This window comes from Phocoena phocoena, chromosome 11 (assembly GCF_963924675.1).
Source record: "Phocoena phocoena chromosome 11, mPhoPho1.1, whole genome shotgun sequence".
NCBI lineage: Eukaryota > Metazoa > Chordata > Mammalia > Artiodactyla > Phocoenidae > Phocoena > Phocoena phocoena.
This window is the reverse complement of record NC_089229.1, coordinates 17,946,775-18,090,953: the sequence shown is the minus strand read 5'-3', so window position 1 is coordinate 18,090,953 and position 144,179 is coordinate 17,946,775. Positions and strand designations below refer to the sequence as shown.

The window sequence follows — 144,179 nt, the reverse complement described above, 5'->3', positions numbered from 1 at the left end:
GGAGTGTGAAATTTCAGTCATTTCTTTTGGGAGAGAATTGTTGTGGATGCTCCCCCCAGCCCCCTTCTCCCCCGCACTGTCAAATGTTGGGATTTTGGGTCACAGGAAGAAGTGGGTTTTTTAGTTGAATTTTTTTTTAACATTCCTCATGAATGTAAATTTGTACTATTTAACTGACTATTGGTGTAAAATCTTGTCATGTGTATAAAAATAAAAAAGATCCCAAACATTCAGTGTCTTGCCTGTCTTTTCATAGTTCATCGCTTTTTCCTTCCGGTTTTATTGTGGTGTAAGGGACACGCGGCACTGTGTGAGTTCAGCGTGTGCCGTACAGTGACTCACGCACATCAGGAAGTGATCACAATAAGCAGTGAGCACCCATCGTCTCATACAGGTACAAAATAAAGGAAAAATACTGTTTAGATCATGTGTCTTGGGTTTTCTTCCTTTCAAAAGTAATTCATATTTACTAAAGACAAGTGGTTTTTTTAAATTATCTTTAAAAACCACCCATAGAAAGAAGACATACTCTTCCTTACAGAAGAATTCCAAACAATACATGTAGAAGCTCCCCTTTCTAGGAAGTGGAGCTTAATCCTTTTCTTTTTCAGTGTGGGCTGGATTTAATGACTGTCTTCCGGAGTATGGAAAGCAGAAAGCAGTAACTTTCTATAGAGAAACTTGGCAAGTGCTACCTTAATAACCAAGTGCTCAAGGTTCATATCACCAGGGACGTCGTGTACCCGCTGATGCGATGAGGAAGGGTACCTCACCTCTGGTATTCTTCCCAAAAGTTCCTAACCGTAACCTAACCTAGAATACGTGAACAGTACTCTTCAAAAATTTTTAAGGTCAAAACCAAAGAAAGGGAGGGTGGGAGGGAGACACAAGAGGGAGGAGATAAGGGGATATATGTATAGCAGATGCACTTTGTTATAAAACAGAAACTAACACACCATTGTAAAGCAATTATACTCCAATAAAGATGTTTAAAAAAACCCAAAAAACAAATAGTCACAGACTGGAGGAAACTAAAGGAGACATGGCAACTAAATGCAATGTAGTAACCTGGGTGAAAGCTGGAGAAATCCAGAGTCAGACATATTCATTTGTGCCTTAGCTCTGGCATGTGTGATGTGTAGCATGGTCATGTAAGATGAGGGCATTCATGGAAACAGGAAGTGGGATACAGGAACTGTGCTAGCTTGGCAGTTTTCCTGTAAATCTAAATTTATTCCAAAATAAAAAGGCTATCTTTTTAAAATCATCTATAGTCCTACCACAAGTATAACTACAGATACTGAGTGAAGATCCTCATCGATATGTTTAATTTGTCTTAAAATGTGTTACGGGAGAAACGGTTTCTCTAAATATAGCCATCTGAAATAGTATTTTTTTTTTAACTGGCTAGGGAGAGAAAATGTTACTCATTTGCATATTCAGAGATCATGGTGTGTGAGAAAATTCTGTGGAACCTAATTTTATGTACAATAAAGTTGTTGAACACTTCACAATTTTCCTGATAATCTAGGACACTTTCTAGGCTTCTCGCAATTCTAATCATTATATGCTTCCTACCCCTCCCCATCAAGCTCCTTTTTTAGTTTGCAATCATCACTTTGAAATTACTAGATACCCTACAATCATCTTTTTAAAAATCTGCCCTGCTTCTTTTCCCTTTTAAGAAAATGGGAACTCAGTCATAGAGAAACAGGCTATCAGTTAAGGTATAGCTTCCTTTCCTGATACAATGTTATATTAGCTATAGTTTTATTTGTTTTCCCATTTTTTGGCCACTATAAATTACTACTTTTAGTGAAGGTTGTTAGGACATAAAAATTAAACCCATCAGGTCGCATTAAATTTGTGGCATCTGAAACTTCTCAGAATCTTCCAATTACAAATTCTAAATTTCCATTGTTTCCATCAGGAAGTGTAAAAAGCATCATTCTCCCTGAGGTTTTGGTAGAAACAGGCAGCTATGCAGCTATGCCATATACACCTTGCACTACAGCTGTTTAACTGGTCTAAATTATCTGACAGGTTACAGCTGAGCTGTCGTGAACTGTTCCCTCACAGCTTTATTAACAACTGATCTAGTTCTTTTTTTTTTTTTTTTTTTTTTTTTTTTGCGGTACGCGGGCCTCTCACTGTTGTGGCCTCTCCCGTTGCGGAGCACAGGCTCCGGACGCGCAGGCTCAGCGGCCACGGCTCACGGGCTCAGCCGCTCCGCGGCATGTGGGATCTTCCCGGACCGGGGCACGAACCCGTGTCCCCTGCATCGGCAGGCGGACTCTCAACCACTGTGCCACCAGGGAAGCTCTCTAGTTCTACTTTTAATACTTGGTTTTTGTCACAGGTTTGGTTCTCCAGGAAGCACTGAGATGGAGTTTAGTGTGCAGAATATTTATGAAGGCGTGCCCTTAGATGAGCACCTGTGGAAGGAAAGCAAAGGAGACTGTGCAGAAGGAGAAGTCGAGCAGCAACGCAAGTCCAAAACCAGCCTCAGCCAACCGTGCAGGTAAGTGAGCTGAACCGGGGTCCCGCACAGCTGCCGGCCCCTCTGTGCCGTGCAGCTTTGAGCCAGGTGGTGCTAGCTGAGGCCGTCCCTGCAGGAGCTGGCAGCTGAAGGGAGCTCGCTGACGAGCATTCAGCGCTGGGGTGACAAGCCTTTTCCTGGGAATCCGGAGGCCACATTTCTACACCCACCACAATGTCCATTTTTCACAATGGGGTCAGCTTAAAAAAAGGAAAAAAAATATATAATATATACCTTGGTTAAAGTTACTTAGAATCAGCACTTACTGAAATGATGGCATTTTTACTTTTGGTACAGTTGAATTTTAATAGCTATAAAATTAATTTTTCACCTTCATGAAGCCATTGTCTTGTAGGAGATTTGGGTTCAAATCATGACTTTTTCTTGTTGATTTATACTAAATCAAGTATCCTTCCCTGAAGCCTCTGGGAATTCCAACTACTTGTGGAAGTTAGGCACCTCGACTAGAATTACCGAATTAATATTTGGGAAAACATTTTTAAATCGCTTTAACTAAAAAAAAAATAGACTTCTTCCAGTTTGATATAAAGCCCTTGCAATGGCAGCTGTGGCAAGCTTCACCATTTGTAAAGTGTACAATTATTTTTCAAGAAAAATGTATTCAGTTAATGATGCTATGAAATTTGATACAGAGAAGGGAAGTCTCGTGCACAAGGGCACAGTAAATAATGTATCAGGAAACAGCTATCAGTCTCAACTAAAAAGTCCATCTTCTGGGGACTTCCCTGGTGGCACAGTGGTTGGGAGTCCACCTGCCAATGCAGGGGACATGGGTTCAATCCCTGGTACAGGAAGATCCCACATGCCGCGGAGCAACTAAGCCCGTGCACCACAACTACTGAGCCTGCACTCTGGAGGCCGTGAGCCACAACTACTGAAGCCCGCGTGCCTAGAGCCTGTGCTCTGCAACAAGAGAAGCCACCGCAATGAGAAGCCCGTGCACCGCAACAAAGAGTAGCCCCTGCAATGAGAAGCCCGTACACCGCAACAAAGAGTAGCCCCTGCAATGAGAAGCCCGTACACCGCAACAAAGAGTAGCCCCTGCAATGAGAAGCCCGTGCACCGCAACAAAGAGTAGCCCCTGCAATGAGAAGCCCCTGCTCGCCGCAACTAGAGAAAGCCCACGCGCAGCAAAGAAGACCCAACGCAGCCATAAATGAATAGATAAATGAATGAATAAATAAATAAATTGACATTAAAAAAAAAAAAAGCCCATCTTCTACCTCAGAATCCCGGCCCTTGTTTTCCTAGGGTAGGGTACTGCTCATCTGTCACTGACAGAATTGAAGATTCTCTTTGTGCTGGGAACATATGATAAAGTACCAAATGATACAGAGTAGAAAAGAAAAATCTGGTATATGAGTCTGGAAACAAACCATCTCATTTAGTTGCTTTATACTGTTAAACTAAAAGGGCACTGACTATGGAGAGAAACAAAAGCATTTTGTTTGCACTTAGGACTTTAAGATTTCAACATTGACCCCAAAGGTCTCTATCACGTAGCAATCTGGTAACTGGCTAAGAAGTAATAAGCTTAGACATTATCATTAGAAATTCAGAATTTTTAAAAACTTCTTTTGGAAAAACAGCCCTGAACACAGAGCTGACTGCTCTATAAATTACTTTCGACCTGCTTTCATAGACTCAGAAAAGGGCTAACACGTTGCTATTAGTTTCCCAGGGCTGCCATAACAAAGAAACACTAAGTGGATGGCTTAAAACAACAGAAATTTATTGTCTCACAGTTCTAGGGGCCAAAAGTCCGAAATCCAGGTGTCAGCAGAGCCATGTTCACAGACTCCGGGTAGAATCCTGCCCTGTCTCTTCCTAGCTTCTGGTGGTGTCCCCTGGCTTGTGGCTTCATCACTCCAAACTTTGCTTCTGTTATCACCTGGCATTCTCCCTGTGTGTCTGTCTTTACATGGCGTTTTCCTCTTCTTATAAAAAGACACCATTCACATTGGATTAGGGCCCACCCTAATGACCTCATCTTTACTTCATTACAATTGCAAAGACCCTATTTCCAAATACACACTCACAGGTACTGGGAGTTAGGACTTCAACATCTTTTGGGGGGATACAATTCAACCCATAACAATACTCATTTATGTTTATCAGTTATTTTAGAATATATTTTATAAGAGAAATTAAATGCCAAATGGTGTCTCAAATTTGGGGGTAGAGAACTTGTGACCGTCCAAGTCACAATTGTTTATAATTGTGTTATATATAAAACTCTAAAAGAATTTCAAACTTTAAATATTTCAACTGAATTCGGTTTAGTACAAATAGTACTTTCCAATATTTAGAGAAATATTAACTTCTCACCCTAAGCATTCATGGTCAATGTCACTTTTATTATAGTTAATTTATAATTCCCATTTGCCGTTATAGTCAAGCTTATTCAGAGAACTAAACCAGAATTATAAGGGTAGGAGACACTGCAACTATGTTCTCTCACATGATATTTAAGACTAGGTATCTATCAAACCGCATTAGAGGAGCTGATGATATAAGTTTTGGCAGTTTTCAAGAAACATTAGTCAAACCATAACTAAATCTCAATGCATCAGTTAACATCTGCTGAGCACTTCCTCTTGCAGTTAGCATTGTATTAGTGCTTAAACACAAGTAGTTTGACTCAGTAAATTCTAAAACTACATATTTAATTCTCATAATATTATTCACAGAGTTCTTGGCAGAGATGAATTTTGAGGTTCATGTTGTCTCTCTTTCAGTCCCAAAAGCTCTGTTTTGAGTTCTCCAGGCTGTGGTGGAATTTCAGGTATTGTCTATAAAAAACAAAAATAAAAACAAACAAAATATATAGATACCAATGCTTTCTAAGACTGTAATTAAATGTAACCTGAAAAACATCAAAGAAAGTAAAAAAGAACAAAAAGCCTCCAGCTACTCAATGATAAATCTTTATTATGAGAACCTGCAGTTGATCTATGTCACTTTCTAGCCCTCTATTTATAGGACTCTATCATCTGGGCTACGTCTTAAGTACTAAAGGACTCACAGAGGGAAAGTTTGCATCAGTTATCGATTGACAGATCACGAATTTGAACAAGGCTTTCCACACTGGGAAATTCATTCCTGCACTACTTACTGACCTCTCTACCATGTGCCTGGCACAGAAAACAGATACTAGGAATTAATTCATTTATTCAAAAACAGTAAGTGCCTATTATGAGCAAAGCATAAAGCAGTAGGCAAAAAAATACAAAACTGCCTTCAAGAAAGGTGATTTTGGGGACTTCCCTGCCGGTCCAGTGGTTAAGACTTCACGCTCCCAATGTAGAGGGCCCGGTTCGATCCCTGGTCAGGGAACTAGCTCCCGCATGCCGCAACTAAGAGTTCACATGCCGCAACTGATCCCCCATGCCACAACTAAGACCCAGCGCAGCCAAATAAATAAATAAATATATTTTTTAAAAAGGTGATTTTGTTTTAACTTGTAACAGCTTTAGTGAGATATAATTCACACACCATACTATTCACCTATTTAAATATTCAATGACTTTTGGTATATTCACAAAGTTGCACATCCGTCACTATAATAAATTTTAGAACATTTTCATCACCCCAAAATGCAACCCAAACCCATTAGCAGTGGCTCCCATTTCCACACACCACCACCACCACCACCAGCAAGCCATCTACAGACTTGCCTCTCCTGGACATTTCATATAAATGGTATCAGACAACATGTGGTCTTTTGTGACTAGTTTCTTTCACTTAGCATGTTTCCAAGGTTCATCGGTCTTGTCACATATATCAATACTTCATGCCCTTTTAGGAGCAAATAATACTCCACTACAAGGATATACCAGGGAATTCCCTGGAGGTCCAGTGGTTAAGGCTCCACACTTCCACTGCAGGGGGCACAGGTTTGACCCCTGGTCAGGGAACTAAGATCCCGCATGCCACGTGGTGCGGCCAAAAAATTTTAAAAAAATAAAAATAAAAGGATATAAATACCATCGATTTATCCACTCACCAGCTGATGGATATTTATTTGGATTGTTTCCACTTTTTTGGCTAAAATGACAATTCAACTTTGATTAAAAAAAAAATGTAGCACTTCTTATTTATATACTAAATATATAACCAATTTTTAAGAGTAAAGTGATTTTGGCATCAAAAGTTAGCAATGTCAGCAGAGGTTCTAAATAGCAGTTGGTGTGCGTATGGGTGTGTCTGGACACAACCAAAAATGAATGCTGTAAAATGAGTCCAGAGACTGTGTCTTTTGACCTTCTATGCCTCCAATAGTAAACAGATTATAAATTAAGAAAAACAGGACAAGTACAAGTAATGTAAGAGTAAAAGGAAATGCAAAAGGGAAGCTCGAGCAGAAAGCACTCTCTATTCCAGGACGGAGCATCTGCCCTGAGTCTTTGCCTCCTCTTCTGTTTTGATGAGCTGGGCTGGATGACGAGGAAAAGGTGCCCTTAAAGCTTCTCCCTTAAAACAGCACTGAGCACAAGCCCTAGGCAGCCCTTCCGGTCTCCTCTGCTCTAGAATCCACCCAGACCTCTAGCTGCAGAGACTGAAAGACTCCTGCAAAGGCTGGTGGTGGTTACAATAGTGACTATAATTGCTGGAACAATACCAACAGACATAGGTAAAGAACATAAATTCCTTAAATGTTAGTAAAGCCAACAGCCTGCTACACACAGCTCGCCCCGGCCTACAAGTCCCTACAGAGGTGCCCCACTGCCAATGTCACCACCCAATCAGGATGAGGTGGTCGGAGACACTTCAGTATGCCCCTTCTAGAGATTCTGGTTTCATGCTGCCACATCCCAAGATCCAGGTAGCTGCTGGTAACAACCCTTGCATGTTCTGGCTTATGAGATGGGTGAATGAAAGGGCAAATTTCCCAGGGTCAAATCACAGGCATCCCTCCCTTTGTAAAGCCTGTCTGATGTCTATTCCTGCACAAGCTAGAGACAAAACTGCATTTCTGTGTAAGGTTCTAACCCCTTTCTGTCCCCACTAAGTATCCTTGAAGCCTCCGTAGAATTCAAAAGAAGCAGTCTAAAGTGGTAAGAAAGAGCTACTGCAGCATTGTTTGTACAAAAGCTAGATACCAGCTAAACGTCAATAGGGATAAAAAGTCTGGAAGGATATGCCAACCAACAATGGTAGTTACCTTGGAGAGCAGATTGGATAAAGGAGGTTATCAGCAGGGGGATTTTCACTTTTTACTCTACATGCTTGAATTCAATTGGAACACTCCAAGGGTGTTGTATTATTTCATTAACAGGTTCAAAAAAGAGAAACACTTAACAGAAAGCTTGGGCTTCAAATCGTCATTAAGCTATGCGACTTCAGGAAATCACCTTCACTCTGCCGAATCTGTTTCCTCTTCCGAAAACCAGAATAAACACCTCCAAAACTGTAGTGCTAATTCACGGAAATTAGAAACCAACGAACGGTTGGTTCTCTGTGTTACCTGTCCAGAGTCCAGGCAGAAATGACTGCTCCCTGCGCTGTGCTCCACTCTATTCACGCCCACAGCATAACACGGAGCACACTCTTGGAATTATTTGCACTGTACTTCCTTGCCTCCACCTCCTCAAGACCATAACTCCTCAAAAGTACCTCTAATTCTCGGTTCTACTTCCGGGAATGCTTATTAAAATTAATTAAAATTCCTCCCTCCTTTGAATGCCTATATTCACTCCTTCCTCATTCAACAAATATTTATTAAGCATCTACTATCAATACATTCTACTGCAGAGACTGAAAGACGCCTTTTCTAGGTGACTGAGACACAAGAGCGAACCAGACAGGCACAGTCCCCTTCCTGGAGATTACATTCTAGTGGAGGAAACAAAGAACAAGTAAAAAGACAAAGGAATAAAATAATTGCAAATCATGACAAGTGCTCTATCAAAAACGAAGGACTGAGACAGAATGGCAGAGGAGGAATCCTCTGGGGGCTGTACAAAGAACCCTTATTGCTAGAGGAGATATTTGAGCAGAGACTTGACGTTTTGAAGAAGTAAACCAAGCCAATATCTGGGAGAAAAACATTCCAAGAAGAGAAACAGCATGACCTTGAGCCTGGGACAGGCTTGACGAGTTTGAGAAACAGCAAGGAAGTCGCTGTGGCTGCAAGAGAGGGAACAAAGAAGAAACACTAGAAGATAAGGCCAGTGGCAGACAGGTGCCAGACCGTGTAAAACTTCAAGACTGTGTTAAGAGCAGGCCATGTATTGCTCTAACGGCAATGAGATGCCACCACAAGGTTTTAGGTCCCGGGTAGACGTGCTCCTAATTTCAAGATCACTTTTGCTGCTGTGAAAATGAAGTGGTCCAGGAGCGACGCGCGGGGACCCTCCTGCACTCACCAGGTCCGGCCGGTAGTACCGGTGCACCACCTCCGCGCCGGCGCACATGGCCAGGAGGCTGGCGGCGAACATTTTCAAGTAGGACGCCCAGGACACGCCCGCGGGCATCGTCGGCAGGCTTAAGGGGAAGGGAAAGCGTGCGACGTTAGAACGTTCCCAGGTACCCACCAAGCCGTGGGGGTAAACAGGCCCCACTGCAGCGCAGGGGCGGAGTCAGAACACTTGGGTCCTCAACCATGAAACGACGGCGCTGAGCGCATGAACGCCCCCTGGAGGCGGAAAACCAGAAGGCCGCGGGTTCTTAGTTGGGGGGCCGGGATTTCTGAGTTCAAAGGCAGCTCTAGCAGAGCGAGCGGAAGGTCGCACCCGAAGGTTTCCCGCGGGGCCCAGCAACCCCTGGGAGAAGAGGCACTACAGACCGCACTGCACAGCCTAGGGGTGCGCCCCGGGGGAGACTGTACCTCGAGCTGCACTGGCACTCGGAAGCGGGTCAGAGGACGGTTGAAGAGCGCTCCGGAGACGGAGCGGGCGGCCGCGACTCGGACCGAAAGTGCAGGGGATGAGGCCCACGCCGGACCGGAAATCCGTTTCACTGCCGGCGTGGCCACGTGACCCGGACGGAAGTGGGATTTTCGGCCAGAGCAAGTTTCTTTTTTTTTTTCTTTTTAAACCGATACGCAGACCTTTCCCGGCCCCAGGCTCTCGGCGCCCTCATCATTCTCTCTATAGTTGAATTTTCCTGGCAGATGTCGGGTCTTGACCTCGGCTCTGGCTGGATTCTTGAATCATTTGTGCTTTCGCACCCACAAAGGAGGTTGCTCACGTTTACCACCTTTTAGGAGCGGGTGGAGATTGGCACACTGAGCCACGCGTGCTTAGGTGAGGTCACTCTGGAGTGAGTAAAGTTAAAAGCATTCTCTGTAGTTGTGCCCTGCACGTTCTTTGACACCTGAAAAAGAGCCACGCCCAGACAGCTATGACCTTGTGTTATGGTGCCACTGGAAAATGGAAGAATGAAATCGACATTATTTAATCCATGCGTTTTTAAGATTGTGCTTTGCAGACAAAGACAAATTTATGGTTACCAAAGGGGAAAGAGGCGGGAGGAGGGATAAATTGGGAGTTTGGGATTAAAAGATACACACTACTATATAAAAAACAAACAACAAGGACCTATTGTATAGCACAGGGAACTATACTCAATATCTTGTAATAACCTATAATGGAAAAGATTCTAAAAATATATATTCTTATATATATTTATATGTATGTATATATCTGAATCACTTTGCTGTACACCTGAAACTAACACAACATTGTAAATCAACTGTACTTCAATTTAAAAAAAAAGATTGTGCTTTGATTATGGATTACTTTTTGTTAAGCAAAAGGTTAATGCAAGACAATTCTGAAAAATCAATCTTTTGTACATAACATGTATCATGATACATTCACATTTTTAAAACCACTTTATGGCAGTACGTTTGACATTCAGTAACCTGCACGTATTTAAAGCATACAATTTGATGAGGTTTGACATATTTGGACACCTGTGAAACCATTACTACAATCAAGATTATGAAAACATCCACTACCTCTAAAAGTTTCTTTGCTCCTCTTTCTAATTTCTCCCACACAGCCTCATTTCCTAGGCAACCTGATCTTGTTTTCTGTCACTATAGGTTAGTTTGCATTTCCACAATGTTAAAGAAATGGAATCATACAGTATGTACTATTTTTGGTCTGGCTTATTTCATGCAGTACAATTATTCTGAGATTCATCCACATTGTTGCATGTATCAGTAGTTCGCTCCTTTCTATTGCTGAGTGTAGTTATACCACAACTGGCTTATCCATTCGCCTTTGGTTGACATTTTGGTTGTTTCCAGTTTGGGGCTAATACGAATAAAACTGCTATGAACAGTGAAGAGTGCCAGAAAGACGCGTATACAGGTCTATGAATATATGCTTCCATTTCTATTGTGTACATTCCTAGGAGTAGAATGGCTGCAGTTATGGTAGGTATATATCTAACTTTTAAAGAAATTGCCAAACTGTTTTCCAAAGTACTTGTACAATTGTAGGTTCCCACCAACAGTATGTGGGAGTACTAGTCTCTCCACATCCTCTCCAACACTTTAATCAGTCTTTTTAATTTTAGCCATTCTAATAGGTGGGTAATGGTATCTCATGACTAATCATGTTGAGAATCATGTGTTTATATTTTCTTTGAGGGAAGTATCAGTTCAAGCCCTCTGCACATTTTTTAATTGGGTTTTTTTATTATGAGTATTGAATCTTCTTTATATATTATGGATACAAGTCCATTATCAGATAGATTTGATCTACAAATATTTTCTCCCAGTCTATATCTTATCTTTTCATTTTCTTAATCTTTTGAAGAGCAGAAGTTTTTAATTTTAATGAAGTCCCACTTTCATTTTTCTCTTTAATGGGTCATGCTTTGGTGTTATATCTAAGAAATCTAACCCAGGGTCACAGATTTTCTCTTGTATTTTCTCCCAGAAGTTTTAGAGATTTAGGTTTTATAGTTAAGTCTGTGGTCCCTTTTTTAAATTAATTTTTATTGTAGTATATTTGCTTTAAAATGTTGTTTTAGTTTCTGGTGTACAGCAAAGCGAATCAACTATATGTATACATATATCCCCTCTTTTTTGGATTTCCTTCCCATTTAGGTCACCACAGAGCACTGAGTGAGTTCCCTGTGCTATACAGGAGGTTCTCATTAGTTATCTGTTTTATACATAGTAGTGTATATATGTCAATCCCAATCTCCCAATTCATCCCAGACCCTCTTCCTCCCCTGGTATCCACACATCCATTCTCTACGTCTGTATTTCTATTTCTGCTTTGCAAATAAGTTCATCTGTATCATTTTCTAGATTCCACATATAAGTGATGTTATACAATATTTGTTTTTCTCTTGCTGACTTACTTCACTCTGTATGACAGTCTCTAGGTCCATCCATGTCTCTGCAAATTTCACAGTTTCATTCCTTTTTATGGCTGAGTAATATTCCATTGTATATATGTACCACATTTCTTTATCCATTCTTCTGTTGATGGACATTTACGTTGCTTCCGTGTCCTGGCTATTGTAAATAGTGCTGCAATGAACACTGGAGTACACGTATGTATTTTTTTTTTAATTTTTTAATTTTACTTTTTTATACAGCAGGTTCTTATTAGCCATCAATTTTATACACATCAGTGTATACATGTTAATCCCAACTGCCCAATTCATCACACCACCACCCCCACCTCCCCGCCGCTTTCCCCCCGTGGTGTCCATACGTTTGTTTTCTACATCTGTGTCTCAACTTCTGCCCTGCAAACTACTTCATCTGTACAATTTTTCTAGGTTCCACATATATGCATTAATATACGATACTTGTTTTTCCCTTTCTGACTTACTTCACTCTATATGACAGTCTCTAGATCCGTCCACATCTCAACAAATGACCTAATTTCGTTCATTTTTATGGCTAATATTCCATTGTATATATGTACCACATCTTCTTTATCCATTCTTCTCTTGATGGTCATGTAGGTTGCTTCCATGACCTGGCTATTATAAATAGTGCTTCAATGAATATTGGGGTGCATGTGTTCTTTTGCATTATGGTTTTCTCTGGGTATATGCCCAGCAGTGGGATTGCTGGATCATATGGTAATTCTATTTTTAGTTTTTTAAGGAACCTCCATACTGTTCTCCATAGTGGCTGAATCAGGTTACATTCCCACCAACAGTGCAAGAGGGTTCCCTTTTCTCCACACTCTCTCCAGCATTTGTTGTTTGTAGATTTTCTGATGATGCCCATTCTTACTGGTGTGAGGTGATACCTCATTGTAGTTTTGATTTGTATTTCTCTAATAATTAGTGATGTTGAGCATCTTTTCATGTGCTTCTTGGCCATCTGTATGTCTTTTTTGGAGAAATGTCTATTTAGGTCTTCTGCCCATTTTTGGATTGGGTTGTTTGTTTTTTTAATATTGAGCTGCATGAGCTGTTTATATACTTTGGAGATTAATCATTTATCCGTTGATTCATTTGCAAATATTTTTTCCCACTCTGAAGGTTGTCTTTTCGTCTTGTTTGTAGTTTGCTTTGCAAAAGCTTTTAAGTTTCATTAGGTCCCATTTGTTTATTTTTATTTTTATTTCCATTACTCTAGGAGGTGGATCAAAAAAGATCTTGCTGTGATTTATGTCAGAGAGTGTTCTTCCTATGTTTTCCTCTAAGAGTTTTATAATGTCCAGTCTTACATTTAGGTCTCTAATCCATTTTGAGTTTCTTTTTGTATATGGCGTTAAGGAGTGTTCTAATTTCATTCTTATACATGTAGCTGTCCAGTTTTCCCAGCATCACTTATTGAATACACTGTCTTTTCTCCATTGTATATCCTTGCCTCCTTTGCCATAGATTAGTTGACCATAGGTGCGTGGGTTTACCTCTGGGGTTTCTATTCTGTCCCATTGATCTATGTTTCTGTTTTTCTGCCAGTACCATATTTTCTTGACTACTGTAGTTTTATAGGATAGTCTGAAGTCAGGGAGTCTGATTCCTCCAGCTCCACTTTTTTCCCTCAAGACTGCTTTGGTTATTCGGGGTCTTTTGTGTCTCTATACAAATTTTAAGAATTTTTGTCCTAGTTCTGTAAAAAATGCTATTGGTAATTTGATAGGGATTTCATTGAATCTATAGATTGCTTTGGGTACTATAGTCATTTTCACAATATTGATTCTCCCAATCCAAGAACATGGATATCTCTCCATCTGTTGGTATCATCTTTAATTTCTTTCATCAGTGTCTTATAGTTTTCTACATACAGGTGTTTTGTCTCCCTTGGTAGGTTTATTCCTAGGTATTTTATTCTTTTTGTTGCAGTGGTAAATGGGAGTGTTTCCTAAATTTCTCTTTCATATTTTTCATCATTACTCTATAGGAATGCAAGAGATTTTTGTGCATTAATTTTGTATCCTGCAACTTTACCAAATTCATTGATTAGCTCTAGCATTTTTCTGGTGTCATCTTTAGGATTCTCTATGTATAGTATCATGTCATCTGCAAACAGTGACAGTTTTACTTCTTCTTTTCCCAATTGTATTCCTTTTATTTCTTCTTTTCTCTGATTGCCATGGCTAGGACTTCCAAAACTATGTTGAATAATAGTGGCGAGAGTGGACAACCTTGTCTTGTTCCTGATCTTAGAGGAAATGCTTTCAGTTTTTCACCATTGAGAATGATGTTTGCTGTGGGTTTGTGGTCTATGGCCTTTATTATATTGAGGTAGGTTCCCTCTATGCCCATTTTCTGGAGAGTTTCTATCATAAAGGGGTCTTGAATTTTGTCAAAAGCTTTTTCTGCATCTATTGAGATGATCAAATGGTTTTTATTCTTCAATTTGTTAATATGGTATATCACATTGACTGATTTGCATATATTGAAGAATCCTTGTATCCCTGGGATAAATCCCACTTGATCATGGTGTATGATCCTTTTAATGTGTTGTTGGATTCTGTTTGCTAGTATTTTGTTAAGGATTTTTGCATCTATATTCATCAGTGATATTGGTCTGTAATTTTCTTTTTTTGTAGTATCTTTGTCTGGTTTTGGTATCAGGGTGATGGTGGCCTCATAGAACGAGTTTGGGAGTGTTCCTTCATCCGCAGTTTTTTGGAAGAGTTTCAGAAGGATGGGTATTAGCTCTTATCTAAATGTTTGATAAATTCACCTGTGAAGCCATCTGGTCTGGGACTTTTGATTGTTGGGAGATTTTTAATCACAGTTTCAATTTCATTACTTGTGATTGGTCTGTTCATATTTTCTGTTTCTTCCTGGTTCAGTCTTGGAAGGTTATACCTTTCTAAGAATTTGGCCATTTCTTCCAGGTTGTCCATTTTATTGGCATAGAGTTGCTCGTAGTAGTGTCTTAGGATGCTTTGTATTTCTGTGGTGTCCGTTGTAACTTCTCCTTTTTCATTTCTAATTTTATTGATTTGAGTCCTCTCCCTCTTTTTCTTGATGAGTCTGGCTAATGGTTTATCAATTTTGTTTTTCTTCTCAAAGAACCAGCTTTTGATTGTATTGATCTTTGCTATTGTTTTCTTTGTTTCTATTTCATTTATTTCTGCTGTGATCTTTATGATTTCCTTCCTTCTGCTAACTTTGGGTTTTGTTTGTTCTTCTTTCTCTAGTTCCTTTAGGTGTAAGGTTAGATTTATTTGAGATTTTTCTTCTTTCTTGAGGTAGGCTTATATAGCTATAAACTTCCCTCTTAGAACTGTTTTTGCTGCATCTGATATGTTTTGGATCATTGTGTTTTCATTGTCATATGTCTCTAGGTATTTTTTGATTTCCTCTTTGATTTCTTCAGTGATCTCTTGGTTATTAGTAACGTATTGTTTAGCCTCCATGTGTTGTTTTTTTTTAAAGTTTTTTTCCCTGCAATTCATTTCTAATCTCATAGCATTGTGGTCAGAAAAGATGCTTGATATGATTTCAATTTTCTTAAATTTACTGAGGCTTGATTTGTGACCCAAGATGTGATCTGTCCTGGAGAATGTTCCGTGTCCGTGGGCACTTGAGAAGAAAGTGTAATCTGCTGTTTTTTGATGGAATGTCTTATAAATATCAATTAAATCTATCTGGTGTGTTGTGTCATTTAAAGCTTCTGTTTCCTTATTTATTTTCATTTTGAATGACCTGTCCATTGGTGTAAGTGAGGTGTTAAAATCCCCCACTATTACTGTGTTACTGTTGATTTCCTCTTTTGTAGCTCTTAGCAGTTGCCTTATGTATTGAGGTGCTCCTATGTTGGGTGCATATATATTTATAATTGTTATATCTTCTTCTTGGATTGATCCCTTGATCATTATGTAGTGTCCTTCCTTGTCTCTTGTTAACATTCTTTATTTTAAAGTCTATTTTATCTGATACGAGTATTGCTACTCCAGCTTTCTTTTGATTTACATTTGCATGGAATATCTTTTTCCATCCCCTTACTGTCAGTCTGTATGTGTCCCTAGGTGTGAAGTGGGTCTCTTGTAGACAGCATATATATGGGTCTTGGTTTTGTATCCATTCAGCAAGCCTGTGTCTTTTGGTTGGAGCATTTAATCCTTTCACGTTTAAGGTAATTATCAATATGTATGTTCCTATGACGATTTTCTTAATTGTTTTGGGTTTGTTTTTGTAGGTCCTTTTCTTCTCTTGTGTTTCCCACTTAGAGAAGTTCCTTTAGCATTTGTTGTAGAGCTGGTTTGGTGGTGCTGAATTCTCTTGCCAGTAAAGCTTTTGATTTCTCCATCGAATCTGAATGAGATCCTTGCCGGGTAGAATAATATTGGTTGTAGGTTCTTCCCTTTCATCACTTTAAGTGTATCATGCCACTCCCTTCTGGCTTGTAGAGATTCTGCTGAGAAATCAGCTGTTAACCTTATGGGAGTTCCCTTGTATGTTATTTGTCATTTTTCCCTTATTGCTTTCAATAATTTTTCTTTGTCTTTATATTTTGCCAATTTGATTACTGTGTGTCTCGGCATGTTTCTCCTTGGGTTTATCCTGTATGGGACTCTCTGTACTTTCTGGACTTGGGTGGCTATTTCCTTTCCCATGTTAGGGAAGTTTTCTACTATAATCTGTTCAAATATTTTCTCTGGTCCTTTCTCTCTCTGTTCTCCTTCTGGGACCCCTATAATGCGAATGTTGTTGTGTTTAATGTTGTCCCAGAGGTCTCTTAGGCTGTCTTCATTTCTTTTTATTCTTTTTTCTTTATTCTGTTCTGTGGCAGTGAATTCCACCATTTTGTCTTCCAGGTCACTTATCTGTTCTTCTGCCGCAGTTATTCTGCTATTGATTCCTTCTAGTGTAGTTTTCATTTCACTTATTGTATTGTTCATCTCTGTTTGTTTGTTCTTTCATTCTTCTAGGTCTTTGTTAAACATTTCTTGCATCTTCTTGATCTTTGCCTCCATTGTTTTTCCGAGGTCCTGGATCATCTTCACTATCATTATTCTGAATTCTTTTTCTGGAAGGTTGCCTATCTCCACTTCATTTAGTTATTTTTCTGGGGTTTTATCTTGTTCCTTCATCTGGTACATAGCCCTCTGCCTTTTCATCTTGTCTATCTTTCTGTGAATGTGGTTTTTGTTCCACAGGCTGCAGGATTGTAGTTCTTCCTTCTGCTGTCTGCCCTCTGGTGGATGAGGCTATATAAGAGGCTTATGCAAGTTTCCTGATGGTAGGGACTGGTGGTAGGTAGAGCTGACTGTTGCTGTGGTGGGAGGAGCTCAGTAAAACTTTAATCCGCTAGACTGCTTATGGGTGGGGCTGGGTTCCCTCCCTTTTGGTTGTTTGGCCTGAGATGACCTAACACTGGAACCTACCTGGGCTCTTTGTTGGGGCTAATGGCAGACTCCGGGAGGGCTCATGCCAAGGAGTCCTTCCCAGAACTTCTGCTGCCAGTGTCCTTGTCCCCACGGTGAGCCAAAGCCAGCCCCTGCCTTTGCAGGAGACCCTCCAGCAGCAGCAGGTAGGTCTGGTTCTGTCTCCCCTGGTGTCATTGCTCTTTGCCCTGGGTCCCGATGCACACACTACTTTGTGTGTGCCCTCCAAGAGTGGAGTCTCTGTTTCCCACAGTTCTGTCAAAGTCCTGCAATCAATTCCCAATAGGCTTCAAAGTCTGATTCTCTAGGAATTCCTCCTCCCATTGCTGGACCTCCAGGTTGGAAAGCCTGACGTGGGGCTCAGAACCTTCACTCCAGTAGGTGGACTTCTGTGGTATAAGTGTTCTCCAGTCTGTGAGTCACCCACCCAGCATTTATGGGATTTGATTTTACTGTGATTGTGCCCCTCCTACCGTCTCATTGTGGCTTCTCCTTTGTCTTTGGATGTGGGGTACCTTTTTTGGTGAGTTACAGTGTCTTCCTGTTGATGATTGTCCAGCAGCTAGTTGTGATTCTGGTGTTCTCACAAGAGGGAGTGAGAGCACGTCCTTCTACTCTGCCATCTTTGTTCCAATCTGGAGTGCACGTTTATTTTTGAATTATGGTTTTCTCCAGGTAAATCTGTGACCCATTTTGAGCTAAACATTTTGTATGGTCTGAGGTGTGTACCCCAGTCTTGTTTTGTTTGCATATGCCTATCCAATTGTTCTAGCACCATTTGTTGAAAAGACTGTGCTTTCTCCACTGAAAGCATACCTTTGTGGAAAATCTGCTGACCAGTTGTCTATGTATGTATGTGTCTATTTCTGGACTCTATTATTTTCCTTTGATATATTGTTGTCTGTCATGATACCACACTGTCTTGATTACTGTTGACTTATATTAAAAATCAGGTAGTGTTAGTCCTCCAATTTTGTTCTTTGTTTCTCTCTTTTTTTTTTATTATATTCACTAGTTTATTTTTTTAGATTCCACATATAAGTGATATCATACTGTTCTTTCTTTTTAAAGAGTTGTTTTGGCTATTGTAGATCTTTGCCTTTCCATATGACTTTTAGAATCATCTTGTCAATTTCTACAAAAAAGCCTACTAGGATTTTGATTGCCGTAATATTCAATCTGTGATCATCTTGACAATATTTAGTCTTCTGACCTATGAACACAATGTATCTCTCCACTTATTTAGGTCTTACTTAATTTCTCTCAGCAATATTTTTGTAATTTTCGGGAAACATCCTTTATCAGATTTATCCCTAAGTATTTCATATTTTTTGATGCTATTGTAAATGGTGTTTTTTCTGATGGCTTGTTGGTAATATATAGAATACAATTGATTGTCCTATATTGATCTTTTCTCCTGCAGCTTTGTTAAACTCACTTATTCTAGTACCTTTTTTGTAGGTTTCATAGGATTGCTTACATTAAACCATAAAATGAACTCTTAATAAATACAGTAAGTTTTTTATAGATGTCATTTATCAAGTTGAGGAAGTTCCCTTCTGTTCTAGATTGCTTAAAGTTTTTTTTGTTTTTAAAAAAGACGTTGGGGGTAGGAGTTTATTAATTAATTAATTTATTTTTGCTGTGTTGCATCTTCATTTCTGTGTGAGGGCTTTCTCTAGTTGTGGCAAGCGGGGGCCACTCTTCATCGCGGTGCGCGGGCCTCTCACTATGGCGACCTCTCTTGTTGTGGAGCACAGGCTCCAGACGCGCAGGCTCAGTAGTTGTGGCTCACGGGCCTAGTTGCTCCGTGGCATGTGGGATCCTCCCAGACCAGGGCTCAAACCCGTGTCCCCTGCATTAGCAGGCAGATTCTCAACCACTGTGCCACCAGGGAAGCCCTTTTTTTTTTTTTTTTAATCAGAAATGGATGTTGAATTTTGTCAAATCCTCGTCTGTATCTATTAAGGTGGTCATAAGGGCTTTTGAAAAATTTGTTAAGGTGATAAATCATATAGAATGATTTTTTTCAAACATTAAGTCAACCTTATATTAGAGTCGCTCCTCCATATCCGTGGATTCCACAAACAGGAATTCAAGCAACCTCAGATTGAAAATATTAACAAAATCCAGAGAGTTCCAAAAAGCAAAACTTGAATTTGCTGCACTCTGGCAGCTATTTATATAGTATTTACATTGTATTCACAACTATTTACATGGCATTTACATTCTGTTAGATAATTATAAGTAATCTAGAGATGATTTAAAGTATATAGGAGAATGTAAATAGGTTATATGCAAATACTATGACATTTTATATAAGGGACTTGAGCACCCATGGATTTTTGGTATCCACAGGGGGGTCCTGGAACCAATTCTCCATGGATACCAAGGGATGACTTGGATAAATTCCACTTAGTTGTGATGTATTATCCTTGTTATATATTGTTGGATTTGATTTGCTCAATTTTGTTCAGAACTTTTACATCTACATTCATGATAGATACTGGTTTGCAGTCTCTTTTCCTCTAGCATCTTTGTCCACTTTTGGTGACAGGGTAATGTTGGTCTCATGAAATAAGTTAGAAAATATTCCCTCCTTTTCAAATTCTGGAAGAGTCTGGCAGAACTGGTATTATTTCTTCCTTAAATGTCTGCTGGAATTCACCAGTAAAACAATTTGGGCCTGTAGTTTTCTTTGTGGGGAGGTTTTTAACTACAAATTCAGTTTCTTTGATATGGGGCTGTTCAGGTTATCTGTTTATCCTGACTGGTCTTCAGTAGTTTGTGTCTTTAAGGAATTTGTGCATTTCATCAAAGTTGCTGAATTTATAGAAATAGAGTTGTTCAACATAGTCCCTTATTATTTCTTCATACATGTAGAATGTATAGTTATGTCACTTATTTCATTATTACATTGTTAATTTGTGTCTTCTCTCCTTTTCTTTCCTGTTAAATCTGGTTAGCAGTTTATCAGTTTTATTGATCTTCTCAAAGTACAACTTTTGGTGTCATTGATTATTGTTTTTCTGTTCTCGATTTCGCTGATTTTACACTCTATATTTTCTTTCTTTTGTTACTTTTTTTTAAAGATTTATATATTATTTATTTTATTATTATTTTTTTTTGGCTGCATCGGGTCTTAGTTGTGGCACACAGGATCTGTGTTGAGGCATGAAGGATCTTTCATTGTGGCACGTGGGCTTCTCTCTAGTTGTGGCATGCAGGTTTTCTCTTCTCTAGTTGTGGCGCACAGGCTCCAGGGTGCGTGGGCTCTGTAGTTTGCGGCACGCAGGCTCTCTAGTTGAGGCATGCAAGCTCAGTAGTTGTGGCACGTGGGCCTAGTTGCCCCGTGGCATGTGGGATCCTAGTTCCCTGACCAGGGATCAAACCCACGTCCCCTGTATTGTAAGGCAGATTCTTTACCACTGGACCACCAGGGAAGTCCCTCTTTTGTTTACTTGGAGTTGAATTTGCTCTTCATTCTCTAGTTTCTTAAGATGGAAACTGAGGTCACTTTTTAAAATTAATTAATTAATTATTTTTGGCCATGTTGGGTCTTCGTTTTTGAGCGCAGGCTTTCTCTAGTTGCAGCGAGTGAGGGCTACTCTTCATTGCAGTGCATGGGCTTCTCATTGTGTTGGCTTCTCTTGTTGCGGAGCACGGGCTCTAGGCATGCAGGCTTCAGTAGTTGTGGCTTGCGGTCTCTAGAGTGCAGGCTCAGTAGTTGTGACACACGGGCTTAGTTGCTCCACAGCATGTGGGATCTTCCTGGACCAGGGCTCGAACCCATGTCCCCTGCATTGGCAGGCGGATTCTTAACCACTGAGCCACCAGGGAAGTCCAGAAGCTGAGGTTATTGATTTGAGACATTTCTTCTTTGCTAACACAGACATTTAATGCTATAAACATATGATGACCAGCTCTTTGGGCTTTGAATAGCCTTCTGTCTGAAGCCCTCCTTCCTCCTCATGCTCTGCTAAGGCTCACATATAGCTCTGAGAGGGTGGACTCTGGAGCCAGGTTGCCCTGGCAATATTCTTGACTCTGCCACTTAGTAGTTGTGTGAACTTGCACAAGTTATTTAACCTCGCTGTCAGTTTGTCTGCAAAATACAGATAATAATAGTTGCTACCTCTGATGGTTAATTTTATGTGGCAACTTAGGTGGACCATGTTGCCCAGATATATGGTCAAACATTATTCTGGATGTTGCTGTGAGGATGTTTTTGGATGAGATTAACATTTAAATCAGTGGACTTTGAGTAAAGCAGATTGCCCTCCATAATGTGGGTGGGCCTCATCCAATCAGTTGATGGCTTGAACAGAACAAAAGATCTCCCTGAATAAGAAGGAATTCTCAAGCAGATGGCCTTCTGATTTGAACTGGAGCATTGGCTTTTCCTGGTTCTCCAACCTGATAGCCTTCAAACTTGAGCTGTGGCATCGGTTCATAGGGTTCTCCTGAGAATTAAAAGAATTAATATATGCAAAGCACTTACAACAGTTCATGGTACATAGTCAGTAAATGTAAGCTGCTGTATTACCATCATTATTATCACCATTGTTATTGTTATGAATGTAACTGTTGTCATCCATTCTCCTTGTTGCTATGAGCTGTTGGCCTCCAAGGCCCCCATATGCAACAGAGACACTGGCACATTATTTAATCTTCCTCTTTAACACCTGTCAACAGGACCAACTACATAATTTGCAGACCCCAGTTCAAAGTAAAAATGCAGACCCCTCGTTAAATAATTATTTAAGAATTTCAAGATGGCAGTAGCAGAGCATTAAATTAACTAACTATGGGGCCCTTATAAGAGTAGGGCCCTATTCGACTACACAGATCACACACCCATAAAGCTGGCCCTGCCTGCCAGCATCAGAAGCGATTTCCTACCCACAACTCTAGCTTCCTACTTCTTGAGCTTCCCACTAGTAACCTTCACTTCTACTTAATTTTCACAATATGCTCGCCTAATTCATGCATTTAAAAATACATACAGGACAGGGAATTCCCTGGCTGTCCAGTGGTTAGGACCCCTGCACTTCCACTGCAAGGGGCACGGGTTCCATCTCTGGTTGGGAAACTAAGATCCTGCAAGCCGTGACATGGCAAAAAAAAAAAAAATACATACAGGAGTACCTCAAAGATGTTGCTTTAAAACTTTTCTGGATTGTGGTCCTGAGTGGTTAGCAAAACCAGAGAGAAAGAGAGGTTGGGCTGTTGTTAATTCATTCACTCAACAAATAATCACTGAATACCGACCATGAGTCAGGTTCTGAGTGACACCTACTTACTAGTAGGCAGAGTATTCGTAGACGTTCTGAAAAGTTTAAAAATGTTATAAGTTTCACTTAAGCAATTCATATAATACAAATCAATATTTCTGTATTTACTCATGAAAGCCCTTTCCTGGATCCTAGAATGAAGAAGACACAAGTGGCACAGAGCCTCAGCCATTTCCCAGCTCGTGTATTAATCAGTGAGAAATAAACCTTTGTTGCTGTAAACCACTGAGATTTTGGACTCACAGCATAAAATATGGAAAGCTAACTAATACAGCAGCCATGTGTCCCATCAGGCTAACGAAAGAAACAGAATAGCCTATTACCATTAAGAGTTATTTAATGGAGTCCTTGTACAAAAACCAGCGATTAACTTGAGAACTAAAGAAACAAAACCCAGCTTTAACAGACAGCGAGAATAAAAGAGAGGTTAGTCCGGAAGGTTGTAACGAGGAGGTGATGCTTGAGTACCATCTACTCTCACAGAGTTTAAACTTTTACATATTAAAAGTAAAGCAGAGAACGGTTTACGTAAAGTTCCACATTTTACAAAGCTGTTTTACAATCACCCTCATTTTACAGATTAGGAAAGTGAGGCCCAATATGGTACAGTGGCCAGGACTCCCAGGTTTTCTGATACCAAAGTCTCTGCTTTCTCCTACATCACAGTATTACTTGGTAATTAATGCAAATCGCAGTTTTTAATCGGAATAAAATTATCCAGGTGGAAAGGCCTGGATAATTGTGATAAGCATAACCGCCCCAGCTACATAGCGCCCACAGAGAGGACTTCCCCAACTCGCACGCACCGCCACCGGCCCACCACCGAAAAACCAGGCGGACAAAACCTTACTTCCCCAGAGCGGTCCCCCTCCCTGCCTTTTTATCCTCCACCTTTCCTGGAAGGCCAAGTGGCGAGCAGTAGAACCAACGAGAGGGGAGAGAACGTGATTGGACTGCCCTGCATCACGTGACAAGCACAGGGCGTGTGATTTGGCTCCGGGCAAACGGAAGCGCCAGACGGAGGGTGGGTCTGGCCTGGGGGGAGGGGGGACTAGAAACTTGGGGGAGGAGCTTGAGCGCCAGCCGCTGTCCCAGTTCTGCCAGCAATCGAATCTAAGTGTCTGGTTATTACCGTACCGCAGTACGTGCCTGGGCCGCGGTACTACAGTGTCCGGTCTCTCGCTTGCCAGGCAGGAGTAGCTGCGCGCGCGATCGGCAGCAGGGAATGGAAGCGGAGAACGCAGGCAGGTAAGGCCGGGGCGGGGCACCGCCCCTCCCCCCGCGCCCTTCGCCGGGTGGAGGGCCGCGGGCGCGCGCGCGCACGCACGCACGCAGGGGGTCTTTAAGGCCACGGCCCCAGTACAAAGGCCGGGGCCGCGCGTGCGCACTGGCGGCCTGCTCGGGCCGCCCGTTGCTTAGGTCTCTCAGACTGGGCGCCGCTTGCATCTGGGCTCCCTCCCCAGTCCTTCCCGGCACCCAGCCGGCTTAAAAATGCGATAATAAGCAACAAGCAGTCTCCGGTTAGTATTTGTTTCCGGTTACCTTTCTTGGCTATATTTCCCTTCACCCTCCATTACCGTGCGGAGCTGTAAGGATGTAGTATCACACGTATCACTCCAGGAGTTTTCATCTAAGAGTTGTAGATTTACTGTGTCTTCCTTCCTCAAAGGTGTGCGTCAGGGGCACAGGGTAGATAACATTGCCGCACTAGAGCTCTTGAATTCTGGGACTAGGAATAACACTCCCAAGAAGTCGTGTGAAATTATGTTCTAGTGGTCTTCGGGACTCCCTTAAGAATTTACTTGTAATATGTCGTTTGGGGAGTGTAAGAGGCGTGGAGAGTTTTGCAAAAGCAGAGATCTCGAAATTGGAACCCCAGACGGAAAGCCAAATGAACTAAATATGGTAACAGAGTCTTTAAAAAGGGAAAAAAAAAAAAGGTTTACATTGGAATACAGTACTGTTTGACCTAATGAAGAATTATCCTGACTTTCTGGCCATGGGGCCCTGAACTTGGGCAAGACACTAAACTTCTCTGGGCCTGTTCATGTCTGTAAAATAGGGCGTCTGTGGAATCCAGTTGTGACATGCTGTGAGTCGAGGTTATGTGGAAGGGGTGTGCTTAAGTAACCAACATAGATTGTCTTAGAGTTTAGGGAAGGAGATATATGTAGATAAAGTGCAGACTTCATCTTGACATTATGAATCAAATCCTGAAATAATTCCATTTCTTTCCGTGAAGAACTTTACAAATAGAAGAATTCACCAAAACTTGTGGAAATCACTCTCTGTGATCTTCGGATCTGAATTGAAACCTGGGTAACACCTTCCATGAAGTAAATTACAGTCATCTCTCCGTATCCGCGGGAGATTTGTTCCAGGCCCCTCGCGAACACCAAAATCTGGACGCTCAATACCTGAAATAAAATGGCAGAGTCCGGTCGGCCATCATGCCTGTTCCGGAATGCAGATTTGGGGAGGGCAGGTTGTTCACATTGTCAGACCGTACTCAGTGTCTTGCAGCAAAGTAATAGGTCTCTCTGGTACAATGTTTAGCTCAAAACTGTCTGACTTATATTTGGTCTTAACTTAATCCATTGGGTTATAGATCATTTTTTATTTTGATTTGCAAAGCTTTCACCTTGGGAAATATGGAGAATTCTGTGTTAGTACTCTCAGGAGTTTATCCTTGGGCATTCTGAAATGACTCAGGCCCCAGGTAATCCTGAGAAAGTGGTTCTCTGTCATCCTTGACTTTGTGCTAATCAAGGAATGGCATGGAACTTTGGGTATAGTGAATTTGCTATTTACTTTGGAAGATTAATTTCAAAAAATTCAAAGAAAAGAATTCCATAGATATAGCCCCCTTTTTAAAAAAAGAGAGAATATTTCAAGAGTCTAAACAAGTGCTTACAGTCTAACCAGAGGGAAAAAGGAAGAGGACCAGTATGTTTCTAATGAGCTCAAGCATGAAAAGGACGTTTACCAAAGATGGGAAGTAGGATGCCAAGTCAAAAATGACTGGAAAAAAAAAAAAAAAAAATGACTGGAAATGTGTGACACAGACCACCGAGAATACAGACAGTTAAGATTAACCCTCAGATGAGATTGGGCTTTCTAGAAATGTTAAAGAGACCAAGAACTTTTTTGAGTTAGTGTGGACAATAAGAAGGACAAGAAAGATTTGGGTTTTCTGCCTTGTTCACTGGCATGTTGTTAGTAGATGACAGAAAATATAAGCACTTAGTTCTGATTTTGATTTTTCATTTCATGTTAAGAAAAATGATTGTAGATGGAAAATGGCAGAATGATTGTTAGGTTTAAAGCTCAAGATCAATGAGGTCATTTAAGAGAACTTTTAGCAGCTCTAACAGAAATCATGTTTCCTGACCCAGATGAGTTGTATTTCAAGTGAGAGGCCAGATTACAGCATTCTTTAATAACTTGTAGACAACAGGAGAGGGGCCTAAAGTCCGAAAATAAACACATGGATCCCTTTTATTTTCCACAGGTGGAGTCTGTCGTGGAATTTATTGACTTTGATCCTAAATAAAATTTTTACTTCTCGGTGGTTATTGAACATATTTAAAAGGAACTAGTGACCACTAAGGTACAGTATAAGTTCAGAATAAAGCAAGACCTACCAGGCTAGGTTCATTCCCTTTTTGATAATGATACTAGGCTAGACAGCATCAGAAGGTGGATGACAGGGGTACCTAGAATATTTAATCATCCCCTGTTGTCTTTGTTTTTGTTACAACAAATGTATTACATAGCAGGCACTGTTTTAAGTGTTTTACATGTGTTAACTAATTTTATTCTCATAATGAATTAGGTGCTTCTGTCCCCATTTTACAGATGTGGAAGCTGGGACATTAAGAGGTTAAGGAACCTGCCTACAGAACTAGTAAATGGCAGAGCTGAAATTTGAACCCACACAGTGTAGCTTCAAAGTCAGCCTCCCTAACATCTGTACGTTTTGTGGGCAAGATAAGGATAGACTGGTGGCAATCCTCTTAGGTGAAATCAAAACTGCTTTGCTACTGAGAGTCAAGGCCAGCCTGAAGAGAGGTCTATACTGATGTGCCATGTAGTCCTACCCCAACTTTTCAGTGTTTAACAACTTCAAGGTGCTGACGGCATGCTGATAAAATATTTGAGTGACCCAACGCTGTGAGGGGTTTGTGGAATTGATAGATTGAGTCAGAATCCAGGTCAATCCCAACTGGCTGGAACGTGAATCATCTATTACAAAAAGAGGCACAATCCTGTGCTTAAGTATAGAAAGAACAGTGTTACAGGTATGAGGTGAGGGAGCCGTGATAAAGGGCAGTTTCCATTGATGGCAAATTCAGTATGAATCAACAGTATAAGGTGGGTGCCAGTAAAGCTAATGTAATGATTTTGTAATGTCTCCAGAATGAGGAAGTTGATAGCCCTGCTCAGTTTCAGGATGATGAGGCTATGGAGTATTTTTATTTTGTTTTATCCTAAGCACTAGAAAAATGACCAGATAGTGAGGAAACCTGAAATTATGCTATATGCACAATAGTTAAATGAGTTGGGGTTCTGGCTCATTCTCAGTTTCTTGTGTTTACAGTTTCTAGTAGACCCTGCACAGTAAGTACCCAGTAATGCATGGTGAATACACGCACTTCCACTTAGCAATATTGAATGTAGGCTTTAAATAGTTGTAATGTATTCCATCATAATTTATGTAACTAGTCCCGTTTAGTTGAGCATTTGGATTATTTAGCATTGATGGTTATTTTGTAAGTATTCAGTGTTGTGTATGCTTGTTTAAATGAAGGTAATCAAATGTTGGTATAGAGTGAATGTTTGTGTCCTTCCAGAATTCATATGTTGCAACCTAACATATGGTTAGGTTATTTGGAGGTGGGGCCTTTGGGAGGTGATTAGGTCATGAGGGCAGAGCCCTCCGAATTGGAATTAGTGCCCTTGTAAAAGAGATCCCAGAGAGATCCCTCACCCCTTCCCCCGTGTGAGGACACAGCAAGAAGTCAACCTAAAATGAGCCATAAAGCAGGCCCTCACCAGTCACTAAATCTGCCAGCACTTTGAACTTGGACTTCCCAACCTCCAAAACTGTGAGAAATAAATATTTGTTGTTTATAAGCCACTCAGTCTATGGTGTTTTGTATAGCAACCTGAACAAACTAAGACAAATATATTTAGAAAAAAAGCAACTTACATCTTTAAAATAGTAGAAAATAACTGAAGGTTAAAGAAATTGGAGTCATTCATCTTAGAGAAACCTTAAAGAGTTAGTTTTTTGGGTTTTTTGTTTGTTTTAATTTTTATTGGAGTATAGTTGCTTTACAGTGTTGTGTTAGTTTCTGCTGTACAGCAAAGTGAATCAGTTATACGTATACATATATCCTTTCTTTTTTAGATTTGCTTCCCATTTAGGTCACCACAGAGCATTGAGTAGAGTTCCCTGTGCTATACAGGAGGTTCTCATTGGTTATCTGTTTTATGCATAGTTGTGTATAGATGTCAATCCCACTCTCCCAATTCATCCCACCGCCCCGAGTTAGTTTTTTGAAATGCAGCAAAATCTGAATTAACTGGACTCCTTAGTCAACTCTGTCTGTGTGTGTGTATGCTTGTGTGCACACGCATGCCCGTGTGTGTTTTGAGAAAGACCTTTGGAAAATACACACTTTATCACTTTCAGACAGTGGTAAAAAACCAGGCCTTTGAGCACTGTTGTTCAGGTGAAGGGGGTGTAAATGGAGGCTAGGAGAGAGGAAAGGGTTAACTGCAGGAAAGGGGGAGAGGTGTCCAGAACATATGTGTGTGTGGACAAACACAGATGATAGGAGAGAAAAGTCAACAAGGGGAAATAAAGTCATTTATCATGCTCGGAAGTTTGATATCAGGGAATTATAAAAAATTAAAATGCTTTGGGGTTCGTTCCGAGTCTGGACAGGTTTGGTCTTATTTCCTACACTTTCTCCATATATGTGGAAATCACGGAATCTCACCCCTCATTTTCATGGGGAGGGAACGGAGGTCCTGAGAGGATGCTAAGTGCTCCTCTGTTGCTGTCTCTAATACAGAGAAAATTGGTGTTCATAAATATTGCAGAATTCTGAATTATGAAGTGGCAGTTATCCTATATAAATATAACAAATGTATTTAGGAAATGTTTTCACATTAAGGTTGAAATAGGTTCATGCTGCTTCCAAATTTAACCATTATTAGATAATAGAAAAGTAAATTATCCAGAACTTTAGTTTCCTAGCATTCAGGTTCATAAAGTGTTTGGTACAGGTGTAATGCTGTCTTCTCCAAGTAGTAAGAACGTTGTAGTCCACCCTCTTTCCTTTTGTTCCGGCTGTTAGGAAGCTGTTAAGATAATCAAGCTAAATTGAATGCTCAAAAATAGTACATTACCTCAGAATTTATACATTCTGTTTTTCATAGCTTTCTCTATTTCTTTTCTACTTAAGCTTACTGTAAAGTGCCAGGAATAATTTTAGAAAGATTAAGGGACACATCCATATTATAGCCAAGTTTCTGGATTTTTTAAAAAAAATTGATGCATATCTCTTAAAATAAGACCACATTTTCTCTTCCGTATTTTTCACTTTTTCTTCAGCCAGCTGAATTCTGAAATTTTGGTTTTCAGTTTCTGAAAGTCAGAATTTAATGACCCCTAAATATGCTAAAGGAGCCACATTTTGGAAATTCATTTTTTGAAGTCCAGAATCCTTTTGTAATGGGAATGGTGTTTCCCTTGTCTTCATATTTTTAAGAGTGGATTTTTGTGAAGTGCTCAAAATGGGACAAATATGTGAAACTCTGAGAGCCGTAACAATAAACATGGGGGAGAGTGAGACGCTGCCTTCCTGACAATGCGACACTCACTTATTGTGACCACATGAGTTTTCTTGTATATATTCTAGCTAAAAGGGGCTATTAGATCTCAGGAAACCATCACTGGCCACAGTCCGAAGTCACAGTGCGTTTTACTGGAATTTCCAAGGGTAGCCACATGAGATCTCTCGACTAACCTAGCTATATAACCAGCTCCTCGTTAGCATATCTCAGTCATAAACACAGCCAGTATTTGGACAATTTATCCAAAAGTGCTATGAATATTATTAAAGAAAAGTGTGAAAAAAGAGAACATTTGACTTTGTGCCAGGCAAGGTTTAAGCCCTTTGCTTCTTTTCAGTTTTACAACTTAACTTCTAGTCCTTGTCTACATACTTTCTCCATGAGCAGCCTTAGCTCACAATGTTATTTTGTATTCTTTTCCACTTTATTATATATTAAACATTTTCTGTGCTTTTACATATCAATAAATTTAATTTTTAGTAGCTGCATAGTAGACTCATGTTAATGTACTATAGTTTACTAAATCATTGTATTGTCTTTATTTTTTCATATAATTTGAAAACAATGTATTTAAAGAAATAAAACTCTTAAGATACATAGTTTAATATCTTTCTCACTAATTCTTCATCTTTTCTTTACCATCTTACCCTTAAAGATAGCTTGAAGCTAGAATGCTTCGCCATTGTTTTGTCCATTGAGATTGGGCCCCTGTTTTTCTTTGAGCATCCAGTGTTCTAGCCTAGCCACCCACAGGTAGTTTGTAACCCTGTGTCTGCCTGGGCCGTTTAAGTTTATCCTGGGGAATGTCTTAGTTTGCCTTCTTTTTTTAAGAACCAAGTTATTAAGGTATGATTTACATGTTGTAAAGTTCATGCATTTACCGTGGACTAGTTTGCCTTTTTAACCTCAGCTTTCTGAGCACCCTGTTTTCCTTGTCCACACATCACAGAAAAAGAAACTATTAAGCTTGCCACAGAAAACATGGCTTTTCTCTCCAAATGGTAAATGGTACTTATCCATTTTATTTCCTAGTGTTTTTCTTCCTTCTGCCTATTCAGTGGCATTTTTTTGGCGTCAGCTGTAACTCAGGTTTCATAAAATGTGGGTTTACTTCCCTAGCTTTGTGCTGATAGCAACAGCTTGGGGTAGTGGTTTATAGTCACCAGAAATATTTTTAGCATTTGTTTTCTGTGAAGGCCTGTGTTCCTTACATCGAACCGAACACTTTGAACAGAGTTTAAATCGTGTTCAGAAGAGAGGTTTAGAGTAGTCTTTTCCATAAATTCACAGATATTTATGGAAATGTCCATTTCTAGTCCTCATTTAGTGGCAAAAAACCCCCAGCAACCGTTAAAAAAAACAGATCCAATGAATACATAAGTAAACAGGCAAGTAAATCAAAAGAGAACCTTAAGTTCTTAAGGAATGGGGAGATGTTGGTCAAAGGGCACAAACCTCATGTTATAAGATTAACAGGTTCTGGGGATCTGATGTACAGCGTGGTGATTATAATGAATAGTGCTGAAGGATATACTTGAAAGTTGCTGAGAGAGCAGATCTGAAATGTTCTCACCACAAGAAAGAAATGGTAATTATGTGCCCTGGTGGAAGTGTTAGCTAAGGCTATGGTGGTAATCATTTTGCAGTATATGTGTGTCAGATCAACACTGTTGTACACCTTGAACAATGCTACATGTCAACTATATCTCAATAAGACTGAAAAAAAAAGTTTAAATTGCAGGGGATCTTTGTGACAAGAGGATTAAATACTGAAGGTAGGAATACAAATTATTTTTGTGGATATTTCAACCCTGTATGGGCTGGTGGGCCTTTCAACTGTCTACTAGAAAATTCCCATGATCTCATTTCAGGGAAGTACAGGCTTACCTGACAGGACTGGTAAGCTTTACTGATGACACATTTTGTCATTAACACAGTGTGAGAGTTAATTATAGATGGTTAGTAGGCACCCAGTAAAGGATGGGTAAATGTGTACATATGGGAAGAGATCTTCTTCCCCTCTTTGCTCCTGTTGTCAACTCTAAATAAATACTATAATCTGGTTACAAACATTTGGATCCTGACGGTTTTTTAGAGCTGATCATTGAACCTTACGTTTGGGTAATTTTGTCTTCTTGTCTTATCCTTAATTGTTCTTTCAGCTGTTCCCTTCAGCACGCGCAAGCTTTTTATACATTTCCATTCCAACAAACGATGGCTGAAGTTCCTATGGCAGTTATGAATGAACAAGAAATGCCGGAAGTTCCAGCCCCAGCTCCTGCTCAGGAACCCACACAAGGTAGTTTTCACCAGGATACTTGGGAAAATTAGCTACTGCATTAGCCAACATATTTAAGAAAGGGTTTAATGATGAATTTTTTTTTTTTGCGGTACGCGGGCCTCTCACTGTTGTGGCCTCTCCCGTTGCGGAGCACAGGCTCCGGACGCGCAGACTCAGCGGCCATGGCTCACGGGCCCAGCCGCGCTCCGCGGCATGCGGGATCTTCCCGGACCGGGGCACGAACCCGTGTCCCCTGCATCGGCAGGCAGACTGTCAACCACTGTGCCACCAGGGAAGCCCTTATGATGGATTTTAACTCTGTTTTTGTGTTAAAAAATTTAATCCACTTTTTAAGTACTTAATAAGTGCCAGGCACTGTGATAGGTTTTGGGGAATAAAAGAACATGGATCCTGCCCTCAAATATCTCCTAATCTAGTCAACATGGAACTCCTCTGTACACTAAGTGGTGCAGAGGGGCACAGGATGCTGCGGGGCTGGCACCTAACTTGGACTGAGGCTCAGACGCAGCTTCCCAGAGCTCTGAAATTCAGCAGTGAGGGAGTAGCACGTGAAGCACATGACAAATGGGTTGGGGAAAATTCCAGGCCAAGGGAGCAGTGTGCACCGAACCACAGACATGAAGAAGCATGACACAGTTGAAAAACCGTGATTCTGTGTTATTGGAGTCTGGAGTATAGCAAAGAAATGGTGAGAGGTGAGGCTGGATTAGGAGTCAGTCGAGGCTTCTTGTTTAACCTAAAGAATGTGTGTTCTATTCTGAAGGTGATAGGAAGCTGTTGAGAGAATGGAATTAGAGGGGGGCTTAAACAGATTGATATTTTAATATCATAGAGGATAGACTATAATAGAGATATACCATACTACGTATCTAATAATAATAATATATATGATAATATGGTAGAGAGCAGGGCAGAACTTGGAGGTGAGGCCGTGGTTCATGGATTTCTTGCTGGAAGTGAGGGAGAAAGAGGTACCGTTCACCAAGACAGGGAATTAGAAGAGAGGAGAACAGATTTGGGGGTGGATGGTGGAGAGGGTAACGATTTTCCTCAGCGTAGCAGTACGGTGTAAGGAATGTGCTCAGAGTTTCAGTTTTTGGTTGCAGGAGCACATCTAACTCCACTGCGTTGGAGATCCACCCTGCCCTCGACTCTTCTGTCTTTCCGGGCAGGGGCACTAGGACTTCTCCAGCCACCAGCCGATGGAGGTGGACCCCTTGGCATAGGGAGTGGCTGAAGCAGTGTGAGGAGGAGAAGAGAGGACGGATGGGAGGCTCAGTTGAGGAAACGCCAAATAGTAGCAGAATGGGATAGGGGCCCGAGAAATGAAGTGCCGCGGTAAAGCGTTTCGGATGACAAAATCAAGACCCCCTTTGGGTAATTTTATGACCCTGGTGCTTGTCCACAGGTAATTTTCCCCCAAGGAACATTTGCCATTGTCTGGAGATACCTTTGATTGCAATGACTGGCAGGGTGCTACTGGCACCTAGTGGGTAGAGGCCCCAGTTGCTGTTAAACATACTTGAATGTACAGGACAGGCCCTCACAGCCCCAAATCATTCAGCCTAAAATGTCAGTAGGGCCAAGATTGAGAAACTCTCCTTGAGGTCCTGAGATCAGAGCCCTAGTCTTCCCTTTTGACAAGTACTGCCAGCCCAGAGAGTCCATCCCCAGCATGTCTCAATTCACCTCTTCGACTGTGTGGGGAACAGGATATACGCTCAGTCCCTAAAACAAGCCCACAAGCCATTTGAGTTCTGCTGGAAATTATGGGGAAACTGAATTAAAATGTTTCCCTTCCTCCCTGTTTTTCTATTTATTCTTTCATTTGTTGACTTAACTATTTATGTATTTATATTTAGAATGCTTATAAAATGGTACACAGATACTTTGTGTCTCTGGGGAGGCCAAGATGTCCGGTAATAGTGTGTGGAAAGTCAATCTATGATTATAAAGGACGTTTCCTCCCAAGAACGGCTAGCAGAGGAAGGAGGGTGGGGTTGAGGCCACATAGACCCAGAAGGGAGGCGGAGGCATTGCAGAGGGGAGTGATGTTGGGAAATAAAAAAATAGAAAGGATGTTGATGGGGTGACTTTTCTGGGAAAGCTGCTAAAGCTTGTAAGTTAAGGTTTTTTGCATCTACGTCTTGGAAATCATTGTGTTTCAGAGACTCCAAAAGGAAGGAAAAGAAAACCCAGAACAACAGAACCAAAAACACCGGTGGAACCCAAAAAACCCGCTGAAGCCAAAAAATCTGGCAAGTCCACAAAATCAAAAGAAAAGCAAGAAAAAATTACAGACACATTTAAAGTGAAAAGAAAAGTAGACCGGTTCAATGGTGTTTCAGAAGCTGAACTTTTGACCAAGACTCTACCGGACATTTTGACCTTCAATCTGGACATTGTGATTGTAAGGATATTTGTTCTCCTTTGGTTTTATAAGTAGCATTAGTGGGTTAACTTTACTTAACCATATCCTTGCAAATAGCATTTTGCTGAAAAGAACCATTTCTAAGATCTTCTTGGTAGTAAATGGAGTCACCTTCTTAAGGTTGTATTGTATGGGTGAGTTTAAAAGGGTGGGCTCCGGGGCAGGGCTGTCTGCTTTCACATCCTGCCACATGGGTATGACCACGGACAAGCCTGAACCTTCCTAAACCCCTGTTTCCTCATTGGTGAAGCAGGGGTGATGAAAGGATGAAGGTGGATCCTTTGGCATAGGGATTGCAATTACATAAAATAACCCACGTGACTCACTTAGGCTGCGTGACGCCTGTGGGTTCTCCGTACATGATAACGCTGATTTTGGACTTTGATTTTTGTCAGTAACTTTGATTTTTGTCAGTAAGCAACATCAGCATGGAAACAACTGTGTAGATGATGTGGAGTCAGCTGCTTGTTGGGAGTTAGAAGCAGACTTGTGGCTGGACCTGGGCTCAGGTTGATTGGTTGCTCCAGCTCCTCTCTCTTTCCAGCCCAGTTGGGCGTGAGGCTGCTGGGGATATGAGGGAGTCAAACTGGTTTTTAAAAACAACACCAAAACTTTTAATATAAAGGAAATCTCTTTCCTCAAAATGGAATACTTTTTTCAGGTCAAGAGTTGGTACTTGATAAAGCAATAGCTTCTGATGCTGGATTAGATTTTTATTTTAATCAATTCAGTTTTATCCACCACTCCTCCATGGAAGCCCTAAGACTTAAGCCTACTTTTCAAGACTAAAATGTACAAACATTTTGTTTTGTAGATTGGCATAAACCCAGGACTAATGGCTGCTTACAAAGGGCATCATTACCCTGGACCTGGAAACCATTTTTGTAAGTGGTTACCTTTTTTATTTATTTATTTTATTTTTAAAAATATTTATTTATTTGGCTGCATCAGGTCTTAGTTGTAACACACGGGGTCTTCGTTGTCACATGTGGGATCTTTGTTGTGGCATGTGAACTCTTAGTTGCAGCATGTGGGATCTAGTTCCCTGACCAGGGGAAGGCCCCCTGCATTGGGAGCATGGAGTCTTAGCCACTGGACCACCAGGGAAGTCCCTGTGGCTACCTTTTTTAATATTTTACTTTTAAACTAGATATTCTTGTTAACAGTTTGGGTCTTGGGTTTTGTTTTTTGTTTTTTGTTTTTGCGGTACGCGGGCCTCTCACTTTTGTGGCCTCTCCCGTTGCGGAGCACAGGCTCCGGACGCGCAGGCTCAGCGGCCATGGCTCACGGGCCCAGCCGCTCAGCGGCATGTGGGATCTTCCCGGACCGGGCACGAACCCGTGTCCCCTGCATCGGCAGGTGGACTCTCAACCACTGTGCCACCAGGGAAGCCCTGGGTCTTGTTTTTTTAAAAACCAAATTGTGTTTTTTAAAAAGAAACTATATGGTTGAGTAAATATAATACATCTTTTCTATGTGTTTTTACACAAAAATAAAAGGTTTAGAAATGATCTGGCACTGTTAACATTTTGGTGTATAAGAGTGGCGGGGCGGGCTTCCCTGGTGGCGCAGTGGTTGAGAGTCCGCCTGCTGATGCAGGGGACACGGGTTCGTGCCCCGGTCCGGGAGGATCCCACATGCCGCGGAGCGGCTGGGCCCGTGAGCCATGGCCGCTGAGCCTGCGCGTCTGGAGCAATGGGAGAGGCCACAACAGTGAGAGACCCACGTACGGCAAAAAAAAGAGTGGAGGGGCATGAAAAAGGGGTACTTTCTCTTTTGTTTGTTTTCAGTGAGTTTTAACACCTTTTTAAAAAATGATTCTTTTTTGTTACTATTCTTTTATCTACAGAATAGTAACAATAGTACATCGTTGTGCCAGTACAGACAGAATACTTACCTTTCCAGATTTCTGCTCATCTTATTTCCTAGGAGAAATGAAATGCATTGGCAATCAAGCTGTAATAGTTAAGAGAGACTCTTGATTGGAGACATTCTCCACAGATGCTTTGTATCTAGCAGAAATTAGTATTGAAGACCCTCATACTTGTAGCGTGAGCTTTAAAACCAAGTATAACTCCTGTTGTATTGTCCTATATATAAATCGTCTTGTCTATTATAACACTGCCTAATAGACAAGGCGTGCAGTAGACAATCAGGAAACACTAGCTGATTAAGTAAACAGCATTAAAAACCTTTAGGACAAATGATAGTAATGTATTTTTGGAATTAATAACATGTTGTCTCCATTATTTGAAAACAAAATTTCTAGAGAAGTTTGAACTTTTCATTTTCTCCACTGTCAAGATGTTTAAATGCCCTGAGTCCATTGGTGTATGTTTATCTGTTTAGGGTTTTCCAGTGGCAGGTGGTGGTACTTCCAGTTATTAAAAAGCTAAACAGTGTCGAAGTTTACTACACTGACTAGCTGTGTACCCAACAAGCATTTACTTTGACCCCCTGTAAAAAGGAGAAAAATAATAGTAATATTTCATAGTTACGACAATTAAATGAGGTAATCCATGTGAAGGACTTAGCACAGCACCCAGCCCATAGTAATTGCTTGGTATGGTATTTGACCTATGTTATAATTTTTTAAATATCCGAAATCTTTTTTTTTTTTTTTATTTCAAGAGTAGACCCGCATCAATACATGGGGCAGAAAAACCTTTGACCTTCTACAGAAATAAACTGAACTCTCTTTTTCACAGGGAAGTGTCTGTTTATGTCAGGGCTGAGTGAGGTCCAACTGAATCACATGGATGATCACACTTTACCAGGAAAATATGGTATTGGATTTACCAATATGGTGGAAAGGACAACACCAGGCAGCAAGGATCTTTCCAGGTGATTGCATAACATTCGGTTTTTTAGGTTGGAACCTTGGTCATGCTGGGTGCCTCATGTACTCTAGGAGCATCCTATGTATCTAGTTTAAGCTGAGCTTAACAGTTATATGATTTGATCTTTTACAGAAAGCTATCTGAATTTAGCGTATTATAAATATTGCCATATTTATATTTTGACTACTTTTTAATTCGATTTTAGTAAAGAATTTCGTGAAGGAGGACGTATTCTAGTGCAGAAATTACAGAAATATCAGCCACGAATAGCAGTGTTTAATGGAAAATGTAAGATTTACTTTTAAATTTTATCTTTTTTCTTTGCTAACATTATGGGCAATGTAAATATGCTTGTATTTCATTTCAGGTATTTATGAAATTTTTAGTAAGGAAGTTTTTGGAGTAAAAGTTAAGAACTTAGAATTTGGACTTCAACCGCATAAGATACCAGACACAGAAACGGTAAGTCCTTAAAACTACATTTGTAAATCAACTAAATATGAATTTTCTCTAGCTAGTTTCCCCTTTTTATTTGTTCTGTCCATTTTTAATTTATGCCGTGAAAAAAAATACACTGTATTTTGTGGAATAATATCTACATATCAACTTGAAGTAACAGTTGCAAATTAATTCAGATACTGTTATAGTTTTATTCGAAAAAGAAACATTTGTCAGATAAATGTCTTTATGACATTATGTTAGTTATGTTATTGGGCTAAAATATCAGGAGAAGCTGGCTCACAAGCTCATTCAAAATATATTTAATGGCATATTCTTGTCAAATTCAAGTGGGTTAGCCCTTATTCAGTTGTGAAACAAACGTGTAAATATAGACATGATCCCAATTAGTGAAACTGCTAATCACCCCTCGTTTATATATCCTGACCCAATCTCATGTTAGAGCCATACAAACAGAACAGCCCCATCGCGGACAAGCATCCAGCCAACCTGACTGGCATTTGGTGCTATTGTCTTTATACATAAAGGCATCATGAAATAACACATTGGTTTTCAAACTCTATAATTTCTGTGGAGCTTATGCAGGCATTTGATTCAAAGTTTGCTTCTTAAATATAGTTTTAAGTTTTGTTTACAACTTTTAAAATAAAAATACACATGCACAGACCTCTGTGTTATAGACAGCATTTTAAATGACGAGAAGCCAACGTGCTGACAAGTTTTTGTGGAGACCTCAGAATAAAGTTTCTGCCACCAATATATATTTTAACTTCTTTTTAAATTTCTTCTGTTTTTAACTAATAAATACGTGATTGATAAAGTAGGTTGTAGCACTGGTCATTCTTTAAATTGCAGCCTACCCTTGCCTACTTGGGTAAAATTGTACAGATGAGTTCACTACTTCCTATAAAGTACTGCATTATTGTCCCTTAAATGCCAGATGCGGCTCAGGTGTGTCTCTTGGATGTGTGATCATAGTAGTGCAATAATAAGTGAACCTGAATCATATCAAGATAGGTAGTTTTAGCTCTTACAATGATCTGTGAGTGCATTTATCTTATAAAATTTATTCTTATCATGAAGTATTCAGAGTTATTGATGATGTTAGTGATCCAGCTTTGAAAAAATCTACTTTTTCAAGTTTCTGGATCACTTTAATTGAAGACTATCTTGAGCTTGGAAAATGTGCTGTTACAAAACCTGGTAGCATTTGCACCTACATATCTTTCTGAATCAGGATTTTCTAAATGCTGCATAAACAAAAAATTAAGTCAATAACGGTTTGTTTTTTTTTCCTGTAATATATGGTATAGAGGCCAATTTAAAATTTGTAAAAAATTGCAACTGGAAAGTCCAAAATTCAGCAGCCTCACTCTTTTATATAAGATATAAATATCCTTATATATTTTATGCTCTGTGAAGGACAATTTGTCATCATCATCCAAAATGATAAATGCAAATATCTTTCTTCCTAGCCATTCCACTTCTAGGAATTTATCCAACAGACAGACTCACACATATTCAAAATTAAATATATACAAGGTTTTTTACTACAGCTTATAATATTAAAAGATTGGAAACAACCTAAATGCCCACAGGTGGGCTCTGGTTAAATTATGAAACTACTACACAGCTATAAAAAAGGAAGCTTGTTTTACTCTGATATAGATACCTGATACTGAATTTGATACAGAATTATCTCTGAGAGACATTGTTGAGTAAAAAAAGCAGGGTGCAGGATAGGGAATAGAGCATGTTACCATTTGTGTGTTTTTAAAAGGGGTGAGGGAGAGTATATATATCAGATACATTATTTGATTGTATATTTATGGAAAACCTCTGGAACTAGCAATTGATTGCCCTTGGAAAAGAGAACTAGGTGGATAGAAACAGAATTTAGAGGAAAGACTTTTCATTGTATACTTAAAATTGTATACAATTTTTGTATACAAAAAATTTGTATACAAATTTTTTAAAAAAATACAATTTTTGTATACAAAAAATTTTTGTATACAAAAAATTGTATACAATTGTTCGTACAAAATTGTCGTTTTGTACGAACACTGGGGGAGGCGGGAAGCCTCATTGTTTTTGATTTATTGACTTTGTACTAAGCAAATATTACAAATTTGAACTCAAACACAGCTACTTTTATTGATTTTGCATATATTTATATAAGTATCAAGTTATTAACCGAAAGAAAGATTTTCTAATCTCAAGATGAGTGGATTCAATAGAATTGTAAGATTTCTATAACTACAAAATATTATGATTCTAGCTCTGCTATGTTATGCCATCATCCAGTGCAAGATGTGCTCAGTTTCCTCGAGCTCAGGACAAAGTTCATTACTACATTAAGCTGAAAGACTTAAGAGATCAGTTGAAAGGCATTGAGCGAAACACAGACATCCAAGAGGTGCAATATACATTTGACCTGCGGCTAGCCCAAGGTATGTTACCACTGTCACTCCTGTTGTTCGTTTCATGTATATCTACATTATAGAAAGTATGCTGTGAATTTTAAATTAAGCAGGAGAGAAGAAAACAATATTAGCAGCCAGAGTGCTCTGGTAACAGGTGTTAGTCACTATTAAAATCCTTTTCCCAAGGACTTCCTGTCTCATCTGAGCGCTCCTGCAGATGTCTAGGAGCCAAGAAACAGTGCAGCTCACCTCAAATTAAATCTAATAGGTTTTGACAGCTTTTATGAGTTAATTCGGTTTATTTTACAAAGTGTTTAAAGCGAAAGTTGTGTCTCAGATGTGACATTCAAGAAAAAGATTTGTTCACGATAATTTTTTTTGAATAAAGCTATCTTCAAAATTGTTATATACAAAATCAGTTTTAAATCCCTTTTACCCTTCTCACAGAGGATGCAAAGAAGATGGCTGTGAAGGAAGAAAAGTATGATCCGGGTTATGAAGCAGCGTACGGTGGTGCTTATAGTGAAAATCCGTGCGGTAGTGAACCTTGCAGCTTCTCTTCAGATGGGCTGAGTATGTCCCCTCCATCTGTTTGTTTCTTTCAAAGACTTGGTTTTGCCAGGATTGGGGAAAGAAGTATTTTTAGAGAGAATAAATTCCTGAAGAATGGGAACGGAAATACAAAAATCTATTTAGTGACTTAGAGTGAAAATTCGATTGTTATTTGGTGTTTAACTTCACAAGCTTTTACAGCTCATTTTCTTTAAGTCACTGACTCTAAGTCATCCTAAGTGCATTTCCCTCCTTGAATAACAAATGAGGATTTATCAGTCCATATCTTAAAATAGAATAGAAATTTACAATTGTATTCAAGAAGCTTGCTTAACTATTTTAATAACAGCTCTCTAATTAGATCATTTAAAGCTTTCAAAGAGAGTAAACTAACATTCTTCCTCCCTTCCCCCCCCCCCCTGCCAGCAGCTGACAGTGGAGGATCAACTTTCAGTGACATTCCAAATGGGCAGTGGATGACCCAGTCATTTACAGACCAGATTCCTTCCTTTAATAATCACTGTGGGATGCAAGAACAGGAAGAAGGAAACCATGCTTAAGAATGGTGTTTCTCTGCCCTGCTTAAATGCTGCAGTTTTAATGCAGTTGTCAAGAAGTGGCCCTCTTGACACCACCTCAAAGTGGTTTGTTAACTGAAGTATTTTATTCATATTTTACTCTGGTGATGTAATCATGGTACAGTAGAACTACTTACGGACCTAAGTACTTTGGAAGGAGAAAGTAAGAGTTTTTTGTGTATGAGTTTTTGTATTGGAATTAATCATCATTCCAGCTTTTTATAAACTATCTTTCATTTATGAAGAAATTGATTTTCTTTTGGGAGTCATTTTTAACCTGTAATTTAAAAATGAGTCTGCATATTTACACTTGATTATTAACTGTGCATAAACTTAGACGCACCGTTATCCCTTTCATGCGTAAGAAGGGCGTGCTGATGATAAGATTCCCACTGGTAAAGAGGCAAATGTGCTGATTTTCATCTGTGAGGTTAACCCTCAGTGGAGTCTCATTTGGTAGTTCTTAGTGGTGTTTGATGGGCTTCCTGAGTTGTATTCACACTCAGACCTCCTTGCTTTACCAGGGGTGAGCATTTCTGAGTTGCTTGGTAGTAGAAATGGAGAGTATGGCCTTGCAGCAGCAAGGCTAACCCGGCCTTACATGTCAGGGCCATGAGCCCTGGCTTTGGCCCTCTCACCCCCATGTGTTGGTCCTCTAGTAGGCAGACACTATTCTTCTGCTGGGATGGTTAAGTTCCAGAGAGTGCAGAAGACCTTTTAAATTTTGCTACTTCATCTGTGTTTTACTTGAGAAACGTACATTTGATAGGGAAGGAACTGAATTTCTCTCTCAGTATCTATCACCATTCAAATTTTATCTTCCTTGGCTTTAAGCATGTAACATGGAAATGATGAGAAATGAACTTTCAGACTGAGTAACAAGATGCTGGAGGTGTTTGATAATCTTATTTAAACTGGTGCTTTATGTACATGAGATGTACTAAAATAATACAGGATTTTTCTTGCTAGGTAAATTGAATAAGCCAGTAATTTAAAAAAATTCTTTCTCTTCATCATTGCTCTTTGTTACTGTGGACTAAGTGAACCTCATGGCCAGGTTACTTTGAAGTAATGTACCTTTGTGATTTTCTAATGCATTTTCCATGGTGCTACAAATAGTCCAGACTACTGGGCCTGGTGGATATCAAAGCTGGGTATTCAGAAATGCCAATTGCATTTACTCCTGATCACTTCTGAATATTCTGATTTTATACCTACCCAGGGAGCATGCTGTTTCTTGATATGAAAATATTTATGAGGTTTTTTTTTTCTAAAAGGTTATATAACCTGTTTTTTTGTAATAAGAGATACAAATTATTGTTGTGAATCTTACCATGCCTTTGTAGCTATAGCTATGATGGATTTTATTTTTCCTTTAGTCTAGGTAAAGCTGTGTAAAAGTCATTCGTGTTATTTAAATTACGTACTGTACTGCTGTTTACATGGATGTTTTGTGCAGGTGCTTTGAAGTGCCTTGCATCAGGGATAGGAACAATTTAATTATTTTTTTCCTGGGACTCTGTAAAGCATGTAACTAGGTATTGCTTTGGTTTTTAACAATTACAGCCTTACATAGATTTTTTTTTTTTTTTTAGTGGAGAAAATACCTTTTAAATTATGATGGACACGCACTAGAGAATGGGTTTGAAGATACAATGGCGTTTTTCATTAAATATGACAGATGAACAGTAAATGTTGATATACCCTATATACAACAATATGAGACTTTTTCATTAAATAATATCTAAAAAGTTTTAAAATTCATTTGAAAATCTGATGGTTTTTACAATAAAAAATATTGAAGATGATTATCCTTAAGTTGCATTGTCTTCTTTAGCAAGACGTACTGGTATTCTTTCCCCTCGTTAACCTGAGATCAGTTTGTCTTCTACTATATTTAACATGTAGAATAATATATAATTAAAATCATTAAAAATCTATAAATATTTTATTTTTTTTCAGACATTTCATGTTTTAAATGTAATATATTGTTCTACCCAAGACAAGACTGACAACCTGTTAAAAAATATCTACATGTGAGGGCTTCCCTGGTGGCGCAGTGGTTGAGAGTCTGCCTGCCAATGCAGGGGACACAGGTTCGTGCCCCGGTCCAGGAAGATCCCACATGCCGCAGAGCGGCTGGGCCCGTGAGCCATGGCCGCTGAGCCTGCGTGTTCGGAAAAATTAAAAAAAAAAAAAAATCTACATGTGAAAAATATATTTAGAAATGTTTTAAATTTGTGGCTATAATTTTCATTCAGAGTTAAGCAAACTGATTGCTGAAATCTATCTGGGTTTATTTCTTCCCAATAGCATGTTTCACTCACATTATCTTCTATAATTGCCACTTGTACTTAAGGAAGTAAATCAATACCTATATGATTCAAGGTACTATTTGTACACAGTAGGGTTTTTTGTTTTTGTGGATCATTTGTATCAAAGGTACTGTTCATAAAGAACAGTGGTATAGTAGGCTACAAATGGACAATTCCACATTATTTATACAGGAAATATTGAAAATGTCGTGTTATATCAGCTGTTGGGATGATGGAGTTTAAATATCCCTGTAGGGTCAGGAACAAACCAGCTCTCCCATAAGTCGTTGTGAACACTAGGGAAGTCCCAAGGTTTATGTCTTCCATTCCAGTGGAGTAGTTTTGCTTCCTGCAGAAAATGCTCCGAATATCTGGTATCTGGATTCCAGCCTTCATTGTGTTTAGAGGAAAGTAATAGGTTTTGTTAGGAAATTAAAATTTTATATTAAAAATTCAATACAAGTTCATCATAAAACAAAAAAGAAATCAGACAAATCAATGGGTATGCAATGAAGAATTTACCACCTACCCTAATTTTCCAAGATAACCACTGTTAAAGAGTTTCTCGTGAAATTCTTCCAGTAATGTTCTACCTGTATACCAGTGTGTGTGTGTGTGTGTGTGTGTGTGTGTGTGTATTTTTTGTACCCTGCCTTTTAAAATTACTGTCTTGGAAAACTTTGCACAGCAGCACATGTGAATTCACTGAATCATTTTTAATGGCTGCATAGAATGGATATATGACAGTTGAGTGAGTTTCTTATTAAGGACATTTAGGCTGTTTCTGTCCCTTCACAAGCATAAACAATGCTACAATGAACAGTCTTCTATGCATATCTTGTACAGATAATATCTGTAGGACAAAATCTTGTATATGGAACTGCTAGATTGAAGGGTCTGTGCCTTATAAATTTTGATAAGAGATTGTCAAATTGTCCCCCAAAGACTTTGTATTAATTTCCCTCCCACCCAGAGTTTATAGTTCTTGTTTCTCTGCATTTTCCGTCCTTAATTTGGCAGCATTTTCTTTTAAACAGTCTTGTGTTTACCCTATAAAATGTGACTGAGAATGAGATCTGCTTTTTAACAAGCAGCTGCCTCCATTTGAATATTACTCTCCTCATAAGTAATCGCTTAGAGACTACGCATTTACCTTGATATTGTTATTGATCAGAATATTTTTAGAATATCTCTTCCAGAAGTACATTAAGATCTTGTGAATATAAATTTTTTAAATATCCCTATCATGTTGCATTTTCTTTCTAGGAAAGAGAATGTGGTGTTTTCAAAAAAACAACTGAAAGTCCATTGAGTCAAGAGAGGATGAATAGCTAGAATATTATTATTCTCGTTTAACGTATGATGTAAGAGGGAAACACCCCCCTCCAAACCGTTCTTTCATTATTCATAAACATAGCTGTGCAGGGAGTTGCAGAAGAGGAGCTAGGTGTTTGGGCTATAGTAGCATAATTGGAATAATTATCAACTTCCAAAGAATCTATACAAGGAAATGCTCATCTGGGGAGCAAAACCTTCACGTGGGAAGTCTCCAGGAAGTAGGACATTGTCCCTCAGCCCCACGACTGAAAGACTCTGTAGGGGCTTGCAGTTTTGCTTTTAGCTAAATAAATTTCATAATTAAAAATCTTAAGCCTACCTGTTTAGACCCAAACTTAATACCCATTAGTGTTACACTGCTTTCTGCTTTCAACAAACTCTAAAACGGAATCATTTTTCAAATGATTTCTGTGTAGCTTTACTTTGCAGACCATCCCTGATTCCAAAACGTTCAGCAGAGACGTAGGCTCTGTTCTGCAAGGAAAAATGACTTCTCTTCCTTGGGAAGATTTTGCTCCTTCCTACTTGTCGATAAGTTAGATGGTTCATAAAATGTAATTCTGAGTCTCTGTTCCAAGATCATAAAATGCTCTAACCCTATCGATCTAAGCTCCGCATAGCTGTTCCTACACAACATTTTAATAGATATTCCACTTTGATGAGATTTTCTACACACTCATCACATGGAAATGTTGATGTCTGACCTAACAGTGAACCCAACATTATTATAAAGCGAATCAGACAGAATATTAGTGTCCTTAATGTCCCCATGTCACTCTTCTACGCATACGGATGCTCAGAAAACTCAGGAGATTCTGGTGAGGCAGAAGCAAATCTACACAGCATCACTCAGAGGAGACAGTAACCCAACTTCCACAGTTTTGTCTGTCTTTCCTTCTACAAGGGAGAGTAGGGGACATATCACCTTGCAGGATTGTTCTGAGAGAAGTAAAGTTCACGTCTATCCCTGGAGCCTAGCCCAGGGCTTGGCAGTGTATGGGCACCTGATAAATATAAGTCCACAATCCATTGTCTCCAGTTCTAAAATAATCCATCTCCAAATGTCTGAAAACAAAAAAGATTTTTAATAACTTCTTTGGCAGCAAAAGCCATAACCCTCTCACGGTAGTGCATAATATAAGTATGTGTACAACATTACCTTTTAAAAATTCAAAACCTTTCTATATTTCTAAACAGATCTGGCCCAGTGGTTTTGGCTAATGGGTTGTGGCCATATGTTTGGATGAATGTGAATGTCTTCTGTGCCAGGCTCTGTCCTAAGCAGTTTACACATATTAGGTAATTTGTTCCTTGTAAAAACATAAGGTTCTATCAGCTTCCTTTTACAAGTGAAGAAACTATGGCCCAGAGGGCTTGAGTAACTTGCCCAAGGTCATAGATAATAGCAGAGTTGGGATTCCAGTCCATACCCCAGAGCCTGTACTCCTGTAGTGAAGAGTGAATAAAAGACTTGAGGGACTCACATAGTGCAGTCATTAAACAACTTCTTTTTAAAAGAGAAATTGCCGGCTATCTAAATTCATCATAAACTATTATGGTAATTCATTTGGTTTTGTCCACTATGGGCTACTGCAAGAGGGCAATAAAGGCATGTGAAAAAGTTCTGACAGTGCAAGTTCCATCGTAACAATAGTTCATGTTTAGCAAGCATGTACCATATGCTAAGCATGAGTCTAATTGCGTTTCCTGAATTCCTAGAAACACACCTCTCAGGTCATTTTTATCACCTGCATTTGCAGAATCTGAGGCTTAAGTAACGCGTCCAAGGTTACCTCCAAGGTCAGCTGGAGGATCTGAATTGAGGAAGCTGGTGCAATGGCACACGCTCCTCGCCTTGGTGCTCACTGGGTCTATAAAATGCACATTGGTGTTCTTCTGAAACACTTACCCAGGTGCCTTATGTGCCACAGGGGGTTGATGGTGGAGTATTTCCCGTGAAACACAATCAGCATTGGGGAGGTGGCCACCCCTCCTCCCAGGGAGCTGCTGTAGAGGTTTTCCCTAAGAAACAGAATAAAAAAGCAACATTTGTCCTGGAGTCCCACAGACTCAGATGAAGTAGAATCTAATCATTTTAAAAGGTCTAAGACAGTCCCTCACTATATAACTATGGTCTTTCATTTTTCTCCAACTTCTTATTCTGAAAAGCGTTAAACCTACACAAAATTGTAAGACGAATACCATGAACTCCCATATACTTTACCTTGATTCACAGTGTTAATATTTTGCCATTTTACTTCTCAGGCCTTTTTATGGCAAACTTCAAAGATCCCAAATTCTGATCCTACATTATTTAGAATGACTCTACTCACGAATTCAAGGTTATGATAATATTAAAAATATCCAGATATAAAAGATGGACAAGATATACAATGCCATGATAATAGTAGTTGTGTTATTTTTATTTTCTCTCTTAAAACTTCAATGATGAAAAATGATTTAAAAATTCAATCTTTATTTTACTTTACTTTTCTTAGCTTTAAGTCAGTCAGTGTATTATGCATATTTGAAAGTTGATCTAGGACTTCCCTGGTGGCGCAGTGGTTAAGAATCCGCCTGCCAATGCAGGGGACATGGGTTCGAGCCCTGTTCCCAGAAGATTCCACATGCCGCGGAGCAACTAAGCCCGTGCACCACAACTACTGAGCCTGCATTCTAGAGCCCGCGAGCCACAACTACCAAGCCCACATGCCACAACTACTGAAGCCCGCGCACCTAGAGCCCGTGCTCCGCGACAAGAGTAGCCACCGCAATGAGAAGCCTGCGCACCACAACGAAGAGTAGCCCCCACTCGACGCAACTAGAGAAAAAGCCCGCGCACAGCAACTAAGACCCAACGCAGCCAAAAATAAATTTGAAAAAAATTCTAAAGTTGATACAAAAAATTCAATCTTTAAAAAGTTGACTTTACAAACAGGACTTAATAAATTTCATTGGGGGCTTAAACGGACGAAAGACCAAACACAGACATTGCTTTAGGAAATCAAGCTGGATTCATTTTTCTAAAGGATCCTTAAGGAAGTTAGTGATGTCAGGATACACAGCACATTTTCCAGGACAGATGGAAGGGCAAATTTCCACACCCTAAGATCCTGCAGTTATGGATTATAATGTCTAAGTGAATGAGGGTAATATCAGTGTTCAAGACACCCAGCATTCTCAATCTTAACAGGCCAGAGGAAGTCTGAGCATAGGCTAGTTGGAATATATGCCTGAGATCATCAAACTTATTGTAATATTATATATATTACCGAGAGCAATTCAATACAGTACATTCAGGCATCTCCCTCAACCCCTACAGGCCAACATGAGTTTAGTCCAGGTATGTTCCTGAACTCAGTACAGTGGGATCAGTACAAGGATCAATTGCTCTGATGTCTCCAGGAACCAGACTCACAGGGCCTTTGACTGGTTGTAGGCTTACCCCCTCCCTAACCCATACAGGTATAATACCTGTTCTCTCCCTTCCTTAAAATGTTGAAATATTTTCCTAAACCTGCTCTTCTGGAATACTATCTTCTGTCTATGAATTTCAAACATGGCCTATAATGTTTTCCCCATCATATTTCTTTTGCTAATGATATTGCATTTAATTAATTTACAATAAAAAGGTAGTTTATATGAGTTCTTTGATATTTAAAATGTCTTATCAATATGTATAAAGATGAAGCTTGTAAACTGTCTTGTTCAACTCTTCTATAAGCTTTCTAATTTTTAGTCTTTATCATTTACTGAGAGAAGTATGTTAAAATTTCCAGTTGGTATTGTGAATTTCTAAATTAGTTTTTGGAATTGTCAATGCATGGATTATAAATATTAAGGCCGTGTCATTAAATGTTGTTAAGTGATATTTTTTTATTTTTATTTTTTGCAGTACGCGGGCCTCTCACTGTTGTGGCCTCTCCCGTAGCAGAGCGCAGGCTCCGGACGCACAGGCTCAGCGGCCACGGCTCACGGGACCAGCCGCTCCGCGGCATGCGGGATCTTCCCAGACCAGGGCACGAACCCGTGTCCCCTGCATCGGCAGGCGGACTCTCAACCACAGCGCCACCAGGGAAGCCTGTGTTAAGTGTTATTTTTTTAAAAGTTTACTTTATAAAATAATTCTTAAAAATAAATCTATGTAAGAAGGAGAAACTCGACTAAGATAAATGATTTGCAGTCAAAAAGGTTCACTAGAATTCTGGGAGAAGATTTAAAAATCACATTACTAAACAATTTATTAGAAAATGTTTGTATAATAAGGGATTGCACAGGATCTCACCTCCTATGACATATCGTTTGAGGACGGATTTTTCATCCACTGCTCCCTTTTTTCTCAACAGTGCCTCTGTAAGAAAATCTGACCTCAGATGTCTGAAATATTTCTAAGCCCTGAGCTATGCATAGAAAATTAATGGAATAATTTTACTCCCAAGCATGGAAAAAATGGTAGACGGCCACACATACTCTACATTTTTTTGCATCCATTTCTCCAATTGTTTGGTGATACGCTGGTGCTTCCATTCCGTCATGTTGGCAACAATCACACCAGGATTGAAAGAGCAAGTGCTGGGGCTGATGCCAAGGTCTTTTATCGTCTTCTTCCGGTAGTCCAGATAGCCCATATACGTGTTCTATAAAGGAAGAGGATATGTGTGCTTTTGACCAAGGAATCTTTTGTTTCTGGAAAATAACCACTTTCTTGAGACCATCATGCAGCACCTGGGCTTCCTTCTGTGTCACTGGCCACTTCCTGGAGTCCTTTCCCAGTTTTCTCTTGTTTCCCCAACCTCTAAAAACTGAGTGCCCCTAGTCTCATGTCCAGCATCTGCTCCTTTCTGCAGCATCAACTCCCTAGACAGCCTCATCTTGTCTCATGGCTCTAAATCTCTCCGTGTAGACAGCCCGGACCTCTCCTCTGGATTTCCAGGTCTACTACATCTGCCAACTCTATCTGTCCTTGTGGGTGCTTAGTAAGGCAGCTCTCCTTACACCCCAAAACTGACCCCAATCCTATCCCAAACCTGCTTTCCTACAACCTGCCCTACTTCAGTGTCCACTCCATCCTTCCAGTTAGACAGACACCTAAGGTCATTAGGTCATCCTAGACTCCTCACTCACTTTTCATCCAGATCTCAGCAAATCCTGTCGGTCCCATCTTCCAAAATATATTCAGAAGCCAACCACTTTTTTTGCTTTTTGACCGCGCCACGTGGTTTGTGGGATCTTAGTTCCCCGATAAGGGATCAAACCTGGGCCCTCAACAGTGAGAGCATGGAATCCTAACCACGGGACCACCAGGAAAGTCCCCAGAAGCCAAGCACTTCTTACTGTCTCTACTACCTTCCTGGTCCAAACCATAATTACCACTCACTGGATTTCTGCCAGCTCCTCCCAACCTGTGTCCTGCTTCCACCCTTTTCAATCCCACTCTGTCTCAGTGTTACTCATCAGCTCAAAGCCCCTCCAGTGGATTCCCGTCTCATTCAGAGTAAAACCCAGACTCCCTAAAATTCCTGCCATGCCCTCCACCATCTACCCCGCCCCCATTACCTGGGGGTAATTATTCTCCCCCTTGACCCCTCTGCCACACTGACCTCCTTGTTCCTTTAATACACCAAACACACCCCTGCCTCAGGACCTTTGCATTTGCTGTTACCTCTTCTGAAATGTTTTTCCCCTAAATATCTATTAAGATAGTTGCCTCAGCTCTTTCAGGTGTAGGCTCAGCGACAACATCTCAGTGGAGCCTTCCCTGACCACCCAACTTAAAATCCAACCCCACCTCCACCCTGATCCTCTGTTCAATATTTTACTTGCTTGCTGACCGCCTCTTCCCACTAGAATGTAAGCTACCCAAAGGCGGAATTTCAGTTTTATCTGCTGTGTTACCAGCACCTAAAACAGTGTGAGACACATAGCAAGCACTCAATAGATAGTTTTGAGTGAATGTAAAATGAGGAAGGACACACTATTTCACCCACCTCATGGTATGCTCAAAGACAACATGGATGTAATGGAACTATTTAAGCACTTTTCTATGTGCAGGCACTGTTCTAAGAACTTCATGCATATTACCTCATTAGTTGCATACGATAGCTTTACATGTATTAACTAATTTAACTCTCCCAATAACCCTACCAGAGAAGTATTGATACAGTTATTACCTCTATTTAAGAAATGAGGGAGAAAACCACTGAGCAAGTAACTTGCCCAAGGTCACAAAGCTACTAAGTGATGGAGCCAAGATTTTGACAGGCAGGTCTGGCCCCAGGGCCTAGGCCTTAAAGTGTGTCACAGCTTAAATGTCACACATGTAAAATTATTTCCTGGAACTTTTTTTGAAGAACAGCATTCCATTCGTAAGAGCATCTTGTATTGTAAAGCCATTCTTTTGGTTTCGGTGTTACATCTGGGTTCGACTGTCTTCATTTCTACCAGGGTTAAGGAGCTCTCTACCTTGGAACAAAATCAGTATTTTCCTCTGCTGAAAGGAGGGGGTGGGGAATAATGGTCAAACTCTGAAAACAGAACCAAAGGTTCAGTGAGTCTCTTTTACAGTAAACACCATCTCTGCCATAGAGTGTGGCTGCGAGTGACTTAGATAACCACCGTCGTTCCTGGAGCATTTACTGGACACTTAGACATCATGTTATTTCATCACAACTCACAAAAACACAACCAAATAGATGCTACTGTTGCCATGTTTCAGGTAAGGAAAGCGGGACTTGCAGGGGTGAGTAACTTGCCCCGGAGTCTGTGGGAGCAGAGCTGGGATGTGAATGGGAAGCCCGGGCCCCTGGCTGTTTGCCTCCCAGCAGTCCCCCAGTCTTCTCCAAGGTGAGGATGACACTCGTTCTGAAGTGCAGGGAGGAGAAGGGGCAAAGGGAGGATTCCTGAGACATGTGCCCACCTGCAGCCCCACAAGTCTGTGTATGTCCTGGGAGGAGGGCAAATCGCAGTCATCTGAGAAAGCTGCCGCGTGGCCCAGGGCCAAGGTGGTGTCGTACAGCTCTTGGATGTCCCCTGGATTCACAAACACCATGAGTTACAATAGTATAGCACTCATTCTAGGGCTAGATAGAGCCTTCGAGCTTAAACAATCCCTGATTTTGCTGTGGGGGAAATGTATGTGATCCATGGTTTCAAGTGGCTTGGCAATTTTCTTGATAAGAAGAGGTCATATCAATTTAAAAAGCCACTTGATAATAAGCTCAGATCAACACTGGTCAGATTAGTTCTGTTGCTGTGTACGTACCACACCAATGCCCGTCTTATTGTGCGCGCGCGAGAGAGAAGGTGACATTTAACACTAAAACTTAGCTCGCTTCTAAGAATGTTATCAGTGAGGTTTTATCCCCCTACATTTTAGGCGTGCAGAAAAAGGAAAGGCCACCTATTACAGACTTTTACAAGCTACTTATTACAAACTTTGACAATCAGAGAGTGGCTCTCAGAAAGTCAACTGGATTGTCCCAGAAAGTATCAACCCGTTTTCAAAGTATTCCCTGATTAACAACACTAGACTCCCAAATTTAATAAGCAATCAAAATCACTGAGCCGCTAGATATTTCAAACATGAAGGGAGACAGTCATTCTACTTATCAGCTGCTCTGTTTCCGAGTGTTCTTGGCATCGGTGAGCATACCTTGTACGATTACATCATCATCCAAATAGATGACTTTCTCGTGTTGATGGATAAGCAGAGGGAGATAAAATCGAACAAAGTTCAGCTGTTAAAACAACAAAAGCAGTGATTGTGGGGAAGAGACAGAAGACCCAGTGACTAATAGGTGTGCTGGGGGGGTCAGCTTTGACCATGGCCTCTGCTCAGCTCCAGGTCTGGAGCAGAATAAAACAGAGGCTGCAAAGAGGTCTCACCTGAGCTTCTTGATGCCCAGTTTACCTGGGCCCGGGGACTGAAACCAGCGCTGGTCAGCAGTTCTTCTAGATCCAAACCCCCCACTGCTGACACTGTCACCGCTTTCATCTCTGTGAACTGATGCAGCGGGAGTCACAGAGGCTGTCAATCTTTCTGGCCACAAACTGTCTGCTTTCCTCTACACTCAGTAATTTTGACTCCTGTCAACTAAAGCAGCCTTAAACACACATGCACACTTACGTGCGCACACACACAGTGCACACATACGTACACATGTGCACACATACACACACACACGTGTGCGTGCGCATGTGGAGCTCATCTCACACGTCACCACATCACACACACAGGTTCACCCTCTTAGCTCCTTGAACCAGAAAAAAGCCAGAGAAGCATGGGCTAAGGATGGGGGTCTTAACGTTTTAATAGCTACAGTACTGTATAATGCAAAGTTCCAACTCAGCTAGCACTCTTGATAACAAATACCTGGAATTGGAAAAAGATCTTATCATCGGAGGGCTTCGAATTTAGTTAATTTTCAAGGATGGATTTCAATAATAACCACATGTAGAAGGTGGCTGCATTTTCTGTGCACCTGCCATCAAAAACACCACTCTTCATGCAGAAGAGGGTCCCTTTTGTAAGAGCTCTTGCAGTAAAACACCTTAAGATTCCCAATGCCAGGAAGCAAGTTGGTGTCTCCTGAAAGTATGTCAATACTCTGAAGTATATAATCCATCTTGCTACCATTTTTCCTCAGCTGCTGGGATACTCTGAGCTAAGTGTAAGGTCCCGGCACGGTACACACAACTGCCTCTGGGCTGGGAATACTTTTTCTAGGCCTCACAACTCGGGCCCTCCCCTGCCCCACAGGCATATTTACACACATAAATGCATCCTGCATCTTCTTACGCTTCGTTTCTTCTTTCATAGCTTCATTATTGTTTATGTAAACCATCTTACATCCTTTCTGCAGTAGGTGGCTTTTGAATTAGAAATAAGCAGCGTTTGCTGGACACCTACAACTGTTAGGCTTCTACAACATTCTGTGGGCATCCCAGTGGCTGGTGTTCCACACTGAACAAGGTCTCACTGAGAACCATCCCCGACATGTGCGATCCCTACTCACAGGCTGGAGCAGTTCAGGCCTCGCGGAGTCTGGTCTGATCTTTCCTTTGAGGACCATAGGGTTGAATTCCACGATTTTAAAGTTTATTTCTCTCAGTTTAGAATGTTCGATCCATTTTCTAAAGGGATGACAAAAACAAAAACAGAAAACAAGCTCGAGCACACACCTCCAAACTTTCCTCAATTTGCCTATTGCCTCAATCGGAAGTTAAAAATAAAATATGTGCAACCTTAGTAGAGTCTAGTCTATAAATCCTTCTGATTTTTTCCCCATCTGGTTTAGCTTTGAATCTTTTTTTTTTTCATTCACATAACTTTCTGCAAAGGAAATGAAGCAAAATAGTAATAACCAAATATTTCCCCAGATCCACATAATCTCCACAGGAAACTAGAACAAAAAGTGTTCCTTCTTTCTTATAAAGCAGCATCTGTGGTGCTTTAAAAATGCTTTATTTAAAAATAAAAAGGTGCTCTCCTTTTTATTTTTATTTTTATTTTTTTTTGCGGTACGCGGGCCTCTCACTGTTGTGGCCTCTCCCGTTGCGGAGCACAGGCTCCAGACGTGCAGGCTCAGTGACCATGGCTCACGGGCCCAGCCGCTCCGCGGCATGTGGGATTTTCCCGGACCGGGGCACGAACCTGCGTCCCCTGCATCGGCAGGCGGACTCTCAACCACTGTGCCACCAGGGAAGCCCGATGGTGCTCTCTTTGCCATGGGTTAACAGCACTGTAAGGAAGCCCGGCCTTCTGAACCTGCTACTTTGACTGAATCGTGTTTACTCTGCTGTTTTGACTCCAAGGATGATTTGAATTTACCTTTGCCTCTCAATCTTCTGTCCTTGCTCCCCATTTTCTCTTCCTCCTCCTCTCCACCCTCTCCCCTTATGTGTCCTCAGTTTCACAGAACTTGAAATACCTTGAACTTCCCTTCATCTCCGCTCTCTCCACTTCCTCCATCCTCCTTAGAAATAGTCACTGTTAACAGCTGGGGATCTTTCTGGGTCTTCTTCTTTACAGAAATACATATATGTACATGTACAAATTTACAGTTTGGGGGTTTTGATTTCATTGCTATAGATTGAATGTTGTGTCCCCCACAGATTTGTATGTTGAAACCTAATCCCCAGTGTGATGGTATTTGGAGGTGTGGATTGTAGGAGGTGATTAGGTCATGAGGATGAAGCCCTCATGAATGGGACTAGTGCCCCTTATAAAAGACATTCATCCCAGCGAACTCCCTTACTCCTTCTGCCATGTGAGAACACAGCGAGAAGACAGCCTGCTATGAAGCACGAAATGAGCCCTTACCAGACATGGAATCTGCTGGCACCTAGAACTTGGGCTTCCCAGCCTCCAGAACTTGAGAAGTAAATTTCTCTTGTTTTTAAGCCAAGCCATCCAGTCTGTGCATTCGGTTACAGCAGCTCAAACAGATTAAGACATTCATAAAGTGGGTCATACTATATGAGGTGTACTGCAACTTGTATTTTCCACTTAGTAATATGCCTTGGAGATATTCTATGCCTTCTTTCTTTGTTAACAGCTGGATCCTATTCCATAGTTCATTTAAATATTCTTTCACTGACGGACATTTAAGCACTTCACAATTTTTTTACTACTTCACATAATGCCGAAATTAACATTATTGTACATATATTTTGGTCATATGTACTAGAATTTCCGCAGCACAGATCCCCAGCTGTTGAAATGGAATGGTGAGTCAAACTATATATGCATATACCATTTTATTAGATATTGCCATATTGCCCTCCCAAAATTGCTTTACCAATTTATGAAGTGTACATTGTGTAAACAAGGAATAAGCGTGTCCATTTTCCTGCACAGGACGGTGTTGTCCTATTTAGTTTTTACCATCCTGATGAGTGCAATGACACGCCATTGTTTTCATTTGCGTTTCCCTGTTGGTAACATGGAAATGCCTTTTCGTGTTTGCTGGCCATTTATAGTGTTTTTTTCTGTGAATTGTCTGTACTCTGTGCTCATTTTTCTACTATACGCTCATCTTTTTGTTAAGAGTTCTTTATACATTTTGGACAGTAATCCATTGTCTATAATACATGTTGAAAATGTCTTGCCTAATCTGTTGTGTGATCAGTTTCACTTAGTGTTTTTCACCAGTTAAAACTTTTTAAATATTAGCAGTCAAATCTGTCAGTTTTTTTCCTTGGGCTCAAGGAGTCACTCTCCATACCAAAATTATACAATTATCCCACATTTCAGTAAGACATTTAGAATTTTGTTTCCTGTTTATTTCTTTTAAATCCAACTCAGATTTATGTTTTAGTATGGTGTGTGATAGGAAAGAGATCACTCTGCAGTTTAAAAACTATAATTAGTGATGATTCTGAGCCATATTAAATTACTATATTAACAGTCTCTCAGGTTAAGACAGCAGAGAAAAGAGAAACTTTTGGAAAGAAAGACTCATATAAACTGCTTAAGGATTGGGTTTCCTTCATTCATTAGATAATTCACTTCTGCAGAATGATGCATTGCCCTACCAGATTAATGAGACTTTGCTAAAATTTCCTTAGCTAGGAACACGTTTGTCAGGCCATCAAGTAAACCGCAGGTCATCCCCTTATTAATTTAAAGGCCATTTATCAAACCAAAGAAAGAAGGGAATCCATGTGAAGAAAGACAAGGACAATTAAAAGAAAGTAGAGAACTCCAAAGTCTATAGTACACAGATTACCGTATTCTGGACAGAGTGTTCCGGAGTCCAACTACATAGAACAAAATGTTGGCATCAGTGTTGCTGTAGATGCTGTTGATGGCAGCCATAGCCGCACCCATCCTCCCTGCTGCTGCACAAATCACCACCGGAATCTCATCTTCCATATCCTCAGGAGTCTCAGAGTCATCATCTGGAAACATCAAAATCAGAGTCTTGGAACATGAAGGAATTTCACAGTGTGGAAGTCTTGCCTTCCACACTCCAGGGGGATGATAGCATGGTGGGGAAGAGATTGCCAATTATTCTCCAACATCCCAGTCTCTCCTTCTTCTCTTAGAGATACAACATTGGAACTTTAGCTGGCACATAGCCAACCACTAAGAATATTTTTCCAGACTCCCTTGCAGCTCTGTGTGATCAAGTGCTGACCAATGGGATGTTAGTGCCAGTATATGTGCAACACCTGAGTTTGCCTTTAAAAGGAATATGCTTACCCTCCCCTTTTCTTTTCCCCCTTCCCATTGCCTGGAATGTTGATATGATGATAGGAGTTCAAGCAGCCATCTTGTACCATGAGATGGAAGCTGCCTCTTGAGGACACCGAAACTATAAGATAGAAAGGATCCTGATCTGGATGATTATGGAACTGACACATCAGACTTTCACTTGAGAGGGAAAATAAACTTCTATTTTGCTTAAGTCACTATTATTTTGGAGCTCTCTTAAAGAAGCCAATCAGATAGCCTAACACATACACACAGTTGAAAAATATGTGAAGAACTGAAAAGCCTCACTTGATTCAACATTCTTCAACTCTTGTCTGAATTGGAATATTTACCTTGCCTACATTGCTATAAAATATACTGCTTGTGATCTTGCTTTCTGTTATCCACGCTCTTGTTGAGAGAGTCAAAAGTTGATGGCAAAAAAAGGAGATAAATGAAAAAGTATGACTAAAGCATAGGATGAATAATTGATTATCCTTCTGATCCTTGGCTATGATATAAAATACTAATGTCATAACATCATATTTCGGTACCACAACTTTCAGGTATGAAGAATAATAATTATCAGTATGTATTCACTATCAAACAGATATCTGAGTTTTACTTAAAGCTCTCTCTTTCTTTACGGATGTCTTTTTGCAAAATCTCTATTATTCAGACCCAGGGTAGTTTTAGCTGATACTTAATCCAACAAACGTGTATGAAACTAACCACCAGGTACTCTGCTTTGAATAATTTAAGAAATATTGAAAGGCCTCCCTCTTTATCTCCTACATCCCTTCCACCACTTTCCTCCGCAAGTGAAATTTCCACCACTACAATAATTTTTCACAGTATACTTGCTGGCATGAGATAATGCTCATAATATAATGGGGAGAGAACACAAAATCCTTTCCAGTATTTGATCCCAATTTGACACATGCATATTTGCAAATGGATCTATGTCTATTTATAGAATTATGAGTAATTTTAATTTCCTTATTTGTGTTTCTTGTATTTTCCAAATTCTCCAAAGTAATTACAGGTTGCTTTTATAAAGAGAAGAAAAAATTTCTTAAGGGACTGTTCCTTTTGAACTAAACTGTCATCTTGGGGAGGTCCCCTAATCATGTGGTATGTTGCCTAATCATATAGCACCTGCAGGCATCTAAGTGATCTGCCTAAATGAAAATCTGACTATGTTTCTTCATTGCTTAAAGTTCTCCCATGGTTTCTATAGGATAGAGCCACATTCCATTCCTGGCACACGTGGATCCAGTCCCTGTTCACTTCTCTAGCCTTGTCTACTTCTATTCCAGCGTTGCAAAAATACTAGCGGTTCCCTGAATACTGGCACCATGTTGTCCCTTATCTTAATGCCTTTTCACAGGCTGTTTCTGATGTCTGGAATATTATTTTCATCCCCTCCTGCATGTCTAACTATTACATATTCATTCCAAATGCAATATAGACATTGGAGCCCCCAGGAAGCCTTTAACAGCTCACTAACACAAATTAGTTCAGCCCTCACCCATGGTCACTCTGTCCTTGCTTGTGGGTGGATTTACCAGCTGCACTGCAATTTATTTGGTAGCATGTCTTTCCTTTCTCTAGGAGCTCTGTGAAGGCTGGGACAGTATCTTGTTCACCTCTGTCTCCTCTGCAGCTAGCCCAGTGCTGGAACATGGTAGATTCTCAATACATTTTGGATGGTTGGCTGGCTGGCTGGCTAGGTGAATTCATTAGAAACCTCTGTTTGAGCACTTACCACACTGCATGGGAAGAATCTGTTCATGTGTATGCCTCCTATACTAGACGGTAAGCTCACTGTATTATCCCCACTGAGTCTGGCACCTAGCAAGCACTTAATGAAAGTTTGCTGAAATCAACTAAACAGATATGATGCATTGGCCTTAGAGAAAAGGGCCCTAGAGGAATAATTCATGGGTGACTCTTAGGGGCAAAGAAAGAGGGAAGGTTTGAAAATCTGGGGCAGTACCTGGCTGTCAGGCTCAGATAGAGTCCTTCATCAGGCTATGGGCAGAAGGAGGTTTGGAGGAATGTGTCGCCTTGAAAGAAGAGCACCCCAAGGGAAGGTCAAACACTGAGTTTACAGCTCTGCTGCAGACACATCACACCACCATACTGCTTAAGAGCCTCTGCCAGTCAGAGAATCTGGGAGCTAACCTAAGCCAAAATGCTCTCTGCCTAGAAGTCTTTCCTGGACAGAGTGATAGATGAAGGCGCGTTGGAGGAAGGGTAGGAAGATTTTCCAACTGTAATTCTTCACCAATACCCCATCCTAGCAGATCTTTGGGAATCAGCCATTGTACTACTTGGATCTGTTACACCAAATGCTGCCTGAGCCAGACCATTAAAAGGTTTGCTATGTGAAGCCATTTGGTGCCCATAAAAATCTCATATAATAATGGCATATGGACCAGAAATTTATTATATTGCTTTAGACCCTTCTCACAAGTAACTCTTATCAAACAATGTCCATTTCTAGAAGAGGTGAAATGTCTGCACTCCCAGTGCCAAACCTCTGAATCGCATTTCAAATTAGAACTATTTCAGCCAAACATATGAACTTGCTGCACCCCAAATGGGCCAAGAGTGAATCACCAGCATGCTGACTGCAAGGAAATTGTCGGGAGATTCCATGGAATGTCATTATCAGGAGATTCCATAGAATGCTACCATGTTTTTCTTCAGTACATGACTTCCCAGGGCCTCTGGACTTCACGTATGACACTAGTTCTTTGAATTAATGTTTTAAAAATTGTGAAGATTAATATGGAATAGGTGAGGTACAGAGGATTTTTAGGGCACTGAAACTATTCTGTATTCTATAATGATAGATAAATGTCCTTATAAATTTCTCAAAACCCATAAAATGTACAACACCAGGGGTGAACCCTAATGTAAACTATGGACACTGGTGGAAATTCCCTGGTGGTCCAGTGGTTAGAACTCCCTGCTTCCACTGCAGGGGACACGGGTTTGATCTCTGGTCAGGGAACTAAGATCCTGCATGCTGCACAGCATGGCCAAAAAAAAAATTTAACTACGGACACTAGTGAAAATGATGTGTTAACATAGGTCCACAGATTGTAACACATGTACCACTCTAGTATGGGATGTTAATAGTGGGGGAGGCTGTGTGTGTGTATGAGTGCATGTGTGTGCGCACGTGTGCACGTGCACGTGTACGTGTGTGTGTGTGTGTGTGTGTGTGTGTGTGTGTGTGGTGGAAAGGGGTATGGGGGAAATCTCTGTACCTTCTGCTCAGTTTTGCTGTGAAACTAAAACTGCTCTAAAAAATAAAGTCTATAAAATATTAACATGCACTTCTGGAAAATTCCAGTCAAACAGAAGAGTATCTAAATGGTGACTGTTTTCTGCAGACCTCGCAGCCCACATTCCAAAGGTTACCAGTGTGGTATGTGCCTCTCAAACCCTTCTTAATGTACATACAAAAGCACATATACTACATATTATATAAATATCACATGAAATTTGAGGTATTATTTTAAAACCAAAATACCACCCTCCCCCCCCCAAAGGAGAATCATTTAAGAGTTCTTTGGACTGCATCTTCAAAAGTAGCCAAAGAATTCAAGTGACAGGGTATCCCAGAAAATCTTTTGCAGTTAGTGAAATTAGGGTGTAACTAAGAACATTGAGAATACTACACACACAGTTTAGGTGATCTTGGTATAGTGGTGGGACAGCAGTGATTATAAAATGAAAGTAATTAACATGTGCATGCTCTGCTGGGGGAGACTAAAGGGAAAGAGGTGTTCAGCCTAGAAAAACATTTCTCAGTGGATTTTCTATGAAGTCAATGTGTCTCGGGTTTAACTTTGAAACAAATTTAAAAATTTTTAAACTGAAAAAAAAATGAAATCATACTTTTCATAGTCTTCTGTAACCTGCTTTTTCCACTTACATACCACAGACATCCATCTTTCCATGCCAACTATGTTCTTTTGAGTGGTATTTCATAACACTGATTCCCCCTCTTTTTTTAAATTTTAACACTGTGTGGGATAAAAATGTGCTATTGGATCCATTCATGTGGTGAAAACACTTTATCGTATATAAATATATAGCCAATTAGTCAGGATGTGCATTTCCTCACAGTTCTTTTAACAGCTATTATAAAAGCAACTCATTTCTTTCCATGGAGAAAGGAATTTGCAATGCAATCTGCCGACTGAATGTGTTGGTTTATGGGCAGGAAGTAAAACGTGAGGAGTAACAAGCTCAAAGTTCAGACCACATTTGACCTTGTATGACCTTCTCTCTCTCTCTCTCTCTCTCTCTCTCTGTCTCTCTGTCTCTCTGTCTGTCTCTGTCTCTCTCTCTCTGTCTCTCTCTCTCTGTCTCTCTCTCTCGACCTTTCTCAAAGCAATTTATTGAGTCATTAGTTACATACTGCTATGGACTGAACTGCATACCCCTAAAATTCATATGTTGAAGCTCTAACCCCTAGTACCTCAGAATGTGACTGTATTTGGAGATAGGGCCTTTAAAGAGGCAGTTAGGTTAAATGAGGTCCACCCTTAATTCCATATGGCTAGCGTCCTTATAAGAAGAGGAAAAGACACCACGCCACGTGAGGACACAGAGAGAAGGCGTTCCTCTGCAGGACAAACCAGCCCTGCCGGCACCTTGATCTTGGACTTCCAGCCTCCAGAACTGTGAGAAAATTAGTGTCTGTTGTTTAAGCTACCCAGTCTGTGGTATTTTGTTATGGCAGCCCAGGCAGACTAATATAGATTTCTTTAAATTTACCTACTGTAAGTACATAGTTCAATGATATTTAGTAAATTTATCCCATTTTCGAACATTTAGAATGTTCTAAAATCCCATTTTAGAACAATTTTCATCACCAGAAAATTTCCCTTCAGCTGGGTTGCAGTCAAGCCACTCCCACTCCCAGCCCCAGGCAACCACTGACCTGTTTTTCTGTCTCCATAGATTTGCCTTTCCTAGAAATTTCCTTTAAATGGAATCATATAACATGTGGTGTTCTGGGTCTAGCATTCTTTCAGTTAGTATGTGTGTGAGGTTTATTCATATTGTATCATGTATTAGTAGTTTGTTCCTTTTTACTGTTGAAAAGTACTCCATTGCATGGATATAACACATTTTATATATTCACTACTTGATTCACGTGTGGATTGCTTCCAGTTTGGGGCTACTATCAATAATGCCCTATAAATATCTGCATACATATCTCTGTATGGAAATCGTTCACGTTCCAGAGGCTCCTAATGTTCATCTAGACCTGATTATACATATTTTTAATTTTTTATGAATTTTAAATTAATTAATTTTTGGCTGTGTTGGGTCTTTGTTGCTGCATGTGGGCTTTTCTCTGGTTGAGGTGAGCGGGGGCTACTCTTCCTTGAGGTGGCGGGCTTCTCATTGCAGTGGCTTCTCTTGTTGCAGGGCACGGGCTCTAGGCATGCAGGCTCCGTAGCTGTGGCGCACAGGCTTAGTTGCTCCGTGGTATGTGGGATCTTCCTGGACCAGGGCTTGAACCCGTGTCCCCTGCATTGGCAGGTGGATTCTTAACCACTCGCCTCCAGGGAAGTCCTTATGAATTCTTTTATATTGAAAAAGTCAGCTTTGTGAAAGCAGGGACATTATTTTGTTCCTTGTAGTGTGTCCAGTGCCTAAGCCTCTGGCTTAAAAAAAAGTGTGAATATGAATGTATATAATGCACCAAAATATTAATTGTATTTGTCTTTGGCTGATACAGCTACAGGTAGTATTTTGTATTTTCCATAAATGAGTATATTCATTTTGCTGATATAAAACAGTAAACTAATGAAAAATAAAACACTACTGGTGCTACTTAATTTTTGTGTGTGTTGGCTTTGTATGTTTGGAGAAGTGAGGTTCCATCCCATGCAATTCACCCCTGAAGAGGGAAACTGGGCTCCCCAGTGCAGCTGGAGGAGGACATATGGTCAATGCAGCGATTTTGCTCATAAGCGAAATTATTGAGAGACTCCAAAAGGGTGGATGCAGAGCAGGCCACTCAGAGTGAGGTCCGAAAACCAACAGCCTCAGCAGCAACTGGGAGTTCATCAGAAATGCAAATTCTCAGCCCCACCCCCAAACTACTGATTCAAAACCTGGGGCCAGGACTGTGTTTGAACAAGCCCTCTGTGTGATTCTGTGCTAAGTTTGAATAGCACTGATCATTCTACAACACAACTGAAAATCTGGCCTTGGGTGGATATTCTAAAAGCAGGTACTTGGAAGCTGACTGGATTTTTGTTTCTCTCTGAACCCAGCTATTGGAAGGACTCAAACTGTGTTCTTAGGTATCTCATCTTGATGGACCACATGGCTGCCTGCCTACTCCGTTCTTCTTTTTTTTAATATATTTTTTCTTTGTGGTAAAATATGCAACATAAAATTTACCATCTTAACCATTTTCAAGTGTACAGTCCAGTGGTATTAAATACATTCACACTGTTGTACAATCATCACTGTCATCCATCCCTCTAACGCTTTTCATTTTGTAAAACTGAAACTCTATACCCATTAAACAACAACTCCCCTTTCCCCTCCCCCCACCCAGCCCCCGGCAGTCATCACTATGCTCTCTGTCTCTATGAATTTGGCTACTCTAAGTACCTCACATTGGTGGAATCACAGAGTATCTGACTTTTTGTGACTGGCTTAGGTCACTTTGCATACCTGTTTCGTTCCTGAGCACAGTCCCCCTATGAACTTTCTTATACAGAATCCCACAGATGGTCACAATCAAAAGGAACAGCAACACCTGGTTAACTGAAATAAAAACAGAAACATGTTCAACTATAACCTATCAAACTGAAACTGTGGAATAAGTTTAGAATAGCCAGTGGGAACAGACGCTCTCCCTGACATACACAGGACTGGAGGCCCGGAACCTTTCTCTAAGCAGGTAGCACGTGGAGTCAAGAGTTACCCTGTGGTGCTGCCGATACTCAAGGCTACACAGATGTAGTTTAAGGACAGCCAGGGCTAAACCCAGGCAGTCTGATGGCAGAAGCTACAACCTTGATGACTGCATGATGTTGCCTCTGGAGCCACTTTCTGTGCAGGAATACTTTGTTTCAAATAATAGCCAACATTTATATGACACTTATGATGAGCCAGTGCTTATTATGAATACATGTTCTTAGTCATTATAACAGCTGCTTCTCAGTTAGTTCTAACCACTGGTCAAGGATGATGTACATAAATCTCTTGCCCTGAGTAAGAGGTTAGAAGATCCCAATACCTCTTCCCAGTCTAAGCCTCCAGGGCCATCCTTTCCAAAACAGTGATGCTTGCCCTTAGGATCTACTGAGAACTAGAATGGTGTCGGACAGTGTTTTCCTAAGTATGGAGCCATACACCACTGGTTGTACATGGGATGATTCAGGAGGCTTGTGTTCATAGCATTAAGTAACATTAAATCACAGTGAGAAATCAGTCCTAATTGCATATGCAGGCAGGTAACCAAAGCTACCCAGAATTGAATAACATTACTCTAACCATATATATTTGTACAATCACCTTCTTCTGAGACATAACTGTTACCCTACTTATAGTAAGGATATACACTTTCTATTACAAAATACACTTATAATTTTTTAAATGAGTCAATTTAAAGAAAATAGTGAGTCATGCACAGAACAGAAGGAACACAGATGATGAAAAGTTGAGAAGGTGGTACACTGCCATATGTGGTACACAAATGCCTGCAGTTTGGTAAACATTGGTAGAAGGGGAAAGGGCTGGGATTTGAAGTCAGACTCAAATTTCATTTTACCACCTACTAGCTGTGTGGCCTTGGACATGTTACTTAACCTCTCTGAGCCTCAGTCTGCTCATCTGCTAAATGGGGATTGTAATAATAACCACTACCTTGCAGGGGTGTTTTGAGAGTTACCAAAGGCAATGTAGGCCCAATAAAGACTTTAAAATTGTTTTGTATTATTATTTACTATTTTTGTGTGTCAAGATATTGATACTTATTGGCCTCATACCGATCTATTTTCTGGCCCCTAGGCCTTTGTCTTCACATTTGTAGAAGGAAGGAGTTGGACAATCTTCACGGATGCCTTCCAGAGCTATGTCCTAAGGCTCAATGGTTCTGCCTTGCTGACATCCATCCCTTCTCTGCCTTTCTGGGTTATCAGATTCAGCCAGAGACAACCAGATACTAGACTCAGTTTAAAACAAAACTATATATGGGAACATATGTATATGTATAGCTGATTCACTTTGTTATAAAGCAGAAACTAACACACCATTGTAAAGCAATTATACCCCAATAAAGATGTTTTAAAAAAAAAAAAAAAACTATAGAGAAACAGAAGACAAGGGACAAAGTTCTATAGTTCATCGATACAACTGATGAACATTCGCGTCCCACAGCCACTTTGAGGAAGCAGCCTAATGTCTACTACCATCTGACCCTTTTTTAGTATAAGTATGTCCCATGCAATATTGGGGATATACTTATACTAAAAAATTATTCACAGTTTATTAGAAATTCAAATCTAACTGGATATCTTGTCTTTTCATCTGCCACATTGGGCAACTCTATTCTGAGGGTAACTAACCCAATTAGGTAATTATTTTTCCCCTAGATTCACAAACAACTGGATATAAAATCAGAGGCAAGTCCAGGTTTTGATGGGGTCTGAAGATTACATAATTTGAAGTGAATCTTATAAGAATACGAAATTACAAATGCTAAATTAGGCAGAAACATGAATACTTACTTTAAATGAGAAAATAAATAACATTTGCAACCTTTACGGAAACATCTGACCCCTCTCATGAAAAATCCTCCTCTGAACAAAACACTCAACAACTTTCTATGGAAATCATCCTCATGTGATGATGCCAACAACTGTCTGTGGGAAAACTATCCATGAAAACCAAAGAAGATTAAAAAAAAAAAAGAAAAAGAATAAGATTCAGCATCAAAACAGTCCTCCAAAATATCTATTTTTAATCATAATTTTTAAAAGTTTGTAATCTTACTTTTTCGTAACAAAGCCATGTGTGTTCATGTGGATAAAAACTGTGACCTGTGGATTAAAGAATAAAAATTATTTTTAAAAGGCAATCAACCCAAAAGTCATAATACAATTATTAAGGACTACATCTTTGACCATTTGCTATGTGGAAAACTTTGCAATCATTCTTTTTTTTTTGGTGGTACACGGGCCTCTCACTGTTGTGGCCTCTCCCGTTGCAGAGCACAGGCTCCGGACGCGCGGGCCCAGAGGCCATGGCTCACGGCCCAGCTGCTCCGTGGCATGTGGGATCTTCCTGGACCGGGGCACGAACCCGTGTCCCCTGCATCGGCAGGCAGACTCTCAACCACTGTACCACCAGGGAAGCCCTGCAGTCATTCTTAACTGTTCTGAATCTAGAATTTTGAACTAAATATTTCTTGAATTCAGCGCTCACCTCTTCAAATTGATTTCTCTGGCTGTACAAAACGTACAAAGGACTCCCAAAGCATAATCTTTTACCTTCTCCAAAAACTGCCCTGTCAGCCCTCTGGGTTAGCAGATCAGATGGCACTAACTGGAAGAAATGTCACATAAGAAGTTTTCCTTGATGTAAAATATCAATCCTGTGTCTTTTTTTCCTGCTATCATAACTTCATTCCTTTGATAAGGAAGCTTCTACATCTTCAGTAATCCCTTGTGAAAACAGAACCATCCTGAGAGGGGCACATTTTATGCTCCATTCAATCATTCAGTAAATATATATTGAGATCCTACTAAAAGCCCAGCACTGTGCTATGTACTGGGGATGCAGCAACACACAGATCAGTCCCAGTCCCTATCATCATGGAGCTGCTTTCAGTAGAGAAAACAGATATTAAAATGTAACAAGTAAAATAATTAGATTATGGTAAGTGATACGAAGTAAAAAACAGAAGTGCTGGGATAAAGGTGAATAGAGACCGGGAGGCATCTTGGTGAGAAATCAGGAAACACCTCACTGAGGAGATGACATTTGATCAGAAGAAAGGGCAGGAGCTAGTGGAGAGAATGCAGAAGAGCATCCCAGGCAAAGGGAACAGCAAGTGCAAAGGCCCTGGGGCTGATGATTCTAAGTACCGCAAGAGGTTCAATGTGGCTGGAACAGAGTGGAGTAAGGGAGAGACTGGCTAGAAGAGGCTGGAGACAAACTGTGGGGTCTGTAAAGGAATATGGATTTTATTTTATTTATTTTTTTGGCTGTGTTGCATCTTCGTTGCTGCACGTGGGCTTTCTCTATTTGCAGCGAGCGGGGGCTACTCTTTGTGTGGTGTGCAGGCTTCTCATTGCGGTGGCTTCTCTTGTTGCGGAGCACAGGCTCTAGGTGTGCAGGCTTCAGTAGTTGTGGCTCGTGGGCTCAGTACTTGTGGCTCACGGGCTCTAGAGCACGCAGGCTTCAGTAGCTGTGGCACGTAGCTCAGTAGTTGTGGCTTGCAGGCTCTAGAACGCAGGCTCAGTGGTTGTGGCACACGGGCTTACCTGCTCGGCAGCATGTGGGATCTTCCTGGACCAGGGATCGAACCTGTGTCCCCTGCATTGGCAGGCAGTTTCTTAACCACTGAGTTACAGAGAAATCCCTGGATTTTCTTTTAAATGCATGTAACCCCCTCCATCAGCCTTTGTCTTCCTTAAAGCCCTAAAGCAATGTTTTTCAAACATTCCCACAGAAATTCTGATGATAAAGGAGAGCGGACACTCCAAAGTCATCCCCAGTAAGTTCAAAATATCTTACAAGTTTCTTGTTTTACCTTCAAGTTCATGTAAACTGTACATAAATATAGGGGGGAAAAAATAGTCCCTTCATTGTCGGAAGAGCTTCTCTCAGGGAGAAAACTCTTCGTTATGAAATCAAGCTCTTCTATACACAGATGGGATGGATAGGGGTGAGATCAGGAGAAAGCTAACTGGGTCGAGTAAATGATGAGCTGGAATCCCCGGGTTTGGCAGCAGCCCAAGAAGAACAGCATGTAAGGAGGAGAAAGATCACAGGACAGGAGCTGCCAGTCACCCAAGAGAACTTCTTTCCCTGTGCAGATGGGCCCTAGGGACTTTCAAAGAACTGGAATTTCCAATATGCAGTCCACAGTCTCTGCCATGCTCTGCACCTTCTAATCCCCACCTTACCTCTACACTGCTTTCCCCTCTGGATCTAAAGACACATGTTGCTGTGTTTAAGGGAAATCAAGGGAACGGGGCAATGTTCTTTATTTTGGACATGGAGGACAGGGGAGAGAAACAACTGAGCTAGAAAGTTCTGTGGGCACCGGACATGAGAATGGAAGTCATCAAGAATTGGTACAAAGTTTGGAGGGAATATTGGATAGAGGAAAGGTGAGTTAATTTTGAGTTAATTGCATTTGAATCTCCAAATCTATGGCAGATGGCAGGAATCTTAACCTTTTCTTGACATAAGTATCTTGGAAGTCTGGTGAATCCCACAGACCTCTTCCCAGAATAATGTTTTTAAAAGCTTAAAAGATATATTGTATTATAAAGAAAACCAATTACACACTTTTAAAGAAAATTATCAGAATATTGGGGGAAAAAAACAAATTTGTGATACCTATAGCATTAAACATGCTTCTTTATTAAATAACAAGGGCTATTAGCAGGTATAATACTTATTGTAGCTTTAAGTAGTAATGAGCTTTAAAAGATGTGAGATATTTGTAGCAGCTGTGATGTAACATGAACGTACCTGATTTACACAGATGAGGAAGTCACAGGTACTACAGTTCCTTCTGTGGCTTGTTCCCTATATTCACAAACGAAGGAAATGCTCACATTTTTCCTCATCTAAGTGCATGAGAAAATGAAATGTATCCATGGACACTCTGAGGGTCTGTGCATCCCAGGTTAAAGGTTACAGAATCCCTGGGGTAGGTTGGTTCAACTGACATCTGGGTTAATATGTCATAGAAAAGTCATGTGTTCAATGTTTTACCATCTAGAAAAACTGCTGCTTTGGGAAGATTTGCCAGGTTTGTGCTGTGGCTTTTTGTAGTCTTAACCACTGGACACCAGGGAAGTCCCAGGAACAACTTCTTTTAAGAGAAGAGGCAACTACTTCTTTAGAGAATTAAGAATTGGCCTTATGAGAACTATTTTTCTGCCAAGACATTTGAGACACGTTGACAAGGTAATTTCTTTATAGTATCCTGGATTTCCACAAATTTCCTGTTGTGAACTTCCATAATTAGAAAGAGTGCTTCACTCAGGGAGACACAAATGGTGATGTATAACAAATATTCAGTATACCTATTTTTTTAATAGACTTCCTGTGACACATGTAATTGATTAGCTGCATATTAACAGGTCAGCTTCAAAATATGACTTGATTTTCTTTTTTTTGTGTGTGGCCATGCAGCATGTGGGATCCTAGTTCCTTGACCAGGGATCAAACCTATGCTCCCTGCAGTGGAAGTGCAGAGTCTTAACCACTGGTCCACCAGGGAAGTTCCTTGACTTGTTGATTTTTAAATGTTTAAATTTTTACATATAGTAGAATTCACTTTTCTGGTTGTATTGTTCCATGAATTTTAACACATGCATAAATTCCTGTGATAATCACAACAAATGAGAAAAAGAACAATTCCAACACCTCCAAAAAATTCTCTTGTGCTGCCCTTCTGTAGGCAAACCCAACTTGACACCTAACTCCCGGCAACCACTGATGTATTCTCTGTGGCTATAGTTTTGTCATTTCTAGAACGTCATGTAAATGGATTCATACGGTATACAATCTTTAAAGACTCTCTTCTTTTGCTTAGCATGACGCATCTGGGATTGATACTTGCCGTTGCATGAATCAATAATTTGTTCCTTTTTATTACTGAATAGCGTTCCATTACAAGAATGTATCACAGTTTATTTATCCATTAACCCATTGAAGGACATCTGAGTTCTTTCCAGTGTTTTTTGATTATGAATAAAGCATCTGTAAACACTTGTTTAGAGGTTTTTGCATGATTTTAAGTTTTACTTCTCTGTGGTAAAGACCTAGAAGTGGGGTTGCTGGGTCATTTGGTAGATGTGTGTTTATAAGAAATTTGCCCATCTGTTTTCCGGAGTGGCTGTATCATTTTGCATTCCTACCAGCAATGAAAGAAAAGTCCAGTTGCTCAGCATTCTTGTCAGCACTTGGTATTTTATTTTAGCTGTTCTAATATGTGTATTTCGTGGTGGTTTTAATTTGCACTTCCCTAATAACTACTGATGTTGAGGATCTTTTTATGTGTTTATTTGCCATCTGTATATCGTTGTGATGGTTAATTTTATGTATCAACTTGAAGGGGCCATAATATTTGGTCAAATACTATCTGGGTGTTTCCTGCGAGGATGTTTTTGGATGAGATTAATGTTAAAGCAGTAGTGTAAGGAACACAGATTGCCCTCTCTAATGTGGGTGGGCCTATCCAACTAGCTGAAGTTCTAAACAGAACAAAAAAGCTGACCTTCCCCTGAGTAAGATAATTTCTCTGGTTTGACTGCCTTTGAAGTGGGACATTGACATTTTCCTACCTTCAGACTCGAACTGAAACTCATGCTCTTCCTGGGTCTTGAGGCTGCCAGCCATCAGACTGGATCTACACCAGCGGTTTTCCTGGTTCTCAGACCTGCAGACTCAGACTGGAGCTACACCTCTGGCTCTCTTTAGTGTCCATCTTGCTGACTCAGCTGGCAGATCTTGAGTCTTTTTGGTTTCCATAATCACATGAGCCAATTCCTTATAATAAGTCTTCTTCTGCATACATATACATCTGATCGGTTCTGTTTCTCTGGAGAACGCTGACTAATGTAATGGGGAAGTGTCTGTTTAAATCTTTTCCTAATGTTTTAATTGGATCATTGCTTTCTGATTTCTAAGTTTGGAGAGCTTTACATACTCTGGATACAGGTCTTTTGTTAGATGTGTGATTTGCAAATACTTTCCCCCAGTAGGTGGCTTGTCTTCATTCTTTCAACAATGAAAAGTTAAAACTTTCCTTTGCACAGCAAAAGTTTTCAGTTTCGATGATGTCAAATTCATCAATTTTTTGCTTCTACAGATCATGCTTTCAGTGTCATATCTAAGAATTTTTGGCCTAACCCAAGGTCAGGATGAGTTTCTCTTATGTTTTCTTCTGAGAATTTTGTAGTTTAATATTTTGCATTTCAATTTGAGTTAATTTTTTATATGGCATGAGGTATAGGTTAAAGTTCATTTTTTAGCATATAAATATCCAGTTGTTCTGGGATCACTTGTTGAGAAGACTATCCTTTCCACTGAACTGATTTTTTTTTTAATATTTCATTCTAATTTTACAGTGTTCAAAGGGAGGCTTGAGATTTATCAAGGACTTTAAATCTAGAGGATGATGCGTGTCCCAAAGAAGGTTTCTGATTCTTTCCTACACTTTCTAGATTTGGATAGCAATCAGTGGCTAAAAAGTAAGTTATATCATCAAATACAGATTCAACGTTCTCAAAATAGCACCAGGCCTAAGAAGACAAGAAAAGGGCTGATACATCATGAAAAATTTCAACCAAACATTTCTCCAAATCCAAATCCTATCTTTTCACAATATTCTGGAGTATTTTATTTGTGCTCTGAAAATCCAAGAGGGCTAACAGACTCTCTGTTCTCAAAATATGCCTGTTATAACTATGCTTCCTGGATGTCCCAGTTCACAATTTATCTATATGCTTATCATAATACCTTATATATTCATTAGAAAAAGCAGTGGGCATTCAGAGAAGCAGAGGATAGCAAGGAAAGTTTGATGAAAATAACTGAAATTTAACCATTAGAAAAGAATTTTAGATTATAAAATTCATCTTAGGAGATTGGTTCAAGATGGCGGAGTAGGAGGACGTGCTCTCACTCCCTCTCGCGAGACCACCTGCATCACAACTCACTGCTGAACAATCATCGACAGGAAGACACTGGAACTCACCAAAAAAAGATACCCCACATCCAGGGGCTTCCCTGGTGGCACAGTGGTTGAGAATCTGCCTGCTAATGCAGGGGACATGGGTTCCAGCCCTGGTCTGGGAAGATCCCACATGCCGGGGAGTAACTAGGCCCGAGAGCCACAACTACTGAGCCTGCGGGTCTGGAGCCTGTGCTCCACAACAACAGAGGCTGCAATAGTGAGAGGCCCGCGCGCCGCAATGAAGAGTGGCCCCCGCTTGCCACAACTAGAGAAAGCCCTTGCACAGAAACGAAGACACAACACAGCCAAAAATAAATTAAAAAAAAAAAAAAAAGATACCCCACATCCAAAGACAAAGGAGAAGCCACAATGAGACGGTAGGAGGGGCGCAATCACAATAAAATCAAATCCCATAACTGCTGGGTGGGTGACTCACAAACTGAAGAACACTTACACCACAGAAGTCCACCCCCTGGAGTGAAGGTTCTGAGCCCCACGTCAGGCTTCCCAACCTGGGGGTCCGGCAACAGGAGGAGGAATTCCTAGAGAATCAGACTTTGAAGGCTAGTGGGATTTGACTGCAGGACTACTACAGGACTGGGGGAAACAGAGACTCCACTCTTGGAGGGCACACACAAAGTAGTGTGTGCATCGGGACCCAGGAGAAGGAGCAGTGAGCCCAAAGGAGACTGAACCAGACTTACCTGCTAGTGTTGGAGGGTCTCCTGCAGAGGTGGGGGTGGCTGTGCCTCACCGTGAGGACAAGGACACTGGCAGCAGAAGTTCTGGGAAGTACTCCTTGGCGTGAGCCCTCCCAGAGTCCACCATTAGCCCCACCAAAGAGCCCGGGTAGGCTCCAGTGTTGGGTCGCTACAGGCCAAACAACCAACAGGGAGGGAACCCAGCCCCACCCATCAGCAGACAAGTGGATTAAAGTTTTACTGAGCTCTGCCCACCAGAGCAACAGCCAGCTCTATCCACCACCAGTCCCTCCCATCAGGAAACTTGCACAAACCTCTTAGATAGCCTCATCCGCCAGAGGGCAGACAGCAGAAGCAAGAAGAACTACAGTCCTGCAGCCTGTGGAACAAAAACCACATTCACAGAAAGACAGACAAGATGAAAAGGCAGAAGGCTATGTACCAGATGAAGGAACAATATAAAACCCCAGAAAAAGGCTTCCTTGGTGGTGCAGTGGTTGGGAGTCCGCCTGCCGATGCAGGGGACGCGGGTTCGTGCCCCAGTCTGGGAGGATCCCATGTGCCGCGGAGCAGCTGGGTCCGTGAGCCATGGCTGCTGGGCCTGCGCATCCAGAGCCTGTGCTCCGCAACGGGAGAGGCCACAGCAGTGAGAGGCCCGCGTACTGCAAAAAAAAAAAAAAAAAAACCAGAAAAGCAACTAAATGAAGTGGAGATAGGCAACCTTCCAGAAAAAGAATTCAGAATAACGATAGTGAAGATGATCCAGGACCTCGGAAAAAGAATGGAGGCAAAGGTCGAGAAGATGCAAGAAATGTTTAGTCAAGACCTAGAAGAATTAAAGAACAAACAAACAGAGATGAACAACACAGTAACTGAAATGAAAAATATACTAGAAGGAATCAATAGCAGAATAACTGAGGCAGAAGAACGGATAAATGACCTGGAAGACAGAATGGTGGAATTCACTGCCGCGGAACAGAATAAAGAAAAAAGAATGAAAAGAAATGAAGACAGCCGAAGAGACCTCTGGGACAACACTAAACACAACAACATTCGCATTATAGGGGTCCCAGAAGGAGAAGAGGGAGAGGAAGGACCCGAGAAAATATCTGAAGAGATTATAGTAGAAAACTTCCCTAACATGGGAAAGGAAATAGCCACCCAAGTCCAGGAAGCACAGAGAGTTCCAGGCAGGGTAAACCCAAGGAGAAACATGCCAAGACACACAGTAATCAAACTGACAAAAAATAAAGACAAAGAAAAATTACTGAAAGCAACAAAGGAAAAACAACAAATAACATACAAGGGAACTCCCATAAGGTTAACAGCTGATTTCTCAGCAGAATCTCTACAAGCTAGAAGGGAGTAGCATGATATACTTAAAGCGATGAAAGGGAAAACCCTACAACCAAGATTACTCTACCCAGCAAGGATCTCATTCAGATTTGATGGAGAAATCAAAAGCTTTACGGGCAAGAGAATTCAGCACCACCAAACCAGCTCTACAACAAATGCTAAAGGAACTTCTCTAAGTGGGAAACACAAGAGAAGAAAAGGACCTACAAAAACAAACCCATAGCAATTAAGAAAATGGTAATAGGAACATACATATCAATAATTACCTTAAACGTGACTGGATTAAATGCTCCAACCAAAAGACACACGCTGTCTGAACGCATATAAAAACAATACCCATATATATGCTGTCTACAAGAGACCCACTTCAGACCTAGGGACACATCCAGACTGAAAGTGAGGGGATGGAAAAAGATATTCCATGCAGATGGAAATCAAAAGAAAGCTGGAGTAGCAATACTCATATCAGATAAGATAGACTTTAAAATAAAGAATGTTACAAGTGACAAGGAAGGACACTACATAATGATCAAGGGATCAATCCAAGAAGAAGATATAACAATTATAAATATATATGCAACCAACATAGGAGCACCTCAATACATAAGGCAACTGCTAAAAGCTATAAATGAGAAAATCAACAGTAACACAATAATAGTGGGGGACTTTAACACCTCACTTGCACCAATGGACAGATCATCCAGACAGAAAATTAATAAGGAAACAGAAGCTTTAAATGATACAAGAGACCAGATAGATTTAATTGATATTTATAGGACATTCCATCCAAAAACAGCAGATTACACTTTCTTCTCAAGTGCACATGGAACATTCTCCAGGCTAGATCACATCTTGGGTCACAAATCAAGCCTCAGTAAATTTGAGAAAATTGAAATCATATCAATCATCTTTTCTGACCGCAACACTATGAGATTAGAAATCAATTACAGGGGGAAAAAACGTAAAAAACACAAACACATGGAGGCTAAATAATACGTTACTAAATAACCAAGAGACCCCTGAGGAAATCAAAATATACCTAGAGACAAATTACAACAAAAACATGAAGATCCAAAACCTGTGGAATGCAGCAAAAGCAGTTCTAAGAGGGAAGTTTATAGTAATACAAGCCTACCTCAAAAAAAAGAAAAATCTCAAATAAACAATGTAACCTTACACCTAGAGGAACTAGAGAAAGAAGAACAAACAAAACCCAAAGTTAGTAGAAGGAAAGAAATCATAAAGATCACAGCAGAAATAAATGAAATAGAAACAAAGAAAACAATAGCAAAGATCAATAAAATTAAAAGCTGGTTCTTTGAGAAGATAAACAAAATTGACAAACCATTAGCCAGACTCATCAAGAAAAAGAGGGAGAGGACTCAAATCTGTAAAATTAGAAATGAAAAAGGAGAAGTTACAACAGACACTACAGAAATACAAAGCATCCTAAGACACTACTACGAGCAACTCTATGCCAATAAAATGGACAACCTGGAAGAAATGGACAAATTCTTAGAAAGGTATAACCTTCCAAGAATGAACCAGGAAGAAATAGAAAATATGAACAGACCAATCACAAGTAATGAAATGGAAACTGTGATTAAAAATCTTCCAACAAACAGAAGTCCAGGACCAGACGGCTTCACAGGTGAATTCTATCAAACATTTAGAGACGAGCTAACACCCATCCTTCTCAAACTCTTCCAAGAAATTGCAGAGGAAGGAAAACTCCCAAACTCATTCTATGAGGCCACCATCACCCTGATACCAAACCAAACAAGGGTACTACAAAAAAAGAAAATTACAGACCAATATCACTGATGAAAATAGATGCAAAAATCCTTAACAAAATACTAGCAAACAGAATTGAAGACACATTAAAAGGTCCATACACCATGATCAAGTGGGATTTATCCCAGCAATGCAAGGATTCTTCAATACGCGCAAATCAGTCATGGCCATATTAACAAAGTGAAGAAGAAAAACCATACGCTCATCTCAACAGATGCAGAAAAAGCTTCTGACAAAATTCAACATCCATTTACGATAAAAACTGTCCAGAAAGTGGGCATAGAGGGAACCTACCTCAACATAATAAAGGCCATATACGACAAACCCACAGCAAACATCATTCTCAATGGTGAAAAACTGAAAGCATTTCCTCTAAGATCAGGAACAAGACAAGGATGTCCACTCTTGCCACTATTATTCAACATAGTTGTGGAAGTCCTGGCCACGGCAGTCAGAGAAGAAAAAAAATAAAAGGAATCCAAATAGGAAAAGAAGAAGTAAAATCGTCACTCTTTGCAGATGACATGATAGTATACATAGGGAATCCTAAAGATGCCACCAGAAAACTACTAGAGCTAATCAATAAATTTGGTAAAGTTTCAGGATACAAAAGTAATGCACAGAAATCTCTTGCATTCCTATACACTAATGATGAAAAATCTGAAAGAGAAATTAAGGAAACACTCCCATTTACCAGTGCAACAAAAAGAATAAAATACCTAGGAATAAACCTACCAAGGGAGACAAAAGACCTGTATGCAGAAAACCATAAGACACTGATGAAAGAAATTAAAGATGATATAAACAGATGGAGAGATACACCATGTTCTTGGACTGGAAGAATCAACATTCTGAAAATAACTATACTACCCAAAGCAATCTACAGATTCAATGCAATCCCTATCAAACTACCAATGACATTTTTCACAGAACTAGAACAAAAAGTTTCACAATTTGTATGGAAACACAAAAGACCCCGAATAGCCAAAGCAGTCTTGAGAAAGAAAAAAGGAGCTAGAGGAATCAGGCTCCTGGACTTCAGACTATACTACAAAGCTACAGTAATCAAGACAGTATGGTATGGCACAAAAACAGAAATATAGATCAATGGAACAGGACAGAAAGCCCAGAGATAAACCCACACACCTATGGTCAACTAATCTATGACAAAGGAGGCAAGGATATACAATGGAGAAAAGACAGCCTCTTCAATAGTGGTGCTGGGAAAACTGGACAGCTACATGTACAAGAATGAAATTAGAACACTCCTTAATGCCATACACAAAAAGAAACTCAAAATGGATTAGAGACCTAAATGTAAGACTGGACACTATAAAACTCTTAGAGAAAAACATAGGAAGAACACTCTGTGACATAAATCACAGCAAGATCTTTTTTGATCCACCTCGTAGAGTAATGGAAATAAAAACAAAAATAAACAAATGGGACCTAATGAAACTTAAAAGCTTCTGCGAAGCAAAGGTAACTACAAACAAGACAAAAAGACAACCCTCAGAATGGGAAAAAATATTTGCTAACGAATCAACAGACAAATGATTAATCTCCAAAATATATAAACAGCTCATGCAGCTCAGTATTAAAAAAACAACCCAATCCAAAAATGGGCAGAAGACCTAAATAGACATTTCTCCAAAAAAGACATACAGATGGCCAAGAAGCACATGAAAAGATGCTCAATATAATTAATTAATAGAGAAATGCAAATCCAAACTACAATGAGGTAGCACCTCACACTGGTTAGAATAGGCATCATCAGCAAATCTAGAAACAACAAATCCTGGAGAGGGTGTGGAGAAAAGGGAACCCTCTTGCACTGTTGGTGGGAATGTAAATTGATACAGCCACTATGGAGAACAGTATGGAGGTTCCATAAAAAACTAAAAGTAGAATTACCATATGACCCAGCAATCCCACTACTGGGCATATACACAGAGAAAACCATAATTCAAAAAGTCACATGCACCCCAATGTTCATTGCAGCACTATTTACAATAGCCAGGACGTGGAAGCAACCTAAATGCCCATCAACAGATGAATGGATAAAGAAGATGTGGTGTATATATATATATATATATATATATATATATATATATATATAGACAATGGTATATTACTCAGCCATAAAAAGGAACGAAATTGGGTCATTTGTAGAGACGTGGATAGATGTAGAGACTGTCATACAGAGTGAAGTAAGTCGGAAAGAGAAAACAAATATCATATATTAACGCATATATGTGGAACCTAGAAAAATGGTACAGATGAACCGGTCTGCAGGGCAGAAATAGAGACACAGATGTAGAGAACAAACGTATGGACACCAAGGGGGGAAAGGGGGCCAGGGATGGGCGTGGGGGGGGGTGGGATGAATTGGGAGATTGGGATTGACATATATACACTAGTATGTATAAAATGGATGACTAATAAGAACCTGCAGTATAAAAACATAAATAAAATAAAATTCAAAAAAAAAAAAGAAAAGCCACAGACCCTGTTTTTGTAGCCCTCCCAGCTTCCTTTTTCCCCTCTAAAAAAGTGTTCTCCTCTTGCCATGAGGGAACTTGCAAGTGGCTCACCATAGCTGCAGACCTCAAATTCTCTGCTAATTGTGAATAAACCCATTTTTGCTGGAGGAAAAAAAAATTCATCTTAGTTTCGAAATCTAAAATTAAATTTTGTCACATATTCATTCATTTCTTTGTGGCATTTTCCAGGAGTTGGAAACTGACTTCCTTTATCTTAAAAAACAAACAAACAAGCTAATTTACCATAAATAATTTGTCTTGAAAACTCAAAATTTATTTTAAAATTAAATTGATCCTGCTTAATTACGGTCCTTCAAAAGAACTTCTGAACTTGACGTTTGACTGGATGCAGCCGTCAGCAACCAGGAATAGTAACCTTTAGAAATCAGCAACATGACAGAGAAGGCAGGATAGCATAGTACACCAGGGTTTCTTTATGAACCAAAGTGTTGTGAGAACTTGTTGGCAGTGATCTAGGGAAACTCTTCAACAGGGATTTCATTCAAGCCTTTAACTCACTGTAAACAACTGGCTACAATGTGCCTTTCATTTTCCCAGGATATAGACTGTACACCCAGGAGCTCTGAGTGCATTTGCAACGGCCCTTCTCCTTTTCCCCTCTTGCACTTGGGAAAGAATTGAGTCAAAAAGCATGCTACTTACGATTCTTCTGAGATTGGTTTCAGGTACCTTTTATCCATTTACTATTCTGGATGATATACATTCGGCTAACTTTTTGAGGTAATGTCAGCCTAGAACGGTCTTTGGCCACATGTCTGTTCCCTTCCAGAGACCATCTGGTACCACAGGAGAGAATGAGGGGGAGACCAGAAGGCCCTGGGCTCCAAATCCCTGAGGCCAGCTCCTCCCTGTATATCCCAGTCAGCCAAGCCAATCAATTTCCCTCTTTTCCTTAAACTTCTTTGAAATGAGGTTCAATTTCTTGCAAACGAATCCTTACAAATACATTCCCTGTGACCAGAATGGAATGGATATATTACTAATTTCATTTTTCAAATGAGGAAATTGTGGCTCAGAGAGGGTCAGTAACTTGCTCAAAATCACACAGCTGGTAAATAGTAGAACAGGGATTTGAAATTAGGGCTCTCTGACTTCAAATCTGATGCTCTTTAACCACAAGGTTCTGAAACTCATGAAAGGCTATTCTGGCTACCCCAGAGGCAGGTGAGGTGGGCTCCAAGTAACAGATGTCACTGTGTATTCATGAAATTTCACAGCTCCCAGGCGAGGTTGGTCTGCTCTCCCTTGAGTGCTCCGTTACTCTAACTACTGAGCTCATGCCAAAGAGTAAGTGCTGACTCATCTGGCAAGGGGGCTCATCTTTCCCCTGTCCAGCACGTTGCAACTCTAAAATCTCTTTAAGATAAAATAAGAGGGGCTTCCCTGGTGGCACAGTGGTTGAGAATCCACCTGCCAACGCAGGGGACACATATTCAAGCCCTGGTCCAGGAAGATCCCACATGCCGCGGAGCAACTAAGCCCGTGTGCCACAACTACTGAGCCTGCACTCTAGAGCCCGCGAGCCACAACTACTGATGACCGTGCACCTGGAGCCCATGCTCCGCAACAGGAGAAGCCACCGCAGTGAAAAGCCCATACACCACAATGAAGAGTAGCCCCCGCTCACCGCAACTAGAGAAAGCTCGCACGCAGCATCAAAGACCCAACGCAGCCAAAAATAAATAAATAATTTTTTTTTTTTTAAAGATAAAATAAGAGGATTCAGGAAACTGATATGCACATCTAATTGCAAGGCAGAGCAGTAGTGAGCCAAGGAGGGAAATTCCTGAAGCAGATTCTTGTAGGAAACCTTCTAAGGTGCTTTTAGAATACAAGGCAGAAAGGAGTCCCTGAGAAGCATGTACCTCCAAGAGAAAGCCTGTTTCATTTACTTTTTATTTTGGTTTTTTTTGGTCTTGCCTCACGGCTTGCAGGATCTTAGTTCCCTGACCAGGGACAGAACCCCGGCCCCTTGCAGTGGAAGCATGGAATCATAACCACTGGACTGCCAGGGAATTCCCTGTTTCATTTACTTTTTAAAAAGCATATGAAATTGTATAAAGATTCAGTATGCCTGAATGGCATACTTCTCTCCCTCTTCACAATTTGATCTCATCTCTGATGGTGGCACATTCTGTTTAAGCTGCTATAAACTGGTATTTCCGGTGCTTGCAGTCAAAAGCATTCTAATAGATTAAGTAGGTGCGCAAGAGATGTTTGCAGCTTCTAGAGAGGAGCTGATGGTATGGATTTGGCAGAGGGATCAGAGCTGTAAAGGGGTAGAAGAGTGATGGGGGGAAGTCAGGGATGAGAGCTGGAGGAAACAGCTGCAAGACATCTTAAGAAGACATAGAGGGCTTCCCTGGTGGCGCAGTGGTTGAGAGTCCACCTGCCAATGCAGGGGACATGGGTTTGAGCCCTGGTCCGGGAGGATCCCACATGCTGGGGAGCAACTAAGCCCGTGCACCACAGCTTCTGAGCCTGTGCTCTAGAGCCCACGAGCCACAACTACTGAGCCCGCATGCCTGGAGCCCGTGCTCCGCAACAAGAGAGGCCACCGCAATGAGAGGCCTGCACACCACAGCAAAGAGTAGCCCCCGCTTGCCGCAATTAGAGAAAGCCCATGTGCAGAAACAAAGACCCAACACAGCCAAAAATAAATAAATAATTTAAAAAAAAAAAAAAGAAGACACAGAGTAAGAAGCAGAAATCTGGGGCCAAGGGAAACGAGGGTCTGGGGCAGAGTGTGAGAGAGCATATTCTGGGTTACCATGGTTCCTGCCTGCGAGCAAGCGCAGCACAGGACTCATTACTACGCGGCGAGGCCCAGGTGCACGGGAGGTGCAGGCCACCTGCCCGCACTCTCCTCCTCTACACACATCCTGTATGTAGCCTGCGGGACCCCACACTCGCCTGCTTTCCCACCACCGTTGGGGACCGCTTATCCTCAGCCTCTTTGGCTGTTCCCCCATCTCTGGAACCTCTAAATGGTGGACTCTCCTGGCTTGAAATACCATTTATATGCCTACAACTCCCTAATTACTGTCTCCAGCCCAGATCTCTCACGTGGACTCCAGACTCCTAAAGCCAAGTGTCCACTGGGTGGCTCCACTTGAAGGCATCCTCATGTCCAAATTCGAACTCCTGACGTTTGCCCAAAACACACATCTCCCATCATCTCCCCCAGCTGCACAACGGCAACTCCATTCTCCTAATTGCTCCAGTGAAAATAAACTTGGTGTTATCCTTGACCCTTCTCTGTTTCTCATTCCCCACAGATGGACTGACCACAAATCCTGTCAGTTCCACCTTCAAAATATATCCATGATCTTCACCACCGGTACTGCCTTCTCCCTACCATCCTTTGACTGGATGATTCTGCCTGTGTCTCCTTTTAGTTGGTTGTGCTGTTTTCTGTTTAAAATTCTCCAAGCCTTCGCTATTTCTCTCAGAGTAAAAGCCAAAGTCTGTACAGTGTCCTACAAGACCTCACCCGATCACACTGGCCTCCTTGCCAGGCATTCTCCTGCCTCAGAGCCTTTTACACTCGTTCCCTCCACCGGGAATGCTATTCCCTTCACCTTGAACACTCCTGCCAGATATCCATGTGGCTGGCTCCTTCGCGTCCCCCAGACTCAGTCAAAACCCCCTAACCTCAGCAACACATATGTCACTTCTCCTCAGCAATGACCACCGTCCAACATACTGCCCATTTCATCACTGGTTTATTGTCTGCCCTCCCGGTGATAGGCTATAAGCTCCTTGAAGGCAGGGCATTTTGTCTGTTTTGTTCATTGCCATATGCCCAGCATGAGTGCCTGGAGATATGAACCCTCAAAAATATTTACAGGGTTTCCCTGGTGGCGCAGTGGTTGAGAGTCTGCCTGCCGATGCAGGGGACACGGGTTTGTGCCCCAGTCCGGGAGGATCCAACATGCCGCGGAGCGGCTGGGCCCTTGAGCCACAGCTGCTGAGCCTGCATGTCCGGAGCCTGTGCTCCGCAACGGGAGAGGCCACAACAGTGAGACGCCTGCGTACCGCAAAAAAAAAAAAAAAAAAAAAAAAAATTTACAGACTTATAAATATTTTTATAATATAAATATTTTTATAATATAAATATTTTTATAATATAAAAGATTTATAGAACACGTGACCCTCTCCTCCAGGAAGCTGCGCAGCACCTCAAACCTCATCTGGTCACAACTGAAATCAGCACCTGCCCCACAGAAGCTCCTCCTCAGTGTTCTCTGAGCATCCTCTTCCACTGCTCCCTCCCAATCCCTCATCCAACCAACACCTGATTCCTACAGTTTCACCTCCTAAGAGTTTCTTAATCCATCTCCTTTCTACCCTGCCTCATCTCACTGATTAACTCTGCAGTAACTTCCCTCCTGGACTTCCTGCCTGTAGGATTTCTGCTCCCTCCCCTTTCCCAATCCATCACTGGTACAGCTGTCACAGTGACTATTTTTGTTGTTTAATAATTACAGTAAATTAATTTGAAATATACATGCAGGTTGAGTACCTTTTTTTTTTTGGCCACGCCGCATGGCGGATCTTAGTTCCCTGACCAAAGATGGAACCCGTGCCCCCTGCAGTGGAAACGCGCAGTCTTAACCACTGGACTGCCAGGGAAGTCCCGAGTACCCTTATATTTTTGTTCGATTTTTCCTTTTCTTTTTATCACTTGAAACATTTGAAGTCTACCAAAAAGTTGAAAGAATGAATTTTTATATACCCTACACCAGATTCACCAATTGCTAACACGTTGCCATATTTCCTTTCTCTCTTTCTCTCTCTCTCTTCTTCCCTCCCTCTGTATATATATATGTATGTATACATATATATACACATGACTCTTCAGCCCTAAATACTTCAGTGTGCATCTCTTAAGAGCAAGGACATCCTCCTATATAATCACAATGCCATTATCGCACCTCAGAAAAATAACATTAATTTAACATCACTGGATAAGCAGTCCATATTCAAAATGTCCCCATTATTCCAATATTGTTTTTTATAGTTTGGTTGTCATATCTTTAGTTTCTTTTACTCTTGATCAGTCCCACCTCACCATACTGCCTTTTTATTTTTCATGAACTTTTTTTGGAAGAAGACAAGCCAGTTGTCTTGTAGAATCCTACTGACTAAAGAGTTACTATATGATCCAGCAGTCCCAATCCTGGGCATATATCCAGAGAAAACTAATTGGAAAAGATACATGCACCCCCAATGTTCATAGCAGCACTACCTACAATAGCTAAGACATGGAAGCAACCTAAATGTCCACTGATACAGACGAATGGATAAAGAAGATGTGGTATATACACACACACAAACACACACACACACAATGGAATACTACTCAGCCATAAAAAAGAATGAAATAATGCCATTTGCAGCAACATGGATGGACCTAGAGATTATCATACTAAGTGAAGTCAGAAAGAGAAAGACAAATAGCATATGATACCACTTATATGTGGAATCTAAAATATGACACAAATGAGCTTATTTACAAAACAGAAACAGACTCACAGACATAGAAAATAAACTTATGGTTACCAAAGGGGAAAGGGACTGGGGGGAGAGGGATAAATTAGGAGTTTGGGATTAACACATACATACTACTATAATGTAAAATAAACAACAAGGACCTACTGTATAGCACAGGGAACTATATTCAATATCTTGTAATAAGCCATAATGGAAAAGAATCTGAAAAAGTGAATATATACAGTGTATAAAAAATGTATACAAACACACACACACACACACACACACATGCTCATATATATAACTGAATCACTTTGCTGTACACCAGAAACTAATATAACATTGTAAATCAATTACACTTCAATCAAAAAAACAAAAACAAACAAACAAAAACCCCCCACTACTCTGAGTGTTCCTTTCCTCCCTAAAGCCCTTCACTGGAAATCCAGTACCAGAAGGTTAAGATTGGAGCTTAAGATTCCCCTAGGTCCTCTGTGCCATGCCTTCCGTCTAAGCTGAACTGGTTGAAAGTTAGTCTCCAGCCCTCCACTGTCCTTCACACCCAGGTCTATGCTTCTCTTTTTTTAAATTAATTAATTAATTTATTTATTTATTTTTGGCTGCATTGGGTCTTTGTTGCTGTGCGCGGGCTTTCCCTGGTTGTGGCGAGCGGGGGCTACTCTTTGTTGTGGTGCTCGGGATTCTCACTGCGGTGGCTTCTCTTGTTGCGGAGCATGGGCTCTGGGCGTGCAGGCTTCAGTAGTTGTGGCACGTGGGCTCAGTAGTTGTGGCTCGCGGGCTCTAGAGCGCAGGGCCAGTAGTTGTAGCACACGGGCTTACTTGCTCAGCGGCATGTGGGATCTTCCCGGACCAGGGCTCGAACCCGTGTCCCCTGCATTGGCAGGTGGATTCTTAACCACTGCACCACCAGGGAAGCCCTCTATGTTTTTCTTGTCAGTGAACTTTGGTTCATTCAGTCCCCTCTGCCTGGAATGACCTTTCCCCTCCTCTTTCCCCAGTAAATTGCTACCTGTGCTTTAAAGACTCCTCCTCCTCCTTCAGGAAGCCTTACCTGATTACCCTGCCTGGGTGCTCCCCTAATCTCCATTCCTATGCCTATCCCTGCACTCAGAACACTGTGTTCTAATATCATGGGTGTGCCTGTCTCCTCCACTAGACCATGAGATGACATGGTCTGTGGCCGACCTACCTCTGTGTGCCTCAAGAAATGTGTGTGGACTGTGGCCGACCTACCTCTGTGTGCCTCAAGAAATGTGTGTGGAATGAATGAGTGAGAAATAGGAGAGAGGAAGAAAGGGCTCTTGTTGTTCTGTTCTTCAATCCCAGGAAGAAACGGGTCTGCATACCTTCACTAAGGAAAAAGCCAGAAGGAGGGTAAAGCCAGGTTGATGGTCCCACTACAAGAATAAAAGCAGGGGCTTCCCTGGTGGCTCAGTGGTTAACAATCCGCCTGCCAATGCAAGGGACACGGGTTCGAGCCCTAGTATGGGAAGATCCCACATGCCATGGAACAGCCCATGTGCCACAACTACTCATCCTGTGCTCTAGACCCCGTGAGCCACAACTACTGAGCCCACGTGCCACAATTACTGAAGCCCGTGTATCTAGAGCACATGCTCCGCAACAAGAGAAGCCACGACATGAGAAGCCCGCGCACCGCAACGAAGAGTAGCCCCCGCTCACCGGAACTAGAGAAAGCCTGCACACAGCAACAAAGACCCAACACAGCCAAAACTAAATAAACAAACAAATAAATAATTTTTTAAAATAAAAGGGGAGGGCTCGGGTCTTCTTATTGGCCTTTCTCTTACCATCACAACAAGGAGCCCCAGAACCATGTCTCCTGAGCCTCTGTAAGCTTTCCTAATCTGAGTGACTTCTGTGTTGTAGTTTCCCTGCAGTAACAAAGAGTCGCGCCTTCAGCATTAAGGGCCCATAGGCCTGTCTTCAGGACAGCAAGAAAGATGCAGCTGGGGAGTCATCTCACAGTGTTGGGAAGAGGAAATCCCTAGGTAAGGCCCTGGATGGTTGGAGCTTCAAAGGGGAAAGGTCCTAGGGCCTGTGACTAGGAAGAAAAAGGAGAGCTTAGGGAATTGATCTGGACCAGAGAAATGTCTATTAGGTTTAAAAACAGGTCCCAGAAGATCTTGCATGGGGAGTTGTTTTACCAAATGTCGAAGAGTTTGGGCCTGTTGTCAAACCTGGAAAGAATGTCTTAAGACCTGGCAGTGGCTAAGGGGATTAGCTCTGCCTTGGAAGAAAGGCAAAAGTGGGAGGGACTCCAGAAAAATATTCCAAAAATCAGAGCCCATAAGTTTTATTTTACATGCCAACTCTAATCAGTTGATAGGAGCTTTCAGGACTGACAAATTGAGGAGTCTAAAGCCATCACAAGACTCAGTGAAAGCAAGAAGGAAAGAAGGAAGGAAGGAAGGAAGGAAGGGCACTGTGATTGATTAATCATGTCTGCCATGGGTTCAGGTAAGGAGGTAATAGGAAAGGACCTGGGAATCAAAAAGGAATATAAAAGAGGGGCTCCTAAAATGTATTTTTGAATGACTTAAATCTGGCAGGGCATGTACCTGAGTGGAAATATGGGTTTTGTCATTAGACAGAGCTGACTTTGAATCCTGGTTCTGCCTCATTTCTTACTGTGTAATCTTGGGCAACTTATAAAACCCAGTCTGTAAAATGGGATTGTTTTGTAGGTTAAATTAAATAATTTATTACAATGATAAGGAGACACATAGTAATTTCTATTAGCGAGGCATTGTTCTAAGACCTTTATATGTATATTAATTAATTTGATTCTCACAATAACCCTATAAGGTTATTCTTCTCAGTTTACTGATGAGGAAACTGAAGTTCAGGGAGGTTAAGAGACCTGCCAAGAAGCTCTGTGATTTCACGGTATTCTCTAAGACTTGACCCTGAAGTTCACATGGGCATAAAATACATTTAATAGAGCTCTTCAACTTAAACCAGGCAGACTACAGAGTTATGAACAGGACAGGAGCACGGGTTCACTTGAAGAAAAGAGAAAGAAGGACAAAACCAGGACTTAGGAATTTGGCCTCCAACAAAACACCTCTGGCCTTTTTACTTTTTGCTGGAACATCAAAGGCTTACTCCTGATCCACCAAAATAAGCAGGGTGGGAACGTTTTCAGTTTGCGGACGACCCATCCTGCTTTCTCCTGTGATGGATTGAGGCATTCTTTCACAACATGGCTTTAGACCAGGTGCTGACAAACTACAGCCAGATCCTGCCCATCACCGTTTTTTAAAAATAAAGTTTTGTGGGAACATAGCCAGGCTTATTCTTTGATGGTGCTGTTTGATGTTTTTTCCATGGCCATTTCCACACTACTTCCGCATAACTGAGTCATCATGATGGAGACCATCTGGCCTGCAGAGCCACCTACCTGGCCCTTTGCAGGGAATATTTGCTGATCCCTGCTGCCCACCTTAGGCCAGACTTTCTACATATCAATATGGCATGCGCGATCAATCATCTGTCCTTAACCAGAGAAGGGAGAACAAGATGTCCCCTTGGGTGTTCGCCAGGAAAGGTATGAAGTAGGATGTCCATGAGAGGAACCAGGGTGAAAACACATGTGGTCAGGATAGGATATTGTAGGGACTTCCCTGGCGGTCCAGTGGTTAAGACTCCGCTTCTACTGCAGGGGGTGCGGGTTTGATCCCTGGTCGGGGAACTAAGATCCCACATGCCACATGGCATGGCCAAAAAATAAATAAATTTTAAAAAAGAATAGCACATTGCAGAGTGCCGATGTTAATCTATATGATGTGATAAAATGCCTCTGTGTGAACTGGGAATCACAGTGTTAAAAAACAAACTTAAACACACTTAAGCAGATTTCTCATCTGCAGCAGCGGTCCCCAACCTTTTTGGCACCAGGGACCAGTTTGGTGGAAGACAATTTTTCCACAGACGGTGGGGGGAAGGCTGCGGGGGGGACGGTTCAGGCGGTAATGCGAGCGATGGGGGGCGGTGAGGGGCGGTAGATGAAGCTTTGCTTGAGCTCGCCCGCTGCTCACCGCCTGCTGTGCAGCCCGGTTCGTAACAGCCGTGGAGCGGTACCAGTCTGAGCCCCGAGGGTTGGAGACCCCTGTTCTGCGGGACTTCTCAGGACCTTTAAAATGCCATCATGCCTTGAGAGTGCTGAGAGGGGGATATGGCTCACAGAACGTATTTTCCCCACGGGACTATCTTCTTTGGAACATTCTTTGGCAGACGCTGAAATAAAAGAAATCTTTAGAATCATGCCCCCTGGGAACTAGGAATGAAAATGGTGAGGGCTGTGGCTTGCTGAGCATGTCTTTCTCTCAGCAAGGGAAGAAGCAGGAGAACTAAAGAGAGCCAGAGTGGAATAAAAGGAGAGGTGTTTGAAGAGAAGAAGGAAGGAAGCAGAACCCTGGAGAGACAACTTGGACAGATGTGAGGAACACTGGACGACTGGACTACGGGAGGGAACAATGTGTCAAAAGCAGGGCTGTGGCCCAGTGCAGGGTGTGTGGTCACCTTCACCATCACCGTTGTCATCATCAGCACCACCAGAGAAGCTGACCTCCCCTGAGGCCTCACTACTCTGCAGATCCTGCATTATGTCCTTTAGACACATGATGTCGCTTAATTCCCATTTTACAGATGAAGAGATAGAGTCACCCAGAGTCAAAGTTTATAAAGCTTATAAGTGGCAGCGCACAGACTCTGTGAGTCGGACCCCAGAGCCCATGTTCCCACCACTGCCCTGCACTGCTCTACTGAGTTAGATGGAAGCCTGGAATTCCATTATGCAGCACGCAAAGGATACTGTATACAAATGCAACACCAAAACATTCAGAGGAAAAGACAAAACAAACCAATGTCTCTGGATATGTGGCTGCACGGGCCAAACAGCTAGAGGACTGGCTTTTTTCCACAGCACATTCAGATGTTTGGATATCATATTTTCTTCCTCTCTCTCTTCTTACTCTTTTATTAACTATCCCTTCTTAACTTATGTCATAAATTATATATCAGGCTTGGCCAAAGTATTACGCTTGCTCATAAAGTGAACAAAAGAAGACATTTTTTTTGAAAGTTAAAAAGCATTTTCAACCCGTTATGACTACCATATTTACAATAAGCCTCATTTAGATTTCATACAACTGCCAGTTCTTTGCGGGGGGGACTGGGGCCCTCAGAATAGCTTCCTAGGACAGATTCTGAAAACATGAATCACAGCTCAATTAAATCTTTTGTGGCTCAGAAACATACCAGCGTTAAATGCTAGCATTTATACAGTCCTAGCTAACAGATGATTTCCACACTTAAAATATGATGAAAATAGTAAGTAAATCACACTATTTGGGGGTAGGGGGACGGACATAAACCCAGGTCTGGAAAAGCAGTCCAGGATGTGAAAAACTTGCACATTGAATATTTTGGATTTGCAGCAATGGCAAAAAAAAAAAAAGAAGAAGAAGAGGCCGCTAGCGTGCTACAAACAGCTGGAGCGCCTAAAGGTGGTTTGCGTGGGACAGTCCACCTCTGATTTACTTTCTTGCATCTACAGCAAAATAAAGGACAGCTGCCAGCAGGCCAGGGTGAAATAGAAAGGCCGTCACCCTGCTGTAAATGTCTGTTTACCTGGTGGGTGGTGAGGGCAGGGCTCCTCCGTCCAGAAGAGCTGTAGGGCAGAGCATTCAAATGGTGGCTGGCCCTGGGATGCTGCCCTTCACGCTGCTTCAGCTGCTTCTACGATCCCACTGGAAATCTCAAAGGGCTGGAGAGCCTCAAGGCCAATATTCCGTTTCCAAGACAGTCTTCCTCCCCCACTGCACCTCCCTTGCTTGTGCAGACTCTGGAGCAGCTCGGGTTTCTTCCACCCCTGTTCCAGGCAGCTGTGAATCTAGGCGTTGTGCTGGCTGAGTGATGTGGCCCCTGAAACCACTTCCAGATGGGCTTGGCGGGTCAGACTTCCTCTCGCAGCCTCCTCGGGCAGCCTGCAAATCATTTCAAAAACAAGGCAGCTCTGGAGGAAAACATTCCAAACTGGAGAAAAGCAGATGCTTGGAGGGTGAATTTCCACCACACATTGGGTCTAAGGTAAATTTTGAGAGGGCAGAAGTGAAAACATTAAGTTCATACTGATTTTAAGAATATCTTTCCTGGCCACTAGCTTCTCCTAAAATGCCCTAGTCATTAAAATGCTGTTGTCCCCAAATCAAAGCCCAGATAAAAACTGTGGTCTCCCTTCGACCAAGGCAATGATAGTGACGGAAATTTCAAGGTGGTGTGTTTTGTGACTGAACATGGGAAGGAATCAGGCAGTGAATCAACCCCACCCAGCTCTGTGCTGTTCTGTGTTCCTGCCATTGATTCTCAGAAATCCAGGAAATGGTGCCAGCACTTTGCCTGGGATCATGGAATTTATTTAGCAATGGCCTCTCTCCCTCATTCCTATAAAGAAATGAGTCTGCCTCTGCTCACTGCCACCTTCTAAAGTGGTATTGCCCAAAAGAAATATACTGCAAGCCACATTGTCATCGAAAATTTTCTAGTAGTCACTTTAAGAAAAGTACAAAGCGGTAAAATTAATTTTAATGATAAATTTTACTTAACATAATATATACAAAAACATTATTTCAACATGTAATTAGTATAAAACTTATTAACAAGACATTTTACACTTTTTGTTTTGTATGAAGCCTTTGAAATCTGGTGTGTATTTTACACCTGCAACACATCTCAATTCCCAAACTAAACTTCATCAGAAACAATTGATATGTATTTACACTTGATAAAATTTACAGTTTAAAAAATAGATTCACGGGCTTCCCTGGTGGCGCAGTGGTTGAGAGTCCGCCTGCCGATGCAGGGGACACGGGTTCATGCCCTGGTCCGGGAAGATCCCACGTGCCGTGGAGCGGCTGGGCCCGTGAGCCATGGCCGCTGACCCTGTGCGTCCGGAGCCTGTGTTCCACAAGGGGAGAGGCCACAACACTGAGAGGCCCGCGTACCGCAAAAAAAAAAAAAAAAAAAAATAGAATGACATATTCAGGTTGCTCCAACATACTTCAAAATTTTCCAATAACTGAATCGTGAATCAGTTTTTCAATTTAAATTGATTAAAACTAAGTAAAATTTAAAATTTGGCTCCTCGGGACTTCCCTGGTGGCGCAGTGGTTAAGAATCTGCCTTCCAATGCAGAGGACATGGGTTCGATCCCTGGTCAGGGAACTAGATCCCACATGCATGCCGCAACTAAGAGTTTGCATGCCACAACTAAGGAGCCCACCAGCCTCAACTAAGGAGCACACGTGCCACAACTAAAGGAGCCAGTGAACCGCAACTAAGGAGCCAGCAAGTTGCAAATAAGGAGCCTGCCTGCCACAACTGAGACCCAGTGCAACCAAAAATAAAAAATAAATAAAATAAAATTTAAAAAAAATTGTTTGTTTAAAAATAAATAAATAAATAAAATTCAGTTCTTCAGTGGCACTAGTCTTTTTTTTTTTTTTGGCTGCATTGGGTCTTTGTTGCTGCGAGTTGGCTTTCTCCAGTTATGGCGAGCAGGGGCTACTTTCATTGTGGTATGGGCTTCTCATTTCGGTGGCTTCTCTTGTTTCAGAGCACAGGCTCTAGGCTCACGGGCTTCAGTAGTTGCAGCATGCGGGCTCAGCAGTTATGGCTTGCGGGCTTAGCAGTTGTGGCTTGCGGGCTTAGTTGCTCCAAGGCATGTGGGATCTTCCCAGCCCAGGGCTCAAACCCGTGTCCCATTCATTGGCAGGAGGATTCTTAACCACTGTACCACCAGAGAAGCCCCTCCTTTATTTCTGCTGGGCCATGTGCTGAGCTGCAAGAGGCTTACTGTCTATGACCTATATTTCCAAATTGGATGCACAGATTCTCCCCTGGGGAAGAAATGAGAATAGAAAGAGATGTAGGATATAAGGGGCACCCTAAGTGTAGTGGCTACCAGCTTGGGCTCTGGAGACAGACCGACAGACCTAGGTGTTAGCTCAGATGTCACACTTACACATTCCTGAAAATCTCACCTTCAGTTTCCTCATCTGTAAGGTGAGGAAGCTTCTTGTAAGGGTTAAAAGACCTCATGCATGTAATGCACTCAGTAAGGGCTCAGAACATGGAAGTGATTATTATTGTTGTTGCATGAAGACACCCCAAGGTATAAACAAGAGAAAGAACTTGTAACAGTAAGCAATTGGTAACTTTTTTCAAAAAGGCCAAATGAGTTGTATGCTGTTTCAAACACTGGTAGCCTGGTACAACTTAATAACCTCTCTGCTTCTTCCCTTCAAATAGAAACACTCTGTCATTTGAGGTGGCAACTGTCCAGTTAAAAATACTCACCTCCTCAGAGGTCCTGAAGCTAGAGCGGCACGTGAGCAGAAGCTGGCTGGCTGTGACTTCCTAGAAAGCTACTGTTTTCCTGGCAAAGAGCTGTCTGGTGCCTTTTGCCCTTTCCTCCTGTCTGAAACCCAACCTTGGTGCCTGGAGGTGGAGTCGCCACCTCGCAGCCCTGTGGATGAAAGGCCCACCCCGTGCTGCTGCATATGGTCCCCCGGGCTGTGTGAAGAGTCAGTCAGGGTCCCGGCAGGACACAGATGGCCCACCCCAGTGAGCTAATGGTGGAGACTCTTAAAACAGGCACTATTTGAAAAGGTGTAGTCAGTGTTAGGGAAACTTGGTTAAGAATTGATGCTATAGGGCTTCCCTGGTGGCACAGTGGTTGAGAGTCTGCCTGCCGATGCAGGGGACATGGGTTCGTGCCCCGGTCTGGGAAGATCCCACATGCCGCGGAGCGGCTGGGCCCATGAGCCATGGCCGCTAAGCCTGCGCGTCCGAAGCCTGTGCTTCGCAACGGGAGAGGCCGCAGAGGTGAGAGGCCCGTGTACCGGAAAAAAAAAAAAAAATTGATGCTATAGCACCAAGAGTGGGAGGAAGCAGCCACAGGGAAGGGCTGCCCAAGAGGAGCGCCCTCTGTTCACCCCCACGAAAGGGACTAGGAGGTACATTACCCCAACCTTACAATCTCCTGTTGGTGGTGCCTCCCATTGGCCAAACCCAGCTGGAAGTCAGAGACCTGGAGATGTCAGGTGACGTAATCCATTTAGGTCAGCCTCACGGCACTGAACAAGTTAAAGAAGAGTGTGCCCCGGCGCTGGGTGACTCAGCAGCCCTGCACGTGTTAAGTGAGGAGGGCAGAGCAAGAACACAGGAGAAGCCTCAGTCCCGATGGCACCAGGAGTCACCACAGCAGCCTGAGCCGACTACTTACGGAGCATCTAACCGTGTGAGGAAAATAAACCTGGATGCGGTTAAGTTACTTTGGTTAGGTTTCGGTTATCTGCCTGAACACAGTCCTACGTGATCTATATGCATTTTTGATTTGTGCTATCATTAGTCAACACAATGTATATCTGAGTCATTATTATTCCATGTTTATTTCTTATTAGTTGAAAGCCAAATGTTCATCATTTCTTACCCAATGGGTCTGCCTTGGCTGAATGTATTACTTTGTAGATAAGTAGGTAAGATAAACCCTGTTAAGGCTGATAAATGTGACTGGAAGGAAAGGAAGCAGCACTGTACAGCAGCAGTGAATCACTGCATTGGGTCAGGCTGACAAGCCTCTATTTATTGCCTCGGTCTCCCAGGGCTGGGCTCCAGGATCATCCACATGGGGCGGGACATACAACTATGGGGGCCTCAATTCCCTCTCTTTGGCTGGTGGGGCTCAGTGATGGGTCATCTCCTTGTCCAGAGCTTAGCTGCTCTGGCTCTTGCCTGCTACCCCCTGAGCTGCAGCAATCGCTCCTGCACCTGACTCTTTGCACACAGGGTCCCTTTCTCCCACGTGAGATGACTGCTTTTCCTCCCTGGCTTTTGTGCCAGCTCCTTCCTCTGGTAACTGGTGTAGGCTCTACCTGGCCTGGGGTCCTGCCTTGTTCTGGCCAGCTGCCCTCTCCAGGCCTTGGCCGCAGCTCTCGCCATGGCTGGAGCCCTGTGATCTGGGAGCAGACCTCTCAGACACCATCTGCTTCCTTCGTCTCAGGAACAGCGCCTGCCTAGGCTCTCTGCTGTTGAGCTCTGCCTACCTGCTGGCACTCCTCAAAACCCCTTCTCAGACTGCTGCCAATAAGCCCTTGGCCTGAGTTCTCAACTGAGATTAAGGTATCCGTTGGACACGGCCATTTTACACTCTTGGCTGAAAACACTGTACTGTCTACCACCTCCCAGCACCAGCCCCTCCCTCTCAGACTGACTCCTCAGGGGCCCGTAGCTCAGGAGGAGTAGAAACAGTAGTAATATAACGAAAACAATAGAAGTTAAACAATCTAATACTTACTAAATGCTAACCACGTGCTAGGCATTTCATAAGCGCAGCACTGTCCTTGCTCTGCGTGGCATCAGCACCAATTTCAGTCACCACAGTGTAGTTCAATAACATCAGTCCCCTACAACACAGTTCAAATCTGTTACCACAGTATATCAACTGAGTAGTTGGATAATTACTAACTTTGCTGCTAGCTTTTCAGTCCACAAAATTACTACGCTGATAACAGAGCCACATCAATGATGAGTGACCAATCATGTCACTTCTTTGACAGTCTGTCCTTGATTGGTCACTGGATAGCTGTTATTCGGCTTATGTACAGACAGCAAAGCATGTAGTTGTGTTGCTTCGTTAATTCCCAGTGATAAACCCATACGACATCCACAAAAATGGATAATAGAATTGGCCAACAAAGAGAAACGTTAGCGAAGAAACAAAAAAATGATAATAGTGGGAGCGACATTCAAATCAAAGGTAAATGAAGGTAGAAGAAATTAGTTGGCCGTGGGATGATACTGTTGCTATTCAACTCTAGCTATGCAGCCAGAAAAATCTAGTAAGGGTGATTTTACGAACATAAATAAGGAAAGCGGTTGTGATGAGAGGGATGGATATGTTCCAGAGGAAATGACATGGGCAAAAAATTCACATTAGAGGAACTCTCAAAGGTTATTTTATGATGTTAAAAGTGCAAAGCATAAAATATGGGAAGCTGATCCAAACTTAGAAAGGAGTATGACCATTTTCCAAGGCACAGAAAAGATGCTCACTCCTTACAGTAAGTTAAATGGCAAGAAGGTTAAGCACTGCTCAGCTGCTCTTGGTAAGTTTTATACCAAAACCAAAACCAAAACAAACCCTAAATATTTAATTTTCATCTTCAATATGTCCAAAGTTTTAAATTACAGTAGAACAAATAAACATTAAGTCTACTATTTTTTTCATTTCTTTAGACATTTAAAACTAACAGTAAGAGAACCTTAAATATTTTGACAAAAATTTTTAAAGATCATGAACAAAACAACTGTAATTTTTCCCATGAGTAATTAAGATCGCTTTGCAGGGTTTCAGCTTCCACGGCCATTTTCACAGAACTGCACTCTCATGCAAAGCAAGGACAGCCTGTACTTTGCATATATTATCTCAGTTGATCTTCAAAATAACCTTAAGAAATAGATGCTATTACAATCCCCATTTTCTAGACAAAGCATCTGAAGCTCAAAAAAATAAATAATTTGACCAAGACCACCTAGCTAGTAAACAGCTATGCCTATTGAATTCTAAATCCCGTGATCTTAACCTCTATGCTATACTGAGATTCCAGGTAAATGATGGTGTTTGATATGGGGGAGCGGGAGTGAAGGAGAGAAAGTGGTAACAGATGAAGGCATCTTCTCTAATGTAACTTCAAAAGGCTAGAGCAGTGCTGTCCAATGAGCTTTCTGTTTTTTAATATATTTTTATAGAATATAAACAATTATATAATCTATGCAATAGACATATATTCAACCCCAGTCCATGTGTAAATCTTCATGTACTTCTGAATCCATCTTTTCTTGATCCTCTAGGATCTTGCTCAGTCAAGTTTCAACCTGCCCTGAGACAGGCTTACTTGGTTAACTCACCAATTCTCTTTTCCAACCTTCTTCTCCCTTGCCTGCTTCTCATTACTGAGGCTAAAAACAAACAAACAAAAACACTTTCCTAGACTCCTATAGCCACCCTCCTGCAAGAAGACCCCCACGGTCTGCTCTTCCCTTCTTTCTTTGTGATAGAACCTTGACTATTACCCGAGCACTTGGCCATTCTAAATAAAAACTACATTTCACAAACTTCCTTCAACTAGCTGTGGCCTTGTGACTAAATACTGGCATATGGGATGTAAGCAGAAATAACATGTACAATTCCAGAATGTGTTCTGGAGAGGGGAACATTCCTTTCCCCTACTCTTTCCTGCTGGCTGGAGTGTAGATGCAATAGCTAGAGCTGGAGCAGCCATCTTGGATCATGAGCTGGAAGGAGGAATTCCAATCTACAAAGTCTACAAATTCCTGAAGATGTGGTGAAATAGAGCTGCCATGCTGGCTTTGGACTGCCATTTCCAAAGTTCATTTAGATGGGAGAAACATAAACTTTTAAAGCCTATTTCTGTCACTATAGCTAATGTAATCTTAATATACCAAATGTCCCAGTTCTGGCCAGTGAAACCTAAGAGCAAGTATGCTGGGTGGCTTCTGGGCAAGATGCTTTTCCTCCCTGTAAAACGAAAGCCCTATTTCCCCATCCTGGCTGTCCTCCTGCTTCATGCCTTTGGGCATGGTTGTATGGGGACACAATGTCCAAAGGTGCAACGACCTTCTTTTGACCATAAAGGAAAAGTCAAGAGAAATTCAGAACTGCTACCTGGAACCGTAACACCACTGAACTGCCAAATTAACCCTAAACCTACCTACCCCAGATTTCTTGTGCAAGATAATTAAGTGCCTTATCATTTAGCCACACTGTGTCGGATATTCTGCTACTTGTAACAAAAAGCATTTCCAAATGACATATTCTTTTGCTATGATTTAAATGTTTGTGTCCCCCTCCAAATTCATATGTTGAAATCCTCACCCCCAAGGTGATGGTGTTAGGAGGCAGGGTCTTTGGTATTTTGGTGCTTAGGTCATAAGAGTGGAGCCCTCATGAATGGGATTAACGCCCTTATAAGAGACCCCAGAGAGCTCCTTCATCCCTTTCACCAGGTAAGGATACAGTGAAAAGTCAACAGTCTGAAACCTACAAGAGTATCTTCAGCAGAATCTGACTGTGCTGGCACCCTGATCTTGGACTTTCAGTCTCCAGAACTGTGAGAAGTAAATTTTGGTTGTTTATAAACCACCCAGCCTCTAGTATTGTGTTACAGCAGCCTAAGCAGACTAAGACATCTCTATTGCTCCTTCAGTCTTACCTTTTCAACAGGATCCTTCTTCTGAGCCCACAGTCATGTTCAAGTCTCATCCTTGGAAAAGAATGAGAAGAGCTTGCTGTGTACACAGCCATTTCTCCCCTCCAGCCACTGTTTTTTCTTTCCTTCTGGGGGCAAGTGTCTGTAAAAAGTAGACTATACATGTTATCTGTGCATCCTCACTTGTTATTCATTCTTCGATCTTCTGTGGCTTCCCTCCTCCCACTCCACTGAGTATTTTAATCTAGGCCATTAATAACCTCTTAGTTTGCAGACGTTGCTTCTTTGTCTTTTTCTTATCTGACCTCTCTATGCTCTTGGCTTTGATAACCACTTCCACTCTGTGAAAGCCCCTTAGCCTGTGGCTTCTTTGACATCACCCTCACCCAGTTCCCTTTTGACTTCTCTCGCTATTCGTTCCCCATTTCGTTCATGAGAGCCTCCTCCTGTCTTTACCTCTTAAAAGTTGGTTTCTTCAGGGCGCTATTCTGCCTCATTCTTCTCTTCCCTTTCTACACTCACCTCCTAGGCGGTAACTTCCATTCTTAAAGTTTCAAAGATTGAACGTAGCTTCCTTGAGAATTGGGGACCTAATCTAGACTCCTCACTTAAGCAGCGTTGAGTCAAAGGTGCTCTGGTAAAATATCTTTCCCATTGGATTAAGCATCCTGTCATGTATTGAACTGTGTCCCCCCAAAAACAGATATGTTTAAGTTCTAACCTGTGATTGTGACCTTATTTGAACATAAGGCCTTTGCAGATGTAAACAAGTTAAGGTGAGGCCATCAGGTGGGCCCTAATCTGATATGACTGGTGAACTTATAAGAAGAGAAGAAACACAGACACACAGGGACAACACCATGTGATGATGGAGGCAGAGGCTGGAGTGATGCTGCTACAGAAGCCAGAAAGAGGCAAGGAAGTATTCTTCCCTACAGGTTTCAGAGGGATCATGTCTCTGATTTTGGATTTCTACACTCTAGAACTGTGAGACAACAAATTTCTGTTGTTTTTAATCCACCTGGCTTGTGGTACTTTGTTACAGCAGTCTTAGGAAACTAATACAGAGCTCCACCACCATCCTGAAGCTCCTTATCTAAGCGACCAGTTATCACTTGTAATCTCCTTTGTCTTAACATTTTGCCTTCATCTCTCCCTTAGTTCAGAGATTTTCAGACTTTCAAATATCATACACCAGTTTTGATTTTTTTTTAATTTGAATATCAACATTGGGTTTGCAACTTTTAATTTTACCCATAGTCTTTTCTATAAGGACATTAAAAACAAAAAACAAAAGAAACTACCACCCACTTACAGTATCAGTCATAAAAGTTAGGACATTTTAACACTAAACTCTCAGAATAAAATATAATTCTTTAAATAAAGTATTTAAAGTTTTATGAAAAACTCATGGCTCTACCCCAGCTTTTCCAGTATTGTTTCAGATACCTAAAAACGTTATAACTGAAACATTTAAGAGCCCATGTTATGTATGTGACCAAGAAAAATATCAGTACATAAATATTCATAGCTTTCTTTCTTTGTTTCCAGCCACCTTCCTATTCCAATTCCAAATTCTCTTTGACCATATTATGAAACTGGGGAATTAATCAGTGACAGGAAGAACTTGAAAAGCAGGAGCTGGAAAGAATAGTAAGAATTCCTTTTTAAAAGGGAGAGAATTACCTCTCAAAAGGCAGTTTAGATGAACGAGAAGGTGGGAGAGGCATGGTTAGGTTTGAGGGAATTGGGGGAGGAGAGATGAGCTAGGCATACGAGGGAAATTGAAAACAGTTAAGATGAGGGAAATGAAATTTTAGGAAATTTGGCCTACATTATGTGTATTCCCTCTTTGATACCTTCTTTAGAGTGTGAGGTAGGGATTTAAATTGCTTTCATTTCCCGCCCCCTACCCCCCGCCCCGACCTCTGCCGCTGGACTTGTATCTCTTTGAGTGTGATTCTGTGTAGGACCAGATCACAAAGCAGCCCGGACTTAACAGGGTTACTTATGACTGTATTCACAGTAAGTATGGTATAGTGGTTAGGGGTTGGGGCTCTGGAATCAGAAGCTCTGCGTTTGAATACTGTCCCTAATTCTGCTGTGTGCCCATGAGAAAATTACTTTACTTTTCTGTGCCTCATTTCCCCATCCACGAAAGGGAAATAACAGTACCCACTTCACTGGATTGTTAGGAGAATCACAAATTAATTCATATAAGACAAGGAGGACAGTGCTTGTCAATGAAAGACCCTCAAATGTTAGATAGTAATAAAATATAAATCTATATATAACCTCCCACCTGCTTAAACAAAACAACTTTCGCGGCTCACCGTTCCTAAACTTCTTGGCATGTCACCCTCCAAATCTGATCTGCCTGACTTGCCTTTGCAGGCTTAGCTCCGACATTCCCTCCGGTGTTCCCAGCCGCGAGTGGCACGCAGCGCTCGCGGCCTCTCCACCATGGTCCAGACTGCCCCCCTCCCCCAGCCTTCGGGGGCATCCTCTACACCCAGGCGCTCTGCGCGCAGTCACGCCCTCGGCGGCGATGGACTTCCCTCTCCTGTCCCCGCGCTCCTGGCACTTCAAAATCTCTACGAGAGCTTTTCCCTTGCTGTGTTGTCATTGTTTAAAGCATCTGTGCCAACCTTTTTGGCACCAGGGACGGGCTTCGTGGAAGCCAATTTTTCCACGGAATGGGGGGCGGGAATAGTTCAGGCGAAGAGGAAGCCTCGCTCACCTCCTGCTCAGCCCCTGCTGTGTGGCCCCTTTCCTAACAGGCCCGGACAGGTTGCGGTCTGCGGCCTGGGGGTTGGGAACCCCTCTTTTAAAAGGTCTGACTCGCCCGCACATCCTAGATGCTCAAAGTGGCCGTAAAGGAAAACGCTGTATCTTCTCCCGCAAATAAAAAACTGGAGGCTCTGGATGGGGAGGGGAGACTGGTCGGTAGGAAATTTCCTTCCACCCTAAAATCCCTTGTCCAGGGTGCCAACACCAGCCACGTCACCCGGGGGGGGGGGGGCTCCCTTGCCAGGACCCCCTCTGCTCCCCGCAGCCCTCCATCCTCACCCTGGACGCCCGCGGTCACATGACCATCACCCTCCTCCGTGGGGTTCCCCTCCTCCCGCGTGCACAGCTGGAGGCGGGTCCCAGCCCTCCTCCCGGAGCAGCGGCGCCGGAGCAGGCGCGGTGCATTGTGGACAGAGGGGCGGGGGTTGGGAAGATGGCGGCTCCCAGCCTCCTAAACTGGAGGCGGGTTTCCTCCTTCACGGGGCCGGTCCCCCGCGCCCGGCACGGACACCGCGCGGTGGCCATCCGGGAGCTGATGATCATCTTTGGAGGGGGCAACGAGGGCATCGCCGACGAGCTGCACGTCTACAACACGGGTAGGCGCGGCGGCGGTTCTTCGGCCCCGCCTGTGGGAGCCGCGGAGGGGGAGGGGAGACGAGGCGGCGGCCGCGGCCCTGACAGCTGTCACCGCCGGGTCACTGCCTCCTCCGGCGGGCGGCGGGGAGCGAGTCTCGGCCGGGCGGCCCCAATCCCGTAGCGTCCCGGGCCGTAGCTCCGTTTCTCCGGGATTGCCGGGGCGGAACCGGCCCCCGTGCGGGGCGCGCCGGCCCTCGGGCAGGCGGTCCCGGACCCCCCCGCCCCAGCCCTGCTGGCGGACGTAGGCGAGAGAGACTGTTTCCATCCGCCTGGGCCTCTTCCCGAAGTCTCGCCCACTCCGGGGCCCCGAGATCCCTCCCTGTCAAAACCCACCTCCAAACCAGAGCTCCTCCGGGCCTTTCCCGTCTTTGCCTGCCTGCCTTCTTTAGGAGGAAGAGAATATAGGGGAGATGAGGAGGGAAGACGAGAGGCCTTCTGGTACTTTCACCCCAAATACAGCCCCGCACCTGGCAGTTGTTAGTCAAGATTCTTACCCCGTTGGTAGCCCTCTTCACTGGCGGGGAAGTGGCTCGTGGGTGATACCGGCGCCTGTCTGCATGGTTGGGTGTGTGTGCCCAAGCTCAGCCGTTCAGCGCTCGGGGAGGACTGTCGCCTTGAGCGCCGCTGCACATCAGAAATGCCCCCGGCCGCGGAGGCCCTGACTTTGAGTACCTCCGTGGAACAGAAAGGAGGTTGGAATTTCATTTTTCCCACTTGTAAATGCAGCAGTCCTAAGGAAGCTGTTTTCTTGGTGTAAGGCTAATTAATGAGTTTGAAGGCTATGTCGTGATCAATAACTTTTCTTTGACCAAACAACTTAATCGTAGTGGTCATTTAGAAATTAATAAAATGGTGGAGTAGGGGAAACTTTATTTTTTCACCTTCTCCTCCTCCTGGCACCCCAGCATAAAAAAGTTAAAAAGTTAGTCGACAATTTGGTAGACTGTAGAATCCTTGGCTGTGGAATAAGTTACACCTGGTTTGAATTTTGCTCTGCCAGTTGCTCAAGGATCAGCCCTAAAGTTACTGAACCGAAGTGTCAAAGTTTTCACTTGTAAAATGGAGAGGATGATGCTCCCCAAGTAGGGTTTTTGTTGAGAAATTAAGTGATATAGATCAGGGTTTTCAACAGCAGCATGATTGACGTTTGAACCGGATAATTTTGTTTGTTTTAGGGGCTGCCCTATATCCCCAGCCTTCTACCCACTAGTTGCCAGTAACACCCTCCTCCTGCAGTTCTGACAACTGAAATTTTTTTGTTTGTCCCTGGGGGGTCAAGATCATTCCCAGTTAAGAACCACTGATATAAATGATTCATATAAAAGTACATACTCATAGTTTGTGACAACTGTTTATTATAATTGGTTTTAATTTTATTTTGGCAACTAGTTACAAATCAGTGGTTCCTGCCAGCTGTTAGAGGAGACATCCCTCCAGGCTGTGCTGCCCATGGATTTGTCTGTGATGGTACCAGAATATTAGTATTTGGGGGAATGGTTGAATACGGAAGATACAGCAATGAGTTATATGAGTTACAAGTAAGTATATTTCAAATTTATTATCTCAACCTGAAATTTCAATGATGTTGCTCATAATTCTTTGAAAGATTGCAAAATGTTTCATTAACATGCTTAAAATAGTGTGAGCTTCACATTTCATAGCTTCAAAGAAAACATTTCCACTTCACTAAAAAGCCAAAGTTTCCTTTTTTTTTTGCCCGCGCCGTGTGGCAGGCGGCCTGTGGGATGTGGGATCTCCCTGACCAGGGATCAAATCCGTGTCCCCTGCATTGGGAGCATGGAGTCTTATCCGCTGGACCACCAGGGAAGTCCCAAAGCCAAAGTTTCTAGTGTAAGTCTTTTTCCAGTACCCAGTGCAACATTTGTAACATTAAGATACCTGTTACTTAGCCTCAGTTATACAAGTTATATATTTGAGCTTTTGTATCTTAGCGCAGTCTTTCTTTAACTTTAGCCTGCAGCAGAAGCACCTGGAGGGTGTGTGAAAACACAGATTGCTGGGCCCCGCCCTTAGAGTTTCTGAATCAGTATTCTCTACAGAGAATTTGCATTCCTTCTGAGTTCCCACCTGCTCCTGCTGGTCTCCAGACCGTGCGTATTTGAAAACTTCTGCCTTAGTTACAGAAATTGTTACCCTCACGCTAATAATCACTTTTTTCCCCTTTCTGGCAGTACGTACAAAAGGGGTAACAGTTTCAAATAGCCTTTCTAGATTTTACTCTCTAATAAACCAGACCCAGAGCCCTCTGTGACAGCCCTAACTGACTTTTATTCCTGAACTGTATATTCCCACGGCTGTGATCATAAGGGTATCTGGTAGTTGGCAGAGGTAGGTGAATTATGCCTATTTACAAGCAGTCCATTTAAAATTTTTTTCAAAAATAGTTTTAGATAAAGAAGGCATCCATGGCTAGAGAATAAGTTTTGGAGTTTGGTTTGTTAAGTGATCTTTATGTTGGACTTCCCTGGTGGTCCAGTGGTTAAGACTCCGCACTTCCACTGCAGGGGGCACAGGTTCGATCCCTGTTTGGGGAACTAAGATCTCTCATGCCATGCAGCGGCCAAGAAAAAAAAAAACTTTTTAATGAGCTTTATGTTTATTTAAAGGTTAAAATATATACCATCCATGGATTACCTAATTTCAAAAAGTGAGAGTACATAAATTACATTTAATCTTAAAGCTATAAATAATGTTGAATTTTTCATTTAGAAAATATTTTATAACTGCTAGTGTTTATTATTATAAGCTTAGTTTGCCATTGTGGAAAGCTGTGAATATGGAAGATTAGACTGAATTTCTATTGGAACACTCATTTTAATTCCTGAAGTTATCTGGTTAACTTGTCATTTGTCCCAAAAGTAGCTTATTGAAGTCTTCTGATTGGATTCAGATTAAAATGTATTGGTATGATGTTACACTATTGACAATATAGGAGCACTTTCCTGATTTTGTCTGAGAGTATTTATGCTCTTTTTTAGGCAAGTCGTTGGTTATGGAAAAAAGTGAAACCGTATCCTCCTTCTTCTGGTTTACCTCCTTGTCCTCGGCTGGGACATAGCTTCTCTTTATATGGTAACAAATGCTATTTGTTTGGTGGCCTGGCAAATGAAAGTGAAGATTCAAACAATAATGTTCCCAGGTATGCCAACACTTTTTCAGACCAAATGTTATTTTACGATTTAGATTAAAAACATTTCATTTCTTCCATCTTTAATTATCAAAAGTGATGAAGCTTAGCCATTTTCAATTAAACCTAACAGTGAACAAATTTGTGTCCATTTTGTGTTTTCCTTAGTCCCTGGAGTATATCTGTTTTCAAAACTGCCTTTTCTGATCAGAAATCATCTTATTAAATTGATATTAATATAACTGCTTGTGGCAATATATTTGTATACGTTGAGCCATAATGAATTTTAGTTGTCATAAGTGATAATGAAAAGTAATAAATGGATATTTTCAAATTATATTTCTCTGAGAGTTAGTGACAAAAATCTGAATATAGAATGAAGGCTATCATTTCCATTTTTCTCGTAGGAAGCTGTTAAGAGTGGTTCACACAAGCAAGTACTTTCAGAAGCAATTCTCTCCTCCTTTTTCCAAACAGAATTAATCACTGCCTCTTTTCTTTTTGCATAATGTTTTGATCACATGGTCATTATAGCATTCAGGATTTGGAGGTTTAGAATCCAAAAGGCTGTTTTCTGATTCACTGCTTACCGTGTATGTGTCCTTTAGTGGAAGTAATCTAAGCCTGTTTTCCTTCACTGTGAAATGGGAGTGATTAAATACCTACCTTTCAGTGTCATTGTGATTGCTAAATAAGATTATTGGAATAATTTTCAAAGGACTTTCAAGTTGCCATCAGCAATATCAGTAGTTGTCATCGCCATTATAATGTGTCTTTTTACCTACATTAGACTGATAATAGAGTTAGCTTTTTTTTTCTCCAGACTTTAAAAAATAACATATATTAAAACTACATGGAAAAATTGGAAACTGGAGAAAAGGAAAAGAATTTATACCACCACACTAATCCAGATACTTTTACTTTTAGCCCATGTCTTTTTTTCATTTTCCATTAAACAATTTTTTTTTAGGTACAGACTTGTAAAATTCAAGAAACTAAAAAGTATACGAAGTTCTTTCTCATAGCATCACTGTTCCCCAGCATAGGCAAGCACACATAATTCAGTTTGATGTGTATCTTTTGGAACCTTTTTCATGTAACACGTTGTATTAGCTTTTGTTGTGTTAAGGGTAAGCTTCTCAAGTTTATGCTGCTTGAGGGAATAACTAGATACATGTGATACTTTTTAAAACCTTGATTAAAGCTAGCACATTCATTTCTGTTGACATTCCATTGGTCAGAGTAAGCCCTAAGGCCAAGACCTGAGTCGATGATGCAAGGATACATGTTCTGCTTTCTGGGAGAGGGGACTTGGGAACCTTAATCTGATTCTATGCAGACATGTATTTTTTTTATACAAGTGAGGTCTTTCTTCTTGCTTTATGACTTTGGGTGTTTACTTGTTTGGGTTTTTTGTTTTTTTACTTTTAACAATATATCTTTACATGGCAGTAGATATGGATTGACCTATTTTTTAAAGGCTGAAAAGTAGTCTGAATTATGCAAATTATTTAACCATTCCCCTACAGATGGACATTTAAATATTTCCATTATTTTGCTATTACAGTTTTTGCACATGTATAAATATTTTTGTAGGATTGATACTTATAAATAGAATTGGGAGGGAGGGTGTTGGTCAAAGGGTACATTTAAGTTTGTTTAGGTACCTCTGAATCAACCTCCAAAGAGATGGAACTATTTTATACTCCTAATAACTGTGTATGAGAGTGCCTTATACCCTCAGCAATACTGAATCATCTCACTCTTCTTAGTTTTTGCCAACATAATTGGTGAAATACATTTCATGGGTTTATCTTGATTTATTTTTAAACTAGGAATGAGCTTGATTAATAATGCTTATTGGATATTTACAATTACTTTTTTGAAATTGTCTGTTCAGGTCCTTGTTTATTTTTCTATTTTTAAAAGTTGAAGTATATATTATATACCATAAAATTCATCCTTTTTATATGTACAATTCAATGATTTTTAGTAATTTACAGTGTTGTGTAACCATCACCACAATCCAGTTCTAGAACATTTCTATCACTCCAAAAGAAACTTCTTATTCATTTGCAGTCAGTCCGCATTCCCATACCAATCCCCAGGCAACTACCAGTCTACTTTCTGTCTCTGTAGATTAGCCTTTTCTGAACATTTCGTACAAATGTGCTTTTGTGCATTTATCTTCTTTCACTTAGCATAATGTTCTTAAGGTTCAACCATGTTGTAGCATGTATCAAATATTTCTTCCTTTTATTGCTGCATAATACTCCATTGTATTGATATATCACATTTTGTTTATCTGTTCATCGGTTGGTAGACATTTGGATTGTTTCCAGTTTTTGGCTTTTATGAATAATGCTGTTATGATCATTTGCATACAGGTCTTTCTATGGACATGTATTCATTACTCTTGATTAGATACCTAGTAATAGAATTGCTGAGTCATGTGGGAAATTTATACTTAACTTCTTAAGTACTACCAAACTGTTTTCCAAAGTGACTACCATCTTACCTTCCCACCAGCAATGTATAAGTGTTCCAAATTTTCCACATCCTTGTTAACATGTGTTATTGTCTGTCTTTTTTTTTATAGCCAACCTAGTGGGTATAAGGTGGTATCTTATTATGGTTTTAATTTGCATTTCCCTAATGACCAGTGATGTTGAGCTTCTTTTCATGAGCTTTTTAGCCATTCATATATCTTGTTTGATGAAATTTCTATTCAAATCTCTGTTCATTTGTTAGATACACTTGACGAACAGGCACAAAAAAAGATGCTGAACATTGCTAATTCTTAGAGAAATGCAGATCAAAACTGCAATCAGGTACCACCTCACACCAGTCAGAATGGCCATCATTAAGAAGTCTACAAATAGGGCTTCCCTGGTGGCACAGTGGTTGGGAGTCCGCCTGCTGATGCAGGGAACACGGGTTCGTGCCCCAGTCCGGGAAGATCCCACGTGCCGTGGAGTGGCTGGGCCCATGGGCCATGGCTGTTGAGCCTGCGCATCCGGAGCCTGTGCTCTGCAGCGGGAGAGGCCACAACAGTGAGAGGCCCACATACCGCAAAAAAAAAAAAAAAAAAAAAAAAAAAAGTCTACAAATAATAAATGCTGGAGAGGGTGTGGAAAAAAGGGAACCCTCCTACACTGTTGGTGGGAATATAAATTGCTGCAGCCACTCTGGAAAACAGTATGGAGGTTTCACAAAAAACTAAAAATAGAGTTGTCATATAGTCCAGCAGTCCCATTCCTGGGCATATATCTGGAAAAAACTATAATTCGAAAAGATACATGCATGCCTGTGTTCATAGCTGCACTATTCACAGTAGCCAAGACATGGAAACAACCTAAATGTCCAAAGACAGATGAATGGATAAAGAAGATGTGGTACACATATACAATGGAATACTACATAGCCATAAAAAAAGAATGAAATAATGCCACTTGCAGCAACATGGATGGACTTAGAGATTATCATACTAAGTGAAGTAAGTCAGAAAGAGAAAGACAAATACCACATGAGATCACTTATATGTGGAATCTAAAATATGACACAAGTGAACTTATCTATGAAACAGAAAGAGACTCACAGACATAGAGAACAGACTTGTGGTTGCCAAGGGTGGGGGTGTGGGGGAGGGATGGATTGGGAGTTTGAGATTAGCAGATGCAAACTATTATATAGAGAATGGATAAACAACAAGCTTCTACTGTATAGCACAGGGAACTATATTCCATATCCTGTGATAAACCATAATGAAAAGAATATGAAAAAAATGTATATATTTATATGTATAACTGAATCACTTTGCTGTACAGCAGAAATTAACGTAACATTGTAAATCAACTATACTTCAATAAAATAAATCTAAAAATAAAATTTAGTTGCTTGTATTCTTATTTTTGAATTATAAGTGTTCTTTATATATTCTGTGTACAGGTTTGTTTTTTAAAAAATCAAATATGTGATTTGCAAATATTTTCTTCCCATCTGTAGCTTGTCTTTTTATTTTCTTAATGGTATCTTTTGAAGCACAAAGATTTTAATTTTGATAAGTTCAGTTTATCCATTTTTTCTTTTATGGATCATGCTTTTAGCATCCTTTTTAAGAACTCTTGGCGTGTCTCAAGGTTACAAAGCTTTGTTCCTCTATTTTCTTCTAAAAGTTCTGTAGTTATATCTGTGATTCATTTTGAGGTAATTTTTATGCCTGGGTAAAGTAAGTGTCTAAATTCATTCTTTTACATGTAGATATCCAGTTTTCCCAACACCTTTCATTGAAAAGACTATCCTTTTCCCACTGTATTGTTTTGGCACCTTTATTGAAAAATGAATTGACCGTAAATGTAAGGGTTTATTTATGGACTCTCAATTCTGTTCCACTGGCCTTATGCCAGTACCACACTGTTTGGATTACTGTAGCTTTATATTACGTTTTGAAATAGGAAGATATAAGTTGTCAAATTTTATTACTCTTTTTTCAAGAATGTTTTAGCTATTCTGAATCCTTTACGTTTCTGTATAAATTTTAGGATCAACTTGCCAATTTCTGCAAAAAGGTCTTCTGGGATTTTGATAGGGATTGTGTTGACTATATAGATCAATTTGTGGACAGTTGCTATCTTATTAGTATTGAGTCTTCCAATCTATGAACATGGAATGTCTCTACATTTATTTAGATCTTCTTTATTGTCAGTCAGCGATATTTTGAGGTTTTCAATGTACAAATCTTGCTCTTATTTTGTTAAATTTATTTCTAACTTTTTATTCTTTTTGATGACGTGAATAGATTTGGTTTCTTAATTTCGTTTTTGGACTGTTCATTGCTAGCATATAGAAATACATTTGGTCTTTGTATATTGATCTTGTATCCTGTGACCTTGCTGAATTCATTTATTATTTCTAATCATATTTTCATGGATTTTTGTTTTTCTTTTTATTAGTGATTCTTAGGAGTTCTCTATGTAATTTGTTTTATATGTTCCAAATATTTTTTCCCAAGTCTTCTGTTTGCTCCCCCCCGCTTTTTTAAGGGTTTTCCTGCTTGTTTTATCAAGTATGACAATATACTTTTTAATGGCTTTCTGGTTTGTATCCTGCTTATTAGGAAGAATCTCCTGTCCCAAAACTATAAAAATAATGTTTCTATATTTTCTTCTAGTACATTCACAGCTTTGTTTTTATGTTTAAAATATTAATGCATTTGGAATATATTTCTGTGACTAGTGTGAGGCTTTTTACTTTTTCTTCTGAATGAATTTTCAGTTCTCCCACCACCATTTATTAAATAAGCCAGTCCCCCCACACACAATGTGTTGAACTCCCATCTCTGTCATATCTTAATTCTCTTAGAATTGGGTCTTTTTCTAGACTCTCTAGACCAGGGGTTACAAACTACTCTCTGTAGACAAAATTTGGCCTGCTGCCTGTTTTTGCTAGTAAAGTTTCATTGCAACACAGCCATGTCCATTCATTTACATATTGTCTCTGGCTGCTTTCATATTAAAAGGGCAGAGTTGAGTAGTTGTGACAGAATTTATGGCCTACAAAGCTTAAAATATTTACTATCTAGCTCTTTCCAGAAAAAGTTTGTGAGCTCTTGTTCTAGACTCTCTTCTGTTTCATTAATATATTTACCTTTCTATCTTTAATTGTGATGTTTGCTGTAGGTCTCTAGTATATGCCTTTGATCAGATTAAGGAAGTTCTAAAAAAGAAAGTTATATATATATGAAGTATAGTTGTATAATATTACATAAGTAACAGGTGTACAGTATAGTGATTCACAATTTTTTAAGGTTATACTCCATTTATAATTATAAAGTGTTGGCTGTATTCTCCGTGTGGTGCAGTATGTCCTTGTAGCTTATTTTATACCTAATAGTTTGTAACCTCTTAATTCCCTACCCCATGTTGTCCCTCCCCCCCTTCCCTCTCTCCAGTGCTAACCACAGTTTGTTCTCTATATCTGTGAGTCTGGTTCTTTTTTGTTACATTTACTAGTTTGTTGTATTTTTTGGTTCCATATATATAAGGAAGTTTTCTTAAATCTATAGCTTGCTAATTCATTTTTTGTTTCTTTTTAACCAAAAAATGGACGTTGAGCTTAATTTTTGAAATTTTCCAAATGGAGGAATTCTCTGGTGGTCCAGTGGTTAAGACTTGGGCTTTCACTGCCATGGACCTGGGTTTGATCCCTGGTTGGGGAACTAAGTTTCCACAAGCTGAGTGGTGTGGCCAAAAAAAAAGAAAGAAAAATTTCAAAATGGAAAGTTTTGTTATTGTTGCTAATATCTAGTTTTATTATATTGAGGTTAAAAAAAATGTGGTCTATAGGATTTCTCCTTTTTAATGATTGTTTTTATGGTCTATTTCACAGTCATTTTTTGTAATTATTATAGTTCTTCATAAAGATTGTAAGTTCTTGACTGTTTGGCTAAAAGGTTCTTTATTAAATCAATGTTTTAAATTATTATTCAAAGCTTTTTTATCCTGTGGGTGTAGGTCATAACTTCTGAATGACATGTTAAAATCTCCCAGTGTGATTGTGAATTTGTGTTTTGTTCCTTACATATATAATTTCAACCTGTGTGTATTATTTTGTTATAGACTTATCTTATGTAAATAGGACTAACAATTAACTAGTATGCACTGGTATAGCATACTGGCTGGGATTCGTTCTGATCTGTTTAACTCTATGCCATATCAGTTGTTAAATAGTTTTAATATCATTCTGCTATTAATAGCTTATAGTTGGATTGGGGGTTCTTTTGTTTCCCCTGCATACTCCCTATCTCCAAGAGACTTTGTCTTAAAATAAGGACGTTTTTTCCTGCCCTTGTAATTTTATGTTTTCCATCTACTCTGCTTGTTGTTGCTTCTCCACACCCCTTTCCCTGCCTTTGCTAGGTTTCTAAAAATTGTGATGAGATTGAATATTTGTGTATGTGTGTTTATATATATTTATATAATTTTTATTTCCTGTTCTGTGAACTGCCTGTTTATATCCTTTCACCTATGTCTATTGTGTGATTGGTCGTTATCTTGATTTCATAGGAGCTCTTTATATTAAGAAAATTCTGTGATGTTTACTAGATTTTTTTTCAGTTTTTCTCTTCTCTTTTGACATTGTTTATAGTTGTTTTTTTTCCCAGCCATCTTATTTCCATAGACTATGCTTTGCTTTTTTTCCTTCTCCTTCCTTTTTCTTGATTTATTGTTTTTCTTTGATTCTTTCTTTCCTGCTAATGATTTGAAAATTATACATGCTAATTCTATGCTTCCCTTAGTTGCTTGGAAATCATCATACACATTTAAACTGAAGATGCCTTGTACTCTTTGGAAATAGATTACTGTCTTTTTCTTTAGCCTTTTTTTGCTTACTCCCTTTTTACATATGTTTCGTAGAGTCGTGAATCTTATTCCAGACTACAATAATGTTAAGAAATTAATTTTTTGGTCAGTCCCAGTGATTATTTAGACCTCACAGCCACGGTTATAAACATCAATTTAAATTAATTATAAATCACTAGTTTCTTTCCACAACCATTTCTTTTATTCAGTGTATTCTTTCTTGGATTTCTTTTTATTTTTCCTGGATGATCTAGCATCATTTTTTCACAAAATAGTTATATGGCTAAACTGCAGTTGTTGTTTTTTTTTTTTGCGGTACGTGGGCCTCTCACTGTTGTGGCCTCTCCCGTTGCGGAGCACAGGCTCCGGACATGCAGACTCAGCAGCCATGGCTCACAGGCCCAGCTGCTCCGCGGCATGTGGGATCTTCCCGGACCGGGGCACGAACCCGTGTCCCCTGCATCGGCAGGTGGACTCTCAACCACTGCGCCACCAGGGAAGCCCTAAACTTTGCAGTTTTATATGTTCTAAAGTGTTTAATTTTGCTCTCATATTTGAGTAATAATTTGATTACTCAATTTATTGAGAGATAGATTCTTATAAATGTCACTTTGCTCAAAACATTGAAAACATCATGTCATAGATGAGAAGCTTCATGCCAATTTCTAGAGTAAAAAAGCTATGTAGGACATTGCTATGACATTATAGAGTGAAAATTTAAAAAGAAAAAAAGTTGCAAAGCAATATTTGTAGTATATCTTGCTTATACATATGTGGGTATCCATAGAGAGAGAGGTCTGAAAGGGTATTTACTAATTATTGTCAATAGTAATTGTTCCGGTTATCTAGTACCATGTAATAAACTGCCCCAAAAGTTAGTGATGCAAAATAGCAACCATTTTATTGTATTCGTGGATTCTGTGCATTGGGAATTCATACAGGACACAGCAGTGATGACTAGACCCTCAGATGGGAAGGCTTCAGTGGTCACTGCCATGTCTGATGCCTCAGCTGAGATGGCTGAAGGATGAACTCAACTGGGACTGTCATCCTGTGTGCCTACTTGTGTCCTCTCCATATGGTGGTTTTGTGACAGTTGGACTTTCAGGGAGGTTCAGGATTCCAAGTGCAAGTGTTCTGTAGTGAAGCTGCATTGGCCTTCTGTGACTGAGCCCCAGAAGTCACATAGTATCATTTCACCACACTCTATTAGTCGAAGCAGTCACAACCTGCCTAGCACCAAGGGGAGGGAACATAGACCCTACCTCCTCATGGGAAGAGTGTCAGGGAATTTGCAGCTATGTTTTGAAACCGTCACGGTATTGTCATGGACAAGAGTGCTGGCTAAATGATGGCAGGAATTTTTTTAATCTCTTCTGTTCACTACTGATCCCCACAAGAGTGCCTGGTACATAGTAGTGTTTGATAAATACATGTTGAATGAATGAGTTATGGGGTTTCTGCTCTTCTAATGGCTTTCTGTATTATATGAATAAGCATATATTATTTTTATAAATAGAAACAAAAAGCAAATAAAAAGTGTATATCATGTTAATGTTTTAATTTCTTTCATTATGTCCTAGATATTTAAATGATTTCTATGAGTTGGAGCTACAGCATGGTTCTGGTGTTGTGGGTTGGAGCATTCCAGTGACTAAAGGGATTGTGCCTTCTCCAAGAGAATCCCACACAGCTGTTATATATTGCAGAAGAGATTCAGGAAGTCCTAAAATGTATGTTTTTGGTGGAATGTGTGGTGCTCGCCTTGATGACCTATGGCAACTTGACTTAGGTAAGCTTAAGTTCATTCAGGCTCAGGAGTTCATTATGATTGATAAAGGAAAATATAAAAATTGCTTTGAAAAATATTTTTGATTACAGTTTTTATTGAGTTGTACTTGATATGAGTGATTGCTGATCAGTCAAGTTGAACAAATGAATATTTGATTTATGACAGTAACTCTCCTGGGCTCCCTATAAGTCAGGTCACCATATATTCTGGTTTGCCTTGGATGGTCCTGGTTTATGCTTATTGTCCCACGTAATTATCAATAGTACCCCTTTCACTCTGTGAGATGTCCCAGTTGAGGATGATTGAATTTATGTGGTTACTCTGTCTACAGGAAATGTGGCGTTAGTAATGTTACTGCTGGTCAGTGAAAAACCTCCTTGCATAGCTATTTTGAGGGATCGTAGGAATGAATATTTGGAGGGTATGTGTGCTCCCACTTCTGAGTGTCTTCTACACAATATGCTCTTACTTAAAATGTTAAAATCCTTAATCTGGTTTTAATTCAAAATCAGTAGCACCCTAAATACACCTCTCCATTACAAATACTAACATTCAAGTGTAAATAGATTTCTATGATTGGCAATTTATGTCAGCTGGAAATGTTTATTTTAAGATGAAATTCAAGTAATGGTTTTGAAACCCTTTGCTTCATTTTTGTAAGTCCTTTTTTTTTAAATTCTGCAAGTTGAAGTAATTTGCTATTATTAGATTAAGTTGCTAATATACTTATTTTTACTTTTAGAAACTATGTCATGGTCAAAACCAGAAACTAAAGGGACAGTGCCACTTCCACGAAGCCTTCATACAGCCAGTGTTATAGGAAATAAGTATGGTGTTTTTCTGTTTTTTAGTCTTCCTTTTTTTTCTTTTTAACAAACTTAAGAAAGATAGGTACAAAGAAGAGTGATGCTGCTAATTTCTTGAAAATGATTTAATAATGTTTGATTGTGCTTAGTGAAGATACAGTAATATGCCCACGGGAGCTAAAATACTTACTGTGCATAAAGTAAGTATTTATTGGGCATAAAGTAATATGCCCATAAGAGCCAAAATACTTACCATTTTCTTGTCATGCTGCCTCTTTTACTTCTTCACATTCCTTACAATATCATGCACAGAGTACGTGTTATATAAGTGTAAGGTAGAGTGTTGTCAAACTGATCTGTCCTCCATCAACAGATTTGACACACCTAACTCACTGTTTCTTTTTACATATTTTACATATTTTTCACATATTGATTTGTACCCAGGTGTGTATTCAGCGTCTATGCTCAATGATTATACTTTGGATGGTGTTATGGATAGAATGTGGACTCTGTAACCAGATTGCCCGAATTCAGGTCTGAGCTTTGATACTTGTCCTATCTGTTCTGGGGCAAGGAAACTTTATTTGTACCTCAGTTTCCTCAAGTATAAAATGTGGGTAATAATAAAACCTCCTTCACAAGGCTGTCATGAGGATTGAGTGAATTAATACATATAAAATGCTTCAAACAGTGCCAGGTACATAGAGAGCACTCCATAAAGGTTAGCTGTTACTATCAACAAGTTCCCTTTTTTGTGCAACATTGGGCCAGAATTAGGAATATTGTTTAAATAGAATTTAAGTAAGTGTTTACTTGTGTAGGGACTTTACCTTAAAAGTAATGTTTTAGGAAACAACTAGTTGTAATTTAGAACCTCATTAGTTCTTCTTAAAAAATAGCCATAAACAAAACCTAATAAGATATTCATTTTTTTAAATAGCAGAACCCTTTTATAACATGTAGTTTTTCCATTGGAACTCTAATATATAAAATAGATTTAAAAAAAATAGAGCTTCTCTGGTTGACATGAGGCTACATGGCCTAAGCTCTTCCTGATGAGCCTTTCTTCTTCAGCAGCCATCGGGCATGTCTCGAGAACCCTTAGGGCCCTGAGGAACATAGTCTAATGGTTTTTATTTGATGATATCAGTGACCAAAGTTATAAGAAACTTAATTCTCTTTGGTTACTATACACATACAATTCTAAATTTAACTTTAGATGTCATAGATCATTTGAGTATCCTTCTGGCAGGCAACCCTTAGTTTATTGCATACATTATTGATTTTCAAATGTATTATAATTGAAATATTTCCCACTTTAAATAACTTGCCAGAGAGTAATAATTTTGATTCTGTATTGCTTCATAAAATTATAAACTCTTGAAAGAAGACCACTTTATTCACTATCGTATTTCCATTACCTTGACAGTGATAAGTGATTTATTAGTCCTGAAGCTTTGAGTCAAGAAAAAATAAATTTGTCTATTCTTAGCATTTTAAATCTGAAAAATAAAATTAAAGCTTTAGGAAAAAAAACAGCTACTTTATGTTTTCTTTTTTTTGTTGTTCAGGATGTACATCTTTGGTGGATGGGTTCCACATAAGGGGGAAAATATTGAGACTTCACCTCATGATTGTGAATGGAGATGTACCAGTTCATTTTCTTACTTAAATCTTGGTGAGTCTTTTAAGAGTTATTAAAATAAAGTTTATTAATAAAATAACTTTTGTTATTTTGTCATTTAAGAAAAGTAGATTAATCATGGATATTTCTGTCTTTAGATACAGCAGAGTGGACCACCCTAGTATCAGATTCTCAAGAAGACAAAAAAAATTCAAGACCAAGACCAAGAGCTGGACACTGTGCTGTTGCAATTGGCACTCGATTGTATTTTTGGAGTGGAAGAGATGGCTACAAAAAAGCACTGAATAGTCAAGTTTGCTGCAAGGATCTTTGGTATCTTGATACTGGTAGGTAAGAGTATTTAACAAATACAGTTTTTCCTTTAGATAAATAAATAATCAAATGATGTCTGTCTTTTGAGACTTACTGCAAAGCCACTGCCTCTCTCTTTCATGTTGGTTTGGCCAAAAAGTTCATTCGGGTTTTTCATAAGTGAAGATGGATAAATTCAGGACGTATTTTGGAGTTCTTGTTGACAGAACCAACTGATTTGGGTATGGCAGATGACAGAAAGAGAGGAAAGAAGGATGAAGTTTTTGGCTTGAATAATTTGGTGGTATTTCCATTTACTGAGATGGGAAAATTGTGGAGAAAACAGGCTTGTGGAGAAAATGAAAAGTTCCATTTAAACCCTACTAAGTTTGAAATAAGGAGATCAAGTAGGCAATTGAGGGAATAAAGAAGTCTGGAAGCCAGTAGAGAAATCAGATCTGAAGACGTAGTATGTGTTGTTTTATGAGAAAAGCAGATTATAAAACATACCTATGATTCCAGTTTTTAAGTGTATAAACAGAAAAATCTGGAAGGATACACTGTGTACCAAAGTATTATCTAAGAGGTGAGATTATACATTTTTTTAAAAGGTTTTCTCTTATCTGTATTTTCTGCAGTAGCATGCATTGCTTTTATAATGTAGAAAGTTTAGTTTTAAAATTAAGATACTTGAAAAAGTAATAAATGGAACAATTAAGTTGGAGACTAAATGCTTTCTATGCAAGAAGTACATACTAGCAAGGAGGAAAAACTATAAAAAATTGAACTTACTGATTCATCTTTGAAATTGGAAATTATGAGCTGAAGTCCAAGGATAAGCTTCTAATCAGTCTCTGAGATTAGAAGAAAAATGTGCACATATAAACTTTTCTCAGTAGCAAATACGTCACTTTAACCAGATTCTATAAGAGATCTGTGACTTTTAAAAGTTTAAAAATCATTGTCTCTGAATGGCCAGTTTTTCCATAAACCTTTCCATAAAAGGCTGTGGACAGGAATATCTTTCTAAAAGTAATCATGGCCACTATCATAAAGGCAAAATTTAGATTTTGCTTTTCCTTGTGATAACTTGGCCTCAGTTTGGGCAGGGGAGGGGGGTAGGGTTCTTCATCTTGCCTTTCTTCACTTTTAGTTAAGTTTTGTGCATTTGAGTTCATATAAAGATTAATATACTTCCGTAAGTGTTTTTTATGAAAAATAACAGTCTTTTGCTCACACTTTCCTCCCATTTTCCTTGCTTCTCAAGCATGTGCTTTCAGCTCTGTTAAACAGTTCTTAGGGTATTTACTTACAATTCTCCATATAACGTGAATATGTTACTTTTATTTTTTTTTCAGTTTAGGCATAATATGCTCACTTTCTACCGTGGAAGTTAAGGATTTCTCTCTTCTTCCCACCTCTCCTCACCTCTCTCCTATGCACCTTCCCTAACCCCTACTCTCTGAGTATGATTCATTACACCATAATTTTGTTAGATGAGTGTTCAGTGTTTACATTATAACCATATAAATGCTATTCACAGGTGAGCTATGTAGAATATTGTGAATATTTTTTGTTTGCCATCGATTAGTAATGGTCACTTTGTTTGTTTTAGGTCTGTATGTATTTACTACTAATTCAGTCTATGCTCTCATTTGTTTAAATCTTCTCTCATTATGGTTAGATGCATCAGATATTCTATCAAATTTCCTCATCTTGAAGAAATTTCTCCTCCTCCAATCTGAGATGATTGCCTTCCATAAATTGAGCACACCTATCATCTTGGAGTCTCCCTTCATCATCTTTCTGGGGATATCTTTTGCCTCTCACCTGTGCTGGATTCCCTGTTTCCTGGATCTCATATTTTTTCCCTTCGTTAGTTTACATCCTCATTTTTGTAGAGCACATCCCAGGAAAAGGGTGCATAGGTGATAAATTTATTTTGAGATCTTGCATTGTTTGAAAATAAGTTCAGTCTTCCTTCCTACTGAATTTGCAGTTTGAGCGGAAATAGAATTCTATATTGGAAGTCATTATCCTTCAGAATTTTGAAAGCTGGGAAAAAATTTTTTTGAAAGTTGTTATATTCAAACTTCAGGTGTTTTTGTTAGAATCTAAACCACTTCTGATTTTTGGTCCTTTTAAATGTGACCTTTCCCCTGATAGCTTTTAGAATTTTTTTTTTTGTCCCTACCGTTCTTAAATTTTATGATGATGTGTCTTGTTGTGTGTCTATTTTTAATCCCTTGTGTTGAGTACTCAGTGGGCCCTTTCAGTATGGAAACTCATGTTCTTCACTTGTGAGAATTCTCAGTTTATTTCACTGATTTACACCCTTCTGTTTTCTCTATTTTTCTTCATGTAACTTCTGTTATGTGGGTGGTGTACCTCCTGGACTTGTCTTCTTATTCTCTGCTTTTGTTCAGGTATGGGTTGCCTTACTTTGAAAAGCATAAATAAGCTGGATTGTGAATAGGATCGTGGAGGAATTTACATGGTATATAGTTGGAGGAACTAGGCTTAATTACCCTCTAAAACAGGGTCATTAGACTGTTTTTGTAAAGACCCAGAGAGTAAATATTTTAAGCTTTTTGGGCCATAACGTCTCTGTTACACCTACTCACCTCTACAGCTGTAGCATAAAAGGAGTCATAGACAATACCTAAACAAAGGAGCATAGCTATATTTCAGTGAAACTTTATTTATAAAAATAGGCAGAGACTGGATCTGGCCCATGAGCCATAGTTTGCTGACCCCTACTCTAAAAGATACAAAGAGATAGATATTAGACTTGTTCTATAAAGATTAAATTATAGTGTATAGATTTCAACTCACTAGAAAAATACATTTTCTTATATAACTGTCCAGAGATGGAGTGTACTGCCTTGGGATTTGTGAGTTCCCTAATTTGATAGGTAAACAAAAAGAAGACAGGGATAGTGTAGAAATAATCTTAGGTCCTTTTTTCCAGTTCTAATAGTCTATGATTGTTATTGTTTTAGAAATGTTGGTAATATTTTATTCCAAAATAATTACCTGTTTTGGTTAGTACAAGTTTTTCTTTTTTTTTTTTGCGGTACACGGGCCTCTCACTGTCGTGGCCTCTCCCACTGTGGAGCAAAGGCTCCGGACGCGCAGGCTCAGCGGCTGTGGCTCAGCGGCCGTGGCTCAGCGGCCGTGGCTCATGGGCCCAGCCACTCCGCGGCATGTGGGATCTTCCCGGACTGGGGCGCGAACCTGTGTCCCCTGCATCAGCAGGCGGACTCTCAACCACTGCGCCACCAGGGAAGCCCTGGTTAGTACAAGTTTTGATAAGGTATTAACTTCACAGAAGTTACTTCAAAGAAGTTTTTCCAAAATATCATGTCCAAATCATTTTTGTTAACATTAACAGTATTTCTGACATGTATGCTGTTGGCTCAAAATTGGGTCATAAAATTAAAAACTTACCAAGAAGGTAAAATAGCATAGCTGTAACTATAAAGTACTTGGTTTTTCCCCACACGTCTAGGATTAAATATTTTTTTAAATTTGATGACTCAGCTTGGAACTAAATTATTTTGTTTATAGATTTATTCATATAAGGAATTAGATAAATAAAATCAGAACTCCAAATTATTTTCATTTGACCTACTATAGCTATGTTTATCTGAGTAAATTTTTTCCTTTTAGTAAACAGATGAAATGTTCATTGCTGATGTTTTCAGAGCTCCAGGTCCACAAGCTATATAGGCAAACTATTGATACATTTGAAACTTTAATACATAATACCAATATTGTTCTTTAGAGAAACCACCGGCACCATCACAAGTACAACTGATCAAAGCCACTACCAACTCTTTTCATGTCAAATGGGATGAAGTGCCTACAGTTGAAGGCTATCTTTTGCAGTTGAATACAGACTTGCCGTACCAAGCTGTGTCATCAGATTCTTCAGCAACACCAAATATGCAAGGTAACATAATTTTCACACTTAAAGCGTGTATGCTCATATGCTTCACGAAAAAGAGATAGTGTAGAAAAGCCTGTGATTAGACCTGGTTTAAGAAATTTTATTCTGTGATGTTTCCTGCCTGAAAAATATGTTTCAACTCTGAAGCTTGACTGTATTACCATTATGGTGTAGTAGAACACATAGGCATGTAGGGTAGAATGTTTTTTCTGGAGTTCATTTTGATGTACTTTCTTAATCTGACATGCTACTTGACTTCAGGAGATGGTTTTAATTAGTTTTCATAAATATTTCAGCTTCTTTCAAAAGTATTTTTAACTAACAGGCACTTGGAAGGAAAGTAAAAGCAAATTTAATTTTATATGTTCTTCCAAAAAGGATTTCAGTCAACTATTAAGCAGACTATTAAGAAAACAGGTAAACTTTGATAAATATACAACTTTTTAAACCTTTAATATGTAACTTTTAAAAATATTTGATTGTAATGTATTTTCTTGAAGCTAATTTAGAGCATATCAGTCTGAACTTTCCCATTCCTACAGGAGTCAGGATGGACCCACACAGACAAGGCAGTAATAGCATCATTCCTAACAGTGTAAGTTGAAAAAATTTATACAGTAAATGAATGTTTATGGTTACAGTCCCAATTTTTATTAATATTTTTAGCATATTACCCTAGGACAGGGGTTCTGAACCGTGGCTGCACATCACAATCACCTCTGAGATTAAAAAACAAACAAACAAACACAGATTCCCATGCCTTTCCCCAGATCTAGTGAAGCAGAATCTTAAAACGATGCCCAGATAACTCTGTTTTTAAGGAAAGCTCCATATATCATTGTGACAGTAGCCTGAATTAAGAACCCCTGGCCAAGAGATTGAAGTCTCATTACACATAGTATCAGAGGCTAATACAAACACACACACTATATATACATATATATATATACACACACACACATATATGTATATATGTGTGTGTGTGTGTGTGTGTGTATATATATATGTATATATATATGTTAGGTTTTTGTTTTTTTTTTTAATTTAGGTGGTACTACAAGGTTTATAATGAAGAGCAAGTTTCCTGCTCTGCTCCTACTTGCCCTTGATCCTGCCTCTAGAAACAACTACTTTCAAATATTTTAGCTCTCTTCTGGTATCTACCTTTGTGCTTTTAAATAAAACGCTTGCGCTGCCACTTCTTGACTTTCTAGTTTTAGGTCAATTGTCTTTAGTAATGGAAGATGAAGATTTTATGATCTCTTAAAATATTGCCATTTCCTCCCCTTCCTCTTCCCACATCCTTTAAATATGTTTAGTTGAATCATTATTTGATATTTACATTGTGATGATGACATATTCATAGGTGAGCCATGTAGTGTGCTGTGAACATTGTTCCTTCTTCATGTAATTTTTTGTTTTTCTTGGCATTGTTAACTGCCTCACTTTTTCATTTGCTTGGTTTTCTTCTTGCCTATCATTAATTAATATTCAGATTATCCAATAAAATAATAAAACTCCTCTCAAAATATTCAAACATATAAGGTAGTCTCTTTTTTCTTTCTTCACCACCCCCTGCCCCCGGAGCCATTCCTCCCAGGGCCTCTGTCTTGATGCTCTAGTCTGTGCTAATTCTTCTCTAAGTCTGCTACTCAGCTGTCAGATTAGAACTTCCATTTGTTTCATTTTGGAAGTTTCTTTTACCTCTTTTCTGTGTTAGAGTCCATGTTTCTTGATCTCATTTCATTCTTTCTTGGTATTCTCCAGTAGTTTCCTGAGAAAGGGTTTATGAAAGGTAAACTTTGAGATCTTACATATGTGAAAATGCCTTTTCTCTGTTCACATTTGATTGGTAGCTTGGCTGCGTTATAAATAGAATTCTGTATTGGAAATGTTTTCCTTAGAAATGGTAAGGCATTTTCCTACTGTCTTTTAGCATTCAGTGTTGCTGTTAAGAAGTCTGTTGCCACTCGGATTCCTGATCGTTTATGTGTGACCTAATTTTTTTTGTTTTAATCCCCAGTTCTCTGAAATTTCAACAGTGATGTACCTTAGAGTGTGTGCCTTTGCTTCATTCACTGTACTGTGCAGTCAGTGGGCCGCGTCATTCTGGAAACTCATGGCTTTCATTACTGATTATTTCCTCCTTCCACATTCTCTTTCTCTTTTTTGGAAACTCCTGTTAATTGAATGATGGTCCTCCTGAACTAATCCTCTGATTTTACTTTTTACTTTCTATTTTCTATTTTTCCTCTGTCCTGCTTTCTGAAAAGTTTCTTCATTTATGTTATAAATCCTCTATGCAATTTTTAAATATATTCAACCACATATTTAATCTCTAAAAGCGTGCTCTTATTCTTTATTTCTTCTATGACATTTTATTTTTGCTTCATGAATGTAATATTTTCCCTTATCTCTTCAAGAATTATGCTTTTTTTAAAAAAATGGAGTTATATTCTGCTCTCAACATTATTTCTTTTTTTCAAGCTCCTTTTAAAAAAAATTTGTTTTGGTCTTGGACTTCCATGTTAGAGACTGTTATCAAATGTCTGGTGATGCTTGGCTATCTTTTCATGTTTAAGTGAAGCGTTAAAAATGAGCTTGGAAGATGTCTTAGTCCATTTGGCCTGCCATAACAAAACACCATAGCCTAGGTGGCTTATAAACAATAGACATTTATTTCCTGCATTTCTGGAGGCTGGAAGTCTGAGATCAGGGTGCCTGCATGGTAGAGTTCTGGTGAGGAACCTCTTTAGGGTTGCCGACTGCTGACTTCTCATTGTATCTTCACATGGTGGAAGGGACAATGGATCTTTCTTGGGCCACTTTTTTTTTTTTTAACATCTTTATTGGAGTATAATTGCTTTACATTGTTCTGTTAGTTGCTGCTGTATAACAAAGTGAATCAGCTATACGTATACATATATCCCCATATCCCCTCCCTCTTGTGTCTCCCTCCCACTGTCCCTATCCCACCCCTCTAGGTGGTCACAAAGCACTGAGCTGATCTCCCTGTGCTATGCGGCTCCTTCCCACTAGCTATCTGTTTTACATTTGGTAGTGTATATATGTCAATTCCATTCTCTCACTTCGTCTCAGCTTATGCTTCCCCCTCCCCGTGTCCTCAGGTCCGTTCTCTACGTCTGCGTCTTCATTCCAGTCCTGCCCCTAGCTTCTTCAGAACCTTTTTTTTTTTTAAGATTCCGTATATATGTGTTAGCATACAATATTTGTTTTTCTCTTTCTGACACAGACTCTAGCTCCATCCACCTCACTACAAATAACTCAATTTTGTTTCTTTTTATAGCTGAGTAATATCCCATTGTATATACGTGCCACATCTTTATCCATTTGTCTGTCGATGGACACTTAGGTTGCTTCCATGTCCTGGCTATTGTAAATAGTGCTGCAATGAACATTTTGCTCCATGACTGTTTTTGAATTATAGTTTTCTCAGGGTATATGCCCAGTAGTGGGATTGCTGGGTTTTATGGTAGTTCTATTTTTAGCTTTTTAAGGAACCTCCATACTGTTCTCCATAGTGGCTGTATCAATTTATATTACTACCAACAGTGCAAGAGGGTTCCCTTTTCTCCACACCCTCTCCAGCATTTATTGTTTGTAGATTTTTTGATGATGGCCTTTCTGACCAGTGTGAGGTGATACCTCATTGTAGTTTTGATTTGCATTTCTCTAATGATTAGTGATGTTGAGCATCCTTTCATGTGTTTGTTGGCAATCTGTATATTTTCTTTGGAGAAATGTTTGTTTAGGTCTTCTGCCCAGTTTTCGATTTGGTTGTTTGTTTTTTTGATATTGAGCTACACGAGCTGCTTGTATATTTTGGAGATTAATCCTTTGTCAGTTGCTTAGTTGGAAAATATTTTCTCCCATTCTGAGGGTTTTCTTTTCATCTTGTTTATGGTTTCCTTTGCTGTGCAAAAGCTTTTAAGTTTCATTAGGTCCCATTTGTTTATTTTTGTTATTATTTCCATTACTCTAGGAGGTGGATCAAAAAAGATCTTGCTGTGATTTACATCAAAGAGTGTTCTTCCTATGTTTTCCTCTAAGAGTTTTATAGTGTCCAGTCTTACATTTAGTTCTCAAATCCATTTTGAGTTTATTTTTGTGTATGGTGTTAGGGAGTGTTCTAATTTCATTCTTTTACATGTAGCTGTCCAGTTTTCCCAGCACCAGTTACTGAAGAGACTGCTTTTTCTCCATTGTATATCCTTGCCTCCTTTGTCATAGATTAGTTGACCATAGGTGGGTGAGTTTATCTCTGGGCTTCCTATCCTGTTCCATTGATCTATATTTCTGCTTTTGTGCCAGTACCACACTGTCTTGATTACTGTAGCTTTGAGTATAGTCTGAAGTCAGGGAGCCTGCTTCCTCCAGCTCTGTTTTTCTTTCTCAAGATTACTTTGGCTATTCAGAGTTTTTTGTGTTTCCATACAAATTGTGAAATTTTTGGTTCTAGTTCTGTGAAAAATGCCAGTGGTAGTTTGATAGGGATTGCATTGAATCTGTAGATTGCTTTGGGTAGTATAGTCATTTTCACAGTGTTCTTTCTTCCAATCCAAGAACATGGTGTATCTTTCCATCTGTTTGTATCATCTTTGATTTCTTTCATCCATGTCTTATAGTTTTCTGCATAAAGGTCTTTTGTCTCTTTAGGTAGGTTTATTCATAGGTATTTTTTTATTTTTGTTGCAATGGTAAATGGGAGTGTTTCCTTAATTTCTCTTTCAGATTTTTCATCATTAAGGTATAGGAATGCAAGAGATTTCTGTGCATTAGTTTTGTATCCTGCTACTTTACCAAATTCATTGATTAGCTCTAGTAGTTTTCTGGTAGCATCTTTAGGATTCTCTATGTATGGTATCACGTCATCTGCAAACAGTGACAGTATTACTTCTTCTTTTCCGATTTGGATTCCTTTTGTTTCTTTTTTTTTTTTTTTTTTTTGCGGTACGCGGGCCTCTCACTGTTGTGGTCTCTCCCGTTGCGGAGCACAGGCTCCGGGTGCACAGGCTCAGTGGCCGTGACTCACGGGCCCAGCCGCTCCGCAGCATGTGGGATCTTCCCAGACCGGGGCACGAACCCGTGTCCCCTGCATCAGCAGGCGGACTCTCAACCACTGCGCCACCAGGGAAGCCCCCTTTTGTTTCTTTTGCATCTCTGAATGCTGTGGCTAAAACTTCCAAAACTATATTGAATAATAGTGGTGAGAGTGGACAACCTTGTCTTCTTCCTGATCTCAGTGGAAATGGTTTCAGTTTTTCACCATTGAGAGCGATGTTGGCTGTGGGTTTGTCAGATATGACCTTTATTATGTTGAGGTAAGTTCCCTCTATGCCTACTTCCCGGAGAGTTTTTATCATAAATGGGTGTTGAATTTTGTAAAGCTTTCTCTGCATCTATTGAGATGATCATATGGTTTTTCTCCTTCAATTTGTTAATATGGTTTATCACATTGATTGTTTTGCGTATATTGAAGAATCCTTGCATTCCTGGAATAAACCCCACTTGATCATGGTGTATGATCCTTTTAATGTGCTGTTGGATTCTGTTTGCTAGTATTTTGTTGAGGAATTTTGCATCTATGTTCATAAGTGATATTGGCCTGTAGTTTTCTTTCTTTGTGACATCTTTGTCTGGTTTTGGTATCAGGGTGGTGGTGACCTCGTAGAATGAGTTTGGGAGTGTTCCTCCCTCTGCTATATTTTGGAAGAGTTTGAGAAGGATGGGTGTTAGCTCTTCTGTAAATGTTTGATAGAATTCACCTGTGAATCCATCTGGGCCTGGGTTTTTGTTTGTTGGAAGCTTTTTAATCACAGTTTCAATTTCAGTGCTTGTGATGAGTCTGTTTATATTTTCTGTTTCTTCCTGGTTCAGTCTCGGAAGGTTGTGCTCTTCTAAGAATTTGTCCATTTCTTCCAGGTTGTCCCATTTTATTCACATATAGTTGCTTGTAGTAATCTCTTATGATCCTTTGTATTTCTGCACTGTCAGTTGTTACTTCTCCTTTTTCATTTCTAATTCTGTTGATTTGAGTCTTCTCCCTTTTTTTCTTGATGAGTCTGGCTAATGGTTTATCAATTTTTTTTTTTTTTTGCCGGTACGCGGGCCTCTCACTGTTGTGGCCTCTCCCATTGCGGAGCACAGGCTCCGGACGCGCAGGCTCAGCGGCCATGCCTCACAGGCACAACCGCTCCACGGCATGTGGGATCTTCCCGGACCAGGGCACGATCCCATGTCCCCTGCATCGGCAGACGGCCTCTCAACCACTGTACCACCAGGGAAGCCCTATCAATTTTTTTGATCTTCTCAAAGACCCAGCTTTTAGTTTCATTGATCTTTGATATCATTTCCTTTATTTCTTTTTCATTTGTTTCTGGTCTGATCTTTATGATTTCTTTCCTTCTGCTAACTTTGGGGGTTTTTTGTTCTTCTTTCTCTAATTGCTTTAGGTGTAAGGTTACAGTTTATTTGAGATTTTTCTTGTTTCTTGAAGTAGGATCGTATTGCTATATACTTCCCTCTTATAATTCCTTTTGCTGCATCCCATAGGTTTTGGGTCGTCGTGTTTTCATTGTCATTTGTTTCTAGGTATTTTTTGATTTCTTCAGTGATCTCTCGGTTATTTAGTAGCATATTGTTTAGCCTCCATGTGTTTGGATTTTTTAGTTTTTTTTCCTGTAATTGATATCTAGTCTCATAGTGTTGTAGTCAGAAAAGATACTTGATATGATTGCAATTTTCTTAAATTTACCAAGGCTTGATTTGTGACCCAAGATATGATCTATCCTGGAGAATGTTCCATGAGCACTTGAGAAGAAAGTTTATTCTGTTGTTTCTGGATGGAATGTCCTATAAATATCAGTTAAGTCCGTCTTGTTTAATGTATCATTTAAAGCTTGTGTTTCCTTGTTTATTTTCATTTTGGATGATCTCTCCATTGGTGAAAGTGGGGTGTTAAAGTCCATGCTATTATTGTGTTACTGTCAGTTTCCCCTTTTATGGCTGTTAGCATTTGCCTTATGTATTGAGGTGCTTCTATGTTGGGTGCATAAATATTTACAATTATTATATCTTCTTCTTGGATTGATCCGTTGCTCATTATGTAGTGTCCTTCTTTGTCTCTTGTAATAGTCTTTATTTGAAAGTCTATTTTATCTGATATGAGTATTGCTACTCCAGCTTTCTTTTGATTTCCATTTGCATGGAATATCTTTCTTCCATCCCCTCACTTTCAGTCTGTATGTGTCCCTAGGTCTGAAGTGGGTCTCTTGTAGACAGCACATATACAGGTCTTGTTTTTTAATCCATTCAGCCAGCCTGTGTCTTTTGGTTGGAGTGTTTAATCCATTTACATTTAAGGTAATTATCAATGTGTATGTTCCTATTCCCATTTTCTTAATTGTTTTGGGTTTGTTATTGTAGGTCTTTTCCTTCTCTTGTGTTTCCTGCCTAGAGAAGTTCCTTTAGCATTTGCTGTAAAGCTGGTTTGCTAGTGCTGAATTCTTAGCTTTTGCTTGTCTGTAAAGGTTTTATTTCTCCGTCGGATCTGAATGAGATCCTTGCTGGGTAGAGTAATTTTGATTGTAGGTTTTTCTGTTTCATCACTTGAAGTATGTCCTGCCGCTCCCTTCTGGCTTGCAGAGTTTCTGCTGAAAGATCAGCTGTTAACCGTATGGGGATTTCCTTGTATGTTATTTGTTGTTTTTCCCTTGCTGCTTTTATTATTTTTTCTTTGTATTTAATTTTTGATATTTTGATTAATATGTGTCTTGGCGTGTTTCTCCTTGGATTTATCCTGTATGGGACACTCTGCACTTCTTGGACTTGATTGACTATTTCCTTTCCCATATTAGGGGAGTTTTCAACTATAATCTCTTCAAATATTTTCTCAGTCCCTTTCTTTTTCTCTTCCTCTTCTGGGATCCCTATAAATCGAATGTTGGTGCGTTTAATGTTTTCCCAGAGGTCTGTGAGACTGTCCTGAATTCTTTTCATTCTTTTTTCTTTATTCTGCTCTGCAGTAGTTATTTCCACTATTTTATCTTCCAGGTCACTTATCCGTTCTTCTGCCTCAGTTATTCTGCTATTGGTTCCTTCTAAGGAATTTTTAATTTCATTTATTTTGTTGTTCATCATTGTTTGTTTACTCTTCAGTTCTTCTAGGTCCTTGTTAAACGTTTCTTGTATTTTCTCCATTCTGTTTCCAAGATTTTGGATCATCTTTACTATCATTACTCTGAATTCTTTTTCAGGTAGACGGCCTATTTCCTTTTCATTTGTTAGGTCCGGTGGGTTTTTATTTTGCTCCTTCATCTGCTGTGTATTTCTCTGTCTTCTCATTTTGCTTAACTTACTGTGTTTGGGGTCTCCTTTTCACAGGCTGCAGGTTTGTAGTTCCCATTGTTTTTGGTGTCTGCCCCCAGTGGGTAAGGTTGGTTCAATGGGTTGTGTAGGCTTCCTGGCAGAGGGGACCTGGTGCCTGTGTTTTGGTGGGTGAGGCTCGATCTTGTCTTTCTGGTGGGCATGACCACATCCAATGGTGTGTTTTGGGGTGTCTGTGAACTTAGTATATTAGGCAGCCTCTCTGCTAATGGGTGGGGTTTTGTTCCTGTCTTGCTAGTTGTTTGGCATGGGGTGTCCACCACTGGAGCTTGCTGGTCATTGAGTGGAGCTGGGTCTTAGCGTTGAGACAGAGATCTCTGCAAGATCTCTCGCTGATTGATATTACGTGGGGCCAGGAGGTCTCTGGTGGTCCAGTGTCCTGAACTCGTCTCTCCCACCTCCGAGGCTCAGGCCTGCCACCTAGCTGGAGCACCAAGACCCTGTCAGCCACACAGTGTTGGCGTTCACCATCAGGAAAAGGGGGTGCTCATGCACTGCTGATCCACTTGTGAATTTTTCAAGTTTTTGTGAAAACAATCTTGCACAATCTGTTTTAAAAAAACCCAACAAAACTCTTGGGCCACTTTTATAAGGCACTAATCACAGCCCAAAGCTACTTCCTAATACCATCACCTTGGGGGTTACGTTTCAACATATAATTTTGTGGGGGACACAGACATGTCAGACCATAGCAGCTCTATGCCTATGGGCATGCTTGATTAGTAGAGCTTAATGAGGGTTTTTGAGTGAGGATCTACAAATATCAGTATCTTATCTTGTGGACCAGTGGGTTTACCCCGAGACTTCTCCAACCTCTTGCTTAATGGCTCTAAGCCTGGCTATCAATATTCTGGGAGCTTAATGCAGAGAGGGCAGTGTCTTTCTGTTCAGTATGCAGACTTTCACTTAATCCCCATTTTTAGTATTGGTGCCCCTCCTCTATCCTCACCAGAGGGACTCTGTACCACGGTCCAGAGACTCCCATTTTAATCTTTCTACCTATCTCCCTTCTTCAGTTCGAATGGAGGTGAGGAATCTGTCTGCCTTTGTATGCTGGAAGAGCAGAGCTGGGGCTGCAGACACTTTTTATATTGTCTTCTATATGATGGTCCTCTGGTGTTCTGCACTCTGCACTTCAGCCTCCAAAGAACGTGATGCCCCCAATTTCCAAGCCTTTCTGGGCTCTTCAGCAAAAACGGTTCACCTCTCGGTGAATTTCCACCTACAAGCTCTTAGCTTTAGCTTTTTCTGCTTTATAAAGGCATACCTCATTTCTTGCACTTTGCTTTACTGTGCTTCCCAGATAGTATAACATGGAGACTTGGTAGTGAAATAAACTTAGGGTCAAATTCTAGCTCTGCTACTTGCTGGGTGCCTGACCCTGGGTGTGTTATTTAAGATCTCTTTGAGTCTCATTTTTTTCCATCTGTAAGCCAGGGGTGATTTTATCCAATTTATAGAATTCTTATGAAGATTAAATGAGATACAGACTTTATAACTATGTAGCACAAGGCCTGTCACATAATATAATGCTCCTTAATGGTTGTGGCTGTCATCATCATCATTTATTAACAGTAGCACAATCACTATCAATTAGAAGGGAAGTAGAGGGCATATTATGGACAAGTATCCTTAGAGCTATGAGAAATTATAATTGATAATATAGTTATAATTGACATTAAAGGTGGAGACAGAAAAGTAACAAAAAACATGTAACAAAAAAGAGGCAACGATATTGGGGTATTTAAATGAAGCCAGATCACTTTTATGGTTCAGTAGACCTATAATTATTGCTATATAATAACTGATGTTCACATTGATGATTTGAATTATCAAAAGGTTTAAATATGTTTGTTATAGTGTCTTTAAGAAGACAAACAAATGTAATTAGGAAGATTCCTATCTAGAATGTTTAATGGTGAAGAATATTTATATGTATGTATTAAATCTTGAAGCCTATGTGGAAAACTCAGTCATATAGAATAATTCATATGCTTGAAGGTTTCATATAACTGAGATTTTTCTCTTAGGAGTCGTAAAATCTTTAGTGTACATGTCTGATCTTGTTAAGAAAATTTAAATGTTAAATTCAGTATCTTGGATGTTGTCACCTATGTTACATATGTATTTACTTGAATACTAACTACCACTTGTAAAAATGTAGATTTTTTTTTTTTCCCTGAAAATGTATTGTTCCTTTTCCCTTCAGAACTGGTCTTTTGAGAATGAATATTAAATGGAAAGAAATTGTTTCCTTAAACTATTATAAAATTTAAAGTATAATCCTGTACAAATTAAGAATATTATTTAAACTGTTTTGTATTTTGGAAAATTTATTTTCAAAACATTTAAGTTGTAAATTATTTTGCTTGTTTTTTACATGTATTTCTATTTAATTGAACATTACTTGCTACAATAAATTATTTTACTTCTTGTAGATCAGTGATACAATGAACAGTGCAAAATCTGAACATACAGCTATGAAAGGAACTTCACTGAAAAACAAACCAGAACTCAAAGCATCAACTGATTCTAATGCCACTTTACATTCATCTTTGGCAACTAACGCTTCTAATCATAACAGTTGTGTGGTGGATATGCTAAGGAAAAATGAAGGTATAAAGATGGCATTCTAAATAAAGCTTAAGCTTTTTATAATAATGGTAGAAAATTTTAGAGTCTTTGAAAAAGTAAATGTTATATGGTTTGGATCCATTTTCAAAATATAATATATACCTGCCATATTAACCCTAATTAGAATGATGTCAAGATACCAAGCAAGAACTTACCTGAATAGTAAAGATTAGTTATTAACTATAGAATTTAAATGAGGCGAGCTCTTGTGTACCATTTGAGATTGGCCAGTGTGTTCAGTATCACTGTTCCATTACCCTGTTGTCCTAGCACTTATAACTATCTGCAGTAATTTATTTTGGGCCAGGATTTTGTCTATCTTGTTCACATAAAGTTCTCCAGCACCCAGATTCATGCCTGGTAAATAGTAATCACTTAATAAATAAATAAATATTTGTTTACCAAGTAACTGGATTATCCCCAGAAAGGTAGTTCATTTATGAAACTGTTGATTAGCCTGTTGAATTCATGGTACAGCTTGTAATTTGGTGATCCTTATATTTTAAAGTATTTAATTTGAATATTCTGATACCATTTGAGATATATTAAGTGTTGCCTCTGATTTCATTGTCTAAAATTACTTTATAAATCTCATTCTGATATATCCCTGACATAGGAATATGTGGTTTTATTTTTAATTTGAAAAAATTACGACCTTAAAGTATTCAAGGAAAATAATTTCCTATAGTTTTTCTAATTTTATTATTTGTGGAAGAGGAGAGCACTTTTGTTTTGTTGATTTTCTGATATAAGGGAATCATTTGGTCAAAATTATAAAAGCTTGGTCTTGGACGTCAGTTTAAATTTCTTTTTTATAGTGATTTTCTATGTCTATCATATAAAGAAGTTTATACTCTTGAAAACAAATATGAGATTTGGAATCTTAATGTACTCTGAATCCTACTTGTAAGGCAGTTTGGATAAAATTAATATTAGTCAAATGGAGAAACAAGAGTGGTTGTACAATGACAGTGTCTGGCACATAGTAGATATTCAAATATGTGAATGAATGGTTACCCAATTTCAGGTTAACAAGAGGAGACTGGGCTTTTTCTCTGTAGGTTGGAGTAGCTGATACGTTTCTTTCTTTTTTCCTTTTTTTGTATGTTTCAAAAGTGAGTGATATTATTAGTTGTGTTTCTTTTAGTTAACTTATTTAATTAATTTATTTTTGGCTGCGTTGGGTCTTCGTTGCTACACGTGGGCATTCTCTAGTTGCGGCGAGCAGGGGCTACTCTTCATTGCAGTGCGCGGGCTTCTCATTGTGGTGGCTTCTCTTGTTGCAGGGCATGGGCTCTAGGTGCGCAGGCTCAGTAGTCGTGGCTCGCGGGCTCTAGAGCACAGGCTCAGTAGTTGTGGCGCATGGGCTTAGTTGCTCCACGGCATGTGGAATCTTCCCAGACCAGGGCTCGAACCCGTGTCCCCTGCATTGGCAGGCGGTTTCTAAACCACTACACCACCAGGGAAGCCCCGCGATTAGTTTTTGTTTTTTATTTTGGAAAGGACTTTCTAGCCTCACCATCAGGAAGAGTTATAATAGGAAATGGTTGGGAGACTCGTTAGGAGGTTCTTTTAGGACTCCAAGAGGTGCATAGAGACTAAAGCAGTGGGTGGGATGGAGAGGAGAGAATACATCAGTTCAGAGACCTTTAGAAAGTAGCACCTATTAGATTTGGAAACTGGTTAGATATGAGAAATAAAAATGAGTTGAACATGGCTCCCAGTTTTCTGGGTTGGACATTCAGTTGTTGATGATACTCTTCATCAAGATAGGAAATAGAGGAGCAAGAACAGATTTGGGCATAAGATAAGTTCAACCTTGAACTTACTGTTTTTGAGGCACTTGAGGAACATATTAGTAAAGATTTCTAATAGGCAGTTGGATACTTAGGTCTGGAGTCTACGAGGCAGTTCTTGGCTAGAAGTATAAATTTAGAAATTAAGAGTATCTAACATGTAAGCTCCACAAGAGCAGGGACCTTGTCTGACTTGTTTACTGCTGGATTCTCAGGACCTGGCACTGCACCTGGGACATGTATTTGAGAGATGTATAATTCGTGAATGGTAGCTAAAACAACAGGAAAATATGCAAGGGGAGAAAAGAAAAGGCTTAGAAACACCTGCATTTAAAGAGTCATTTGAAGAAGAGAAGCCAGCTAAAGAGATTGAAAAGGCATTCCAAGAAGGTTAGGAAAAAAGATTGGTATCATATTTTTTACCTGTATAGTGGGCATCACTGTTTATGACTATGCATTTATGATGTATGCATGAGTGAATACAAGTCATAGACAGAAACAGTTTCATAAAAGAGTATGTGGTAAAAAAAAAAAAAAAAGAGTATGTGGTGAGGATTGTTTACGTTGCAGAGAAGTCAAGTAAATGAAAATAGATAACTATCCCTTAGAAATAAGTATGCCTTGACATTTGTCAGAGCCATTTCATTAAAGTTGTGTGCTGGATCAAATTTGGGGAGGTCAAGGAAGTAGAGACTGCTCTAAAGGAAATTAGCGAGGGGAGATGGTAACTGGAGAATACTTGTTTATAATGTTTATAGACTGAGGGCCAAAACTACTGAAGAAGAATTTGAAAACACCAAAAAGGAATGATTGATAAAAGAGGGTCCCAAAGTATGCAGAAGGAATGGGACCAAGAGCACAAGAGAATAGATTAAACTTCCTTAGGAGAGAAGTCATCATCTGAAATGGAAGAGAGGACAGAGGGGCTGGGCACAATCATAAATACATTTCTAGTTTAGGACAAGAGAAGGCAGAAAATTGGTGGCATTCATGCCTGATCACCTCTTTTTCTTTTCCTAAAATGGGAGGAAAGGCCATTTGATCTATGACTGAGTAGAGTTCAAGAACAGTGATTCAGTGTTTAGAATGGAAGAAGGAGCTGAGAAGTTGGAAATCTGTTATGGATATAATGTACTTTATTTTTCTAGATATTTTATGCCTAATGGTTAAGTCATATGACTGACTTTCGTGGTGCTCACGTTTATGATTTTAAAATTGAAAATGCCAAGAATTGGGTGACAAGAACTACAAGATACAGCAGTTATTTGCAGATGTTATATTAATAATTAATCCTTTCCCTTTAATTTTAGGTCCTCACACTTCAGTAAATATAGGTGTTCTAAGTAGTTGCCTGGACTTAAGAACAGTAATCCCTGAAACTTCTGTATCCAGTACTGTTTCCAACGCACAAACTATGGTAACCCAGCAGACCATTAAAACTGAATCATCCAGTACAAATGGGGCAGTTGTTAAAGATGAAACTTCACTAACAACATTCAGTACCAAATCTGAAGGTTTGAAATGTGTTTCACATACTGTATTTTGAACCATTTTTGTATATAAATTCATCAAACGTATTTGTTTTAGATGGGAATTGCATTTCATCTTGGATTGAATCAAATATAAAAGGATAAGCCATTTCTGTTAAAATCATTATATAATATATTCTCTGCTACCTTACATAAAATAGTTAAATTAGCACACACTGTAATACAATCAGAATGTATCTTTCCTACCATGAACTTATTCTGCAAAATTTTTTTTCCTTAGAAAAGATTAGTTCTAGGCTGTGGAGTAACAATTCTCCCAGCTTGATTGATTTCTGATTTTGTAAGTTCTCATTTTATTCTTTTGCAATAGGAATTGTGTTTCATGTTTGGTGAACATTCTCTGAAGTTCCAACTAGTCATCAAATCCTTGAAAAATGAACTTTGTGAATTAGTTCAAGTTAGAGGGTCCATATTTCCAATTATTGTGATTTTTTGTATATTTATAATTATATTTTAATGTATCTGTTTGATAAGTGATTATGTAAGTCTTATCTGATGAATTGTTTAATTTTTAGTTGATGAAACATGTGCATTACCTGCAACTAAGATCAGCCGTGTAGAGGCACATGCTGCAGTGATGCCATTTTCTGTAAGTATATTACCTGGAGATGATACATGTTTACAGATGGTTAAATATGCTTTAAATGCTGAGCACCTTCAACATAAATTCAGGAAAAGACTCGGGTATCCTCTAGTAATTGTTTGGCATAGATTGAAAAATGAAGGGTTAAAGAGAAAACTGTTCACAGTATAATGTTAAGTGGAAAACTGTGGACAAAATATATATACTGCATTCCCAATTTTATTAAAAACACACACAGTGTGTACATTCACACTCTCACGTGAGTCCTCACACGTCTGCACTACGATGTTAGATGACTTTCTTCAGGTTGTGGGGCCAGAGATAATTTTCACTTTCTTCTTTACGCTTTCAGGATTTTTCTGTAATAAAATGTTACTTTAATAATCAGAAATGTGTGTGTATACATACATATGTGTATATATTGAAATTATATTAATGGTTTAAAGAGTAAAAGGACATGTCATAAAACATAAAACTTGAATGGCTTTATTGCTAGCTACTTAATAGGAGAACAACAGAATATTGCAATACTGAGTCAGGCATACCTGTAGGGTATCCCAACAATCGCTGACATTGGGTTTTTTGGTGGAAGGCCAGAATTAGTCTGCCTGGTACCAAATTTAAATGCTAGGAATGTGCCTCCCAAATAGTATACTAAGATTGTTTCACTTAGATGAATACATGTGTTTGTGTATATCTTTAAATTTTTTTTTAAATTCTCAGTCATTTTAACTTTATTGTTATGAGCAAGAGTTTTTATTTGACCTAAAATTTACCTTTTAGAATCTTCAAGATTAGTCTATAGTTGTAGTTTTCTTTCAGTCATGATCTTATGGCTTTTGATTCTGTATTTACCTTCATCAGCTTTCACCTTTCCAGAATGTTAAGTCCCAGTGTTCTTAGACTCTTCTCAGAGAAGAATTATTAAAATGAATTTTTATCTCTTAAATCTGTTTTACAATGCATCAGCCAGAGTGGTATCTGTTATTTCAGTTGGAGCCAGTTGTTTTATAAAAGTTGTTGAAGAGAGTTTTTACAACTTTAAAATGAAAATAGTTTAAAGCTATTACTTTTCTAAAAACCTTAAAGACTCTTCTAGTTAGCTCGCTTTGTCATGTGTGATAGCCTAAGTAACAAGTAATGTGAATTATAAGCATGTACCTCTGCTGTTATATATTCAAGACAGAAATAAATAACTGAAGTGCACATTTGTTTTGAGCTTCTGGAAACAGTGTCTCATTTATAAAGAAGATGGCTTAAAAAGGTTAGTTCCAGGGTTAAGTATAATTCACTTATCACTAAAAGTAGCTTAAGGTAGAGGAAGTTTATTAGTCTTAAAGCAAGGTAAAAATGTAAAACTGTTTAATCTGTTCCTCTTTAGTATATAATAAATTATATTCAAATTGCATTTTAGTTTTGAACATTTTTTCTCCTTTTAGGTTTGGAGAATCACAGGTATTTCAAGTGCAAAGATCACTGAATTTCTGCTAGTTGTTTTTGAATCTAGAAATAAGCCAGCTTGGAATGAATTTTTCCTTATTTGCTCCTTTTGGAGCAAGTTGTAGTGTCACATTAAAGGGATTATTACATTTTCTGAGAGAGTCTCTGAAATGACAATGTTCTATAAAACAGCTGGCATTTTAACGTATCACTGATTGGAAAGCATGCTAACTCCAGCTAGGTTGATAGCACAGAGCTACTGACTTGGAGAATGCCTGTCACTCCCTATGTTTGAATTGGCAACCCTGTTTCACTGTCAGTTGACCTAATCTGTTAAGAGTTTATTTACTTATGAGCTATTAATTGTGGTGTTTACCCATATACCTACTTGTAGATCACTGCATGGATTATTAAATCTTGAAATTTCTTGTATGTTCAGTAAGAGTCTTCATAAATGTTTCTTTCTCTGAAATTAGAAAGAGACTCCTTCAAATCCAGTGGCCACAATGAAAGCAGGAGAACGACAGTGGTGTGATGTAGGAATTTTTAAAAATAATACAGCTTTGGTGAGCCAGTTTTATTTGCTGCCAAAAGGGAAGCAAAGCATCTCAAAGGTAGCTATTGACATACTTTCTACACTGTTAGTTATAAGCCTCAAGAATGAGATTTTAAAAAGTAATCCTGATTCAGGACATTCGAATGAGTGAAATTGGGATCTGTTTACAATCTATAATTGCGGGTTCTATATATAGTTATCTTGTATTCTTTTTTAAGACTCTTTTTATAGAATATATCACAAGCAGGTTATTTAAAAAAATCTCATACAATCACTGGGCTGAATTTTGAGTCATAAATGATATGGTCTGGCCAGTACAGATAAAGATTTTTTGAAATATCTCTAATTTTGTTACCTGGTGTGTTTAAAGAATGTTTAAAGAACATTTTTTTACTTAGAACTTTGTTATTCCTAATTTCACAGTTTAAAAAGTTTAAAAACCCCTACGCTATTGAATACAATCTAATTTTCCCTTAATTCTAAAGTCCCTTAAAGAGGAACTCATATATATAGATGAGACATTAACCCTCTAAGAATTATGAAATAGATAACAGCTCCAAAGCATATTGAACTAATTTTTTTCTGGAATGGGGAATTTCAGAGAGGGAATTGCCAAAGAAATACATATTGAGTTTGAATCTCCCAAAGATCTTACTGATGGGGAATGTATTATTTATCATTATACTTTAGTTTCTCTAATATTACTTCTGGTGTCTCACTTTTACATATTGAATTCTTCCAATTCTTGACAAAAATAGATACCCTAGTTAATAATTTGTTGGTATTATGCCTAACAAAATTTCTGGCTGTAGTTTGATTTCATATACATGGAAATATCCTTATCTAAGGGCCTAGTAGCTGTTTTTCCCAAAAGAAAGAAAAGAACATAAAATTTAGAGCCAGTAAACTTGAATTTGAATCATTAGTTCCAGTACTTGACAGTGTGACGTTGGACAAGTCACTTGTTTAACCTTGCTGAGACTCAGTTTCCTCATCTGTGAAATGGAGATGACTTAACTTCCTTAAAAAAATGGGATGGTACATTGGCACTACCTGTCTCACAGTGGTGTAGTGAGAGTTAGGGAGAATATGTAAAAATTGTTTGAAAGTTGTAGATGTTATGATCTTCTTATGCAGAGTATGCAGTCCAATTATTTAATTTAACATTTTTTTAGCATCTGCTGAATATTAATTATTAAAATGCTCTGTACTACGTGCTAGTCATTCCTTTTCTATCAAGTTTGCTTGCCTGTGTCCAAAGGGTATTGTTCCTGGCTAGACTGTTTGACAGTAAATTTTCTGAGGTTTCTACTCCACGTTAAGTTTACATGGAGATAGTTGTTACCTTGTTTATAGTGGTCAGTTTTTTTCTATCTCCATACTCTTCATGTGCAGAATACCCTTATATTTCTTTTTATAGCCAGTGATTCTCAACTGGAAAGGCACTTTTCCTCTGGATGAGAATCACCAATTTATGGGCTTAGTTACTTTTGTTTTGGGGAGGGGGGGTTCATTCCATGTATGAAAGAGGAAAATAAATAATGTGAACTACAACCCTAAAACATAATTCATTCTTTAAAAGTTTTGTTATTTAATGAAAAAATAATTAATTGCATCTTTTCTTTGACTTTTGCATATATTATATTTTAGATAGGAAATGCAGATGTACCTGACTACAGTTTACTTAAGAAACAAGATCTTGTTCCAGGCACAGGATACAGATTCAGGGTTGCTGCCATCAATGGTTGTGGAATAGGCCCTTTCAGCAAAATCAGTGAATTTAAAACTTGTATTCCCGGTTTTCCTGGAGCTCCTTCTGCAGTCAGAATTTCAAAGGTGAGACATCAGGTCAAGACTTAATGATTTAGATTACTGAGACTTTGTACCTGAAGTAAAACTATCAGTTTAGAGATTCTTGTTAGTGTCTGATGAAATGAGAGGTGTCTAAAAGGGGTAGATTAAAGATTTCTAGAATATTTTTCTCTAATCATTCATGATATTTTTAAGGACCAAAATTTCAAGCAGAACTATAGCATCCAAATTTTAGAAGGTCAGGGAAACCTGTGTATGCTTCTTAATATTAGCTTTGTTCTTGTTATTATGGAACCAAAAAGTTTTGTGCTGGAGAATTTTAATAGAACACATTTAATTGGATTATATTTTATCCTAAGGTCCTATCCCTATTTAGAGAAGATAAGGTCTGCTTTCAGATAAGAAAAATCCCTTTCTTAGGGTAGTACAGGCAGACTTTTAAGCCTAGTTATGTTTTTTAAAAGGGCATGAATTAAACACTGTGGATCCAATTAAGTTTGGTTTTTAAAAATCAACAATAAAAGTTCTAACATCTAATGCAGTTACTTTAGTGAAAAACATCTTGTGTTCTAAAGATAGACTCAACATAATAAGTGATATTAGAGAAAGCTTCAGAACTTTTACCTGTTTTTGTTTTTGTTTTTCCCCCACTCTTCAAGAATGTTGAGGGTATCCATCTTTCCTGGGAACCTCCAACTTCACCTTCTGGAAATATTTTGGAATATTCAGCCTACTTGGCTATCCGCACAGCACAAATACAAGATAATCCAAGTCAGCTTGTGTTTATGAGGATTTATTGTGGTCTAAAGACATCATGTATAGTAACTGCTGGGCAACTTGCAAATGCACACATTGATTATACATCCAGGCCTGCCATTGTGTTCAGGATATCGGCAAAGAATGAAAAGGGATATGGACCAGCTACACAAGTTCGATGGCTTCAAGGTAACAATAAAAAAGCACCTTTAAATTGATTTTTTTTAAACTGAAGGTATTGTGATGATTATTTATTAGTAACTGGTTTTGGAGATTTGTCATTTAAGAGTATTCTCTGACTGTATTTCTAGCAGTTATGAATTTGAGTTTGTAAGTTGTTCTTAAAATGTATTTGCTCAATTCTAGATCCAAATAAAAGTAGAAAAGAAGCAAAGCCTCTCTGAAAACTAGTATATGAATTCTTCCTTAAAGTTATAGCTCTTTTATAAAGGAAAATAGTAAAATTAAGATAAAAGCTAGAAGGCTTTATTACTCCAATATCTTTTATAAAGGCCATGTAACTCAGTCATCCTAGAGTTACTGAGATGATTCTAGTAACTGGCTGTTGTACACTGTGCTGTCTTATATAGTAAATGTTCTCTACATTGTGAAGGCCCTGTCTTTGAGTATTCCCTCTAACTTTATTCTATATGAGCAGTGGTCCTCTAACAACTATCTTCTACTGGATAATATTTGTAATACTGATTTTAGTAGCCATTTGATTCATTTCTTTATCTACAGTTAGCACAGAGCTTAAGAAATTAAAAAAAGAAAGGCAAGTTCAGAAATCTGCTTTTGAATTTTCATCATTTTCCAAGAATCATGGCAACATACAAAAAGGATAATGGGTTTTCTTGATTCATACCAGGTTGATATATTGGAATATATTTTTGGCCAAAGCACTTAACTTATCTGGCCCTCAATTTCCTGATTAATAGATGAGGGAGTTAAAAGAGTTTACCTTTAAGGTCCCTTTCAGCAGTAAAATTCTGTATGTTCATCAGAAGTAAAGTATATCCCTAAACATTTTAACATCTGTCTCAATGGATCTAATTTTGCTTTTGCTGAAATTAAAATGTTCATAGTTTAAAATTCAAAGTTAAAGTATGTCCTTCTTATTGAAGAAAGAAAGAAGCACCTTAACTGGACATGAGTTTTGAAATAGTGTTTTAAACATTTGTAAGATTTTTGTAAATGCTCTAAATGTTTTATTTTTGCATTGTTTTTACCTTGAAATTGTATAAACTTTTTTACAACTGAAATATAAGCATTAGACAGCTTACTCAGGTTCCATTACAACCTTAAAGATGCACATAGGCATTATGGATACTCTGCTACAGGTAACTTGTTTTAAACCTTTTAGACGTTTCATGGTTCCACTGCCTATTCGAATCTGGAATGAATATACAGAGCAATAATTGCAGAAAAGATATTTCAGACTAAGAGCTGCAGTAACTGCAGGGGCACAGGTCTGTCATTTTATACCATGTAACCTTATGCCAGTTTAGGTTGACTGAGTAGCTATGTCCTCAAACTTCATGTATAATACTCCAAGCAAAGATGGATTTAATTGTGCAGAATTGATATATATGTATGTTCCAGTTACTAATTTAAAAGTGTATAGAATATTTTAATATATAATTTTTGTAAAGAACTGGGATTTTTATACTACAGTATTTGTAATTAATGTGTCTCACTAATTTTCTCTTGAAGAAAATATGCAAACTGTTAGACACGTAATGAGTGATTTCCAAACTCTAAAGGTAAAATAAATGCACTACTGTGGTGTTGTTAGAATACCTTTTTTGTGGCTATATGAATCCTTAATCTTTAAATGTGTACTTTACAAACAGTGTTTACAAGGAGCTTCTCTGGTTTGTTATCCCAGCACCTCCCTTGGTGAGAGCTTCATTCTGCATTTGTTTAACTCATATGCTTTGCTTTTGGCATATGCTTGCTTTTTGCACTAGTAGAATTTTAACTTACCTCATTATTATGTTTGTAATCATTTGTGTAGCTTCCATAATATGTCTGATATAGGCTAAAGAAGTACTTAACCAAAGTTAAAATAAATGGTAAGCAATTTTGCACATATTAAATGCTAGGGTTTGTTGTGTATATGTGTGCGTTTAGTTATAAAAAGAATAACGATGGAAAGTTATAGTAAGTATGTGTTTCAAGCCCAATCATTTTAATGATCTGTTTGCTTTATTAGGAAAAGGTCTGGCCTTTAACCCTTTATTCTCTGCATTAATTAACAATTTGCATCTTGAAGCACTTCTCTTAATGACAAGGAATAAGTTGACTTTAAGCAAAGAATAGAATATTTGTTTGAGTGTGTACATTTATACCTACTTAGTATTTTGTTTAGTTTACTTTGTTTAAATATCTCTTCTTTTCTAGACTAGGAGGTGAATATGAACCTGTGGTTCTAAAATATGTCTTATTTTCTAGAGAGAAAGGCAGTCTTTCTGTACCAAGGGATTTGTTAAAATAACGTGTTTTTACTTTGAGAATCAGCCCAGTTTCTTACCATTTTTTCACATTTGTACATTAAGTAGTAATCACATTTATCTCTGATAAATGATTGGTGACTGAAAGACGCCATTAGGAAATATCTGTGGCTTTCACATTAATAGTTAATAAGAGGTCATTGAGCTATGTGTTTATGAATAGAATGGATTGGGATAAGTAACAAGAGAAGTGCATTTAGCTTCTTATGATTTGCACATTTTCTAAGTGAAGATCCCTTTGTGTAGCAGTGGGTTATAACATGCAGGTACCTTTCATAAGAGGATTTACCCTGAGTTAAATTACTTTCTTTACTCCTCCCAGCTGGATAAGCAATTCAGATGTACAAGTCTTTGTGCCGTAGTCCTCTTCCTGGACTCTGCAGATTTGGTTCACATAGGTAGTAAAAAGATTTTGCTGTTGCATGCTCTTAGAATTATGTTTTCTAAAATATCGTATTGGCTTCATTTTAGTTTAGTAAACTGTTTGGCAACTTAACTAGAAATAGGGTATTATAAACTCACTTTTATCTGCATTAAAAAAAAACAGAAATAATCCAATTGCATGTATGAGGGCCCCCTGCCCTATAACCCAACTGCATACATATAATCATCTGTAAGAAGGTGAAACTGTTGATCCATTATTTCAAAGACTTGTAGACTAGCAAAGATTTGTTCCAGTTAGATATATGGTCTACTATAACTGGAGATATTTTTATTTTTAAAAATTGCAGCACTTGTAGCATAAGAATAACTTGTAACATTGGATATGAAGAGATTATTAGTATTTAAAATTACTGTAGTCATCTGATCATAAATGAAATAGGTTACAAAATAGACTTGGTCCTTGACCATTTAAGGTATAACTGACAGTTATGTTTTCCAAGACTAATTTTAGGCAGTTTTATATATTGTGTACCAATGACATGTAAAATAAAGCACCTTTTCTACTATAAGCAATTACAGGTGTTATTTATTTTGAACTACATGGAAGAAAAATTAGTGGTGGCAGAGTAAATCTGTAGAAATGCTGATGTTGTATCATTCACTTAAAATGATACAGGCAGGCTCATAAAGAATGAACTGTGTCTAAAAACTTGTTTATTTAGTGGATTGTGTTTGGGAGTCATTTTCTGATAGAAATGTAAAGCCTATCTAACCTTCATTGTAACTAAACTAGTATGCTTGAAAGTAAAAAGGCAGATGGCTCCAAGAAACAGACTAAAGTTGTTGTCACCTTTTTTTGGTCTTCTGTACTCTTAATTTTTTTTTTTCTTTATGCTTTTTAATTCATAGCAGCCAGTCTTCTGTCCTGCTACTCCATCAAAATGGCTCTAGCAGAGGTCAGGGATAACGTCTCATTTCCCAAATCCATTGAATTCTTTCATTGTACTTAATCTTGTCATTTGAAACTTTAACCACTCCCTTGACACCTGCACGTTTTTTTAGTTTCTGTCAGACTGTGCTGTCTTTTTATGCACCTCCTTCCGTCTGCAGTCCCCTTTTCCACTCCCACCTGTCTCCATTCATATTTTCAAGATTTAGATAAAGGTCTCCAACCTGCTGAAGCCTTTCCTGACATACTTCATTTCTAGGTAGATTTGACCCCTTTTTCTTATGCCCCCACTGTCCTTTGTTCAATCTTCTGTCATAGCAGCCTAAAAGCTCTTGCGCCCTTACTGGTTAGCGTTGTTATTCCTCTCCCTCTGCCAGATGGTCAGAGACTGGGTCTTTATCTCTCTTCCATATCAGCCATTTAGCTGCTACTTAAATATTTTAACAAATGACTAAAGAAAATTGCACCTTTACATCTCTCTCCATACTCTCACTCCCCTTCTCAAATTGGGTCAAAGTGAGAGGGAGGCTTTGAAAGGGAAAGAGATTTTAGCAGATTTAATAAGCCTCTGGAGGAAATACAAGCTCCACCTTTGTCTTACCCTACCCTGCTGTCACTTAGGTTCCTAAGAGAAGTTCTGGGATAAGTAAGAGATATGTCACATATTTATTAGGCTAAAAGGGATTTAATATGGGTGTGTATAGATCTCAAGAGGAATTCTTTGATCTAAAAAGATCTGAGAATTTAGTGAGACTGGTGGGCATTGCTGGATAGTGATTTTTAACATTGGATGATCAGGAAAATGAGCTAAAAATATTTCCAAAGTCAGTCTCTCTGATTTCCATATAGGAAAGCCATGGACAATTGTCTAACTTTAGAAGAAGCTACCTACATATTTAATATGTAAGCACAGGGAGCTGCTGGAGAGCACAGAGCACCAGCATTAGAACCTCACTGGAGTCTGTCAGGTCACTGTTGTCAGCTCTAAGCTTACAGGACAAAGGATTCTTACACAAGATGACATTGGCACACCTTCTTTCCAAGTTTCCCAGTTATAGTTGGGAGTCCTTATACTTTTATATTTCTGTAACTCAGAAAACGACTTTTTAAAAATCGTGCCTGGAAAAACATGAACTACAACATTCTGGGGAGAAATAATTCTATAAACCGAATGATGAAGGAAAAAGCTATACCAGCCTCCTTATTCAAAATAGATCTCTAT

At 39.7% G+C, this 144,179-nt stretch overlaps 5 protein-coding genes across 6 annotated transcripts in view; 3 read left to right on the top strand and 2 right to left on the bottom strand.

The window, feature by feature from the left end:
• The window catches only part of HSP90B1 (heat shock protein 90 beta family member 1), a 17,380-nt gene extending 17,153 nt beyond the window's left edge, over positions 1-227 (top strand). The window contains exon 18 of the mRNA XM_065887478.1: positions 1-227. This exon is cut by the window's left edge and continues 65 nt beyond it. The gene's annotated coding sequence lies outside the window, so the exon portion shown is untranslated.
• A 5,017-nt stretch (positions 228-5,244) lies between these two features.
• On the bottom strand, positions 5,245-9,036 carry UQCC6 (ubiquinol-cytochrome c reductase complex assembly factor 6). The gene is made up of 2 exons (XM_065888383.1): positions 8,929-9,036; positions 5,245-5,352 (listed from the first exon to the last, which is right to left on the bottom strand). The coding sequence occupies exons 1-2, from the start codon at positions 9,034-9,036 to the stop codon at positions 5,245-5,247; spliced, it is 216 nt and encodes a 71-aa protein (XP_065744455.1).
• A 14,664-nt stretch (positions 9,037-23,700) lies between these two features.
• Positions 23,701-42,891, top strand: TDG (thymine DNA glycosylase). Of its 2 annotated transcripts, none has more exons than XM_065887273.1 (10): positions 23,701-23,879; positions 31,661-31,797; positions 33,969-34,210; positions 35,046-35,115; positions 36,940-37,075; positions 37,277-37,359; positions 37,439-37,533; positions 39,809-39,980; positions 40,401-40,526; positions 40,935-41,327. In XM_065887273.1, the coding sequence occupies exons 1-10, from the start codon at positions 23,857-23,859 to the stop codon at positions 41,063-41,065; spliced, it is 1,215 nt and encodes a 404-aa protein (XP_065743345.1). In that variant the 5' UTR covers positions 23,701-23,856; the 3' UTR covers positions 41,066-41,327. The 2 variants fall into 2 exon arrangements, with proteins under 2 accessions (XP_065743345.1, XP_065743343.1); XM_065887271.1 differs by having other exon boundaries at positions 23,711-23,879; positions 40,932-42,891.
• A 480-nt stretch (positions 42,892-43,371) lies between these two features.
• GLT8D2 (glycosyltransferase 8 domain containing 2) lies at positions 43,372-89,602 on the bottom strand. The gene is made up of 10 exons (XM_065887656.1): positions 89,497-89,602; positions 65,981-66,027; positions 63,656-63,748; positions 56,466-56,637; positions 53,751-53,868; positions 52,388-52,472; positions 51,653-51,765; positions 49,207-49,373; positions 46,646-46,758; positions 43,372-43,788 (listed from the first exon to the last, which is right to left on the bottom strand). The coding sequence occupies exons 2-10, from the start codon at positions 65,997-65,999 to the stop codon at positions 43,616-43,618; spliced, it is 1,053 nt and encodes a 350-aa protein (XP_065743728.1). The 5' UTR covers positions 66,000-66,027; positions 89,497-89,602; the 3' UTR covers positions 43,372-43,615.
• Positions 89,603-100,380: 10,778 nt separating this feature from the next.
• On the top strand, positions 100,381-139,329 carry HCFC2 (host cell factor C2). The gene is made up of 15 exons (XM_065887584.1): positions 100,381-100,543; positions 101,973-102,121; positions 103,583-103,743; positions 112,676-112,884; positions 113,627-113,711; positions 115,262-115,368; positions 115,473-115,661; positions 119,414-119,581; positions 120,121-120,173; positions 130,423-130,600; positions 133,725-133,928; positions 134,480-134,553; positions 136,464-136,601; positions 138,194-138,379; positions 139,015-139,329. Exons 1-15 carry the CDS (start codon positions 100,381-100,383, stop codon positions 139,327-139,329), a joined length of 2,379 nt encoding a protein of 792 aa, XP_065743656.1.
• Positions 139,330-144,179: the final 4,850 nt, after the last annotated feature.

Bases quoted from the DNA above. Each gene is read 5' to 3' on its own strand.
- UQCC6 (XM_065888383.1), bottom strand. From the start codon at position 9,036: ATGCCCGCGGGCGTGTCCTGGGCGTCCTACTTGAAAATGTTCGCCGCC. The intron at 5,353-8,928 runs GTGAGTGCAGGA...TGTTTTTTATAG, and splicing joins GGTACTACCGGCCGGACCTG to ACAATACCTGAAATTCCACC.
- TDG (XM_065887271.1), top strand. From the start codon at position 23,857: ATGGAAGCGGAGAACGCAGGCAG. The intron at 37,076-37,276 runs GTGATTGCATAA...ATTCGATTTTAG, and splicing joins GGCAGCAAGGATCTTTCCAG to TAAAGAATTTCGTGAAGGAG. The intron at 39,981-40,400 runs GTATGTTACCAC...CCCTTCTCACAG, and splicing joins TGACCTGCGGCTAGCCCAAG to AGGATGCAAAGAAGATGGCT.
- GLT8D2 (XM_065887656.1), bottom strand. The intron at 52,473-53,750 runs GTGAGTAGGGAT...TTGTTTTAACAG, and splicing joins GGCCTGAACTGCTCCAGCCT to CTGAACTTTGTTCGATTTTA. The intron at 43,789-46,645 runs GTAAGTGTTTCA...AACACAATGAAG, and splicing joins GTGGCACATAAGGCACCTGG to GCTGGAATCCAGATACCAGA.
- HCFC2 (XM_065887584.1), top strand. From the start codon at position 100,381: ATGGCGGCTCCCAGCCTCCTAAACTGGAGGCGGGTTTCCTCCTTCACG. The intron at 102,122-103,582 runs GTAAGTATATTT...GCTCTTTTTTAG, and splicing joins ATGAGTTATATGAGTTACAA to GCAAGTCGTTGGTTATGGAA. The intron at 113,712-115,261 runs GTATGGTGTTTT...TTTGTTGTTCAG, and splicing joins GCCAGTGTTATAGGAAATAA to GATGTACATCTTTGGTGGAT.